The following is a 144,179-nucleotide window of genomic DNA, read 5'->3' on the forward strand; positions in this document are numbered from 1 at the left end:
TCTTCGTTTAGTTTTCTATGTACTTATCAGCAGTTCAACTTCAAACTGTCGTTCTTTAACTCTCCCCTCAAAATGTTTAGATTTTGCTATCAGTTCTATCCTCTTGAAGAAATCTCTTCCATAGCCTTCAGACCTTTGCCAGTTTAGATCTTTTCCAGTCCACCCTTCAGACCTGGTGGAGCACTGTCTCCTGGGAGGTCTCTTCCCTGTCTTCCTAGGGATTCTCTTCATCTTTTTCTTGGGGCCTGAATTCAAACTCTTCATCTTTCCTATTTTTGTTTTCTCCTTCTTGAAAAGAGTGTATGAGAGGTAGAATTTAGAGAGCTTGCAAGTGAAACTGCCTTTATTCTAACATTTAATCGACTGTTGGGAATTTTAAAAATCTAGACAAAAATAACTTCTTCAGAATTGTTTTCTTCCAATTTTATTGAGATGTAATTGACACACAGCACTGTATACGTTTAAGTTGTACAGCATAATGATTTGACTTACATACATCATGAAACGATTATCACAGTAAGTTTAGTGAAGATCCATCATCTCATATAGATACAACATTAAAGAAATAGAAAAAAACATTTTTCCTTGTGACGAGAACTCAGGATTTACGCTCTCAAAAACTTTTGGAGGGGCGGAGTCAAGATGGCGTACTAGGAGGACGCGGAATTCGCGTCTCCTCACAACTAGGGCACCTACCAGGCACCGGTGGGGGACCACGGACACCTAACGGGACGGGAGGAACCCCCAGTGACCGGGTAGGACGTGGGGCATGGGGGGAGTGAAGGGGGAGGAGAAGTGGAGGCGGGACGAGACTGGCGCCCCTGAGGGGCTGCTGGGGGAGGGGAAGGGATCCCACGCCCGAAGGGGGAAATTGGGGAACCACTGGGAGGGCAGAGGATCAAAAGGGAGCGTGGCCAGGTTTCCCCTGCCCACTTGGGCCCCCAGGAACCTGCTGAGATCCTGGGCCTGATCCTCTGCCCACTGAGGAGGTCCAGCCGCAAGGGTCCTGAGGGAGTGGGAGGGAGGGAAGGGGGAGCAAAAGTAAAGGCTGGACCTCCGGGACCTGCACCCCTGAGGGGTGGCTGGGGGAGGGGAGGAGTTCCTGTACCCAGCGGGACCCACCCACGGTTAGGGGTCCAGCGGTGACGGGGGAGACGGTGGGGGAGGGGCATGAAGGAACAGAAGGGAACGAAGCCAGTGCTTTCCCTGTCCACTTAGGCACCGGGAAGCCTGTTGGGCTCCCGGGCCTAATCCTCTGCCCTCGGAGCCTCCCTCTTCCTGCGCAGAGCCCAAGCCCCGCCCCTACACCCCACCCAGGGCCCCACCCCTACACCCCATCCAGGGCCCCACCTCTACACTTGGAGACGCCCTCTAACCAGCTGGGTCTAAACCCCACCCACACACCCTCACTCAGGGCCCTACGTCCTAACTCCGGAACCCCACAGTCCAGAGCCCCTCCTTTCCACGTGCTGCCTCCCCACTTCTGCGCAGGTCCTAAGCAGAGGCCCCACCCCACGCTTGAACGTCGTCGCCCCGTCCCACTCTCAAACATCACTCCCCACCCGCCTAGGTCCTGCCCCCCAAACCCCGCCCCTGCCTAAGTTCCAGCCCCATCTAAATTCCGACCCCGTAGCCAAGGCTTTTTTTTTTTTTTCCTCTTTTAGATTGGGATTCTGTTTTACCTTGTTGATTCATTGTTGTTGATACTTTTATATTTTTATTTTTCCTGATAAATCTTTTATTTTTCTAATTTTTAAAAATTTTATTTTTTTTATACAGCAGGTTATTAGTTATCCATTTTATGCATATTAGTGTATACATGTCAGTCCCAATCTCCCAATTCATCACAGCACCAGCACAGACCCCCCCGCCACATTCCCCCCCTTGGTGTCCATACATTTGTTCTCTACATCTGTCTCAATTTCTGCCCTGCAAACTGGTTCATCTGTACCATTTTCCTAGGTTCCACATATATGCGTTAATATATGATATTTGTTTTTCTGTTTCTGACTTACTTCACTCTGTATAACAGTCTCTAGGTCCATCCACGTCTCTACAAATGACCCAATTTCGTTCCTTTTTATGGCTGAGTAATATTCCATTGTATATATGTACCACATCTGCTTTATCCATTCATCTGTCGATGGGCATTTAGGTTGCTTCCATGACCTGACTATTGTAAATAGTGCTGCAGTGAACATTGAGGTGCATGTGTCTTTTTTTATTTTTTTATTTTATGGCTGTGTTGGGTCTTCGTTTCTATGTGAGGGCTTTCTCTAGTTGCGGCAAGTGAGGGCCACTCTTCATCATGGTGCGCGGGCCTCTCATTATCGTGACCTCTCTTGTTGCGGAGCACAGGCTCCAGATGTGCAGGCTCAGTAATTGTGGCTCAGGGGCCTAGTTGCTCTGCGGCATGTGGGATCTTCCCAGACCAGGGCTCGAACCCGTGTCCCCTGCACTGGCAGGCAGATTCTCAACCACTGCGCCACCAGGGAAGCCTGCATGTGTCTTTTTGAATTATGGTTTTCTCTGGGTAAATGCCCAGTAGTGGGATTGCTGGGTCATATGGTACTTCTATTTTTAGTTTTTTAAAGAACCTCCACACTGTTCTCCATAGTGGCTGTATCAATTTACATTCCTACCAACAGTGCAAGAGGGTTCCCTTTTCTCCACACCCTCTCCAGCAATTGTCATTTGTAGATTTTCTGATGATGCCCATTCTAACTGGTGTGAGGTGATACCTTATTGTAGTTTTGATTTTCATTTCTCTAATAATTGGTGATGTTGAGCAGCTTTTCATTTGCTTCTTGGCCATCTGTATGTCTTCTTTGAGAAACCTCTATTTAGGTCTTCTGCCCATTTATGGATTGCGCTGTTTGTTTTTTTAATATTGAGCTGCATGAGCTGTTTATATATTTTGGAGATTAATCCTTTGTCCGCTGATTAGTTTGCAAATATTTTCTCCCATTCTGAGGGTTATCTTTTCATCTTGTTTGTAGTTTCCTTTGCTGTGTAAAAGCTTTTAAGTTTCACTAGGTCCCATTTGTTTATTTTTGTTTTTATTTCCATTACTCTAGGAGGTGGATCAAAAAAGATCTTGCTGTGATTTATGTCAAAGAGTGTTCTTCCTATGCTTTCCTCTAAGAGTTTTATAGTGTACAGTCTCACATTTAGGTCTCTAATCCATTTTGAGTTTATTTTTGTGTATGGTGTTAGGAAGTGTTCTAATTTCATTCTTTTACATGTAGCTGTCCAGTTTTCCCAGCACCACTTATTGAATAGACTGTCTTTTCTCCATTGTATATCCTTGCCTCCTTTGTCATAGATTAGTTGACCATAGGTGTGTGGGTTTATCTCTGGGCTTTCTATCCTGTTCCATTGATCTATATTTCTGTTTTTGTGCCAGTACCATATTATCTTGATTACTGTAGCTCTGTAGTATAGTCTGAGGTCAGGGAGTCTGATTCCTCCAGCTTCATTTTTTTCCCTCAAGACTGCTTTGGCTATTCGGGGTCTTTTGTGTCTCCATACAAATTTTAAGATTTTTTTTGTTCTAGTTCTGTAAAAAATGCCATTGCATTGAATCTGTAGATTGCTTTGGGTAGTATAGTCATTTTCACAATATTGATTCTTCCAATCCAAGAACATGGCCACCATCACCCTGATACCAAAACCAGACAAAGATACTACAAAAAAAAGAAAACTACAGGTCAGTATTTCTGATGAACATAGATGCAAAAATCCTTAACAAAATACTAGCAAACAGAATCCAACAGCACATTTAAAGTATCATACACCATGATCAAGTGGGGTTTATCCCAGGAGTGCAACAATTCTTCAATATACACATATCAATCAATGTGATACACCATATTAAGAAAATGAAGGATAAAAACCATATGATAATCTCAATAGATGCAGAATAAGCTTTTGACAAAATTCAACATCCATTTATGATAAAAACTCTCCAGAAAGTGGGCATAGAGGGAACCTACCTCAACATAATAAAGGCCATATATGACAAACTCACAGCCAACATCGTTCTTAATGGTGAAAAACTGAAACCATTTCCTCTAAGATCAGGAACAAGACAAGGTTGTCCACTCTCACCACTATTATTCAACATAATTTTGGAAGTTTTAGCCACAGCAATCAGAGAAGAAAAAGAAATAAAAGTAATCCAAATCGGAAAAGAAGTAAAGCTGTCACTGTTTGCAGATGACATGATACTATATATAGAGAATCCTAAAGATGCTACCAGAAAACTACTAGAGCTAATCAATGAATTTGGTAGAGTAGCAGGATACAAAATTAATGCACAGAAATCTCTTGCATTCCTGTACACTAATGATGAAAAATCTGAAGGAGAAATTAAGGAACACTCCCATTTACCATTGCAACAAAAAGAAAAAAATACCTAGGAATAAACCTACCGAAGGAGACAAAAGACTTGTATGCAGAAAACTGTAAGACACTGATGAAATAAATTAAAGGTGATACAAACAGATGGAGAGATATACCATGTTCTTGGACTGGAAGAATCAACATTGTGAAAATGACTATACTACCCAAAGCAATCTACAGATTCAGTGCAATCCCTATCAAACTAGCAATGGCATTTTTCACAAAACTAGGACAAAATATTTCACAATTTGTATGGAAACACAGAAGACCCTGAATAGCCAAAGCTATCTTGAGAAAGAAAAATGGAGCTGGAGGAGTAAGGCTCCTTGACTTCAGACTATACTATGAAACTACAGTAATCAAGACAGTATGGTACTGGCACAAAAACAGAAATATAGATCAATTGAACAGGATAGAAGCCCAGGGATAAACCCACACACATATGGTCACCTTATCTTTGGTAAAGGAGGCAACAGTATATAATGGAGGAAATACTGCCTCTTCAATAATTGGTGCTGGGAAAACTATACAGCTACATGCAAAAGAATGATATTAGAACACTTCCTAACACCATACACAAAAATAAACTCAAAATGGATTAAAGACCTAAATGTAATGCCAGACACTATAAAACTCTTAGAGGAAAGCATAGGAAGAACACACTTTGACATAAATCACAGCAAGATCCTTTTTGACCCACCTCCTAGAGAAGTGGAAATAAAAACAAAAATAAACAAATGGGACCTAATGAAACTTAAAAGCTTTTGCACAGCAAAGGAAACCATAAACAAGACCAAAAGACAACCCTCAGAATGGGAGAAAATATTTGCTAAAGAAGCAACTGACAAAGGATTAATCTCCAAAATATACAAGCAGCTCATGCAGCTCTATATCAAAAAAACAAAGAACCCAATCCAAAAATGGGCAGAAGACCTAAATAGACATTTCTCCAAAGAAGATATACAGATTGCCAACAAAGACATGAAAAGATGCTCAACATCACTAATCATTAGAGAAATGCAAGTAAACCACAATAAGGTATCACCTCACACCAGTCAGAATAGCCATCATCAAAAAATCTACAAACAATAAATGCTGGAGAGGGTGTGGAGAAAAGGGAACCCTCTTGCACTGTTGGTGGGAATGTAAATTGATACAGCCACTATGGAGAACAGTATGAGGTTCCTTAAAAAACTAAAAATAGAACTACCAAATGACCCAGCAATCTCACTACTGGGCATATACCCTGAGGAAACCATAATTCAAAAAGAGTCATGTACCACAATGTTCACTGCAGCTCTATTTACAATAGCCAGGACATGGAAGCAACCTAAGTGTCCATCGACAGATGAATGGATAAAGAAGATGTGGCACATATATACAATGGAATATTACTCGCCATAAAAGGAAATGAAATTGAGTTATTTGTAGTGAGGTGGATGGACCTAGAGTCCGTCATACAGAGTGAAGTAACTTAGAAAGAGAAAAACAAATACCGTATGCTAACACATGTATATGGAATCTAAAAAAAAAAAAAAGGTTCTGATGAACCTAGGGGCAGGACAGGAATAAAGACACAGATGTAGAGAGTGGACTTGAGGATACAGGGAGGGGGAAGGGTAAGCTGGGACGAAGTGAGAGAGTGGCATGGACATATATACACTACCAAATGTAAAATAGATAGCTAGTGGGAAGCAGCTGCATGGCACAGGGAGATCAGCTCAGGGCTTTGTGACCACCTAGAAGGGTGGGAAGGGGAGGGTGGGCGGGAGACGCAAGAGGGAGGGGATATGGGGATATATGTATATGTATTGCTTATTCACTTTGTTATAAAGCAGAAACTAACACACCATTGTAAAGCAATTATACTCCAATAAAGATGTTAAAGGAAAAAAGAAAGAAAAGACTTTCGTATATCACATACAGCAGTATTAATTATGTTAGTCGTGTTGTACATCTTTAGTACTTCTTTATCTTATAATTGGAAGTTTGTACCTTAGGGGTTTTAGTTGTTGTTTGTTCTCTGAACTCCTAATTTACTTGCATTCTGGGTTTGTTTTTTTTTTGAGGTTGCAATATCCCTCTGATATCTGGAGGACATTAATAACTTGGTGGGGAGTTTTCTTCCTCTTGTATAGTCTCAGTTCTCTCCAAGTAGCTCTTTCATATTAAAGGCTCTCTTCAGATATTTTGTAATACTTGCTGTCTGCTTATACTTGACAGTGAGGACCAAATAGCTGATTTGAAGCTTTGTTCACATGAGTGGAGCTTATCAATTGTGAGCTTCATAGGAGGGCAGTCTGGCTAGGCTGTTTCCTTGGGTGACCCTGTTGTAAGTATCTTTCCTCTGGACTGGTTCATTTCCCCAGAGAATCCTCCCTGTCTGTGTTCTGGAAGGTGAGGAGGGGAAGATCCCTGAGGAGCTTTGGCACCAGTAATCTCACTGTCTCTCAGTCTTCCTGCTTGGTACCCCAGTCTAGGGACTCAGTGTTTTCCTAGAGAATAAATCCAGTCTTCTGCCAGGAAGGGGAAGAGCAGTTCAAAGACTGTTCAGGGTATGGTGGTGATCCTGCAGATGTACTTACTTTTTAAACTGCTTTCAACCAATTCTCCTTGTTTTAATGCCAATTCCCAGCCCCCTTGCCTTACCTCCACGGTTAAAATTTCCTGGTGCCACCAATTACTGAGACTTTGAAGGTGTAAATTGTGTTGGTTTTACATTTCCTCACTGCTGACTTCAAATTCAGCTTTCTTCAGTCTGCTCGATCAGTTAAAACTAATCTAATTGGTTTTCAGCTCTCAAAATTTTGTGGTTTTGTCCTCTCCCCTTCTCATCATCCTTACAGGTTTACGTTAAATACAATTGCTTCATTGTTGTTTTTTGGGTTTCCAGGAGTAAAATGAGATGCCTGTGTTCTCTCTCTCATTAACCCTCTACTCTGGCGCTGACTCCACCCCTCCACTGATGTCACTCGTACCAAGTTCACTAGTGACCTCCCCTTCTCAAATGCGTTGGGCTGTCTTTCACCCGTAACTTAGCCTCTCAGCAGCCTTAATCAAAACTGAATACTCTCTTACTTCCTGCACACGCAGACTGGAGTTAGCACGTGGCACGACCCCAGGATACCCAGAGACCTCAACAGCATGAACTGTGATGAACTTGGACCACTGCCACCCGGTTGGGAAGTCCAAAGTACAGTTTCTGGGAGAATATATTTTGTAGATCATGATAACCGAACAACTCAGTTTACAGACCCAAGGTTACACCACATCATGAACCACCACTGCCAACTAAAGGAGCCCAGCCAGCTGCTGCCACTGCCCAGTGAGGGCTCCGTGGAAGATGAGGAGCTTCCTGCCCAGAGAGATGAGAGAGATTTAGTCCAGAAACTGAAGGTCCTCAGACACGAACTTTCACTTCAGCAACCCCAAGCTGCTCATTGCCACATGGAGATATCCAGAGAGGAAATATTTGAGTATCACTTGCCATGTGCTGCAGGTTCTCTTCTCTCGGCTTCTGGGACACCACACCTGTTTGGTTTTCCTCCCACTCTCTGCTCTCCTCTTCTCAACTTTCTTCTCAAGTTCCTTCTCCTCTACCCATCCTCTGCAGAGTGGTTTCTTCAAGGTTTGATCCCAGGGCATCCTCTCTTCTCCCCCTCTACACTCAGGGAATCTCTCACTTTTGTTCTTGGCTCCGACACCCACCTTCCTTTGACTTCCCATCTTCTCTATCCAGTTGCCTATTTATCTCCCAAGCATGTTTAAGTTCAAAGGAGCCAAAACGGAACTCTTTCATTGGGAGATTTTTGATTACTGATTCAATCTATTTACTAGTAATCGGTCTATTCAGATTTTCTATTTCTTCCTGACTCAGTCTTGGTAGGTTGTATAGTTCTAAGAATTTTTCCAATTCTTCTAGGTCATCCAGTTTGTTGATATATAGTTATTCATACGATCCTTTGTTTTTCTGTGATGTCAGTTGTAATGTCTCCTTTTACGACGATAATTTTGTTGATTTGCAAGGCAGAATTCCTGATATTTTTCTCTATATTTATTCCTCATCAAGTCTTGTTACCAAGTTCAAGTTCATACTGCTCATTGTACGACAGGCCAATAAATCGAGAGATGAGCTGCTGGGGCAAGGAAGGGCGACTTTATTTGGAAAGCCAGCAGACCAAGAAGATGGTAGACTAATATCCCAGAGAACCATCTTCCCTGAGTTAGAATTCAGGCTTCTTTCACACTAAAAGGGGAGGGAGTAAAGTCCTGGTTCCAGCCAGACTCCGGAGGGGATGTATTAATTTCTTCCTTCATGCAGCCATTCTTGGTAGGACTGGCCAGAGTGTTTCCTGTTAGCTAAACAAAGGTATTTTAGCTTAATGCTCATTATCTGGGAGGCAGGGTTCCCAGAGATGGGCTATTAAGTATAATTTAAGTTCATAGGCAACATCCCTTTAGTGATTAACTTGTAATAGAATACAAAGTTTCTTTCCTGTTATAGTCTTCCACATCTACCCAAATATGCAAGCAGAAATCAAAGAGTCGTTCTTGTCCTCTTCCTTACCCCGACATCCAAAGCATCAGCCAGCTTTCTTGACTCTTCCTCTGTAATGTGTCTCAAACTGATCCATTTTCTCCATCCTCATTGCTACCACCTTAATCTATAAGCCACTATCATCTCTTGCCTTGACTCTTGCAAAAGTGTCCAAACTGGTCTCCCTACTTTTTCTCTTGGCTCTCTAAAATCTGTCCTCCACACAGGTGATCTTTTAAAAACCAAAGGTTATTCTCTCTTCTGATAAAAATACTTTGCATTGCTCTTAAAACAAAATCCAAACTTCTTACCATGGTTTACAGCAGACACCATGGTTTTTCTACTGGGCACCTGTTATTTCTTTGGGTGCGTCTACTTCTTCTGGGTACCAAGTCTCCTGCCAGGACATTGGAGCCCTAGAGGTGCCAAAGCACGTATCTCTCCTATTTTTGTGTACGTTTCATCTGGTTGGTTGAGTGCAAGGGAGGGAACTCTATGCCCTAACAGCAAACATCTTTTCAGTGAAACTATTGTCTAGTTTTGCTTACAGCCTCCTCCTTTCTATAGGATTTGGACACAAGTTCACAGAGGAGGGGAGTTTGGGAGACCAGGGGCATGAGGAGGGCAAGAGGTGACTCTTAATAACAGCGCTGGGAGGCACTAGGAACCATCCCTCTTTCTGGTAGCAAAGACCTTGCTCTTTGAGCCAGCTTGCTTTCCCCAAATCGTCCTCCCAAGAGGCTTCTCAGCCTCTCAAGCAAATAGAGCCACCCAAGCCTATGTCTAGATAGATTTAGATATACTTGAACCATTTAGCTTTACACTGTTCCCCACCACAATCACCCGCTTTTCAAAAATTCTGTAATCACTCCAGGCCCTGCCTTTTTCCCCTAAAATATCTGCATACATTCTCGAGGGACCAAAAGAAATACACTGTTCTTTCTGTATGGGGCTTATTAGTAAATGCACCTACAAAAATCCTGAAGTTCTGTTCTTATTTGAGATGCTTTGTTAAGAGTGAAAACACCTGCTTTCTGGCCTGTGTGATAGCAGCAATTCTCTGAGATTCATAAGTGAGTTGCTTGCTGGTAGCTGAGAACCTGAAATTCACATCAATTCATTCAGCCTTATGAAAGAATCTAGCAGGAGGTAAAATCAATAATGCAGATAATTCAAACATTCTACCAGCCCACACATAATTTTTTGCTAGCTCATTTCTCCCCAGCGCTGCCAGGATAACACGCTATGCAACATAGATAATAAACAAAATCAAATCCTCGCTCTCATATTTGTGGCTTGTTCCTGGATTTGGTCTCATGGTTGTTTATGAGGGAGTTCTAAACTGTGGAAGGAGTATTTTTCACCCTATTTCCAGTAACTGTTCTATTTTTATCAATCCTAGATAGGATTACTCACAGCATAGACACTGCTTGGAACTGGAAAATTTCTCCCACGGTCTTTATTAATCTTCATTTTTCTCCTGTGAACAGTAGGAGAACACACGTAGCTTTCCCGCAGTGGGGTTGCCTTTGGAGAAGAACTTGAAGGCTCTCCACCCCGGAGCCATGACATATGCAGCTACTTAGATGTTTGCAGGTCGCCAGCCCAGGGGAACAACTCTCAAGTGGGAGATCAGCATTGTGATCAATGAGTGCGTGGACTTTGGTCATAAAGACCTGGGTTTAACTCTTGGCTTTGGTGTTATGGTTGACATTGGATAAGTCACTTAGCCCCCCTAGGTCTCAGCGTTCTCATCATGACAATGGGGCTTCTAATGGCACCTACCTCTTAACGTTGCTGTGAAGAGTAAATGAGCTAATCCATGTTCAAAGTGCTTATTATACAGAGACTGGGACATATAAGTGCTCTGTAAATGTTGGCTATCATTAGTCACAGGAGCTGGGTGAAGGACTGCTGTTCCCCCGAGTATACCTGTTCCAGCCTGGAAGCCGTCCGTGTGCAGCCAAGGGCCCTCTGATCCCCCATCTATCAGAAAGGTGCTCTTGCGGGGATGGACACCATCCAGTAGGCCCGGTCAGTTTCCATGGTCACCTCTGGGTGCAAAAGGCAGCTGCCTCTGGGCAGAAACTTGTACCTGTCTATGAGCTCTCTGCCTCTCTGGCCAGAAGTGGAGACACCAAGAAAGGGAGAGGGGCCTCTGTACTTTCGGAGCCCCACTGGGGGTTAACTTAGCTTGTCCCCACTCTTTGTCTTGCTCTGAGGATGCCAGGGCTTTAAGGACACTGTGAGAGAGCAGGTCCAGGCAGCCCAGCAATGTCGAAAACTGGACAGAAAGAAGACCCGGCTGTCCCAGTCAGTCAAGGAACAACAGTGACAAGAATAAAACATTTTTAAGGATTAAAATCATAGCTGCCGTCTATTGAAGACTTGCTCTGTGTTAGGACTTGTGTTCAGAACTTTCCAAGCACCGTGCCCTCTTTCCAACAACACTGTGAGGCAGGCACCATGCTTATTTCCACGTCATAGATGAGACCAAGGCACAGAAACATGCTTGTGGTCTCACAGTAAGTGTCAGAGCCAGAATTTGAACACAGGTTTGTTTGAGGGGGGAAAATGCACAAAACATTCTAAATCCTTGGTTTACCTACCCCCCAACACAGGCAGAGTCGGGTGAACCTCCCTAATGGACAGTGCATCGGGAGCTTTATGCATCTGGACAAATTCCACCTTCAAAATGCCCCGTGGGCTCTCTCGGCTTCTTTTCATCAGCTCCTGAGCTGCCAGCTCTCTGCCGAGGCAGCGCTTTCACTGGATTATTACAAATGAAAGACCTGATTGTCTGTCCTGCTCTTTTTTTTCCTTCCCCTATTTATTATAATCAGGAAGTCATGTTTTTCATTTAGGATAAGGCAATTACTTTTCTGCTGACTGAAGACTAGCAGAAAGCAAACTGAGCCTCATTTCTACATTAATTTATGGGGAGAGGATTGAGAGATGGCCTGACTTCCCAGGGTCTCATGCCCTCTCTTCTAGATCTATTCCTTATCTGATGAAGGCATCAATCACAACAGCCAACACCGAAATGGCATTGACAGTGTAAATGACTGTGGTCCTTTTCCCCTCACCTGGGAAATGATGAATAAAAGTTGCCATCTGCTGCCCTGAGCTCTGCTGTGGTGTGATCTAACTTTATACTTAGGTCTAGTTAACGGTCTGCCTCGCCTGAAGGAGAAGTGTAATAAATATGAAAATCAATTTGTATTTTTTCACTTGCCTGGGACTCATTTTTATTTGCTCTGCCTGAAGAGGCAAGCAACTCTTTGCAAAGGGAAATGAATAAGACACACCACCTCTCTTTAGCGATCAGAAGTCCAGGTTAACTGTCATATGATTAAGCAAACAGCAAACAAAAATGGTCTGAAAGTGCTTTCTTTTCTTTCAGAGAAAGAATCTCAATTATCTAGCCTACTCTGTGCTACGTGAACATTTCTGAGAACCTTCAAGAGCCCCAAGAAACAAGTTGCCTCCATTTTCCAGGCCACGGTCAGAGGTGAGGAGAACATTCTGTTCCACATCTTGAACTTTGCCTTAGAAACGCAAGCCCCGTGCTCTGGGCTCCTGACATTGTAAACTAGCAACCTTTGTTCGAAAGCATCAGCCAAACTGTATTCCCTCTATTTCAGTTCTCTTTTCATCAGATTATCTGCCGAACCTTTCCTCATTCTAGGTGAAGAGGAAGTGCAGAGGACGATATTATTAATTCAGCCAGTACAATGTTAGAAGACATCGATAATGATGACTCTAAAGGTTCTTAAGAATATGTAATGTTATGTGGATATTTTATCAAGACCTCTGGGTTTTCAGAATTCTCTTTGGAATTAGTTCTGTGTGAATATGCCTTTCTGGATCTGTTCTCACCTCTAATTCAGTACCCCTCTTTTCCAACTATCACAATCTACAATTTGAAGTTGTTCTGACAATTAAAAAACTCACCCGTCCACCTCATCATCACCAGATTTTCCTCTCCAGGCCATTTCCAGTAGAATGTGGTTCATATTCCTTTGTGAGAGAACAAATTGGTTATTCCTTACATCTTACTAATGAGCAGTGCTACACAGAAAGGAAGCATAATGAAATCAGAAACTCGGAAATATCCGCAACTGCTTTGTCCCAGGTTTTTATTCGGGGTATGATAAAGTGCCACAGGACATTAATTCAGGCACTGAGATAGATTTTGAAGTTATTGAAAGAACTTGCTGAATTTCTTTAGAATTAACCCAAAGGAGCAGACCTCTCTTCTCATGAGAATTATTTGGTTTAAAGATTAGTGGAGGGAGAATTTACAGTGTTTCATTTCACATTTAAATTTCATTTCCTATATAAATGTTTTGTGGTACCATATTTAATTACTTTTTTTTCCAAAATTCCCTTTTTTCACATTTTCTAACCTCCTCAACCAAGTCAAAAACTCATTTCCCCTTTTGCCATTTTAATATTGATATTTCAGTTTCCCTTTCTTGTTTCCACCCTGGTTGTTATGTTTACCCTATCTATCTGCATCACCTGAAGTCCAGATGCATCGTACATTTCCCCCGGGGCATGTTGTCATTCTTCAAAGGCGAGAGATGCATGAATGGGCCCACATCAGATGGCACTTGCTGACTTTTTTTACCCAGATGCAGAGAATGGTATCAGATTTTGTCCTTTGGGGCGCTAACCTCAAGCTCTTCCTTTGCGACAAAATTACCATTTGTAGAATAATGAGGACCTGTCAGCTAGCCAAGACTGGGGACTGGGAGGGGAAGCTGCTTTAACATCCTCCAGAGGGAGGGTAGGGGCTACAGTTCTGGTTTGCTCCGCTGAATCTGGAGCAGTGGAGTCCTTGCTGAGGGTTGGCATTCAGGACTAAAGAGACTTACCTGAGGTCCGCCCCTGGAGGCCACAATTACTGCTGCTATTGTTCTTCCTTTGTATTACTTTTTTTCACTTGGAAAAATTGAAACTTATAAGGCAGTGAATCTGTCTTTACTCATTTTCAGATGACTGATCCTGATGGCAGGTTTGGGGTCCTGTGGAGCTTCTGTCCTGAACCCTGACGGCCTCACCGAAGGTCTCCTTTCCCTGGCTCACCATAGTTTGGGCAGAGCCAAGCCCAGTGCTCCAGTTTCCATAGAAATGAGTCAGGGGTGGTACCCACCACAAGGGGTGTTAAAGTCTCAGATACGTTATTTTGAGAATCCCATCACGTAATAAATACTACTCAGCAAGTTTTTTTTTTAAAGGTGTAAAAAAAAGGTGTTTTATTTTGTACTGTCTCCTCCTTAAAAAAAAAAAAAAAGCCTGTATGCCATACAATGTTTTTTGCCACATATTCAGGTATTTTTAAAATTTTAATATATTGACCATTATCTATCTGGCATATCATGGCTAATACTTATTTAAAAAAAACCTTTCTGTATCACCTGGCATTAGTGAGTATTTCATAAAAGTATGTAGTCCAATATTATTTGTTTGTTAATCCAATCTGAAAAGCCTTCTCTTTAAATGAAGGACTTAAATGCATTATTAATTATTATTATATATTTTTCCCATCTTCCTTCTATAATCAAAGTCTACATTTATATTTTTAATATTAGCTTGTATCCCTGTTTTATTTTTTTTTAACATTTTTATTGGAGTATAATTGCTTTACAATGGTATGTTAGTTTCTGCTTTATAACAAAGTGAATCAGTTATACATATACATATATCCCCATATCTCTTCCCTCTTGCGTCTCCCTCCCTCCCACCCTCCCTATCCCACCCCTCTAGGTGGTCACAAAGCACCGAGCTGATCTCCCTGTGCTATGTGACTGCTTCCCACTAGCTAGCTATTTTATATTTGGTAGTGTATATATATGTCCATATATATACTACCACTCTCTCACTTCGTCCCAGCTTACCCTTCTCCCTCCCCATGTCCTCAAGTCCATTCTCTAGTAGGTCTGCGTCTTTATTCCCATCTTGCCCCTAGGTTCTTCATGACAATTTTTTTTTTTTTTTTTTTTTAGATTCCATATACATGTGTTAGCATACGGTATTTGTTTTTCTCTTTCTGACTTAATTCACTCTGTATGACAGACTCTAGGTCCATCCACCTCACTACAAATAACTCAATTTCGTTTCTTTTTATGGCTGAGTAATATTCCATTGTATATATGTGCCACATCTTCTTTATCCATTCATCTGTCGATGGACACTTAGGTTGCTTCCAAGTCCTGGCTATTGTATATAGAGCTGCAATGAACATTGTGGTACATGACTCTTTTTGAAGTATGGTTTTCTCAGGGTATATGCCCAGTAGTGGGATTGCTGGGTCGTATGGTAGTTCTATTTTTAGTTTGTTAAGGAACCTCCATACTGTTCTCCATAGTGGCTGTATCAATTTACATTCCCACCAACAGTGCAAGAGGGTTCCCTTTTCTCCACACCCTCTCCAGCATTTATTGTTTGTAGATTTTTTGATGATCGCCATTCTGACTGGTGTGAGATGATATTGCATTCAGCAATAGTTTTGAAAGGCATAATCGACTTCATTGCTCTGGATGACTTTGGCTAAGGCTTTCCAAAGTTGCAACCATCCCCACTTTAAAATAATTCATTCTTTTGTTTGTTTTTCAACTTGATGGAAAAAGATGACTAATCCATGCCAGTCGAGTTCTAGATTCTGAACAGGTGGTTTAACATAATTTATTACACTTTACATATTATGTTTAATTTATTACACTTATTCTTAAAGTTTTGGGAGAAAATTCAATACCAGCTAGAGAGTCGTAATTAAAGGAGCACAGAGCCAAGCAGAGGCTCCAAGCCCCTACTGAAACTTCAGCTCTACCAGAGACAGCACCTTCTTCTGTGACTTTGGGTGATTCCACAAACCTCTCTGAGCTATGATTTCCTAGTTGGTAAAATCGAAGGACTGGATCAGCTGATCTCTAGGTTTTTCTGGGTTCAAAATTTCTCTGAATTTATGGCACTACATAATAGCCAGAAGAGATCCCATGAAAAAAATAGACTGTTGCTCTGTAATAATGATTTGGTAGGGATGGCGGTAAGAAATTTTGTTTTCAGGAAGGTTGGTAGTAGTAACATCATAAAGGGAAGGAAAAGGGAAGGAAGGAAAAGAAAAAAGGCTACCGTTTACCAAACTTTTGCTGTGTGCTAAGCAAATTCACAGGCATTATCTCACATGAAAACACATAATTTCAGAGATTTCCTCTGTAAGGGAGAGAGATGCCATTGTTTCTCCTTTCCCCCAAAGTGCAATGATAGCTAACATTGATGAGCGCTTTCTATGTGCCAGGCACTCTTCCAAGCCTTTACACCTGCTCGCACAATTCATTATCCCCATTTACAGATGAGAAAACTGAGGCATAGGTGATAGTAATGTGTCCAAGGCTATCCATTTGGTAAGTGGCAGCGTCAAGCTCCACACTCAGACAGTTGGGCTCTAGAATCTATATTCTTAACCCATCCCCATACTGCCTCTTGTCATTCATCCATTAAGCAAATATTTGATGAGCATTGACTACATGAAGGCATTGAATTAATCTTTCTTAAGGATTCCAAGCTAAATGAGACAACATCCTTGTCCTTGAGAAGCTTAAAATATACATGGTAGATGTTTAGAAATGTGTGTGCAATCAGTGACCACACTCAATCCGAGAACTTTACAACTATCTCCTGTTTTCTGGAAGTGTTTGCAACTCCATTCACATCAGTGGACAGTACCTGGCAAGAGGGAGCCCTGCTCCAGGCCCCTGTTCTAGAGGCCCTACTCTGGTTTTCTCTAGGGGCAAGGAATCCAGGGGCCATGGGCTGCATCCACCTGGAGTCTGGGCCCCAGCCCCTTCTAACCTCCCTTCTGGGTATCCGGGACCTTGCAGTTCCCTGCCCCAAAGGCCCTGACCCTACTTCCAGAGCCTGCATTGGAAGCAAGCCCCTGGAGGGCAGATTGCATCCCCCAGCCACAGACTCCTCAGCCAGAGGGGTGGCCAAAGGCAGCGATTTGTAGGAAGAGAGTGTAGATGGAACGTGGACTTGTGGGTTTACAGGGACATGTGTCCACAAGGACTCTTGCAGAGCAGGACTGACTTGGGGGCAGGGAGAGGAGTCACAGACTGGGTCGGCTTGGCCTGCTCTGCCATGTTCAGCGCAGAACTTCAAAGACTCCGAAAATTCTACTTTAGAACCTGGCCTTTCAGGTCGTTATGAAGATAACTTGTCAAGATAAGAGGATAGAATATATTTTCCCTAAGTGTGCTAACTTGGTTTATAAACCTTTAAAATGTCATATACGGTATGAGGGTTTCCATTTATACTCTTACCCAGGCCCCTTAGCCTGTCCACAGGTTTTGAATGGGCAGTTGTCTGATCTCAGCACTTTTTAGGGGTCCTTCTACGTGGGGTTTCAAAGTCCTGCTGCTGCTGTCTCTACCATCAACCCCCTCTTCTCCCAACTGGCTACCTAAGGGCCCTACAGTAGAAGCTTCTTGGCCGCCATGGGGCCTCACCTCATCCTCCTCCCCCATCAGCTCCCTCCCACACAGTGGGTTCCATATGCCACTGTTTCAGTCACTTCCTGGTCCCTCTGTCCTTGCACATTACCTCTTCCCAGGCTTGGCTGAACCCTCACTCATCTGGAACTTGCACCCAGGTAGCTGAACTCTGCTAAGGAATCTCCACAATCAGCAGCCTCAACTGGGCTGAGGACTGCCCCCCAAAACTTACAGCTCAGTCTTCCAGTCTCTGTAATAATGATGGAATCCTTCTCTATTTTTCTCAGTCTCTGAAATCCTCCTCCACCCCACTCTCAGTGGCTAACCTTGCTTCTTACTTCACAGAGAAGATAAACCCCAGCGCTTTTGAGAACCCTCAACATCCTAGTTCCAAATCTGAAATCCTCCCAGCCCTCCTCCTGCACTCCTGTTACAAAAGCGCAGATAGAGGTGCCCTCCTCCCACGGGGGCAATCCCATCGCACTTCTGTGGCTCTCCCCCTCCTACCCCCAGGTTTCAGTATCCTCACCTCCTCCTCTAGCCCTAAACACGCTCTAGTTTCTTCAATTAAAAAAAGAATTCTAATGTGGACTTTCCCTCCAGCTGCTACATTGCTGTCTCATCCCTTGCCTCTCCTTTACTCTTGAACCCACTTCAATTTGGCCTCCACTGCCAACATTCCACTGAACTCGATCTCCCTGATGTTAGATCCCACAGTCCGCTTCTCGGTCTCCGTGTGATGCAATCTGCCTTTTGTAGATGCACAGTCAGAACTCTCTCCTCTCTCAAGATCGCTGACGTGCCACTCTCCTCTACGATTTCCCCTCAATGGCCTTTGCTGGCTCTTTCCCTCCACTCACCCTCCAAATGTTGAACATCCTCCGTGCTCACTACCAGACTTCTCTTCCCATGCTACCTCCCTAGGATCTCACTGACTCCTATGGTCCCAGCCTGGACCTCTCTTCTGGACTCCAGCTTTGTATTCATCTAACTGCCAACTTGACATCTTCCTACACATGTCACCTGGGCAGCTCGAAGTCAACGAGATCACAATTTCACCGCACCTGCTCCCTGACTCTGATGACCCCCATTCCTACCTCTTTTCACACTCACCACTCCAGCTCAGCCTCCTCCCAGAGCCTCAGGAAGCTGCGTTAGCAGAGTACCTTTCTGAGGCGTTAATCCACATGGGCACTGAAACATTGCTGGAATCAATCAGAAACATGATGCCGGTTTACGCAGTTTTCCATTCCTGTCTCTGGTCACTGGCAAAATGTCAATTGGCCCTATTCCCAATTGGTACATATATTAGATACCTTATTTAGAATCTGAATATGTGACAAGAAAAAATGATTGTTATTTATGATTCTCCACTGCCTGGTAATGGAGGATCTTTCAAAGCTGAGTGTGGACAATATCTTCGTCCTTCAAGTCTTTGATACGCCTGAACAAAGTGTTAAGCTGTGGTTGAAATATCAAACGAGGAGTCAGATGCTGGGACAGAGGTAAGTTGCTTCTCATAAGAAAGGGAGCAAGACGGGGGACAGGAGAGATTGAGCTGCAAGGGGTTGGGGGCGGGAGGCAGGAGCTGGGGAGGTTGGACACTAGAAAACAAGAACAGGGAAGGCCAAGCTATTTGGGGAGAGAGACATTTCTTCAGGTATATTTCATATGCTGATGCCTCCTAAATTAATTTTCTAGCTGAGACCTCTCTCCTGAGTTCTAGACTTAGAGCCATGTGATAAGGAGAACTAGCACTTACAAAGCCACTTTTACTATATTCTGGCAACTAAGCTAAGTGCTTTACCTATGTGAACTCATGTCTCAGAGGCATTGCAAATGCAACCAAAACAGTATTCCTCATCTACCTGCCATTTCCAGACCTCTCCATGCAGATACAATACTAGTTTGCCTCTAGGATTCCTCTTCTCAGTAACCGGCAATCCTATCCACCCAACTCCTCGCATCCTCCCACATCATCATCTCTCTCTGAGAGCCTCCTAATGCTCTCCCAGGACCCAGTCTGGCCTCTCTGCCACCCATTCTCCACCTACCTCCAGAGTGACAGTTCACTAAAGCAGATCTGATGCTGGCAGTGCGTGGCTTCAAGCTTTCCAGTGTTTCCCATTGCTTTTAGGATGAAGTCTAAATCCCTTTCTATAGTCCTTTCCATGCCTGGGCTGGCCCAGACTACTCCTGCACCTCCTCTCATGCTCATCTCATTTCCTTTGCTCACAATGCTCTGGCAGCTGAAACAAGGTTGAGAAGACCTGCTGCGGTGTCTTAAAAGGAGAAGCAAAGCCTGCAGAGGAATGGCCAGCCTGGGCCCTGGGGTTTGGCAGGCTCTGGGCTCAGCGTGAGGAGGAGGAGCCCCTGATCTTGGCTCAGTGAGTCTTTGCTCACTTCTGCATTATGGATCCTGATTAGTACCTGCCGAAGGGACGTCTAACAGCTCTGTGCTAAACTAGATCTTCTTTAGCCCACATTACTCATTCCTACTATGTGCCAGGAATGCCCTGGACTTGGCCTACCTACTAGTTGCTACATACTGAGTGCTATAGACCATGTAACCTAGTCTACATTCTATCCATTATATAGGATATAATTAATACTATACCTATATTCTGTATACTTTATAAGATATAATAATAGTACACATTACAGTATATATACAATTGGTAATAAACAAAATGTATTAGATCTACTAGCAGTGTTTTGCCATAATAGGTATTTAGTAAATATATGTTGAATGAGGGAACATACCTCAACATAATAAAGGCCATATATGACAAACCTACAGCTAGTATCATACTCAGTGGTGAAAAGTTGAAAGTGTTTCCTTTAAGATCAGGAACAAGACAAGGATGCCCATTCTCACCACTTTTATTCAACACAGCAGTGGAAGTCCTAGCCACAGCAATCAGACAAGAAAAAGAAATAAAAGGAATCCAAATTGGAAGGAAGAAGTAAAATTGTCACTGTTTGCAGATGGTATGATAATATATATAGAAAATCCTAAAGACCCCACCAAAAAACTATTAGAACTAATAAATGAATTCAGTAAAGTTGCAGGATACAAAATTAATATACAGAAATCTGTTGTACTTCTACTCACTAAAAATGAACTTTCAGAAAGAGAAATTAGGAAAATAATCCCATTTACAATTGTATCAAAAAGAACAAAATACTTAGGAATGATTCTAATCAAAGAGGTAAAAGAGTTGGAAAACTAGACATTGATGAAAGAAATTGAAGATGACACAAATAAATGGAAAGATATACTGCACTCATGGTTTGGAAAAATTAATATTGTTAAAATGACCATACTCTGCAAGGCAATCTATAGATTCAATGCAATCCCTATCAAAATACCAATGGCATTTTTCACAGAGCTAGAACAAATAATTCTAAAATTTGTATGGAAACACAAAAGACCCCAATAGCCAAAACAATCTTGAGAAAGAACAAAGCTGGAAGTATCATGCTCCCTGATTTCAAACTATACTACAAAGCTACAGTAATCAAAACCATACGGTACTGACACAAAGCAGACTAGAGCCCAGAAATAAACCCATGCTTATATGGTCAATTAATCTATGACAAAGAAGCCAGGAACAGAAAATGGGGAAAAGACAGTTTCTTCAATGAACAGTGTTGGGAAATCTGGACAGCTGGATGCAAAAGAATGAAACTGGACTACTTTCTCAAACCATATACAAAAATAAACTCGAAATGAATTAAAGACTTAAATGTAAGACCTGAAACCATAAAACTCCTAGAAGAAAACATAGGCAGTATGCTCTTTGACATTGGTCTTAGCAATAGTTTTTTGGATCTGTCTCCTCAGCAAGGGAAAAAAAGCAAAAATAAACAAATGGGACTACATAAAATTAAAAAGCTTTTGCACAGCAAAGGAAACTACCAACAAAATAAAAAGGCAGCCTACTGAATAGGAGAAGATATTTGCAAACAATTCCAATATCCAAGATATGCAGAGAACTCATACAACTTAACATCAAAAATAATTTAAAAATTTTAAAATGGGCAGAGGATCTGAATAGACATTTTTCCAAAGAAGACAAACAGATGGCCAACAGGCATATGAAAAGATGCTCAACATCACTAATCATCAGGGAAATGCAAATCAAACCCACAATGATACCACCTCATATCTGCCAGAATAGCTATCATCAGAAAGACAACAAATAACAAGTGTTGGTGAGGATGTGGAGAAAAGGGAACCCTCAGGAACTGTTGGTGGGAATGTAAGTTGGTATAGCCACTATGGAAAACAGTATGGAGTTTCCTCAAAAAATTAAAAGTAGAACTACCATATGATCCAGCAATTTTACTTCTGGGTATTTACCAGAAGAAAACAAAACTACTCATTTGAAAAGATATATGCACCCCAGTGTTCATTGCAGCATTATTTACAATACCCAAGATATGGAAGCAACGTAAGTGTCCATCAACAGATAAATGGATAAGGAAGATGTGGTATATAGACAATGGAATATTACTCAGCCATTAAAAAAGAAATGAAACCTTGCCATTTGCAACAACGTGGATGGATCTAGAGAGTATTGTGGTAAATGAAATAAGTCAGACAGAGAAAGACAAATACTGTATGATATCACTTATATGTGGAATCTAAAAACCAAACCAAACAAACAAAACAAGCTGAAAACAGACTCATAGGTACAGAGAACAAAAGAATGGTTGCCAGAGGGGAGGAAGGTGGGAAGGTGGGTGAGATAGGTGAAGGGGATTGAGAGGTACAAACCTTCAGTTATATAATAAATAAGCCACGAGGATGTAATATACAGAATAAGGAATATGGTCAATAATATTGTAATAACTTTATGGGGACAGATGTTACTAGAATTATGGTGATCATTTCATAATGGATACTAATGTCAAATACTATGTAGTACACCTGAAACTAACACAGTATTGTACATCAAATATATTTCAATTAAAAGTGTATATATAATCTTGAATAAATGAAAACAATACTTACTCAGCACCATGACATTCTGACAGAGCCTGGTCATTGAGGATTTATTCTTTCAACCCTTCTTTCTTCGCTGTCTCTTTAAGGCAGTTTCCTTCTTTTACCACGTGTCCTGGCTCCTTTGGGACAGGCGAATTCTTTGGCTTACCCAAGTGTGAGCTCTAAGTGTGCTCACATGGAGCACGCAGAGCTGAGTGTGCACCTGGAATATCAAGGCCCTCAGTGGGTTTGGAGGGAAGCCAGCCACACCTCCCAGCCCCATCCAGAGAGAGTGTTCCGGCTGCCCGTCGATTCCTGATCCTCTTTTGCTTTCTTGAGAACAAAGTTCGAAGTCACAGAACTGGAAAGGGTGTTAGTGAAAGAGAGTCCAGCCCAACTCTCTCAGAAATTATAGGCCCTACTCCCTGCTCCTCAAACCAACTGGGACAGGCAGGGGGTCTGACTGCTCCTTAATTCTTAGTAGCAATAGTTCCTTCCCTGTTTCTGGGCTGTCACCAGCTCCACTGGTTTTGAACAAGTGGCCAGAAAGTTTGGGGTACCTTCCAAAGCCCCCAGGATGGATGAATGGAACGAAGGTGGAAGGAATAAAGGAAGGGAGGGAGGGAGGTTGGGAGAGACGGATAAATAAAGGGGTAACCCTAGCCGGCGAGGCTGAACCCCTCGCGGAATCCACCCACCCCCATCCCGCCCTCCTCCTATTCTCAGGCCGCCGCTCTTGCGTCCCACGTCCGGCTGGGGCGCACCGAGGGAGCATGCGGGGCAGCGTTTGACTCGGCACGGGGTTGGGGGTAGGGCAGCAAGGGCGAGGGGAGGTGGGGGAGGAGAGGTGGGGAAGGGGAGGGCCTTGGAGGAGGAGGAGAGGAGGGGCGCGCGGGGAGCGGGCGCGGCGGAGGGGGCGGCTGGCGCAGCGGGAGCTGGGCGCCTGGCTGCGGCGCGGGCGGGTCGAGGGACGCGATGCCGCCCCCGCCGCCGCCGCCTCCGCCTCCTCGCCGGGCCGGGCTGCGCCGCCGGGGCTGAGCCGCCGCTAGAACTGCGAACCGAGCGGCCGCTGGGCGCGCCAGCAGCGCGGGAGGATGGGCTGCGGCGGGAGCCGGGCGGATGCCATCGAGCCCCGCTACTACGAGAGCTGGACTCGCGAGACGGAGTCCACATGGCTCACCTACACCGACTCGGACGCGTCGCCCAGCAACGCCACCCCGGACAGCGGCCCCGAGGCGGGCGGCCTGCACGCAGGTGAGTGCGCCTGGCTCCCGCAGACCCCCAGCGCTGGGAGGCGGGGCACGGGAGGGGGACGCGGGAGGGACGGGGGGCGCCGGGGCAGCCCAGTCCCCCAGAGAATTCTGTGCGGAATGGTGTTGGTGGTGTTGGGGCCGGGGGAGGGGGGAGGCGGGAGACAGACAGACAGCACCTGCCTGCTGACAGACTGACCGACCCAGGCCCAGGGAGCAGGGCCAACCAGAGACCCCTACAAAAGGCTGAGCTAATCCCCTGGGCCTCGCGGAAACCCAGCACCTCTTGGCCTCCGCCCGTGCCTGCTCATTGGGCGGGGACGGGTGGGGTGGGAGGACAGCCCGCGCGGCTCGCACACCTATCCCGCCGCCCACCCAGGCTTCTCGCCCGCTTGGACTCGCCTCCGCTGGATTTCGGCCCGTTTCCTCCTCTGGCCGCCTAGGCACACAGCCGGGCCACTCCATCCACTGGCCGCCTGGCCCCTCTCGCCCTTGACTTATAGACTGGCCCAGATTACCTGGGTGGTTTCTTCCTCGTGGCTTCCCCCTTTTCTCCCGTGTCTCGGGTTTTGAAAACCAGAATCCTAGTTCAGGGCAAAATAAACAACGGCCGCGCCATCACTAGTTCTGCACTTCAGCTTACTTTTCAAGCAGTTGTTTCATAGCAAGGAATTCGTCTCTACCCTACGGTGCCTCGATGCTTCTTTATATGAGGCAGGGCATGAAAGTGGATTACGACTATAAATTAAATACTCTTACCATTCTGGCAGAAATATGATAGAAGGATATGCAAAGAACTTTCTGGACCAGTCGCAAATCAGATTTTTTTTTCTTTTAAAGCAGACAGTAATAATTGTAACGTAGAGATGAAAACAGACTGTTGCCACAGACTGACCTTTAATCATAAACTTGTTAGTGACGTTAAACGGAAAAAACCTCACTGCTTATTACATGGATGTTGTCAGAAGCCAGATCAATATTTGTATAAGAATGTTTTAACTATTTCCCTGTATGTTGCTGGCATTTTTGAATATTGAAATCTAAAATAGAAAATGAGGTTAATTTGAAGAATAGCATATATTATAAGGAGGAGGAGAGAAATGTCAACTACTCCTAACACATCAGTAGTCCTAAATTCCTGCCTCCTAAATAAGAGCTGTCACTTTAATCCTGAGACTCTGTCTCCATCTTTTAGGACCAAGCTGGGTCCTTTTTCATATGAACTTTGTGATTTTGTTTTTAAGCTGAGAACCGTCAGTGAAAATTGTGCAAGGCATAATACTTCATTTGTCTCTAATTTTTCTGACTCACAGTAGCAATCATAATGGTTATTTCGTATTGCTGATGCTTTCAGCGCGCTTTCAAATGGTGTTGGCTGAATTCAGTGTCAGAATGAGGATAAGGCATGAGCCTTCAAAATAGACCTGGTAAATGTTAGACGTAACAGCATTTTCTGAGGAGGTGTGGTACCTCTCAGGAGACACTCAAAAAGACCAGAGCTGCACTTCAAGGAAATAAGGTTAAAAATATCTAACGTGGAAAAGAACAAAGTACAGCTTCAGGGAATGGTTGCCTTGGTGACTGGAAGTATATGGTGTGTGTGTGTACATGTGTACGAGTGTGAGAGAGTTATTATGGGATGGCTAAATAGGTACATATTTATTTGTTTCCCATGCTTATTCATTTATTACTCTGCCATCCTGAGTCATGTCCCATCATGCATCGTGAGATTTGGTTCCCGCAACAGGTGGGGTCTGGGACAAGCATGCTCATTCGTGGTACCCTACCAAACATGGGACAGCCCTGCCAGGCAAGTGGTCCTGAAGACCTGAATCATTCACAGGAAGGGCTCGGCTCCAGTCTCAGAACAGCGCCTTGAAATTGGCAGGACACTTAGATGGGCAGGATCATTTCAATTCCCTAGAAATTTCCATCAGCCTCAGAGGAGAGGAACATTTCTGAAGATCAAGCTGGACTCAAGCTGTCCCTGGAAATCCACTGGCATTCCCTTTAGAGCCTTTAGAAAAATGCCTTCTTGATTCTTGTGGATTTTTCAGACTAGCAACTGGTCATCTTTGGTCAGAGTGGGTCGTTGGAGAAAGCTACAGCTCTCCTGGGTTTCAGCCACCCTTCGAGATTAGCCAGCATCCTTTATTCTTTTCTTCCCTCCTGCCGCCCCAGCCTCACCCACCTGCTGCCAGTACACCACCTGTGAATTCAGTTCCAGTCTCCTGGGGGGCACCCACTGGCCCGCAGTGACTGTGTGGTGATAAGAAGCCAGAATGCCACTTTTTCCTGTTTCCATCAACTCTTTTCTGATGGGGGGACAAGAGGGAAAGCTGGATTTAGGGTAATTCAGATTGTAAAATCATCACTAATAGCTTCATGACTAGGACTCTAGAGCTGGAGAGGTTCTCTGAAGGTCATCTGTTGAAGGCAGATGGGATTCAGTTAAGTTGCCCCAGTCTGCACTGCACAGCCTCCCAGTGCTTTCACAGTTCTTACCCCCTGCTCCCTCAGTCCTCAAGAGTCCTTTCTTTCTGGGCCCCTGGTCACTCTCCTTTAGCAGCAAATTGAAGCCACTTTTCTTCTGGCCATCCCAACCTCAGGAGCTCTGAGGGCAGGGAGTGGGCTAATGCGTCTTTATATCTTGTGCTTAGCCAGTTACACCGTGGAGCCCCCGGCTGGGATTTTCTTGAATGAGTAGCCCCCGGCTGGGATTTTCTTGAATGAGTAGGCTCTCCGTTTAAACCTGCCCTCCCGGTCAGCTCTTCCTAGATTCCCTCCCCCTTTGCTCTGCCTTGCATCCCTTGCTGCTGATGTTTTCCCACTTGAATGAGTTTAACCTAGATTCCTCCAAGTGTCTTTCTGAGCCCACAGCTTTTCTTTAACAAGTGCCCCCCAGCTTTACCCTACCCCCTTGAAACCCCTGGCCCAGCTCAAAGATGCCGTTTCTTCTGTAGCGCCACCACCCCTCAACCTCAACTCCACACCCATATCTACCAAAAAGCCCGATTTAAGCACATCTGCTTGTAAACCTCATGTCTATTTCTCTTAGTCCAGTCCAAATTGAGGTCACGTCACATGACGAGTGTTCAGTATTATTTGCTGAATGAATTCTGCATTTCACAGCAGGAAGGAGCCATGTTTTTCTGCCAGTTCCACAAAGGAGAGAGTTTCTTTCCTTCTTCTCCTTACTTACAGGATCCTTACACGATCCTGAGCCTTTGATCTCTGTGTTTGGGGATCACTTCCACGTGCCAGCAGAATTTGATTTTTAGATTTGGCTATTATGTAGGCTGGAATTAAGGACCTAACTGAAGCAGCAGTATCTGATATCCATTGCTTCTCTGTGTCATCGAAGCCTGTCTCTCTGTCACAGGAGGAAATTAAATTGGTCTGGTGTGATTTAGTTCTCATAAAATCAGTTTGCTGGATTGATTTTTACCTCTGTGGTCTGGTGGAGGTCTCCTGTGGAGAAAGGGGGTCTCTGAGGTTGCTCTGCCCCAGCCTAGCTCAGCCATTGCATACATGAATAACTTCCTAGCTTCACCTCAATTTAATCACGAGTCCCTTAAGTTACATCCGTAAAGATCTCCTTTTCTTTCTTTTTTTTTAAACCTAGTATAGGACATAGACTATTTTAGATAGTCTATAGATTTTTTTTTTTTTGGCTGCATTGGGTTGGGTCTTCGTTGATGCACGCGGGCTTTCTCTAGTTGGAAGCGGGGGCTACTCTTCGTTGTGGTGCATGGGCTTCTCCTTGCGTTGGCTTCTCTTGTTGTGGAGCACAGGCTCTAGGTGCGTGGGCTTCAGTAGTTGTGGCACGTGGGCTCATTAGTTGTGGCGCACGGGCTTAGTTGCTCCATGGCATGTGGGATCTTCCCGGACCAGGGATCAAACCTGTGTCCCCTGCATTGGCAGGTCCCTCCCCTTTTCTACTGTTAGTATTTTTCTAATGTCTCTAGAGAATAAAACATTTCAAATTTCTCTAAAATGCTTCTACTTTATAGTTTTAAATTGCTATAGTAAGTGCTTTAGTGAATGCAAGATGGAAGATTGCAGAATTAGACTCACAGCAAAATGATTTATCTAAATCAATTGAAATATGTCAGGTGAAATGAAGAGCACTTAATATTACCATTAGCTAACATTTATTGATATCTTACCAAGGGCCAGGCGCTGTACTTAGTAGCACTTTATGTAAATCATCTCGCTTAATCCTCACGAGGGGGGATGAGGTAGAACTATTGCTATCCTTCTTTTGCAAGTGAGGGAATGAGGCTTAGAGTGTGCAGTAACTTTTCCCGATCCAAGACTCGAATCCAGCTTTTTCTGAATCCAAAGCCCGCACTCCTAAATCCTGCCTTCCTGATGAATGGGGGGATCAACTATAGAATTCTTGATTTGACAGTGGATGGAACTCAAAGTCTAGTGTGATCTCTTGGTAGTCTAGTCTGGTCTCAGCACAGTTTTCTTCTGCAGCATCTCTGAGGAAGGGATATCTCTTCCCTAGGGAAGGAGGTCTCCCCATACCTTTGTCGAGCAGTTTCCCCTGCAAGAAACTCTTCCTGCTGCCTTGTAATTTCCACCTGGTCTTGCATAGATCGTTCCTTCAACATTTGAAGATTGCTGTTGTATTTTCTCTCACCGTTGGTCCTCCAGGCCAAACACATGCAATTCCTTCAGTCACTTCTCAGACTTCTGTGACACTGACCATATCCCTACAAATGCACTGTTTGGTTTGTCAAAGTCCCTCTTGATACAAGAGACCTATGGTTACCTCCAAGCTGCTGACGTCGGCTGAACAGCAGAAGGAAATATGAGGTCTGTTATGATGTGGACACTGACCCTTTCCCGATGCAGCTAAAACCAGGTTAGGATTTGTTTGTTTTCCTGATGTTGTTGTTGCCATGTTACCTTGATGACTCACATGAAGCTTGCAATTAGTTAAAACCCTTAGATCTTTCTTTCTAGTCACATTTAAGTTCTATGACATCAGTGACATTGTCTGGTTTTCACTCTACATACCCAGCACCTGGAACAGTGTCTAGAATATAGGTGACACTCAATAAATGTTTGTGGAATGAGTGAATTTTTTTCCCTAATGAATCCTACATTCGTACTATTGATTTCCATATCCCAAATTTGGGATTTTTATATTTCTTCTTGTTAAAACTAATCTTGTTGGTTTCAGTTTAATGTTTAAACTTACTGACCTTGACTCATTTTGATAGTGCCATGAAGACAATAGTCTAGGTCTTCGTTGCCCTATGTTGGACGTCTAAAGATAAAGGGCATTTATTTGCTCGTTTGTTTATTCAGTATATCTCTGGCACAAAGATGAGTGAGATATGTTCCTCGACCTGAAGAAGTTAATAGTATAGGGGACACAGGTGGACACACTTCAGGTCAGCATGGTGCACACTGGAACAGCATGAAGGAAGGGTGCTGGGGGAGTGCAGAGGACTGAGTAGTTCATTTTGCCTGGGGAGGGGCCAGTGTGTACAGACCCCTGCAGGAGGCTTCCCTGCAGAAGAAAGCAGGGCTGCTCCTGCAGACCTGCACAGCCGGTTACCCTGCTTCCCTCCCTGAGTGAGGGCACCTGTGCAGAAGCCACCAGGGGCTTCCTGGTGGATAAGCCTCCCCGCTTCCCCCAGCTCTCTCTGTATACCTGTTACCACTTGGTTATATTTTCAAACAATTTTTTAAAGTGAAGTATAGTTAATTTACAATGTTGTGTTAGTTTTAAGTGTACAGCAAAGTGATTTTATATATATATATATATTATATATAGTTTTTCAGATTCTTTTCCATTATAGGTTATGACAAGATATTCAAACAATTACTAAGGTCTGCCCCCATGGGAATGACTTGCTCTGATAGTTAGGTAAGGTGTCTTTCCACTGGCCATTGTAGTCCTGTGCCTAACGCTGGGCCTGGCTATAGTAGGACTTAAAGCGATCTCTCTTGAATGAATACATCTCCTAAAACTTCTCTGTGTCCATTTCGTTCTTCCTGCAGTGCCCAGAGATGATGTTTTCTTTCCTCAAAAGTTCCATCTGCTCGTCCTTTTCGGGTTCTTGTCTACCTGGTGGGTTGTATAGTAAGAAAACATCCTTACCTCTCTACGCCCCCTTTGCCAAACACAAGCCCCTTTGTTATAAGGGTGGTTTTGCAAAAATCACTTCAAGAAACAGGTGGCAGCAAACCCGGGCAGTTCATCAACATCTAGGAAGTCTCACCTCTCGTGGCCCCGGTCTCTTGAGCAGTCACCCGTCCTGCCCCAGGCTCTCCAGGTGCTTTGTCCAGCCCAGCGAGAGCAGCGGTCACACTGCACTGCCGGGCTTGTTCCCGTCTGTCTCGGGCTAGCCTGTGAGCTCTGCCAGGTTGCGGACTGCGTGATTGGCATTTGCGTGCCTGGCATCTACCACATGTGTGTTGAATGACTGTAAAAGTACCTAGGTGGATGAATGATCCAGCTAGGCAAGTGAGTTTTGTCTGTCTGTCTTGTACCCTCTTTCCTGAGTCCTATCTTAGATGATTTTGTCTTGGACATTAGTCCAGTGAACCATGTCTTCATTGGACGCTAGATAAAGCTATTCTGGCTCTGATCAGAAATGAATTTAAGGCTCCAGGCTTGGGCCCCAATGCGAGGAAGAGAGTCCCCTCTCAATCAGCAGGGAGTCTTTTCGTGCACTCAGCAATCCCCCAACGCCTGGAGGTCCTGCCTTCACCCTGGGAACTGTGCACCTGTGACCCTCAGCCCCTTCCCGCAGATAAGACCATTCTGTCCTTTAGAGAAGCTGGGAGTCTGAGCCTGTTGTTCCTTACCCATGGTGCCTGGGCTTTCATCCCAGGAGCCCTTCTGTGACAGGCCCATGGCCTCTAGCCCCTCTCAGAAGACTATTTGACCCTGCCAGGACTCCTGCAGAGGCTCTCTGGCAGGTCCCAATGCCACCTTTGCTTCCGTCTGTAGAGGAGACTGGGTGGGTGAACCCTGAGCCACATTGTGGTCCAGCCCCTTCCAGCCCAGCCACCAGCAGAGTTCACTTCCTCACGTGCTCCCCTCCCCCTCTGCCCCCCGCCCAACTGCCTCCTTCTCTCCAGAGATAAAGCTCTTTCAGAATGTTGCTGTGGGCTGAACTGTGTCCCACCAAGTGTATATGTCAAAGTCCTAACCTCCAGAATGTGACATTTTTTGGTTTTTGTTTTTATTTTATTTTTATTGAATTCGATTTATAATGTTGTATTAGTTTCTGGTATATAGCAAAGTGATTCAGTTATACATATATATGCATATTATTTTTCATATTCTTTTCCATTGTGGTTTATTACAAGATATTGAATATAGTTCCCTGTGCTATACAGTAGGACCTTGTTGTTTATTTTATATATAGTAGTTTGTATATAAATTTTGCTAATCTCAAACTCCTAATTTATCCTTCCCCCACCCTCTTTCCCCTTTGGTAACCATAAGTTTCTTTTCTACGTCTATGAGTCTGTTTCAGTTTTGTAAATAAGTTCATTTGTGTCACATTTTAGATTCCACATATAAGTGATATCATATGGTATTTGCCTTTCTCCTTCTGACTTACTTCACTTGGTATGATAATCTCTAGGTTCATCCATGTTGCTGCAAGTGGCATTATTTCATTCTTTTTTACAGCTGAGTAGTATTCCATTGTATATATGTGCCGCATCTTCTCTCTTTATTCATCTGTTGATGGACATTTAGGTTGTTTCCATGTCTTGGCTGTTGTAAACAGTGCTGCTATGAACATGGGGGTGCGTGTATCTTTTCAAATTAGAGTTTTCTCTGGATATATGCCTAGGAGTGGGATTGCTGGATCATATGGCAACTCTATTTTTAGTTTTTTAAGGAACCTCCATACTGTTCTCCATAGTGGCTGCACCAATTTACATTTACAGTGCATTTGTAGGAACAGTGCAAGAGGGTTCCCTGTTCTCCATAACCTCTCCAGTGTTTATTTGTAGACTTTTTAATGGTGGCCGTTCTGACTGGTGTGAGGTGGTACCTCACTGTGGTTTTGATTTGCATTTCTCTAATAATTAGCGATGATGAGCATCTTTTCACGTGCCTATTGGCCATCTGTATGTCTTCTTTGGAGAAATGTCTATTTAGGTCTTTTGCCCATTTTTTTTTATTGGGTTGTTTGCTTTTTTGTTATTGAGTTGTATAAGCTCTTTGTATATTTTGGAAATTATGCCCTTGTCAGTCTCATTGTTTGCAAATATTTTTTCCCAGCCCATAGGTTGTTTTTTCATTTTGTTTATGCAAAACCTTTCGTTTTATATAAGCAAAACCTTGTAAGTTTGATAAGGCCCATTTGTTTATTTTTGGTTTTATTTCTATTGCCTTGGGAGACTGACCTAAGAAAGCATTGGTACGATTTATGTCAGAGAACATTTTGCCTATGTTCTTTTCTAGAATGTGATGTTTTTTGGAGATAGGGTACTTACAGAGGTAATCAAGTTAAAATGAGGTCATTACAGTGGGCTCTAATCTAATGTGACTGGTGTCCATATGAAAAGGGAAATGTGAACACACAGACAGACAGACACTCAGGGAGAATGCCATGTGAAGATGAACGCAGAGATTGAACGGCCAAGGAAGGCCAAAGATGGCCAGCCAAGCAGCAGAAGCTACAGGAGAGGCATGAAACAGATTGTCCCTCACAACCCTCAGAAGGAACCAACCCCACCAGCACCTTGATCTCAGACTTTTAGCCTCCGGAACTGTGAGACGATACATTTCTGTTAAGCCAACTGGTTTGTGGTACTTTGTTACAGCGGCTACAGAAGACTAATAAACATGTATTTATGAGCACAGACACTGAACATTTGGAAATAATAAGAGAGAGGATTTCTGTGGTCACTATCTCACACTTCCTTCAGAGATTGGGTCTCTTTCCTTGTCATTTATATTCAAATAGCATTTATTGAGCATCTACTATAGGTGAGAATTTTTCTCTTGGGATGTTAGCTTACATAACTCTCTAAACTAACCTCAGAAATCATGGCTATCACCATCTACCAGATGAGGAAACGAGGTTCAGTGAGATTAAGAGATTGAGCGGTTTAAACACAACACTGTAAATCAACTACGATAAAATTTAAAAAATAACAATACTAACAATAAAAGAGATTGAGCGGGGTCACCCATCCAGGAAGTGGAAACACCCAGCTCAGAATCCAGTTCTCTAGTTTCTAAATGCAGGGCAGTGCTAACGACTAAGCACAAATTTAGGGCCCTCCTCCACCCCATCTGGTTTGGCTTTTTTGAAAATATGAGCCACTTGGAGTGGGAGCCTCCTGCCAGCGTTCTCAAGGATGAGGACAGGAGTCTTTGAAGAGACACGTGCAGCGCTGTGACACTAATGCCACCCCCTGCCTGTGCTGAGTGTCCCCAGGCAGGGCTGCCGGGGCTGCTCAGAAAATCACCTGCATCCCACTCACCTGATGGGCTCGTTAAAGATGGAATAGTCTTTGGGCAGAATAAGATTTTCTTCTGGTTTCAAATGAAATGGGTACTCCTCAAGAAAATCTAGAAAGTGCAGAGAAGCACACGGAAGGAAATAACGCCTCTGTAACATTTAGGTTTTGTCCTTAAGGTCCTGCATCTAGGTGTATATGGTGCACATCGTATCTTCTGTAGGGTTTATGTTTAAAGTTTGAGGGGGCATGGGGAAAAAAAATCCCTCAAATTGTTTGGAAGCTCAAAGGCCAAGAGAAAGAACTTTTTTGTTTCTCTTTGTGTTCAGGAAAATATTTAGAGGTGGCGGCAGCCAAGGTCTAGTTTGAATGGGGGAAGAGCAGGGGGCAAAGACCGTGGATCAGCGAAGGGATTTTTCTCCCTGTTTTCTTTCAGTGCTAAGCACACGCAGTTGAATTCAGGTAAGTTATATGCTAGGCTAATGCGTAGTGTGAGTCCATTGTGTGTAACCCCTCCACCGCCCCCTTTCACCTCCCTTCCATCCCCCACAATTGGCTCGGGCTGAGGATGCTGTTTAATATTCTGCCTAGCTGTTTGCTGGGGTTTAGAGTTGCTTTATGGATATAGAAACATGGGGTGTGTGTGTGTATGTGTACCAGCTCTCTGAGTCTCAAATGCCCATGAGGTCGTGCAGGTTGGCTGCCCAGCGTTGGGGTTGCTACAACCCCATACACTGCAGCTCTGGGTCTGTGTCAGGCGGGATAGACATGGAGTGTCTGTCTACATCTTGCCATGTGGCTTCTGTGTAATGAAACAAAGCCAGAAGCCTGAGTAGATGTTCCTTAATCTAGCTCTGTCTGCTTTACGGATAGTGCCAGTTTTTCCCAGATTCCGGGATTAGGTTGTCTATTAGTCCTTACTTTGGGTAATGTTGTGGGTCTTGGTCTTTTTCTGTCTTCATAGGCATTTTAATGGGCATTTGGGCAAGGCTGAGTCAGCGGCTCCTAGCTAGATACGCTTCAGCCTGGAAGTCCAACCCAGAGCCTCTAGACTGTTTCCTCCAAGCCACTGCACCCACAGCCGTCAGACAGCCACACCTGCGGGACCACTCAGCCAGATCTGATCTCTCTGTTTACCAGCTCCTTCTCATGTGACCATGTCCTAACTTTTCTCTTCATCATCATCATCATCATCATCATCATCTTCCTTGTTATTTGGCTTGGAGATAGTATAGTTCGGTGGTTAAGGAATTAGACTTTAGCAACAGACACTTACCAGCTGTGTGACCTTGAGCAAGTTTCTTAGCTTTTCTGGGTTTCAGTTTCCACATTATAAGATGGGAGTCACTGCAGAATTCATGTACTCACAAATATGAAGGGCATAGTGTTTCTTTCTTCTTTTTATACAAAAGGATTTATTAAAAAACCAGTAAGACCCTACTACATCATGACACTGTCACACTGGGCTTTTAACACAAGACTTGCTCTACAATACTAGGGAGTGCAGGGCATAAAACACAAATTGATTCTGAAGCATAGCAATTAAGAAATAAAGCAATGAAAGCAAATTTCTTTTAATGAGAACTCAGGATTAAACTCCAGAGGGACCCAACATCATACTTCCGTTTGGGGACTTGATACAAAAAATTTAGTTTGAATGGCTATCAGCAGGTGGCAGGGGCCACCTTTAAATGAATCTTCAATTTGGAAAATACTGCTTCACCACCTGTTGGGGATAAGTTGCAAATGGAACAATTTAGTATGGTTTGTAGCTATTTTGATGACCACTTCACCTGGATACTTTCCCATAACCACTGTGCTGGTCCCCACCTCTTGCACGAGCTCTTTCTGCAAATCTGCCTCTGGATCCCCACTGTTGCTGTTGCTGATGATGTTCCTTCGACATAGCTACTTTTATCTCACATTTACTAAGACCAACATTGTGGTATTTCTTTTCCATTATCTTCTTCACTGGTTCCTCTTCCTTGAAGGTAATAAAGCAGAATAAGGGCATAGTGTTTCAGTGCTGCCCATCCTGGCACCCAGGATCCCCTCGCCTCCTCAATCTCGCCCTGGACTCATCTCGCCAATCGCAAACCCGGGGTCACCCCTCCTCTGTTTCTGAGTTGCTTGGCATTGCTGTTGAAAGTCATGAGTGTTGCCGATTGCATCCAGTAGTGATTCATGCCTAGAAGCTCAGTGTCCTTACCAGTTCTCGGCAGTTCTGTTAGTTCCTTATTAATATGCTGTTTTAGTCCCCATGTAATACTCCCGATATTATTCTGTTCTTGCCCTCTGAATGCTAAAAAAGTGGAAGACTTTCTGTGAGTTCTCCTATCTTTTCCTCCAATCACCTATTGTCTATCCTTCTTGCCACCTCAGAGTTTTTAAACATCTTTAGCCATCCTCTCTCCTCAGATCTGCCTGTTTGGATTCTAGGTTGTTCCTTGTTTTAACAATAGATGAGGCCATCACAGGTGGTTCCATTTTTTTTCTGCACTTAACAAAAAGTCTGGAGATTGGTAGCCATGCTGCTCAGGGCCGCTATCAAGGACCTGGGCTCTTTGAGCTTATTGTTTTGCCATCCTTGTTGTGTGGATTTCATCCTCATAGTATTGCAAGTTGCTGTGGCATCTTATTTTAGATAGGAAGAAGGGGGAAAGGTAGAAAGAAGCATTCAACCTAAGTTTTTTTTTTTAATCTGTAAAACAATAGCTTTCCCAGAATCCAGTAAACATTGCTTGCATGTCACACTGGCCAGGACCGTGTTACATGGCTATCACAGGCTTCAAGAGCCTAGGAAATCAAGACTTTTAGCTGGGCTCATGACACCCTAAAAGTAATGGGTCCTTTTGCAAAGAAAAAACGGGGAGAACAGATATTGGGTAGGCTGCAGGCAGGTGCATGTACCTTTCATCCTAAGACTATGTCAGAGGAGAGAAAACTAGCAGGAGTCAGGGGAAAGGAGAAAAGGAAGTAGAGAGGGGAGGAGGGGTAGGTCTGCCAGAAACCAAAACAACATAATCACTAGTATTAAGATTTTGCTGTAATAATAATATATAATAATAATAATTGTGTGTTTTTAGCTTTCCCATGTGTCAAGTGAATTCATAAAGGTGAATATTTGCTGAAAAAGTTGCATGTGCCAATACTGAACTAATCTCAGAAGTACTGCAGCAATAGCCCAAACTGAAATCTTTTAAAATGGTCTTTTGACATCAGACTTTGTGCTGTGTACACGCGACGCACGGTGGACATTTCCTTGTTTTCTGCTTCATTTTCTTGCAAAGTTCATGTCAGCCGGAAACTGATGTGCCAGCTGATCCTCTGTGGTACCGATTTCCAATTAGTGGAAACATTTGTGCAGGTTCACTGTGCAGGGTCGCTCTGATGCCCGGTCTGGGGGCTTCTGCTGGAGAAGAGTTCACAGTATTTCCTGTGAAAGTTTAAAAAAAATCACCCTGCTATTGTCTCTAGGTCTGGTGGACTTTAGGGCACAGGGAAACCGAAAGGATTTGTAGAAAATAGCAGGGCTGTTTGGGAAACTGGTCGCCATAACAACAGGGCACAGCACAGCAGCAGTTACAAGGGAAGTGGCGATGGCCAGCGCCCTTCACAGGAGGGACGATTCAGGTTTAAACACCTCCATAAACAACAGCTGTGTTTGACAACGAGGCGTTCATAAATTATTACGTCTAAGAGTCACTTTTCAAGGACAGTCTTCATAGCAGCCAGGTTCAGATTTGCTTGCTGGGGAGATAAGTGATGTGTGTGCCAACACTAAGGAACATAGCCACTGCCTCGTGAGCATGGCTTCTGTTAACTGAGTGCCCAGCACGTGCCAGGACTTGCGTATTCAGTATCTAATTCTGTTACCCCCATTTTACAGATTGGGGGAAGTCAGGGAGGTGAGGTACCTTGCCCAAGGGCTGCAGATCAGGTTCTCTTGGGGAACCTAAAATAAAGCCTGCACCCCAAACCTGGGGCTTCAAATATGGTAGATGGGTGGGGCCGGAACTCCTGCATTTTTAACAGCTGCTTTAGGTCAACACTGAGAAGCATTCCCTCTGTCTGTGGTGGAGCCAAGATTCTGCCTTTCTAACAAGCTCTCAAGTGATGCTTGGACCTCTTGTAGAGAAGGGAGGTCCTAGATCAGAGCCTGGCAAACCTTTTCTGTAAAGGCCCAGATGGTAAATATTTCAGGCTATATGGGCCACTGACCTCTGTTGCAACTACTCAGCTTTGCTGTTTTTAGCACCAAAGCAGCCATAGGAAAAGATACATAAATGAGTGGCTGTTTGTTTTTTTGATATTGAGCTGCATGAGTTGCTTGTATGTTTTGGAGATTAATCCTTTGTCAGTTGCTTCATTTGCAAATATTTTCTCCCATTCTGAGGGTTGTCTTTTCGTCTTGTTTATGGTTTCCTTTGCTGTGCAAAAGCTTTTGAGTTTCATTAGGTCCTATTTGTTTATTTTTGTTTTTATTTCCATTTCTCTAAGAGGTGGGTCAAAAAGGATGTTGCTGTGATTTATGTCATAGAGTGTTCTGCCTGTGTTTTCCTCTAAGAGTTTGATGGTGTCTGGCCTTACATTTAGGTCTTTAATCCATTTTGAGTTTATTTTTGTGTATGGTGTAGGGAGTGTTCTAATTTCATTCTTTTACATGTACCTGTCCAGTTTTCCCAGCACCACTTATTGAAGAGGCTGTCTTTTCTCCACTGTATGTTCTTGCTTCCTTTATCAAAGATAAGGTGACCATATGTGCGTGGGTTTATCTCTCGGCTTTCTATACTGTTCCATTGATCTGTATTTCTGTTTTTGTGCCAGTACCATACTGTCTTGATTACTGTAGCTTTGTAGTATAGTCTGAAGTCAGGGAGCCTGATTCCTCCAGCTCCGTTTTTCTTTCTCAAGATTGCTTTGGCTATTTGGGGTCCTTTGTGTTTCCATACAAATTGTGAAATTTTTTGTTCTAGTTCTGTGAAAAATTCCATTGATAGTTTGATAGGGATTGCATTGAATCTGTAGATTGCTTTGGGTAGTAGAGTCATTTTCACAATGTTGATTCTTCCAATCCAAGAACATAGTATATCTCTCCATCTATTTGTATCATCTTTAATTTCTTTTATCAGTGTCTTATAATTTTCTGCATACAAGTCGTTTGTCTCCTTAGGTAGGTTTATTCCTAGATATTTTATTCTTTTAGTTGCAGTGGTAAATGGGAGTGTTTTCTTAATTTCACTTTCAGATTTTTCATCATTAGTGTATAGGAATGCAAGAGATTTCTGTGCATTAATTTTGTATCCTGCTACTTTACCAAATTCATTGATTAACTCTAGTAGTTTTCTGGTAGTATCTTTAGGATTCTCTAAATCCTATAGTATAGTATCATGTCATCTGCAAACAGTGACAGCTTTACTTCTTCTTTTCCAATTTGGATTCCTTTTATTTCTTTTTCTTCTCTGATTGCCGTGGCTAACACTTCCAAAACTATGTTGAATAATAGTGGTGAGAGTCGGCAACCTTGTCTTGTTCCTGGTCTTAGTGGAAATGGTTTCAGTTTTTCACCATTGAGGATGATGTTGGCTGTGGGTTTGTCATATATGGCCTTTATTATGTTGAGGAAAGTTCCCTCTATGCCTACTTTCTGGAGGGTTTTTATCATAAATAGGTGTTGGATTTTGTCGAAAGCTTTCTCCGCATCTATTGAGATGATCATATGGTTTTTCTCCTTCAATTTGTTAATATGGTGTATCACATTGATTGATTTGCATATATTGAAGAATCCTTGCATTCCTGGGATAAACCCCACTTGATCATAGTGTATGATCCTTTTAATGTGCTGTTGGATTCTGTTTGCTAGTATTTTGTTGAGGATTTTTGCATCTATGTTCATCAGTGATATTGGCCTGTAGTTTACTTTCTTTGTGACATCTTTGTCTGGTTTTGGTATCAGAGTGATGCTGGCCTTGTAGAATGAGTTTGGGAGTGTTCCTCCCTCTGCTATATTTTGGAAGAGTTTGAGAAGGCTAGGTGCTAGCTCTTTTCCACATGTTTCATAGAATTCGCCTGTGAAGCCATCTGGTCCTGGGCTTTTGTTTGTTGGAGGATTTTTAATCACAGTTTCAATTTCAGTGCTTGTGATTGGTCTGTTTATATTTTCTATTTCTTCCTGGTTCAGTCTTGGAAGGTTGTGCTTTTCTAAGAATTTGTCCATTTCTTCCAGGTTGCCCATTTTATTGGCATATAGTTGCTTGTAGTAATCCATCATGATTCTTTGTATTTCTGCAGTGTCAGTTGTTACTTCTCCGTTTTCATTTCTAATTCTGTTGGTTTGAGTCTTCTCCCTTTTTTTCTTGATGAGTCTGGCTAGTGGTTTATCAATTTTTTTACCTTCTCAAAGAACCAGCTTTTAGTTTTATTGATCTTTGCTATTGTTTTCTTCATTTCTTTTTCATTTATTTCTGATCTGATCTTTGTGATTTCTTTCCTTCTGCTAACTTTGGGTTTTTTTTTTTTTTTTCTTCTTCCTTCTCTAATTGCTTTAGGTGTAAAGTTAGGTTGTTTATTTGAGATGTTTCTTGAGGTAGGATTGTATTGCTATAAGCTTCCCTCTTAGAACTGCTTTTGCTGCGTCCCATAGGTTTTGGGCCGTTGTGTTTTCATTGTCATTTGTCTCTAGGTATATTTTGATTTCCTCTTTGATTTCTTCAGTGATCTCTTGGTTATTTAGTAGTGTATTGTTTAGCCACCATGTGTTTGTATTTTTTACAGATTTTTTCCTGTAATTGATATCTAGTCTCATAGTGTTGTGGTCAGAAAAAATACCTGATATGATTTCAGGTTTCTTAAATTTACCAGGGCTTGATTTGTGACCCAAGATATGATCTGTCCTGGAGAATGTTCCATGAGCACTTGAGAAGAAAGTGTATTTGTTGTGTTTGGATGGGATGTCCTGTAAGTATCAATTAGTCCATCTTGTTAATGTATCATTTAAAGCTTGTGTTTCCTTATTCATTTTCATTCTGGTTGATCTGTCCATTGGTGAAAGTGGGGTGTTAAAGTCCCCTACTATTATTGTGCTACTGTCGATTTCCCCTTTTATGGCTGTTAGCATTTGCCTTATGTATTGAGGTGCTCCTATGTTGGGTGCATAAATATTTACAAGTGTTATATCTTCTTCTTGGATTGATCCCTTGAACATTATGTAGTGTCCTTCTTTGTCTCTTGTAATAGTCTTTATTTTAAAGTCTATTTTGTCTGATATGAGTATTGCTACTCCAGCTTTCTTTTGATTTCCATTTGCATGGAATATCTTTTTCCATCCCCTCACTTTCAGTCTGTATGTGTCCCTAGGTCTGAAGTGGGTCTCTTGTAGACAGCATATATATGGGTCTTCTTTTTGTATCCATTCAGCCAGTCTATGTCTTTTGGTTGGAGCATTTAATACATTTACATTTAAGGTAATTATCTATATATATCTTCCTATTGCCATTTTCTTAATTGTTTTGGATTTGTTTTCGTAGGTCTTTTCCTTCTCTTGTGTTTCCTGCCTAGAGGAGTTCCTTTAGCATTTGTTGTAAAGCTGGTTTGGTGGTGCTGAATTCTCTTAACTTTTGCTTGTCTGTAAAGGTTTTAATTTCTCCATTGAATCTGAATGAGATCCTTGCTGGATAAAGTAATCTTCGTTGTAGATTCTTCCCTTTCATCACTTTAAATATGTCCCGCCACTCCCTTCTGGCTTGTAGAGTTTCTGCTGAAAGATCAGCTGTTAACCTTTTGGGGAGTCCCTTGTATGTTATTTGTTGCTTTTCCCTTGCTGCTTTTGATATTTTTTCTTTGTATTTAATTTTTGATAGTTTGATTAATATGTGTCTTGGCGTGTTTCTCCTTGGATTTATCCTGTATGGGACTCTCTGTGCTTCCTGGACTTGATTGACTATTTCCTTTCCCGTGTTAGGGAAGTTTTCAACTATAATCTCTTCAAATATTTTCTCAGACCCTTTCTTTTTCTCTTCTTCTTCTGGGACCCCTATAATTCGAATGTTGGTGTGTTTAATGTTGTCCCAGAGGTCTATGAGACTGTCCTCAGTTCTTTTCATTCTTTTTTCTTTATTCTGCTCTGCAGTAGTTATTTCCACTATTTTACCTTCCAGGTCACTTACCCATTCTTCTGCCTCAGTTATTCTGCTATTGATTCCTTCTAGAGAATTTTTAATTTCATTTATCGTGTTGTTCATCATTGTTTGTTTGCTGTTTAGTTCTTCTAGGTCCTTGTTAAACATTTCTTGTATTTTCTCCATTCTGTTTCCAAGATTTGGGATCATCTTTACTATTATTACTCTGAATTCTTTCAGGTGGACTGCTTATTTCCTCTTCAGTTGTTTGGTCTGGTGGGTTTTTACCTTGCTCCTTCATCTGCTGCATATCTCTCTGTCTTCCCATTTTTCTTAACTTACTGTGTTTGGGGTCTCCTTTTCACAGGCTGCAGGTTTGTAGTTCCCGTTGTTTTTGGTGTCTGCCCCCGGGGGGTGGCTTGTGTAGGCTTCCTGGTGGAGCGGACTGGTCCCTGTGTTGTGGTGGTTGGGGCTGGATCTTGTTTTTCTGGTGGGCAGGGCTGCGTCCGGTGGTGTGTTTTGGGGTGTCTGTGAACTTATTATGATTTTAGGCAGCTTCTCTGCTAACAGGTGGGGTTGTGTTCCTGTCTTGCTAGTTGTTTGGCATGGGGCATCCAGCACTGAAGCTTGCTGGCTGTTGGGTGAAGCTGGGTCTTAGCGTTGAGATGGAGATCTCTGGGAGAGCTCTCGCTGATTGATGTTGCGTGGGGCCGGGAGGTCTCTGGTGGTCCAGTGTCCTGAACTCAGCTCTCCCACCTCAGAGGCTCAGGCTTGACACCAACCAGAGCACCAAGACCCTGTCAGCCCCATGTCTCAGAAGAAAAGGGAGAAAAAAAGAAAAAATAAATTATAAAATAAAGTAATTAAAATAAAAAATTATTAAAATAAAAAATTTAAATGTAATAGAAAAAGAAAAACAGAAGAGAGCAACTAAACCAATAAACAAATCCACCAATGATAACAAGCGCTAAAAACTATACTAAGATAAACATAAAAATCAGAAACAAGTCAGTCGCAGACAGCAAACCCCAAGTCCACAGTTGCTTCCAAAGTCCACCGCCTCAATTTTGGGTTGATTCGTTGTCTATTCAGGTTTTCCACAGATGCAGGGTACCTCAAGTTGATTGTGGGCATTTAATCCGCTGCTCCTGATGCTGCACGGAGCGATTTCCCTTTCTCTTCTTTGTTCGCACAGCTCCTGGGGTTCAGCTTTGGTTTTGGCCCCACCTCTGGGTGTAGGTTGCCCTTAGGCTTCTGTTCTCGCCCAGACATGACAGGGTGAAAGCAGCGGCTGATTAGGGGGCTGTGGCTCATTTAGGCTGGGGGGAGGGAGGGGTACGGAATGCGGGGTCAGCCTGTGGCGGCAGAGGCCAGCGTGACGTTGCAACAGCCTGAGGGGTGCCGTGTGTTCTGTTGGGGAAGTTGTCCCTGGATCACGGGACCCTGGCAGTGGCGGGCTGCACAGGCTCCCAGGACGGGGGTGGGGGGGGCGGTGTGTGGATAAGTGACCTGTGCTCGCACACAGGATTCTTGGTGGCTGCAGCAGCAGTGTTAGCGTTTCATGCCTGTCTCTGGTGTCCGAGCTGATAGCCACGGCTCGCGCCCGTCTCTGGAGCTCATTTAGGCGGTGCTCTGCCTTCTGTGGGCAGACAGGGAAGGAATCCCCTCTCCTTGAACACCCCGAAGCAGTGGTCTCTTTCCTCTTCGGCAGCTCCAGACTTTTTCCTGGACTACCTCCCGGCTAGCCGTGGCACACTAGCCCCCTTCAGGCTATGTTCACACAGCCAACCCCACTCCTCTCCCTGGGATCTGACCTCCGAAACCTGAGCCTTAGCTCCCAGCCCCCACCCACCCCGGCAGGTGAGCAGACAAGCCTCTCAGGCTGGTGAGTGCTGGTCGGCAGCGATCCTCTGTGCGGGAACCTCTCCGCTTTGCCCTCTGCACCCCTGTTGCTGCGCTCTCCTCTGTAGCTCCAAAGCTTACCCCCTGCCCACCCCCCGTCTCTGCCAGTGAAGGGGCTTCCTAGTGTGTGGAAACTTTTCCTCCTTTACAGCTCCCTCCCAGAGGTGCAGGTCCCGTCCCTATTCTTTTGTCCTTCTTTTTTCTTTTTCTTTTGCCCTACCCAGGTACGTGGGGATTTTCTTGCCTTTTTGGAAGTCTGAGGTCTTCTGCCAGCGTTCAGTAGGTGTTCTGTAGGAGTTGTTCCACATGTAGATGTATTTTTGATGTATTTGTGGGGAGGAAGGTGATCTCCACATCTTACTCCTCTGCCATCTTGAAGGTCTCCCCTCTATTTGATGAGTTTTAATTCATTGCACTTATTATTATTTGTGTGTGCCTAAACTGTTCCATTTTTGACTCATGGAAGCCCCTTGGTTTGATTCCTTTTTACACAACTCCAGTAGTCTTTGATAGTCCTTGCTTTCTGGTATGATGTTTTTTCTAGACTTATGTTGTATTTTTCCTGTGCTAGACTTGGAATTAACCATTTCTCTAAGGAGTCCTGGTTCCTTTAATTGAAGTATGATATTTAGAGACTACAGCCTGGGCACCTGGGGTGCTCATTGCTATTGGGTTGGTTGTTGTTTATAGACCTTTTCAGAGGACAGAGCTAGGAGTTATTTTCTTTTTTAAAGAGATGATATATTTGTATTGATAGTATCAATTCAAAATTTTCAATTGTAGGGCTTTTCTTATTTTTTTTTATTTTTGTATTTGTTCTTTTTTTTAGGTGCTGAAAATCTTGGTTCCTAACAACATTAGAATTACTTATTTACTTTTTGTATATCTAATAATATGTTACTGAAAATATTTTTAGATTTTTATGGGGTTTTGTCCTTAGGGTGTAGCACAATAGAAATATACAGTCAGATTGCTATGTTTTACAGTAACTTGAAATAATTTCTTGCTGTATCGTTAAGCTATCAACTTGCCATAGAGGTAGGTTATTTGTTTTATCTTGTGGCCAAATTGTTGCTTTTTAAAATTTCAGTTTAATTTTGTTTTATATTTAGGTAAAAAATTTACATGGGTCCAATGACAAATGTACAAAACAAGCTACATTTAAGAAGTCTAACTTTTATTTCTGCCCCATCTACTCTGTTCCCTTTGTCCTCCTCTAGTTTTGGTTATCTTTTCATATATTTATACAATATATACATACATACATACACACACACACACACAACACACATACACATACATTCACATGCTGCCTTTTAAAGATAAAAGGTAGCATACTATACCCTCTGTTTTTTCTGTATGTTGGCCTTCTCACTTAGTATATTCCAGAGATCACTTTAGAGCAGTATATAGATAACTTTCTCATTTCTTTTCATAACTACATATGCTCAATTGTGTGGATATGTCATAGTTCATTGGGGTTGTTTCTAGACTTTTGTCCATGTGTTTTCTCACTTTTGCCAGTGTATCTTTAGGTAGATTCTTTTTTTTTTATAACTTTATTTATTTATTTATTTTTGCTGTGTTGGGTCTTCGTTTCTGTGCTAGGGCTTTCTCTAGTTGCGGCGAGCGGGGGCCACTCTTCATCGCGGTACGCGGGCCTCTCACTATCACAGCCTCTGTTGTTGTGGAGCACAGGCTCCAGACGCGCAGGCTCAGTAGTTGTGGCTCACGGGCCCCGTTGCTCCGCGGCATGTGGGATCTTCCTGGACCGGGGCATGAACCCATGTCCCCTGCATTGGCAGGCAGATTCCCAACCACTGTGCCACCAGGGAAGCCCTCTTTAGGTAGATTCTTAAAAGTGGGATGACTAGGCCAAAGGCTGAATGCAAGCAGGTACTGCCAAATTCCCCTCCACAGCACTTGTACTATGTTGCATTCCCATCAGCAGTGTCTGAGAGTGCCTGTTGTCCCATAGCCTTGCCAACGGAGTATATTGTCCAGTTTAGGGGGTTTTGTCACTTTAATGGGTAAGAAATTGTCACTTAGTTTTAATGTGCATCACTGTGAGTGAGGTCACTGTCTTTTCATATGATTATGGGCAAATTGCCTTTTTCCTAGGTGTATACAATCTGTTTACATCTCTAGGCCTGTTCTTTTGACCATATTCAGTAGTTGGGAATCTTCATCCTTTGAGGATGACTGAGATATTTTGAAGAGCAAAAAGCCCCTAAGTTATTTGGTGAATGAAATTGTTGGGTGTTTGCTCTCAGGTGGAGCAGCTGGGGCTGGCTGAGCATCTTTCCTTATGAGCACAGTCCCAGGGCTTCTCCATAAGGTCTTTCTGCATGAGCTAGTTTGGGCTTCCTCACAGCACAGTGCCCTCGGAGCAGTCAGACTGTTTACATAACTACTCCAAGCTCCAGCACGTATCCCAGCTAAAAAGGCAGAAGCTGTATTACCTCTCGTGACCTAGCCTTGGAAGTCACGCGGTGTCATTTCTCCTGCCTTCGATTGCTTACAAGTGAGTCACAAACCTGCCCAGATTCAAAGGGAGGGAATTAGACACCATCCCTTGATGAAAGAACAGCAGGGTTCTAGAAGAGCATGGCAGTTTTAAGAACTGTTAAGGGTGTGAGATTTTACCTGACAAGTTGGCCTATGACAGTGTCTTGGAAGCTGGTAAGACATGAGACTCCTGGGTCAGAAACAAAGGACTTGATCACTATGGCGCAGCAAGCCTCATGCGAGTTAGCATTTGCATCAGTTTCCTTTTTCCCCAAGTCTCACAGGGGTGACGCAGATGGGTCCAGATTCCTGCACACACGGTAGATTGCGTTACAGGAGATTTCTGTGCCTACGAATCCACTGAAGCTCTTCTCCCAAAGAGCGATATTGTAAATGCAGAGTCAGCGCTCATTGCCCTTGACCTCTCTGCAGCTTTCAGCACTGCGTTGATCTGGCTAATCTCCTCTGCCCACACCCTCCTCCCCACTTTGGAAATCAACCTTCTCCCTGAGTTTCCCGCCCCCGCCCCTGGTGAGTTTCCCTTCTACCTCTGATTACATCTTCTCTGCCTCATTCTCCCTTTTTGGCTCCTCTTTCCCGGTTTCCCCTCACCCCCCTCCCATGGGTACGTGGCTCTTCATGCCCTGTCCTGGCTCCCTTTCCTCATTCAGCATGCTCACTCCTGGGGAATCACCACATTTCCAACTGCTCGAAAGACATCTGGCTGCTGTCAACCAGGTGCCTCAAATTCAGTTTTCCCAAAACCAAATTCATCTCTTCTTCCACACACCTGCCCCTCCTACTGTGCATTCCCTCTCAGTTTACCACAGTCATCCTCTGATTGGGTGCAGGTCTGCAAAGTTATTTTTGTTTTACTCCCATCATTCTCTCTCTTTTTCCGCACATCTGATGGGGCACCAGATCCCACAGACTGTGTCTGAAATGTCTCTTGGAATGAGTAGTTGTCTTCAGGCCCCAGGACCAGTGCCCTAGCTCAGGGCCTCCTTAATGCTCACCTTTGAACAGCCTCCCATTGACTTTCCTGCATGTGGGGCGTCCTGATGGTGAGGCAGGCATCCCCCTCCTCTCTCGTTGCCCCATACTTGTCTCTCCCCAAACCACAGGCTCAGCTGAATTTTTTGGATTTCTCAGCCAGTGAACAACCTTCTTTTCTCCCTTCCTTCCTTCCTTTCCACGAATATTCTTCAGGACCCACTGAGGGCGGTAGGAGGCACTGTTTTAGATATTGTAGCAGAAAACGAGACAGACAAGGCTCTGCTCTTGGAGCTTACATTCAGGTTGGGTGTAATGGTGATGGGCAGAGAAGTAAATCACCAAAGTAATTTCAGATATTTGTAAGCACCATGAAAAAAACCAAGGTAATGAAATAGATGGAGCTTGGGATAGGGTGAGGGCTAACAGATTGTGTGGTCGGGGTAGGCCTCTTTGAGGAAGTGGTATGTGAGTTAAACTGTGAGTGTAAAGCAGGGCTGGCCTTGTGAACATTAGGGGCCAGCGTGCTCCTGGACAGCCACCAGCAAGTACAAAGGCCCTGAGGCTGGAATGAGCTTGATGTGATGGAGGCACAGAATGAGGCCACAGTGATTGGAGGGAACTGAGAGAGGGGGATAGTAGAAGAGGATATGTGTAGGGATGGAATATGTAGTAGCACCTTGTGGGTGATGGGCAGGAGTGTGGACTTCGTTCCCTGGGGCAGTGGGAAACAGAGCTGGGATTACCCCCATAGAGGCGCTGAGCCTCTTGTTTACTTCTGACCTTTCCTTTCTTCAGTCATTCCTCACACTCCTGCCAGGATCTTTCTGGAGCATGGATGTGATCCTGTCACTCAGACCCCCAAATGTTTCATGAGCCCTGTTTCCCACTGGACAAATGAAGAAAATTTTCAGCATGGCCTTCTAGGCCCTTGGCCCTCTGGCTTGAACCTTCTATCCCTACCAGCTCCACACTCTTGACCCTCACTGCTTCCTAAGCCTGCCCTTTCCTTTCTTCTTTATGTCTTTAGTCTTGCTTGCTCAGATGGAACATTTTACCTTCACATTTGCTCAGCGCACAAATCGAAGCCCAAAGCCACGCCCTCTGCAAAACCTCCTAACCGCCCTAGGTTCTCCCCAGGTAGAACCAATCTCTGTTTCCCTATTTCCCTATTTTTCTTCTAATCGTTATTTCCACTGCTCTCTGGTCAGCCTTGGGTGCATGTGCACAGGTCCGTCCTTCTGCAGGAATGAGGGCTTCCTGGGGGCAGAAATTTTGTCCTGCTCATTGTCTGGGAAATAGGAGCTCCATTAATGTTTTGTGAGATTGACAAGATAGGCAAACACCAGTGTGTTATTCTATCTTGCATTTGAAGAAGATGATGGGCTGTTGCTTGGCTGTAACGCAGTGGGGTTTTGGGCACGGCTCCACGGGCATTTAGCTGTGTGGTTGCACGGTCACATAACTGTGTGCTGCAGTGACTGCTTCGCTACATGACCACATAACTGCATGATCGCATGGCTGTGCAGTTGTTTAGCTGCATGAGTATATGGAAGCATAGCTATCCGGCCACAATTTGCACAGCTGCATGGCTGGCCAGCCACTTTACTATATGGCTGTGTGGCTGCATGGCCATGTGGTTCCATTGCTTTGACAGAAAAACTTCCCTTTGCTTTTCTATGAATTGCATCAAGATTTCTACCAACGTTCTGAGGTTGGTTGGGTTTTCCATAGGGAAGCTGTTGGCATTTGGGGTGGGGCTGCTGCATGTAGGCATAACCATTAAGCATCCCTTGACCCTGCCACCAAATTGCAGTATGGTTCTCATCATCAAGACAACCCAAAACGTCCCCGTTCCTTTCCATACTCCCCCTCTCCACACCTGTTAAGACTGCTAGATCATGAGGACAGGGGAGTAAGGTGAAGGAAAAGTTACAAAGAAATTGTACTCATCAGAAAAAGCTTAGAGCTGAAAGGGATCCACATAATCGTTAACAACAAGTCCTGAAGTCTTTATGAGATAATCAAGACCTGCGAGCTTAAGGGCCTTGCCTGAAGTCCCACAGCTTGTCAGCCACAGGACCCAAACTAGAAAACATTTTAAAAATCTGTGATCTGTAAAATAGGGATTTACTTTTTTTGTTTTGGCCGCGCTGTGCGGCTTGCGGAATCTTAGTTCCCCAACCAGGGATCGAACCCGGGCTCCCATCAGTGGAAGCACAGAGTCCTAACCACTGGTCTGCCAAGGAGGTCCCTACTTGTTTTTATATAACAAATACTTGTGTATTTTACTTACTTTGGGCCAGATACTGTTCTAACCACATAACAAAACTCACTGAATATTTGTAGCAACCCTATGAAGTCAGATTAAACCCACTTTGCAGATGAGGCCACACAGCACTTACTTTCTTTATGCCACTTTTAAAAAATAATACAACGCACCCCCAGAATGTCGTGGGGAGGATAGAATGGTGTGACATATGACGAAGACTCAGCTGTCAGTAGTGCTCAGTAAACGCTAGCCATCATTCATTATGGCTGTGACTTTGTCCCCCTGTGCTCCTCCCCATGTCCTTCCCTCCTCTAGGTTATACAGTTTCAACTTCAGAGGTCCTAGTTCTGTCGTCCGAGTAGGAACACCATTGTTTTTTCCCTGAAACGACACACACTGTGGGTACAGGACACAGGTATATCTTGGGAGAGGAGGTCATCTTTTCACAAGTTCCTTTAGGGACCCAGAATTTAAACTTCTGCCACTCCGTGTCATGCTTGGTTCTTAGAATCCACTTGCTTCTGTAATTACAGAAGCACTTGTTTCCACCAGTCTCTGCTCCTGAAACGCTCAGGGCTACCCTGTGGTTGTTTTTGTTCAGAGAGTGAGAGAACAAGAGGCGAAGAGAGGCAGATAAAAAAGGAGGTAGAAACTACATATTCATCACTAAAGAGAGAGCCCTGCTTTCCCAGACTGCTTTTTTCAGGCCTCAGGAATACTTTCTTGGTTGCCAGGGACCTCCTTGAATCAGGGCTTGAAATGAAGATGTTGTCGCAGGGGAGCACCTGAAGACAGATTCCATGTTTTGGAATATGGGCAGGACACTGGCAAGCGGGTTCTCCCATAGGCAGCAGGTTGGGGAGAGGGAGCTAGTGATTTATTGTTATCCAGAAAGATCCAATTTTATTTTTTAAATCTCCTGAGTGGTTTATTCAGATAAATATATTTGAATGTGTCTCTGGTTTGTTGAATTTGTTCAAACCCAATGAACACATTAACCATTAATGAGGTGCTTGGGCATCTTTGAAAGCCTGGTAATAATCCTCTTAAGAGAAAATCATATCTATTTAATCCCTTTCTCTGTGTGTAATGCTGAATACAGCATCTAAAGTGGATTTATACTCCACAATGCCCAAAGTGACTTCGCTTACTACAGTCACAGATACATTAGGATGCTTACATCCAAATGGACTCTGAAAATACATGTCCTACAGGTTAATTCGAATGGTTGGTTCATAAGACAAATCGAGAATCTAGTTCTGGATGAAATGTAATCCTTTTGCCTTTATGAATCACTTGACTCCACAATTATGCCTCAAATGATGTCATGAATATTTATTTATTTTGTTACCTAAGTTTTAATTTTCTTTGGTGCAGGTTTTGCTATTGGGATGATATAGAAATAGACATTACTGAAGGGCTTGAGACTAAGGCGGACCAAATATTGACATCCTCCTAGTCATCGAAGTGTCCCTACTTTTTACCTTAAAAAATGAATGAATTAATTTATTCAGCAGTTATCTAGGGAGCCCTGACGAAGTGCAAGACATGGTCCTGAGCACTCAGGATAGATCTATGAAGAGCCCTTGTGAAGTTTACAGTCAGAGCAACTCTGTCCAATAGAACTTCCTGTGATGATGGAAGGTTCTATGTCTGCATTGTCCGATACAGTAGCGACAGCTATGGGTCGTTTGGAATGGGGCTAGTGCAGCTGAATTTTTTATATTCTTTAATGTCAATTTAAATTTGCATAGCTCATTGTAGCTAGTGGCTGTTGTATTGGAAAACACAGGTAGAAGAAGAGGTAGATTAACTGATTCACACAGCTAATGAATTACAATCATTGTAAGTGCTACAGGAGAAGCCAGGTACTATGGGAAAATAAAACTCAGAAATGTAACCTAATCTAAGGGTTGGCTAAGACTCCTCTGAGATATCGATGTTTGTGTTAAAAACTGAAGAGTGCTTGGGATTCACCAGGTTTGGGTTGACATGGGAACATTTTTAGCGAAAGGAACAGCATGTGCAAAGGCCTGGGGCAGGCCTCCAGCCAGTGCAGTGCAGTTGGAGCATCTTGAGAGCAGTGAGTGAGAGGAGCAGGCAGGGCTGGATCACACAGAACCCTGTCTGCCGTAATAAGGATCTGAGATGTCACCCGAACAGCAGTGAGAAGCCTTGGAATTGTTATGACCAGGAGAGTAACTTGATCCAATTACATTTTAAAATTTTTAAAATATTTTTCAGTTGTCCATGCGCATACTTCAGAGTCAATCATTTCTGTAAGGCTTGTTATGAAAATCAACAGCCCCCTGTTAATACTTCCTAGTTTTTCAATTCCCAAGGGGACATTATTTTCACCTCTTTCAACTGATTCTCTTGGTATTTACTTGTCTCTAAATAATATGCAGATCTTGTCTTGATGTTTCAGTTTAAGGCCTGATCTATTAATTATCCACATAGAAGGTGAGGATTTCTCTCTTTCACCCCCACCTGCACCACTCCCAATATAGTTGTACGTAGTTTGGTTAGATCAGTGTTCATTGGTTCTCCTGGTACATTTTGTTAACACTGTTTACAGCTGAACCATGTAATATACTGTGATTACTTTTCCTTTCACACAATTTTTTTTTCGCTGCACTAAGAATTTTTTTTTTTTTTAATTTGAACTCATCACTAATTCACATTAAACTGTCCTCCGGTTGTGCAAATCTCCTTTCAACATGTTCAAGCACATTAGGAATTCTTTCAGTTTTTTTCTTTTTGAAGAAATTGCCCTTGGAGCTTTCTGACCTGCTGCAGTCCTGGGCTAGTTGCTCTCCAAGCAAGTGGCACAGCTCTTGGTTCAGAATCTGCCTTCACCATTAATCTGAGGATCCCCTTGGCCTCTCTTTTGTGTTGAATTTCTGGATCCTGTGTCTTCTTTCTTGGTTGTTTCCTTTATTTTGGCCCAAAACATCTTCAAGTACCTTCCTATGTGGGAGGTAACTTTTTTTTTAAATTAATTGATTTATTTTTATTGAAGTATAGTTGATTTACAGGGAGGTAATGTTTTTTGAGACCTTGCATTTCAAACATCTCTTTATGCCTTCTCTATTTAATTGATAGCTTGGCTGGATATAAAAGTCTAGGATGGAAATCACATTCCTTAGGTTCCGAAGTTGCTGTTGAGAAATCTGATGTCATTCCGATTTGTGATCATTCATATGAAATTTGGCGTCCTCCCCCATCCCTACCCTCCCCACCCTGTCCCCATCCCCCTGCATACTCTTTCCTCCCTCCTGCAAGACTTTTAAAAAAATCTGGAACCTAAGAGCTTTCAATTATGTAAACATTTTGTCAAGTTATTTTTTCTCGTAGAGTGGTCCTCTATTTTTCTTATCTTTTCTTTCCTAGTTTACATCTCTTTGGGGTTTTTCTGTTTTGTTTTATTTTTCCATTGGGTTTTTAAAATTTTTAATTTTTTATACAATTTTTAAAGGATATGGTCATTTACAGTCATTACAAAATATTGACTAAATTACCCACGTTGCACAACACATCCTTGCAGCCTATCTTACATCTAATAGTTTGTACCTCCCATTCCCCCAACCTGATATTCCACCCCCAGTGGTAACCACTAGTTTGTTCTCTATATATGTGAGTCTGTTTCTTTTTTGTTATATTTACTAGCTAGTTGTAATTTTTAGATTCCACATATAAGTGACATCATACAATATTTGTCTTTCTCTGTCTGACTTATTTCACTCAGCATGATGCCCTCCAAGTCTATTCCTGTTACTGCAAATGGCAAAATTTCATTCTTTTTTATGTCTGAGTAGCATTCCATTGTATATATATACCACAACTTCTTTATCCATTCATCTGTCGATGGACACTTAGGTTGCTTCCATGTCTTAGCTATTGTAAATAGTGCTGTTATGAACATTGGGGTGCATGTATCTTTTTGAATTAGTGTTTTTGTTTTTTTCAGATATATACCCAGGAGTGGAATTGCTGGGTCATATGGTAGTTCTATTTTTAGTTTTTTGAGAAACCTCCATACAGTTTTCCACAGTGGCTGCACCAATTGACATTCCCAACAACAGTGTACGGTGGTTTCCTTTTCCCCAGATCCTTGCCAACATTTGTCATTTGTGTTATTTTTGATGACAGACATTCTGACAGGTGTAGAAGAGATATCTCATTGTGGTTTTAATTTATATTTCCCTGATGATTAATGATGCTGAGAATCTTTTCATATGCCTGTTTGCCATCACATTTCCTCTTTGGAAGAATGTCCATTCAGGTCTTCTGCCCATTTTTAATCGGGTGTTTTTTATATTGAGCTGTATGAGCTGTTTGTATATTTTGGAAAGTAACCCCTCTCAGTCATATCATATGCAAAAATTTTCTCCCCTTTAGTAGGCTGTCTTTTCTTTTTGTCAGTGGTTTCCTTTGCTGTGCAAAAGCGTTTAAGTTTAATTAGGTCCCGTTTGTTTACTTTTGCTTTTATTTCCTTTACTTTAGGAGATGGACCCAAAAAAATATTGCTGCGATTTATGTCAAAGAGTGTTCTGCCTATGTTTTTCTCTAGGAGTTTAATAGTATCCGGTCTTACATTTAGGTCTTTAATCCATTTTGAGTCTATTTTGTTTATGGTGTTAGAGGACAAAAACAGACGCATAGATCAATGGAACAGGATAGGAAGCCCAGAAATAAACCCACACACTTATGGTCAATTAATTTACGACAAAGGAGGTAAGAATATACAATGGAGAAAAGACAGCCTCTTCAATAAGTGGTGCTGGGAAAACTGGACAGCTACATGTGAAAGAATGAAATTAGAAGGTTCTCTTTGGTTTTTTGCTCTACTTTTTGGGAGATTTCCTCAACATTATCCTCCTACTTTTCTGTGGAATTTTCATTTTTCCTACCTTATTTTTTATTTCTAAAACCTCTCGGTTTTCTGAATGTTCCTTTTTTGTAGCATCCATTCTCATTTTTTACATGCAGTAGGTTTTTGGTGATGATTTTAATTAGGTTGTTTCCTCTACAGTCTTCATTTCTTCCCGTTTATTTTTCCCTTGTTTGTTTTTCTGCCTGTTGTTCATTTGGAAGTTTTCAGCCCTTGACTGTTTGCTCATATATAAGGAGAGACCACTAAGATTTTGGAAGCTCCATGCACAAAGTTGGGGCTTGAAGTCTGTCCTTTTCACTGTGGAGTATCTGGCTGGGTCATTCCATTGAGGAACTCTTGATGTTTGTATTTTTAGGCCTTTTTGAAAGGAGGGGGTGATCAGATTCCACTGGGCAGATTCTTCCAATTTCCTGCATGGAGGGTATCTGCCTGTTTGAGTTGGGGAAGAAGTCTGGTGTCTCATGCTCCCTAGTTTCAGTTTAATAGCCCTGACCACCATTGTTCTAAGTGATCCTCAGTCCAGAAATTTTCACCAGAAAATAACACTACAACCTCCTTCAGGGTGGAGGAGGGTCGGTCATTCAGATCTACTATGTTGGGGAGAGAACCTGGGATTCTAACTGCTTCTTAACCTGATTTCCCACAAATTCCTTCTCTCCCACTTCCAAAAGTCTCCATTGTCTCTAATTTCTGTCTCTAATTAAAGGATATGAACCATGTTCATGCTTCTCAGCTTTCCCATCTTCTGCTTAGGATTCATCTTTCTTAGACGGCTAAGCCAGTAACCACATGCTCATCTCCTTTCCAGCTTCCAAAATTTTGTATTATGTTTTCTCTCCTCTTCTCTTTGTCCTTGTGGGTTTATTCCATTAAAAAAAATCCCTTACATTTGTTTTAGTGGGACTTGGGAGTAGAATAGAGCTAACTGCAACTGCAATTATAAAATTTTCCATTTAAAAATTGGAGTTCAATGAACCTGCTTAAAATAAAATAAAACCTTGGTTATAGTAGAGAAAAAGGATTTGATGGTTCTGGCGGTTTTGTATTGGATGAGGTAGTGGATAGAATTGTGTCTCCCAGAAGGATATGTTCAAGTCCTAACCGCTGCCCGCCCCCCTTCCCGCCCAGTGACCCTAACCTCTGAATTTGATCTTATGTGGTAATAGAGTCTTTGCAGGTGTAGTCAAGTTAAGATGATGTTATACTGGATTAAGGTAAACCCTAATCCAATGACTAATGTCTTTATAAGAAGGAAATTTGGACACAGACACAAAGAGGAGAACACCATGTGAAGACAGAGGCAGAGGTTGGAGTGATGCATTTACCAACCAAGGAACACCAAGAATTGCCAGCAGCCACCAGAAGCCAGGAGAAAGGCATAGGACAGGCTCTCTTTCTCGGCGCCTCCAGAAAGAACCAACTCTGCCAACATCTTCATTTCAGACTTCCAGCCTCCAGAACTGTGAGAAAATAAATTTCTGTTATTTTAAGCCACCCAGCTTGTGGTACTTTGTTAACGGCAGCCCCCAGAAACTAACACAGATGAATATTGTTATGTAACAGTGTTCTTAGAAATGAAATGTGCTTTGAGAAACGGAAGGTGATTTTCCCTGAAACAGGAATTTGTTCTCTACACCATTTGTTATCTGGAAGTTTCATTTAGTATATGTCTTAATTTTTCTTGAACACTATAAAATTGTCATTATGTAGCACCCCAGTTTGGGTTCTGCCTCAGCTTTGCTGCAGCTGCTTTATCTTGGAATTGTTACTCCAGGATTCTTTTAAGTGTGAACGACGAGGCTTTCCTTTAAATCCATTTTTGCTGTCCTTACTCTCTCTTTGGACTGCTCCTCTGCTTCTGTCCCTTTTCTAACCCCTGCCCCTGTCCTTGTCTCCTTCTGCATCTGCATGGGACAGCGTATAGTTCCAGTAGACTTTTCTAGACTGCCTTTAAAATAATTGTCTGGGGACTTCCCTGGTGGCGCAGTGGTTAGGAATCCGCCAACCAATGCAGGGGACACGGGTTTGAGCCCTGGTCCGGGAAGATCCCACATGCCATGGAGCAACCAAGCCCATGCACCACAACTACTGAGCCCACGTGCCACAACTACTGAAGCCCGCACGCCTAGAGCCCATGCTCCGCAACAAGAGAAGACACCGCAATGAGAAGCCCACGCACCACAACGAAGAGTGGCCCCCGCTCGCCGCAACTAGAGAAAGCCCGCACACAGCAACGAAGACCCAATGCAGACAAAAATAAATAAATAAATACATAAATTTATTTAAAAAGTAATTGTCTGATAGTGCTTTGGGGATTGATTGGCTTTTTTTTTTTTCCAGTGAAAAGAGTATTTGACTAATTAGCTTTTGGCAAATTGGTCTTTCAATGAGTTGCCTTTGGGTGAATTATTTTTTGACAAAATGATCCAGAGGCCAAACATCCTATCCAAGGAAGCATGTTTTGCTTTAAGAAGTCAGTAGAAGACTGTGAGAATTATGTAGCCTGCATTCTATTCTGGCTTGCTTCTTATTTGCTGAGACTAATTTGTAGACCTTCTAAGCACCAGTTTCCCTGTAAAAATGGGGAAAATAATGCCAACTCTTGATGGCCAAAAAGCATATGAAAAGATGCTCAACGTTACTAATTATTAGAGAAATGCAAATCAAAATTACCGATACAATGAGGTATCACCCCACACCGGTCAGAATGGCCATCATCAAAAAGTCTACAAACAATATATGCTGGAGAGGGTGTAGAGAAAAGGGAACCCTCCTACACTGTTGGTGGAAATGTAAATTGGTACAGCCACTATGGAGAACAGTCTGGAGGTTCCTTTAAAAACTAAAAATAGAGCTACCATATGATCCAGCAATTCCACTCCTGGGCATATACCTGGAGAAAACCATAATTCAAAGAGATACATGCACACCAGTGTTCATTGCAGCAATATTTACAATAGCCAGGACATGGAAGCAACCTAAATATCCATCAATAGATGAATGGATGAAGAAGATGTGGTGTATATATACAATGGAATACTACTCAGTCATAAAAAAGAATGAAATAATATCATTTGCAGCAACATGGATGGACCTAGAGATTATCATACTAAGTGAAGCAAATCAGACAGAGAAAGGCAAATATCATATGATACTACTTATATGTGGAATCTAAAAAAATGGTGCAAATGAACTTATTTACAAAACAGAAACAGACTCACAGACTTAGAAAACAAACTTATGGTTACCAAAGGGGAGAGGAGGGGGGGAAGGATAAATTAGGAGGTTGAAAAAAATAATGCCAGCTTCACAGGTGTAAAGATTAATTGACCCACGGATAACTTAAATTTAAAATTTGCTTAAGAATGTACACATTGAACTGGGAAAAGCCACTCCTAACAGCTCATAAACAGTCATAAAACAAAGAATAATTTACAAAGGGGAAACCCACAAATAAGAAAGCCTGAAGAATAGCTGAATAATTAGTAATTTTCTTAATAATTAATTAGTAATTATTATTAATTTGCATTCTGAATAATAGCATTAATTTAACAGGTAATTTTGTTTTGTAGAAACTGAATTGCAACTGTTAGTTTTAGTGGTAGAAATATAAGTTTATTTATTTTCTATTTCACTTTTGTCCACTTGATGCTTTTTTTTTTTTTAAGGAAATTTTATTTATTTATTTATTTATTTGGCTGCGTTGGGTCTTCGTTGCTGCACGTGGGCTTTCTCTAGTTGCGGCGAGTGGAGGCTACTCTTCATTGCGGTGTGCAGGCTTCTCATTGCAGTGGCTTCTCTTGTTGTGGAGCACGGGCTCTAGGCATGCAGGCTTCAGTAGTTGTGGCACACGGGCTCAGTAGTTGTGGCACACAGGCTCTAGAGCACAGGCTCAGTAGTTGTGGCGCACGGGCTTAGTTGCTCTGTGGCATGTGGGATCTTCCCAGACCAGGGCTCGAACCCATGTCCCCTGCACTGGCAGGCGGATTCTTAACCACTGCGCCACCAGGGAAGCCCCACTTGATGCTTTTGATTTTGGAACACAGTGGTGGACCATCATTTGCGTCATTGTCATTATCACTGTTATTTTTCATTTTAACAGTGATGCCAATTTTCACCATCCATTACACTTACTGCAGGTCGGTTCCTCTAAGGATGGGAACTGTACACCACATCTGCTTACAATGGGATACCATTGTTTCCAGCTCAGTGCCCTCTATTTCCTTGTGTTGGGTGATGACACAAGTCTCTTACCTTTTCTCTACTTAAATAACTCAGAAGTCTTTATCCATGAAGCCATTTCCCCTTCATAGTGCAGAGGTCCCGTTTATACACTCCTTTCTTCATACTTCAAGACTATTAAAGGAGTTGGTGCCAACACAGCCTTAAAAATAATGCAAACATGGGCATCAAATCATGGAATTCTAAGTTGAAGTCATCCGGATGATCACAAATACGCATATAATAATTTTTTTTTCACAATTATCATCCAAATGGAAGCACAAGAATATAACCTCAGTCCCCCCAGGAGTTTGCTGACCCCTGCGTCTTTAGGCACATTAACCCAGATGTAAGAAAGCATCCAGCATGTAGTAGTCACTTGGTGAAGGAAAGTTTTAATGATATTTATGCCAAAACCATCCACTAAGGCCAGAGATTTCCAACCTGTGTATTTAAAGTTAAATCAACTGGGTATCAATGATGCCATGTTTCAAAAAATTTAAAAAGGATCAGGGAAAACATTACTCAACTTAAACTTTAACAAAGTTGAATTTGAATCTAAGTAACGGGTAACAGTGGTGCCGGAAGTGTGTAACATGAAGTGCAGAATGCAAAACTAGTTATGGTCCTTGCCCCAGTCGTGCAATTTTCACAGGAGCCAGAAGGCCCTTGAGAAATTACTTTTCAAACCTATCACATAAAGAAGGAAGAGGCTACGGAAAGGAAACCGTTTTCACAATGAGCAAGAGTTATCCTAGCAGAGATACTCTGGGGCCCATGCCAGATACCTCAATCCATACTGGATCCCTGGGATCTGTGTGGACACCCCAGGGCCCATGCCAGATACCCCAGGGTCATGCTGTACACCCTGATCCACACCAGACACTCCGGGGTCATGCCAGATGCCCTGGATCCACACCAGATGTCCCTAGGATCTATGCTAGACATGCTGGGGCTCATGCTGGACACCTTGGGGCCAACACCAGACACCCTGATTCCATGCCAGATGTCCCCAGATACACACCAGATGCCTAGACGTTGCTTCCTCTCTGCTAGAAAATATACAAAACCATGTACATCCTCAAAAAGTCCTTATAAAAGTCACACCTTAAAAAAAATGGCCTTGCCCTGTAAGCAACCCTGAGAATGAAAATTATACAGTCAGGACACAGTACAGCTTTTGGAGGATTTGAACCCCAGAAGCTGATGGCTCATTAGATTCTGAAGAGGGACTAGATCCTGAAGCTACTCCTCAAGTCTCCTGCATCGAGATGGACTTCTTGCAGGAAAGGACAAATACACAAATTCCAACTTGGTTGTCAGGGAAACCCCTCTGGCATATCACCCCTCAAAAAAGTGCCAGCGTGTTCTGGAAATAAAGGAGAAAGTCATTTGTGTGTTTGATGAGAACAAACTGAAACAAGACCACAGCTTCTCATGTCAGGCAGAGCCAAGGGCCCAGCAGCAAAGCAAACTTTGGGCCAAGACCTGGGCAGGGCTTCCTCCGTGGTGCTCATGGCACCGCTGCTCCCCTTCCCAGACCTTGGGTGTCTGCTCTGGGGATATCAGCTAGCTGATTTTCTGGGCTCACCTTATGCAGTACAAAGATGTGGACGAGGGTCAGAGGAAACCCTAGACGAGTGTGTTTGGAAATATACGATGTACAAAGGATAATTCGTAGATATTTGGACCTGGAAGAGACCTGAGGATACAGGCACCCACTTCTTTAGATTCACTCTAGGAAGGCACCTGGGCTGTGCCCTTTGGTTGGATAAGCTTGGGAAATGCTCCACGCTGTGAACTCCTCTTAGAGTCACAATGTACATGAGCATATTAAGGGCTATGAGAAATCCTATAGTAAATAAACCTGTTTACCTGAATGGTGGCCCCAAAGCCAGGTCACCAGTCCTAATCCCCAGAACCTGTAAATATTACTTTATATGGGAAAAAAGTGAATATTGTCTCATATGACAAAAGATATGATTAAGTTAAGGATCTTGAGAGTAGTAGCTTATCCTGGATTATCAGGATGGGCTCTAAATGCAACAATGTGCAACCTTAGAAGAGAGAGGCAGAGGGAGTTTCAACACTATACCACACACAGAGAAAGAAGGCCACATGGAGACAGAGGCGGAGATTGGATGCAGCCACAAGCCAAGGAATACCAAGGAATGTCAGCAGCCACCAGAAACTAGATGAGGCAAGGAAGGCCAGAGAGAGGTGGCCCGCCCTGCTGACACCTTGAATTTGTACTTCTGGCCTCAGAACTGTGAGAGAATAAAGGTCTCTTGTTTTAGCCATCAAGGTTGTGGTACTTTATTACAGTAGCCACAGGAAACAAATACATCTTTGTTTAATGCAGAGTTGCCCAAACTTACCATAACAGAATACCCAGTTATCATTCTGGAAACTTAATGCTCCAAAGAATTCACTCTGGGAAACATCACTTGAGATGAATTCACGAATGACTGAATCATAGTGGTGTCACTGAGGAAATTTACAAGTCTGGGTCCATCCTGAGGTTACCGGAGTCCACAGACTGGCCACAACTGCAGGCCACGCCACATGCTTTTCTTTGGTCCCCCTATCAGAAAGGGCATCTTGTATTTCTTGCTGCCTCTTACCCATCTTATCTGTTTGTACTGTTTTACATCTGTGAGGTGTAACATTCAGATCCTTCTGACAGTTCTACCTATTACACAGGTCATAAATGCTCTCGCAGATGTGCCTGACATCTTTGCTTCATAAGTGTTCTTGCAGTCTCTCCCAAGGTAGTTTTGTAGGGGGAATCCTCTTTCTAAGGCTGGACTGCACAAAGAATGTCAGGATGCTGGGGAACGGAAACTAGACAGAGGGTTTCACGTGGTCTTTTATTCCCTGTTAAATTCAGTGCTCAGACTGTTCTTAGGTATCACCTGCATTGCTTTCAACTCTTTGCCTGGAGGTGACCACTTCAAAGGACTGTGTGGTCCCAAGCTCCAATATGGTGTTGCTTTCTCGGGATGGGGTTCTACACCCACAGTTGGCCTTTGGCAGAGGATTTCTGCATCACCTGCTCAGCAGCTTGTCCCTTTTAACACCATTTTATGGGATATGAGGGCAGAGGTTTTGATTACCTATTTAGCCTTTCCTCAACTCCATTCCAACCCCCATGGGTTAATGCCATTAGATCTCACCAAGGGCAGTGTCTCAGGGGAATCCTTAAGGGACAAGGCACTTTGTAAATAGATTAGAAAGTGTACCCTTAATGGGGGAGAAGCTATCAGAGTCTCTAAGCCAAGAATTTTAAAGGGGAGAGTCTTTTCTCAGGGCTAACATGGAAAACTATGGAAACAGGAATCAGTGATCTTTCACAATCCTTGCTTAGGAAAAAAATGGTCATAAGAAGAAAAAAATTGCTTGTTTGTTCTAGCACAGTTTTCACCATTCTTAGTACAAGGATTGTTTTATAATGTCAAAAATTTCAGTATTCAGTATAATGTCCAAAACTTTCAATATTCAATAATTGAGGCTTCCCTGGTGGCGCAGTGGTTGCAAGTCTGCCTGCCGATGCAGGGGACGCGGGTTCGAGCCCTGGTCCGGGAAGATCCCACATGCCGCGGAGCAACTAAGCCCGTGCGCCACAACTACTGAGCCTGAGCTCTAGAGCCCCTGAGCCACAACTAGTGAGCCTGCGTGCTACAACTACTGAAGCCCACACGCCTAGAGCCTGTGCTCCGCAACAAGAGAAGCCACCGCAATAAGAAGCCCGCGCTCCGCAATGAAGAGTAGCCCCTGCTCGCCACAGCCTGCGCGCAGCAACAAAGACCCAATGCGGCCAAAAATAATAAAAATAAATAAATAAAATAAATTAATTTTTTAAAAATTGAGAAAAATTGCCCCCCCAATTGACAAAAAGCTATTATGAATTCAGTAATGCTTTTAAATGAATTTCCTTTTCTGAGTTCACCTACATTTGGAAAACAGTAGTTAACATGTGAGACATAGCATTTTTTCAAGCTATAGGCAATGCTTAATATGTACTTGAATTTGCAGACTTTACCATAACCCACCTGGGCAGTGGTTCCCAAATATGGCATATGGACCAGTATCAGTCCTGACCAAGTTACCACTGGCTTGCAGCAAAACGAGAAACAGAGCCAGTTTAGTGAGATTTTCACAGTGTCACTGAAGTGTTAGCCCTACAAGGGTAGGGGCCATGTCTTCTTCATATGGTCACTGCTGTATCCTTAGCGCCTAGTACAGTGTCTGCCACATAGTAAATGTTCACTGTTTATTGAGCGAATGAAAAAATTAGTCAATTGAAAAGACAATTCTTTATTCTGATATTTCTTAGTGTGATGGTATATAGTAGTTTGATTTTTTCAAGCTTTATTTAGCAAAACAAAAAGTGCAAAACCCTGTTTTGTTTCCTGTATCAATTAGGCTTAGGTTTAATTGTGAAGAAGAAACCTGAAAAGTAGTGATTTAAAACAAGATGAGTGTTTATTTCCCTCCAGGGCCAGTATGGCAGCTCTTAAGTCCTCAGGAACCCAGGCTTCCTCTAGCTCACTGCTCTGCCATAAGCTTACTGCCCTGCCATGCTCAGGTGGCCTTTAAACTTACGGTCCAGGCATAACATTCACATTCCAGATATCAAGATAGGGGAAGAGAAAGGAGAAGGACCTGCCTCCTTCCTTTAAGGAAACTTCCTGGTAGTATCCTATATCACTTATATCTTATTGGCCAGAACTTAGTCACATGACCACATGTAGCTGCAAGGGAAGCTGGGAAAAGTCTTTTAGCTGAGTGGCAACATGCCAAGCTAAAAACCAAGATTCTGTTACTAAGGCAAAAGCAAAGGATTAACATTAGATGGCAGCTAGCAGTCTGGCCATGATTCCCCCAATTTTTTCAGATAATTTAAAAAATATGGGGACCACTGCTGAAGGAGGCTTCCCCACTTCCATCTCCATGCATGCAATTATACAGGACAGAGCCGGTCAGAATGTGGCAGACTGTTTTACCCTCTTCAGTTACTCATTTTTCTCATCGTGCAGCACACTGGAGATCTCATCCCTGTGACCCAGCATTGGGAACCTCTGCCCTCTGCTGTCTCAGCTCCAAAGAAGTTGAGATGGGAGGGGCTGGTGAGGATGGTTCAATCTCTGCTTATGATTGGTTTCCTTCCAGTCTTTTCCAACTGTGGGCTTTCAATTCCTAGGCTACCAATTGGCTGGGGTTTTATCTTGATTAAGTCATGATCCAGGAAGTTTTTCACTATGCCTCAGTGTAAATCAATATTTCAAAGGAAGAACTGTGGATCAAAAACTTTTGTTTTTTGAGGGTGGAGGCTCTGGGATCCTGTCCTCCCTTTCTACTGACTACTGTCCCTTTGCTAGACTTGAATGAGTTTGAGCTGATGAGTACTGGTTTCTTTTCCCCATGTGTTTCCAGTCTTGTGTGGGAAGAAAGTTTAGACAAAATATTCTTTTACTCATTTTACAAAGGTTTTCCTTTGGGTTTCTGTTGTTCAGATGGATAGTCCTCAAACTCTAGAAATAAGATGGTGGGGATATTTGGATCTCAGAATTTCAGTTTCTTTTGATAGCCACCTATGCCATGCAAAATTCCCCACCTCCTCAACAACCTGTGTTCCTCTGGAACCTGAGTTTCTGGTTTTTACTCTGCGTACAGCTGCCTAATATTCCCACAAGGTGAGTAGGGCAAAGGTGATACTTGGAGTCACGGAGTCCAGAGTTCTAATCCTGACTTTGTCTCTTACTAGATTAAGACTCTGGGAAAGTTACTTGAACTTTCTGAGCCCTGGTTTTCTTATCTGTTGTCCTGGGATAATAAGAGCACTTACCTAGTAGGGTAGTTGTGGGTATTAAATGAGAGAACATACCGTAACTAAAATTTATTGAGAATTTATTATGTGCCACACAATATTCCAAGTGCTTTGTATGTATTAACTTGTTGAATTCTCCATGAACTTTTTGAAATAGGAGCTATTATTGTTCCCATTTTTCAGAAGAAGAAACTGAAACACAGAGAAGAGAAGTAGCTTTCTTACGGTCATTCTGTGTTCCTGGCACATAGAGTGATGGTTTTCATTAGTATACTCAATGGTGGAGAAATTAGGAACCATCTGGTCTACCATTGTCTTCAGAGATCAGCCTGGAGCTGCTATTTAGTAGGGTAATTTTGTAATGGCAAAGGAATATGTCAAAGTGTATTTCTCAAAATGTTAAAACCTTAATTCTCATACAAATAGTGAGCAGGTGTCACTCTTTAACTTATTAATAAGGGTCACAGCAGGATGATAAAGCCAGGTCAAAAGAGAATATGCGGGTGTGGTTATTAAAAGGGCAACAGGAATCCTCGTGGTGATGAAACTGTTCTGTATCTTGACTGTGGTGATGGCTACATGAACCTACATATGTGTGAAACTGGATGGGACTAAATACAGATGCACAAATGAGTACAAGCACAGCTGGGGAAATCTGAGTAAGATGAATGGATTGTACCCATGTCAGCACCCTGGATGGGATCTTGTATATAGTTCTGTGTGAAACTGGTAAAGGACACACAGAGCTCTCTGCATTATTTCTTACAACTGTATGTGAATCTACACAAATAAAAAGTTTAATTTAAAAACAAAATATAGCTCAGAAAAACATATGAGACACTTTTTTTTTTTAATAGGCGGTGGAAAGAAGGAAGCTGAAATAAAGTTACTAAATTAAATATAAAACTCGTTATATCCTATGGGGCAAAAAAGAAAAAAAACCATAGTCTTTGGGGTTACCCTCTCTAGCAAGTGAAAAGAAACACATTATCAGTTCCCAGAATTATAAAATATTTGGGTCATGACCAAATGTGCGGACAAAGTTGCATACTCTAGAACAGGGTTTCTCAACCTCAACACTATTGACATTTTGGGCCTGGAAAATTCTTTGTTGTGGGAGGCTGTCTGGTGCATTGTAGGACGTTTAGCAGTATCCCTGACCTCTACCCACTAGATGCCAGTAGCTGCCCCCCAGTTGACAACCAAAACGTCTCCAGATGTCTTTAGCGGGTAACGTCATCCTGGTTAAGAACCACGGTATTAGACTCTCAGGGTCCATGGAGCCTGAAGACCTTTAGGTGAGCTTGTTAGGAAGTGTTCCTAGCATGACATTTATCGTCTCTTCCAGCTTTTGGGTAATTGTTCTTCACAAATAAAACTACCAATTACAGGGTCCCTGTGCTGGACAGAAGCACAATGAACTCTACCAAGAGTCACAGACTTTTAGCAGAACAGGCGCTTCAGACATTCCCTAGGTCTGGTCCAGCCTCCTCATTTTCCAGCTGTGAGTGGAGATGGCTTCTCTGAAGGCAGACAGCTAGTTCCTGGCGGAGTGCATTCAGTTAAGCTCTCTCTTGTTCCAAAATGGATTTGAGCCAGTCACTGTGGAGTCATTACAAATTTGTGAGCATCAGTTATGTGCTGATGTACTGGAAATGGTACTGAGGTGGATGGGGGTAGTCGAGGGTCATGGTGGCCTTAGGGTCTCAGGGCTTAGGGATGTGTAATGAGGACTAGAATTCCCAGTTCCTGATCAAGGAGGGGTGGCTGTACCCACTGCTGGAGCCCTGAGTTGTTGCTCCCGGCCAGAGGGAATGCGAGGTCCTGGGATTCCTGGCAGCTCAGGAGAGAGTGATAAGAGAGGGGGATGCAGAATTGGGGAGCTGTGAAGAACAAGGGAGAGAAAGGAGCAGATTTATAGCTAAGAGATAAGGGCAAAGGTAGGACAGAGCGGGCTAGTGGGAGGAACACAGTTCCAAGATGGACAACAGGAGACAGTGGAGCCCAAGGCAGAGGAAGCAACCACACAGCGTTCAGAACCCAGCAGTGCCAGAGGCTCATTGCTACTAGTCATCATCGGTCCTTAGGGAGCTGACTGCACGGGAACCTGAATCCGGGTCTTCCAGGCTGCCTGCACCAGGGCTCATGCGCTTGGCCACGGGGAAGATACGGCCTCTGGAACTGGGGTTTGAATGCTAACCTCCAAAAAATCTTGGCAGAATCCAGGGCTGGCTGGCACAGGGTCTGCTTCCAAGATATTTTAGATGCAGGGAGTCAACCTCACACACAGTAGCTGTTCAAGGAAGAGGCTTCCAACTTCAGCATCCTTCAAGATCTTCCGTCCTTCCTCGTGACTCACTACAGGGTCCAGAGAGAAGTAAACTAGAAAATAGGGACCAGTGGGAGAGCCGCCCTGCCCCAGGTGTCAGGAGGTCCCTGCAGTAGTAGGTGGACCATTTAGGCTTCAGTACAGCTGCCACAGAATCACTAGCAGTGGTCAGTACTTTTCCAGCACAGAGCTTGGGGTGAGTACTGCACCTACCCAGCCCCATCACCCCTGTTGCATACTGCCCCACTAACCTAGGTGTATAATTATTCAAATTGGTCCCAGGCATAGAAGTCATGGTTGTGTCTTTGGAATACCTAAGTTTGCAGAGCGCTGTTAGGTACTTACCGAATTCCCATGTGTGGTCCCTGAAAGCAGGAGGGGAAAACTTCCATGATGCCAGGTATATTAGTTTCCTGTTGCTGCTGTAACAGATGACCACAAATGTAGTGGCTTAACCAACACAATTTATTACCTTCCAGTCTGTAGGTTAGAAGCCTGAAGGGGTCTCACTGGGCTAAGGTGTCAGCAGGGCTGCTTTCCTTTCTGGATGCTCTAAGGGAGAATTCATTTCCTTGCTCTGTCTGGCTTCTAGAGGCTGCTCACACTTCTTCGTTTATGGCCTCTTCCTCCACAAAGCCAACGAGCGAAATTGCATCTCTCCATGCCTTCCTTTTGTAGCCATGTCACCCTTTGAGTCTTATTCTTCTGCCTCCCTTTTCTACTTTTAAGGACTCTTGTGATTACACTGGATAATCCAGGATAATCTATTTTAAAGTCAGCTTAAAATAGCAACCTTAATTGGAATTAGCAAACTTAATTACATCTGCAACCTTAATTCCCCTTTGCCATGTAACCTAATACAGTCACAGGTTCTGGAGATTAGGAGCAGACACTTGTGGTGTGTGTGGAGGGGCATTATTTCTGCCTGCCACACCATGTCCCCAGTCAGAGTTGTGCTCGAAACCTTGAGATCTGCCGTTCATTGAGTGTCTTTTGTGTGTCAGACAGTAAAGTAGGTGCTTTATAAATTATCTCATTTGATCTGTCAACATTCAAGCCCTAATTTACAAGTGAGAAAATGCTGGCTCACAGAGGTTTAGTCACACAGCTGGTGACTGTGGAATTCAGTCTGTATGTCCTCCAGTCTGTGCTGCCTTCTGCTACCCTTTGCTCCTCCCAAACAGGCCCAGAGACTTCAAAATGTAAATATATGTGGGGTTGATGGACAAAAACACAGTAAGAAGTCACCTCTGAACTTGAAGCCAAGGAGAATCAACTTAACGTAGATGAGAGGGGCAACCAGAAGCGGTGACTCATCCAAAGAGAATTGGTGACTATTCGACTGCAGACAACAGAAGGCCATCGGGGGGGCAGGCTCGGGAGACCTATCTGGACTAGAGCACAGAGGGCTGTCATTTACTTTGTTGATTTATAACTTGCCTGATGTAGGGCTACCTTTGGAGTCTGTTGAAAGCAGGATCTGTGTCATAGAATGTCTCAGTTTTTTATCCAGCCCTCTGTAAAGGGAGGGCACAAGTGTCATGACAGAGAGTAGAGCAATCTTCCTGTCCTGGGCTTCACCACTCCAAAGCCTGGCTGGAATAGCCTCAAAAGCTTCTCATTCTTTGTGCTCTGTTCTGTACTCACCAAGCAACTTTCTGCCTGATTTGGTCTTTTATAGCTAATTGGCTGTCCTGCAAAACCATGCCAGCCCTCAGCCAGGCCCTGATTACTGCAAGTCGACCATTTGACTCAATCTAGATTGGCCTCGTCTCTCATTCCTTTCATTGACCCTCCAAACCTTCACCGCCCTGCAGACCCCCATTCCCATCACTGGCCCCTTCCTCTCAGGGGAGCATTGCACCTCCTACTTCTGCTGAGAAATGGACCAATGAAATTCTTCAAACTTTCTTCTCCCAACTTTTCTGTTTTTTTCCCTCTGTTTTCAGCTTCTGGATCGTTGTTGGTTTTCTCCTTTCTGATGTTTTCCCCCATTCTAGTTTGGAATTTTCGCAGTCTCTTTCTATTCTCATGGTTATCCTAAAGTTGTAACATATACACTTAATTTATCAAAATCTGAAGTTTATAAATACCTTTCCTTGTTCCTGTGTGAGCTTAATTCCTTCCTATAAAAAAAAAAAAAAAAAGACACTGGTGCTTGAGAGTAACACGTGGGGCTCTGTCCCAGGCCTCAAGGTTAAGTGATGAAACTTGTAACCAAAGACACCTCAGTGAGTGATCTGGGGAGTTTGTAAACTGGAGTCTGTTGATATCGTGTATCTTTCCTCCCCCAAGCAGGGCCATTTGAGAAAGAAAGGATTCAGTCACCTGTCACCAGCTCTGATTTCTGCTAGTCCTTTCTCTTTGATACTAAGTGTGTTAGTTTTCTAGGGCTGCTGCAACAAAGTACCACAGATGGGATGGCTTAAAACAACAAGAATTGGGGCTTCCCTGGTGGCGCAGTGGTTGGGAATCCGCCTGCCAATGCAGGGGACACGGTTCGAGCCCTGGTCTGGGAGGATCCCACATGCCGCGGAGCGACTGGGCCCGTGAGCCACAATTGCTGAGCCTGCGCATCTGGAGCCTGTGCTCCGCAACGAGAGAGGCCGCGGCAGTGAGAGGCCTGCGCACCGCGATGAAGAGTGGCCCCCGCTTGCCGCAACTGGAGAAAGCCCTCGCACAGGAACGAAGACCCAACACAGCCAAAAAATAAACATAAATAAATAAATAAAAACAAGAAGTTATTCTCTCCCTATTCTGGGGGCTAGAAGTCCAAGATCATGGTGTCGGCAGGGTGGTTCCTTCTATGGGCTGTGAGGGAGAACCTGTTCCATGCCTCTCTTAGCTCCTGGTAGTTTGCTGGCAATCTTTAGGGTTCCTTGGCTTGTAGAAGCATCAACTTGACTTCTGCCTTTATATGGTTTCTCCCTATGTGTGTTTGTGTCCAAATTTCTCCTTTTTATAAGGACACCAGTTATCATGGATTAGGACAATTACCTCATCTTAACTAAGTTAACTAATTACATCTACAGCAACCTCCAAATAAGGTCACATTCCGAGGTCCTGGGGATTAGGACTTCAATATATGAATCTGGGCGGGGGGGGACACAATTCAACTCATTGTACTAATAGAGTAAGTATACTAATAAACATAATAAGTTTAACTATAATAAGTATACTAATCCTTTCTAATGCATTTGTGAAAAAATCCATATCTGAAGGGTACTTTTGAACATAAGGGTTTAACCTCCATGGTACTAATGAAGCATACTTTATTTTTTTCCAGCTTTATTGAGATATAAGTGACATATAGCATAAACTTGACATATAGCATGTAAGTTTAAGGTGTACAACATGATGATTTGATATATGTATATTGCAAAGTGATCACCACAATAAGGTAAGTTAACACATCCAACACCTCATATAGTTACCTTTTTTTTTGTGGTGAGAACGTTTATGGTCTGCTCTGTTAGCAACTCTCAAGTATATAATCCAGTATTGTTAACTATAGTCATTAGGATGTATCAATACATTAAATCCCCAGAACTTATTCATCTTATAACTGGAAGTTTGACCACATTCACTCCCCACGCCCACCCATGACAACCACCCATCTACTCTCTGTTTCTATGAGTTCAGTTTTTTCAGATTCCACATGTAAATGAGATCATACAGTATTGTCTTTCTCTGTCTGACTTATTTCCTTTAGCATAATGCCCTCAAGACTCATACATGTTGTCACAAATGGTAGGAATTTTTTCTTTTTATGGCTGAATAATATTCCATTATGTATGTATATGTACATACTATATTTTCTTTATCCATTCATCCACCAATGGACATTTAGGCTGTTTCCGCATCTTGGCTATTGTGAATAATGATTCAATGAACAGGGGGTGCAGATATCTCTTCAAGATAGTGATTTAATTTCCCTCAGATATACCCATAAGTGGAATTGTTAGATAATATGGTAGTTCTAGTTTTAATTTTTTTGAGGAACCTCCATACTGTTTTCCATAATGGCTGTACCAACTTACATTCCCACCAACAGTGCACATGTGTTCCCTTTTTCTACATCCTCGCCAACACTTATTTCTCTCATTTTCTTAAATAATGGCCATTCTAACAGGTGTGAGGTGATATTTCATTGTGGTTTTGATTTCCATTTCCCTGATAATTAGTGATGTTGAGCACCTTTTCATTTGTATATCTTCTTTGGCCATTTGTATATCTTCTTTGGAAAAATGTCTATTTAGATCTTTTGCCCATTTTCAAATTGGGTTGTTTTTTTTTTCTATTGAGTTATGTGAATTCCTTATATATTTTAGATATTAACCTCTTGTCAGATGCATGATTTGCAAATATTTTCTCTCATTCTGTAGGTTGCCTTTTCATTTTGCTCATGGTTTCCTTCACTGTGCAGAAGAATTTTAGCTTGATGTAGTCTCACTTCTTTATTTTTGCTTTTACTGCTTGTGCTTTTGCTGTCAAATGCAAAAAATCATCACTAAGACTCGTGTCAAGGAGCTTTCCTTCTGTATTTTCTTCTAGGAGTTTTACAATTTTAGGTCTTACACTGAAGGCTTTAATCCATTTCGAATTTTTGTGAGTGGTATAAGACAGGGGTCTAGTTTCATTCTTTTGCATGTGGATATCCAGTTTTCCCAACATCATTTACTTAAGAGACTATCTTGTCCCCTAATAAAGCATTATACTTTAGTTTATGCCAGGGCTTCTCGACCCAGCTGGCCTGCATTACTGCCTCATACGTGGTCTGGGAAAACAGAAACCAGTGTGCCTTTTTCCAAGAGCCAGGTGTGCATCCTTCCAGCGCTGGGACTCTGTTCTTGAAGGTCAGCTACGTTTCCATGGAACACATCTTACCTCCAAGGAATAGCTTGGTATTGCAGTTCCAAAGGTGCCATATGTGCTTACCTAGAGGTCTATTTTATTAGGTGCACCTGCCTTAAATTTGTGTTTGTTTGTTTCTCCTTCCCAAATACACCTGTGGGAAACAATGTATTTCTTAGAAACGGTTGAATGGTGGGGCATCTCAATCGCTGAATTTTGGGGGGCACTAGAACTGAAATGGAAACCCATCCCTCACCTCTGAAGGGAGGAGAGGAGATTGGAGCAGTTTACCGCTCCCTGCTTGCACTGTTCAGTTAGCTAGGAAACAGCTTTCTGTAGTTCTAAGAACTCTGCAGGTTGTGAGATGAGCTTAACAGCTTTTAAGAGGGGAAAACACTGAGAGGATAAAATATGGCATCAATTTAAAAATATACTCTAATATCAGAAACAAAAATGTGCTGTTTGGAATTCAAGATGAACACTATTTCCTTTTGGTTTTAATTGAAGTATAGTTGATGTACAATATTATATGTTCCAGGTATACAATATAGTGATTCACAATTTTTAAAGGTTATACTCCATTTATAGTTATTGTAAAATATTGGCTATATTCCCTGTATTGAACAATATGTCTTTGTAGCTTATTTTATACATAACAGTACCTCTTAATCCCCTATATTTATTACCTCTCCCCACTTCCTTCTCCCCACTGGTAGCCACTAGTTTGTTTTCTATATCTGTGAGTCTGTTTCTTTTTTGTTATATTTACTAGCTTGTTGTATTCTTTAGATTCCACATATAAGTGATATCATGTGGTATTTGTCTTTCTCTCTCTCATTTATTTCACTTAGCATGATGCCCTCCAAGTCCATTCATGTTGCTGCAAATGGCAAAATTTCATTCTTTTTTGTGGCTGAGTAGTATTGCATTGTATATATATACCACATCTTTATCCATTCATCTGTTGATGGACACTTAGGTTGCTTCCATATCTTGGCAATTGTAAATGCAGCTATGAACATTGGGGTGCATGTATCTTTTCGAATTAGTGTTTTTGTTTTTTTCAGATATATACCCAGGAGTGGAATTGCTGGGTCATATCGTAGTTCTATTTTTATTTTTAATTTTTTTTGGTGTTTTTAAAAAAATTTATTTATTTTATTTTTGGCTGCATTGGGTCTTTGTTGATGCACGTGGGCTTTTCTCTAGTTGCCGTGAGCGGGGGCTACTCTTTGTTGTGGTGCACGGGCTTCTCATTGCGGTGGCTTCTCTTGTTGAGGAGCACAGGCTGTAAGTGCGCGGGCTCGGTAGTTGTGACTCACGGGCCCAGTTGCTCCGCGGCATGTGGGATCTTCCCAGACCAGGGTTTGAACCCGTGTCCCCTGCATTGGCAGGTGGATTCTTAACCACTGCGCCACCAGGGATGCCCCATTTATTTATTTATTTATTTATTTTTAAAATTATTTATTTATTTATTTATTTATGTCTGTGTTGGGTCTTCGTTGCTGTGCGAGGGCTTTCTCTAGTTGCGGCGAGTGGGGGCCACTCTTCATCGCGGTGTGCAGGCCTCTCACTGTCGCGGCCTCTCTTGTTGTGGAGCACAGGCTCCAGACGCGCAGGCTCAGTAGTTGTGGCCCACGGGCCCAGTTGCTCCGCGGCATGTGGGATCCTCCCAGGCCAGGGCTCGAACCCATGTCCCCTGCATTGGCAGGCAGACTCCCAACCACTGCGCCACCAGGGAAGCCCTGCCCCATTTATTTTTAAATTTTTATTTATTTATTTTTTTAATTTAATTTCTGCTGTGTTGGGTCTTCGTTGCTGTGCGCCGGCTTTCTCTAGTTGTGGCGAGTGGGGGCTACTCTTCACTGCGGTGCGTGGGTTTCTCATTGCAGTGGCTTCTCTTGTTGTGGAGTATGGGCTCTAGGCTCATGGGCTTCGGTAGTTGTGGCATGCAGGCTCAGTAGTTGTGGCTCATTGGCTCTAGAGCGCAGGCTCAGTAGTTGTGGCGCACGGGCTTAGTTGCTCCATGGCATGTGGGATCTTCCCAGACCAGGGCTCGAACCCGTGTACCCTGCATTGGCCGGTGGATCCTTAACCACTGCACCACGAGGGAAGTCCTATTTTTAGTTTTTTGAGAAACCTCCATACTGTTTTCCACAGTGGCTACACCAATTTACATTCCCACCAGCAGTGTACGATGGTTTCCTTTTCTCCACCTCCTTGCCAACATTTGTTATTTGTGTTCTTTTTGGTGATAGCCATTCTGACAAGTGTGAAGTGATACCTCTTTGTGGTTTGGATTTGCATTTCCCTGTCTATTAGTGATGTTTACCATCTTTTCATATGCCTGTTGACCATCTGCATTTCCTCTTTGGAAAAATGTCTGTTCAGGTCTTCTGTCCATTTTTCAGTTGAGAATTTTGGTTTTTTGATGTTGAATTGTATAAGCTGTTTATATATTTTGGATATTAACCCCTTATGGGTCATATCATTTGCAAATATTTTCTCCCATTCAATAAGTTGTCTTTTCATTCTGTCGATGATTTCCTTTGCTTTGCAAAAGCTTTTAAGGTTAATTAGGTCCTATTTGTTTATTTTGCTTTTATTTCCTTTGCTTTAGGAGACAGATCCAGAAAAATATTGCTGTGATTTATGTCAGTGTTCTGCCTATGTTTTTCTCTAGGAGTTTTATGGTTTCTGGTCTTATATTTAGGTCTTTAATCCATTTTGAGACTGTTTTTGTATATGATGTTAGAGAATGTTCTATAATAATTTCATTCTTTTACATGTAGCTGTCCAGTTTCCCAGCACCACTTATTGAAGAGACTGTCTTTTCTCCATTGTATATTCTTGCCTCCTTTGTCAGAGATTAATTGACCATAAGTGTGTGGGTTTATTTCTGGGCTCTCTATCCTGTTCCACTGATCTGTGTGACTGTTTTTGTGCCAGTACCATACTTCTTAAAAAAATTTTTATTGAAGTATAGTTGATTTACAATGTTGTGTTAATTTCTGCTGTACAGCAAAGTGATTCAGTTTTATATATATATATATATATTCTTTTTCATAGTCTTTTCCATTATTTTTTGTCACAGGATATTGAATATAGTTCCCTGTGCTATACAGTAGGACCTTGTTGTTTATCTATCCTATACATATTAGTTTGCATCTATCTGCTAGTCCCAAACTCCCAGTCCTTCCCTTCCCCACCACCCCTCCCCCTTGGCAAGCACAAGTTTGTCCTCTATGTCTGTGAGTCTGTTTCTGTTTCATTGATATATTCATTTGTGTTGTATTTTAGATTCCACATATAGGTGATATCATATGGTATTTGCCTTTCTCTTTCTGACTTACTTCACTAAGTATGATAATCTCTATGTCCATCCATATTGCTGCAAATGGCATTATTTCATTTTTTATGGCTAATATTCCACTGTGTGTGTGTGTGTGTGTGTGTGTATATATATATATATTCCCCATCTTCTTCTCTTTTTTTTTTTGGCTGCACTATGCGGCTTGTGGGATCTTAGGTCCCTAACCAGGGATCGAACCCATGCCCCCTGCAGTGGAAGCGTGGAGCCCTAACCACTGGACCTCCTGGGGATTCCCATACTGCATCTTTTTTAACCATTCATCTGTCAGTGAACATTTAGGTTGTTTCCATGTCTTGGCTATTGTAAATAGTGCTGCTATGAACATAGGGGTGAATGTATCTTTTCGAATTATAGTTTTGGCTGGGTATATGCCCAGGACCAGGATTGCTGGATCATCTGGCAACTCTATTTTTAATTTTTTGAGGAACCTCCATACTGTTTTCCATAATAGATGCACCAATTTACATTCCCACCAAAGTGTAAGAGGTTCCCTTTTCTCCACACCCTCTCCAACATTTGTTATTTGTAGACTTTTTAATGATGGCCATTCTGACCCACGTGAGGTGGTACCTCCTTGTAGTTTTGATTCACATTTCTCTAATAATTAGCAATGATGAGCATCTTTTCATGTGCCAGTTGGCCATCTTTATGTCTTCTTTGGAGAAATGTCTATTTAGGTCTTCTTTTAACAATATTAATTCTTCTAATCCAAGAACATGGTATATCTTTCCATTTGTTTGTGTCATTTTCAATTTCTTTCATCATTGTCTTATAGTTTTTTGAGTACAGGTCTTTTACCTTCTTAGGTAGATTTATTTCTAGGTATTTTATTCTTTTTGATGTGATGGTGAATGGGATTGTTTCCTTAATTTCTCTTTCTGATAGTTCATTGTTAGTGTATAGAAAAGCAACAGATTTTTGTGTATTAATTTTGTATTCTGCAACTTTACTGAATTCATTGATGAGCTGTAGTAGTTTTCCAGGGGCTTTTTTAGGATTTTTCTATGCATAGTATCATATCAAGATGTACACTATCTTCTAAGTGCTGGTGCTAAGAGTATAGTGTAGAGCAAGTTAGACACAGTCCCTGTCCTCATGGGACGCATTCTCTAACACTGGAGACAAACAGTAGCCAAGTCATTAATGAAATAGTCACAAGTGTGTAAAGGGCTTTGAACTTGAAATACAAGGCACCATGGGAGTGGACACTTGTGGGAAGCTTGGGTTCACTACTTTGTCTCCTTCCCCACTTACTATGCCTGGAGAGTGGGGCCCACCCTCCATTTCCTTTTTATATGAGTCTTCTTTTCTTTCCTCTGCTTGTTGCCAGGGTCTTGCATTAGCACTCACTGTAGCCCACATGCCCACTTCTACACTTGCACATTATTTAAATGTTTGTTCAGTGGGCTTGAAGAATGAGATGTCAAGCCCCTTCAGGGCAGGGGCCAAGCCTCATTGGCCTGTGATTCCCCCACAGGGTCCATCAAGTAACAGCACCCAGTGATCACTATCCACTGAAGGAATGTCCAGGAGTCACCTCCTGCTTCCCTCTGGGGAAAGTCAGCTAGCATGTCGTAAGGCACCTGCTCTAGTGTCAGGCCTGCTCTAGCTGCTTTATGAGATGAGGAAACTGACACTTAGAGAAGTAACTTGCTCAAGATCATTTAACAAATAGGTGATGTTGAAGGGCTTGGACTCCACCTCTGTCTGACAGTAAAGCCAATTCTCATGACACTATAGCACCTCAGCATCAGACATAAGAGGCCAAGGAAAATGTGGTGAGTCAATGAATCTGGTTCCTTTTGAAAATTCCAAGGGGCCTTGCTTCTTGTCACCAAGCTCCACTTCCATTGCCCAGGGATTGTTTTCTGTCTCAATGCCTCCTCTTCACCCAAGCTAATCTTCCTGCTGCCCTGGAGACACTTGATTAAATTTGCCTAGGAAACACCTTCTTGCGTTCTCTGTCTGCCAGTGCACATACTGGAATGTCCACACCCCAGAAACAGAGTCTGGAGTTTATGCTCCTTTGGCTGTGGGTAAATTGACTTGTGACCGAGAGAATAGTAGTGGGTAATCTTGAGCCAAAACTATTTGGTATGGTTCAAAGTTATGGGATTTTCCAGGTTTAATCCAAAGATCCTCAGGTCTCACTGGCCTCTGGGTACAGAGGAGCTCACAGGAAAAACAAAGAGCATGTTTCACTGTTTCTCACCACTGCTTACTTGTGCTCTCGGTCCCCTAGCCCTTTGCAGTCTCCCAAAGTATTTCAGGGTGTCCCCAAGGTGGGACTGGCCAGCTGCTGTTCTGCTAGCCTGGGGTCCTGTTTTTGCTTTTTGGGTTTTTTTTTTTTTTACTTTCTGTTTTAGAAACTGCCCCCTCACTTGCTGTCCTCACTCCCCACACCCGTATCCCGGGCACTGGCGTATCTTCCAAGTACCTTTATTTTTGCAACTGGGCATCACCGCCACTTCCAGTGGGCACTGAAGTCTCCTCTTAGTTATGGCCACAACCACTAAGACTCTAAAGAAGAGGTTCTCAACTAGGCAGTTTTGCCCCCTAGGGGACATTTGGCAAGGTCTGGAGACATTTTGGGTTGTCACAACTCGGGGGCGGTGCTGTAGGCATCTAGTGGGTAGAGGCCAGGGTGCTGCCAAACCTCCGGCAATGCTCAGGACAGTCACCCCAGCAAAGAATTATCCATCCCCAAATGCCAATAGCGCTGAGGCTGAGAAACCCTGCTCTAGGCCCGGGATGTCCAGAATGAGCAGAGTTATATTATCAAGTAGGAAAGAAGACTTCTCTCCCATTTCTGTGTTATGCTGTAATCTTAGCGGGGTCCCCCAGTGGTGTTGTTTGTACCCTATGACTTAGATAAATTTTTGACAAGCAGCTTTCTGAATTTTTGCTTCCTTGGGTCAGGTTGTGGACAGAAGACAGATCTCAGGGCTAAAGGCTGATTCTCTTTAAAACTGCTCCTCCCCTCCGACCTTGAGGCTTGGCTCTTCTCCGTACTGGGTGAGGCCTGCCGGGCCTGGCTCCTCTTCCCTTAGGGTGAGTTATTTGGGGGAGGCTAATGCAAATATGCCGCTAGCTCCCACCAGTTGGTCCTGACGTGTCTGAACTCCAGTGCCGGTCCCAGCTTAAGCTCGAACTTGAGAGAATCTTTTGTGAGTTGATGTCCAGTCAACTCAGAACAGAACTTGGATGAGTGCTATTGAAGATCTACACTGTGAGTCAGTTAGGACTCTTTTGGTGGCAAGTAATAAACAAACAGATCAATATCCACCAAGATAAAACTCTAAGCAAAAAAGGGACGGTAATTGGCTCAGGTAACAGAAAGGCCAGGTGTAGGACTGCCTTGCGGTGAGACTGGGTTCAAGGCTTACATGATGTCAGGGACCCCATGTCTCCCTCTCCATCTCTCAAGCCCCTTATTCTGTGTGGGCTCCATTCTCAGAAAGGGCCTTCTCTCGCGCTGCCACAGCCCCACCTCAAAGCTCCCAGATTCAAGTCCAGTGGGAAAAAGAGCCTCTTCCATTAGCTCCTGCAGAGGTCCTGAGAGTTTCTGGCTTGGGTCATGTGATACCCCTGAGCCAATCCCATGGTCCCTGAGAATGCAGAGTGTTGATTGGCTTTGCCCTTGGTCACATGCTGCAACTCAGATGACCCAGTCAGAAGGTGGGAGGGTGAGGTTACTGGGAGAAAGATACTGTAGCCGTGAGGGACAAGCCGACTGCAGTGGTTTGGAATCTTAGGTTCTATCAATGGGGCTGTGGGATTACTACGGAGATCAGGGAGAGAATCTCTAATGAAGAATATATCATTTTAAAATGAGAAAGGATTGATAATTTTATGCTTAAGCAAACTGGACTGCACAGTGTGGGGAGCATGGGTTCTGGGAAGGTGCAGGGAGTTTAAAGGAACCTCTGATGGAAAGGAAGTATTGCCTGCATGTTCCTCCAGTTATACTCTTTATAGAGTCCCCGCATTTGACACACCCTCCCCTGCCTCAACCTTTCAATACATGAAATGTATAAACACTTTGTTTGATATTTGCTTGATAATATGCCACAGTGTATTCAACTGTGATGAACACTTATATTTTTCTATATCTTAATTTATTCATGCTTAAAAATTTTTTTTCTTAAAATTTCTTGTGAAATCTCACATCTTTATTTTATTAGGCAACTTTCTAAAGCAATGTTTCATTATTTTCTTTGAAAAGTCAAAATGTGGCAATTGGGGCTTCCCTGGTGGCGCAGTGGTTGGGAGTCCGCCTGCCAATGCAGGGGACACGGGTTCGAGCCCTGGTCTGGGAAGATCCCACATGCCGCGGAGCAGCTAAGCCCATGCGCCACAACTACTGAGCCTGTGTGCCACAACTACTGAGGCCCGTGCGCCTAGAGCCCGTGCTCTGCAGCAGGAGAGGCCACTGCAGTGAGAGGCCTGTGCACCGCAGCGGGGGGTGGCCCCTGCTCGCCGCAACTGGAGAGAGCCCATGCGCAGCAACGAAGACCCAATGCAGCCAATAATTAATTAATTAATTTTTTTTTTTTTTAAAAAGTGGCAATTGAAGTACTTTTAATTTCCATTAGATTTTAAACTGCATTTCTTCAACTTCATACCCAAGTGCTATTTTTAAGCATATCTTTTAAATAAAAGTCAATTTTAAAGAAAAAAATGCCTTTGTACCTGCCTCAGTATAGTAGGGAGGCTTAAAAGAAAGCAACTAGTCAGTACCTGACATGTAATAGGCTCTCTATAAATAGAAACTCCCTTCTGATTCTTTTTGGGACCATTAAAAATTCTGATGAAGGAAAAAAAATGGACTATATCCACTATAGTTTGTAGAGATGGTGATATTCATGTTTTCTAAGAGGTTATAAGACTTAAACCTATGTTATAGTTTCATTTTAAATAAAATATGTAATTTAATAATTAAAAATGAATTAGAGAACAAATTGTGTGCAAATTTGTTCCAAAATTATTGTTATATTTCCCATGTTTTACTTAAGAAAAACAGAGTGTTTTTTTCTTAAAATGAGAGCAAAAACTAAAATGCCAAAGCTCCCTTGAGATCTTTCTTCTTCTTAGGTTAGCAGAAGTAGCTGGGCCAAGTGACAGACTTTATTCCCTAGGGAATGAACATCGTAGCTAGGGAGAGAATACCTTGGCACTTGGAATAAACAAGGAATCATTTAGTGCTGAACTGGGGGCTGTTGATGACAGGTGTGGATGTTGTTGAGCAAGCACTGGTCCGTGTCGTCCCTCACCAGGTTGGAAAGGTGAAGGAGGGAAGGAGAGCCCTGCAGGGAAGAGGTCACCCTGAGCAGTGTTACCGAGGTGGGCGTGAGCTTGGCACTTCTGGGGAATATAAGGACGCCAGCCTGCCTGGAGGGTAAGGTGTGTAGTTAGAACCAAGCCGTGTAATGACAGTGAGCCCACACAATGGAGCTCTTTAGAGCAGGGCAGAGGTGTTTGGATCTGATGCAGTGCGGCAATATGGCATGAGGAGGAAAGCCAGGCTTTGGGAAGATTTGTCTTTCTGTCATGATATAGATGTTCTGGACAGTGGAGAGAGACTGGAATCAAGGAGGCCAGCTGTCAGCTCTTGCAGTAATTTAGAGGAGAGGTGAGCCGGACCTCTCCAATGGGAGCAAAAGGAGAGTCAAGAGCTATTTGGGAAGATGCATAAAAGAAAGAAATGACAAAGCTTAGTGTCAGACTTGATGATAGGGAAGAAGAAGAAGAGAAAGGAAATAACTCACAAGCTTTTAAGACCAGAGGCTAGAAATAGAAAATTCATGGCATAACTGACATACATGAGAGAGTCAGGAAGGGAACTGGATCGAAGGTAATATGGTAAGCTCACTTTGTATACGCTGAGTCTAACGTGACCTGAGGGACTTCCATGTAGAAAAGTTGGACTGCAGCTGGTTCTGCAGGACCGTGGGCATCTCCTCCTGAATCTCACCCTCTCGTTTCCCCGAACTATCTTTTGAATCCATCCCGTTCAACCCACTCCCCACCCCACTGTTTGAGTTGAAGTCCTCATCCCCTCCTGGCTCCAGAGAGTGTAATAGTCCTAACCAAGTTTCCTTCCTCCAGTCTCATCCTCTTTAATCCATCATCTTCCATGTCGTTGAACTTTTCCTCATATTTCCACTATGCCCATAATTTGGTTTCCCAAATTACTAATTCAGTATGGATCTAGGGATATTATAAAGTGTTGCAGTAGATTATGACTGGAACTCCTTTTGCTTATCTCTAAGAATAGCAAGTAAAGGATTTAGATTATTTTCTAATAATTTAGGAGTGTTGAACGTGGTTTCCTTCAGTCTGATGTCATTCTGAGACTGGAGCACAAGGATGACTTGATGTATAAGGACTGCAGTGATTTCTATATCTGACTCTCTCGCTCAATGTGAGTACCTGTTGGGTGAAGACTGTAACTGTGTCTCTGTGAGGCACCAGAGTCTGGTGAAGTGTCTGGCGTGTATTGGGTTCAGCAGGTACTGGTTGAGGTGAACAGATAGCGGCAGAGGGTTGGATATCAGATGTGAGTTAAACTGAAGTTTAACTCAGTTGAAGATGAAGTTGAAATTGAAGGTGAAGATGGATGTAGTCTCTGAGAGAGGAATATATTATCACAGAGCGGGGAAAAGATTTTTTTTGTTTTTTTCTCAAATTTGGAAAACGCTCTTTAATGGGGTTGATGCTTACGTTTCTGGGCTCCATGGAATCGGGCTCTATCTTTGCGTGTATCTCCAACTTCAGTGATTTGGGCTCCTGCTAACAACTGCATAATCAAACCAGATGTTACAATTGGGGAGATACCCAATTCCATTAAAGTTCCTCTGTTGGATGCAAGAATAACCCTCATCCAGTAGAAAGGATCTGCAGAATCTGATGACATGATTCCAAATAGTGGCATCTGACAACATAGTAAGAAGATGAAGAAGGTTATAGCAGTCCATAGTATCTTCTCTCTAAACTGGATTTTCCTTTCAGGTTTCTGAATTTCTGGTTAGACCTGCCCAGAAAGGTTTGATAACTTGTAAAAATTTGATGCCCGTGGCAGCGGCTAGATCGGCCCGCTGGGGCCCAGCGGCCTCAGCGCCGCCTTCGATCAGGTCCCATGGCTCGGGCCTTGGCGCCCTGCCACCCTGCACGGGCTCCACCCCGGAAAGGATTTTTTGAGTTTCCATCTTCTCAGTGAAGTATGAGCCACCATGTGCTGATTTTTTTGGACAGCAACAACAGAGCCAGGGGTCAGTAGTGGCCTGAGTATGCCAGTCCCAGGACTGCATCTGTCTAAGTCCCTGCCTGACCTTGGGCTCATGAAGTTTTCCCACAGGGCTACCTACCTTCTGGTATGTTCCTGAGGTCTGATCCAGATACTTTGGGAAGCTTGGAGAAAAATCAGTTTTGCTATTGTTTTACAATGAAGAAAATCCCTAGAAGGGATTTTGATTTTTCTCAGGCTTCACATCCCTTGGTTCTATTATACCAAACTCAGCAGAACCTGTTTCAAAATCGAATCCATGCATTTGGGATGGAATCAGGTCACACAAGCAGGTTACTGACTTTACAGGTAACGTGGGCCAAACACTTCCATTGGAAGAGCCACCTCCTTCTGTAAATATCAAGAATGGTAATATGATTTATAGCAAAGCCAACTGCACCTACTCCTGGAACCTTGCAGGAACTTGTTGAGGGTGGGAAGCTTGAACCTGACTTCAAAGAAGAAAAAATTAAGCTTAAACCTGCTTTTAAAACTATCCAGGGTAAGATCAGAGACAGGAACTGGGGATATAAGAGCCAATTAGTGCATTTTAGAAATACAAAATCAAAGCAGCCCCACTGGAGTTTTTATTTCTGCTTCTGATAGAAATCTCATGGTATCTGTCTTATGTGACTGCTGCAGAGGGATTTGAGATCTCACCAACTACTTACACATTCACAGTGAGCTGTAGAAAATGGCTTGTGAAGCTTAATCCTGTCCATTCTGGCTGTGTCCTTTTGAAATTGTTACTGAAAACCTTTTCATCTAGACTGTGGTTACAGTTGATTATCCTAATTAATTTACTATTGTTTTCCTTTTCTGCCCCTTTCTTTCTAAATATTCAATTGCACTTGTCAGGTGTGTATTTCTGCAAAAGGCATCTTTCTGAAGTGGCATAATTAACAGTCGCAGCCTTCTGAGAGTGGTTTCCAATTTGGTGACTCCAGCTGGGAAGATAATCACCTTAAAAATGCATTCAGAGGGCTAAGGGAGTCTCCAGAAGGGGGCAGAGCCCCAAAGGCAAGGCTCTCCGTGTTGGACTCCCTGCCTCCAGGCTCAAGCCCTTCCAGCGGATCCTCCACACTGTTCTCAGGCTGCCATTGCCCACAGGACAAACTCCTTGACAAGGTGCCTATGACCACCCGTGCTCTGGCCTCTGCCTCTCTTTGGCCTATTTTTGTACTTTGCCACCAACAATACCTCTTGGACATCTTTCTTGCCTGCATCCTGAACATCTCCACCAAAGGGCAAGGACTGAGTCTCTCCCTCCTTCACTGCTGGGTCCCAGCCCTAGAGCAGAGTCTGGCACGTCGGAAAAGTGCAGTAAATATTCATGAACCGCTGGTCCATGACCTGTTTTCTCTGGCTCTGTGCATTTCTCTTCAGCACAACAAAGGCCCATAGCTGGCCACGCACCAAATGATCTGTCCTTCTAAAGAAGGTGAGGCCCAGTGAGGGCTTGTGGATACTGTGTTTTATCTTTTATCCCTGTCACATGTGTCACATATCAGCCCTCTGATAACATATAGTAAAGAGACCTTAATGTACCAGCCAGCTCTGTAATCTGGGGCTCCTGCATTAGCTCAACCTTCTGACCTCTTGATGGGCTTCCTGGGGCCCTGTAGTCTCTGGGTCCTACACCCTTTAGGAGTTGCTGTGCCCTGACTGGATCTGGGACAAAGTTGTAGAATTGGCACAGTTGATCTTTGATAATACTCTCTTCTCTCCATCTCTTTTCTCCATTTTCTTTCACCCACCTAGTACCCCCGCATCCCTTTATTCTTAAGAAAAGATCTGATATCAGCTCTTGTTGTGCCTGGGGGTGGGAAGCTGAGAAATCAACCCTGATTGTGTGCCAGGCCCAGAGCCAGGCTCACCTACCCTTTTTCCCTTTGATCACCAGTCTTTGATGCAGATATCATAATTCTCATCCTTTACCCAAGGAAACTGAGGCTTAGTGATGCTAAGTAGTGGGGCAATGACACAGACAGAAGATGGGAACAAGATGTCTTTGGAGTCACACAGATCTGAGTATTGAGTCTTGGTTCCGCCATTGGCAGGCTGTTTGTCTTTGAGCAAGTTTCGTGGCTTCTCCGAGGCAGTGTCCTAGTCTGTAAAATGGAAATAGTTATAGCAGAGAGTTTGATACTTGGTAGGCCAAAAAAGGAAAAAAAGGTGAACGTTATTATTAAGTCACTTTGGAAAGGTCACACAGCTTGTAAGGGGCAGAGCTGGGATTTGAACCCAGGCCTGCCTGGCTCCTATGCTGCCCCACTGTAGCACGCGCGTCCTGGACGTACAGCCAGCCGGCCACCAGTGACGTTTGCTGAATGACTATGAACTTAAGTCATTCAGCTCACAGGCACTTAGGGCCCCAAGAAGTTCAGTCTCAAAATGGAGGCAGATTCAGAGATATGGAATGAAGGGGAAAAAAGCAATTCAAGTCCTGCTCTATCTTACAAGAAAAGTATCACAAAAGAAGGAGTTTTTTATTTTTTTCAGCTTTGCCGAGGTATAATTGACAAATAGCACTGTAAGATATTAAAAGTGTACAACATGACTTGATATATGAGTACATTGTGAAAGAATTTCCCCCCATCGAATTAATTAACACATACCCATCACTTAAGTTCTACTCTCAGCAAATTTCAATTATACAATATAGTATTATCACCCACAGTCACCATGTTATACATTAGATCCTCAGAGCTTATTCATCTTATAGCTGAAAGTTTGTACCCTTTTATCAACCTCTCCCTATTTCCCCCATCCTCAGCCCCTGGTAACCACTTTTCTACTCTCTATTTCCATGAGTTTAACTTTTTGTTGTTATTGTTAAGATTCCACATATAAGTGATACCATGCAGTATTTGTCTTTCTCTGTCTGGCTTATTTCACTAAGCAAAATGCCCTCCAGGTTCATCCATGTTGTCACAAATGGCAGGATTTTGGAAGGAGTTTACTTTTTATGCACAACCAAACCTCTTTGAAATCCTCTGACTCAGACATTTTTTAGAAACCAGGCAGTGGCTCCCTTCTCCCTAAATCTCTCTCCTTCCTCTTTCTGTCCCTGACATGGCTTTTCTGCTTCTTGCTCCTTCTCCGCCTAGACCCTAATAAGTAAATCAACTTAATGTCTTCTTGTTCTTTGATTTCCTTTCTACCCATTAATTACCTGGATTCTTCAACTCAGAAGCAAGCCATGAGGTCATTCTAGCATGCAAGAGTCCTCTCTGCTTTTAAAAGATTGGGAGAGGTGGAGAGAGGTGAATTTAAGTTACCATGCTCTCTCTCCTGGAACTAAAATTTAAACCTTAGCACTAATCATAGTATAAAAGATACTGTCCCCTGGGTAAGGAATTTCAAGCATCGGTGGAAAAGAGGGAGCACTTTGGAGGCTGGGGGATTCTTCTTCTTCGGTACAAAGCTGGCCCTGTAGACCTTCCTGCCTGGACTCAAAAGGCCCAGGGGTCAGGCCCTTGGCACCTTTCCCAGGCCCCACCATCAAAACTCCCCTTCCCAGCAGTGAGGCAGCCATCTGTAGAGAGGGGAAAGGAAAGGCCAGTGTGACTCACCTGTCGCCTGTACCGTCGCCAGCCCCCAGGCAGCATTGCCCAGTCTGCTCACCAGCCCTTCCTGTAGGTGGGTACAGGGTGACCTTACTGGGCTGAGGTTGTGGGAGAACTGCTTTTGCCAGAGGGCTGTGACATTCATGATAAGGGGAAGCCATGCCTCCTTCCTGCAGCACGAGCCCCCAAAGGGCAAATGGAATCTGGGGAGACCTACAGTACTGCCTTTGGGTTTGCACGCAGCCCCAAATCCTGGAAAGATGGCAGCCTTGGGAGCCCCTGGGAGTCACAGTAACCTGAAGAGGAGTGTGGGGTGAGTGGATGGCAGCATTTGACACGTCTCTCCTGGGGGCTGATTGTACTGTTTATGTGAGCTCTTTCCTCTACTCCCTGATACCTCCACAGTCATTGGAACTGCTGGCATGTTGCACGTTTGCACTTGCTTCCTTTGGAATTTCGGCTGTTCAGTACATCAAGGGAGAAAACACTGAACACACAGAGGTCTATATGGCAGCTTCTTCCTGAGTGATGATACCAGCTCTGGCAACCTGCTCAGTGGTTCGCCACTCTTCCAACAGACATTTCTCGAATGCCTAATACATGCCAGGCCTGGTCATGAACAAGATAGGCACGGTCCTTGGCTTCGTGGAGCAACCACACTAGTGGGGCAGGCAGGTCTGGAACAAAAAATTCCAACAGTGATGAATGCTTCAAAGACGTACAGGGTGCTTTGGGAGGGAAACAGGGAAACCCAAGTCAGTGTGAGGGAGGAGTCTGGGAAGGCCCCCCGAGGAAGTGACGCTCAGGTTGAGACGGAGAATCAGCCAGGCCGAGAGAAGAGCATTGTGAGTAGAAGGGAGAGCGTGTATAGGGGGTGAGGCATCTTTTGCATACAACAGGGCAGGAGCATAGCACACGTGAACCCGTGAAGCCCAAGGAGGCAGGAGAACTCACCAAGAGTCTTGTGGGCGTGTAGGGATTGGGGTCTTTCGCCTAAAGGCGGTGAGAAGTCAGTGGAGGGGTGGGCCGGGATTAGATTTGTGGTTCTAAAAGATTGTTCCGGCTGCCTGGTGAGGAGTGGATCCACAGGCCACCATCCCTTCTCCTCCTTGTTTGGCTGCTTCTCTCTGCCCTCTTGCTTGGATCACCAGATGCCTGCAACACCCTGGCTTTGTGAGCGTCCCTGGAATTATTTTCCATCCCCAAGAGAGTAGTCATGTTCCCACCTGGAATAGAGATTGTCCAAGGCCAACTGGCTGCATCCCTGAAACGGGAGGTGCTGAGTGTAGAAAATGAGTGTTAGGGAAGAGACGCTGAATTTTCCATGGGGGACCAGAGAGCTGTGCACCTGGCAGGAGGACAATATCAGGAGTCCAAATGGGTAGAAAATGCACAAAGGTGGTTTAATTAAATATACTCATCTCCTCGCTGTCTGTGCTTCAGTGTGACCTTGATTCTGCTGGCAAGTTAGTTGGATTCTGAAGTATTCCAAAGACCTGCTCCACCCTGGAGGAGTAAGACCTCTCTGAGCTGTGGATTATCTATAAAGCAACAAACAAACAGCCTTTCATTTATTTCGATGGCACCATATACCTCCTTGTTAGTGCCTAGCCCTGCAAAGGGAGAATATGATTCGTTGTAGATTTTTTTAAATGATGTGAGTAAACACAAATGCATGTGAAAGCAAAGGTTCTAGAGTCTGACTGACATTGGGTAGAAACCTGGTATTGACCTCAAGCAGGTTACTTAACCTGCTTGAACTTCAGTTTCCTCTTCTGGAAAAAAAAAGGAGGGGGGAGGTTCATAACACCTACTCTGAAGCTTGGTGTGATAGTGAAGTGGAGCTGGGAATCAAATTCCAGACCTATGCTCTTAGCTACCAGTTATTTCAGGAGTCTTTCCATCTTTATATCTTGAGCTCTGAGCATGGGGCTGGCACTTATTGGGAGCCCACAAATGTGAATTTTGTTTCATTTCTTCTATTACCCTTCATGCCAAAACCGCCCAGTCTTTCCTTTTAAACACTGCTCAAGAATCCTCTCTCCTGTGAGGACTAACCACATCTGAGCTCAGTCACATGAGTAATCCCCAGGTCCTTACCAACAACTATAATTTGCTCTATCCACATGTACTGTTAGGGTGCCTCAGTGAACTGTCTGACTGCCCCACAGAGAGTCAGACATCTCATCCCTTGATTTTATTTTATTTATTTATTTATTTAAATACATTTTTAAAAGTTATTTATTTGGTTGCGTCAGGTCTTAGTTGCGGCACGTGGGATCTTTGTTGCCGCGCGCCGGCTTTAGAGTGCGGGCTTAATTGCCCCGCAGCACGTGGGATCTTAGTTCCCCAACCAGGGATTGCACTTGCATCCCCTGCATTGGAAGGTGGATTCTTAACCACTGGACCACCAGGGAAGTCCCTCACCCCCTTGATTTTAAATTGGTTGAACTGCCTTTATAGAATAGGCTAATAGCGATGCAGTAATTCTTGTGTATCGTCCTTGTTCTTGGGCGTCGTTATATTTGATTACCATTTTTGATAGCATATTTGATGATTAAATGTAATCTAACAAGTAAAAATTAAATAGCCAAATATTCTGGGAGTTCCCTGGTGGCCTAGTGGTTAGGATTCGGTGCTTTCACTGCCGTGGCCCAGGTTCAGGCCCTGGTGGGGGAACTGAGATCCTGCAAGCCGAGCAGCACAGCCAATAAATAAACAAATAGCCAAATAGCCAAATATTCTGGGTGGGTCCAAAGCCATTACCAAGGAGAAAAGACAGAATATGACCTAGCTCTAGTTTTTTTAAAAATCATTTTTATTTCACGAGTAATATATTTAAAAAGTAGAACTGTAATAGATAAGTCCCCATAACCACCCTCTGATCTTGGTCTCCTGTCTTTTCCCTAGAGACAAACATTGTTATCAGTTTGTTGGGTGTATACACACCACACACACACATGCACATGCACACACACACACACACATACAGATAGATATATTTATACACATCTATATGTGTGTGTATCATTATGCAAAAAAATAACAATAATAACATAGTATGTAATATAGTGTTTTCTTTCCTATGCAAAAGCTGTCATTTGTACATATTTATCCTCTACTTGCTTTATTCCATTCATTATTATATACTGGACTTCTATCTACATAAATCTGTATACTTTTAAATTATTGTATACAATTCCACAGTATAGATAAAATGCAGTTAATTTAGTAATTATCCAACTGATAAATGGCTACGTTGATTCCATTTTTCACTGTTATGGGGGTGTAAAGAACATCCTTGACAGGCCTCTGGTAAGTGGTTTTCTACAGTAGATACTGACGACTGAAATTGCTGAGTCATGATGTGCACACATTTTACACTTGCGTAGATTCTACCAATTGTCCTCCAAAATATATAGTTCTGTTTGCCCTCCCACCAGTAATATATGAGAGAACTCATTCACCGACACCCTTTCAACATTTAATATTATCAGACTTCTTAACTTTTGCCACTCTGATGGGTAAGAAATGATACCTTGTTATTTAAAGTTTGCATGGCTCTGTTTTCCAGGAATTCTTAAATAAGCTGTTAAATTTCCAATTAGATTACAGAAGCAGGAAGGATCCAGGCAGGCAAGTCTTTTATATCCCCTAAGGACAGCCCAGTGCCGGTAGGCACAGGGGAGGCACTCAGAGATGCTAGAGGACTGATAGATTGCTTTGGATGATTTTACATGTTCAAGAATTAAAATTTCAATTCAATTGACCTAAATCTCCTAATTCTGATTGACCCAAATATACGTCTTACATCTAATAAGGCTTTATCACGAAATTTCTAATGTCCACCTAAGAGAACAATTTAGTACCAGCTACAGCTGGCCTGGAAAGAGCCTGCTGAAGAAGCTGGTTGTACTAAACTTAGAAAATGTCAAGGAGTTTAAAACAAAAAAACAGGAAGTCAGCTGCCACTTCCTTAAAGGGCTAACCACCCCAAAAGTGATTGAACCAAGGCAAAAAGAAAATTGCATTGGAAGACTTTTTCCCTGAGGACAAGTTTCACTGACTAAGCAAGAGTCTAGGGCAGGCCATGGAGACTCTCAAGGAGCCAGCCCCCTTTGGAGCAGTGTGAGGTGTAAGCCCCCCAGGTGTTTTTAAATCCCTGACTGATTAGATCTGCAGACTTTGTGGAAAGAAGCCAGGCCACAAGCAGGATGCCTGTCTGGACACATAAGGAAATGAGGTAAGAAAAAAAGATCAAAGTAAGCCTCCCCATTCAAGCTTACTTACCAAGAAATGGGATCACGAGGGGCAGGGCCGTGGCCAAGGACCGCCCCAGCCACTGGAGGAGCGTCCTTCTCCCACCCGACTCGTGGGACTTTCTTCTGAGGCATCGGTGCATCTCCCTGTAAGAAGGTGGGCTCCAGACTGGGCCACGTGGATGAGGAAGGCAGAGTCAGATACATGATGGATCTGATTATTGTCTTCTGAGTGTCCTCTGCCTTGCCTCGCCCTCCATCTCTCACAGAGAATTGTGTCAACACCAGTTCAAATTCTTGTCTTCCTTCTCCCATCAATGAGAATTCAGTCTTTCCCTCCATCCTCGGGATCCTCTCTGGTGTGGAACTCGGGGACTTAGAAGAGACCGGGAGAGGCAGGAGGAAAAGGCAGGTGGATGGGGGGAGGATTGAGCTGAGAGACTGTAGCCCTACTGAACTCTCAGTCGCAGGTATAAGCCCAGCACCCAGCATAGCGCCTGGCACATAGTAGGCACTGAATAAATATTTTTCAAATGTTGGGATAATTGAAAGACGGATGATAAAAGAATAAGTGATCTATGAAGAGGAAGAAGCAGATGAAGGAGGAATGAGCCTGAGTAGAAATGGTGTGATAGATAAGGGGGAAAATGGAACAGGCTTAGGGTATAATCTCATTTCTTAAAAACTATGTGTGTCAATGCAGTGAAAAATGTTTGAGGACATAGTAGGGAAAATGTCAACTAACAGCTATCACTGGTTGGTGGGATTATGAATAATTTTCATTTTCTTATATTTTTCTTACCAATATAGTCAAGTTTTCTACATGAAACATCTATTTCTTATATCAGCAAAATAGAAACATTATTTTATAAAAGGAAAAGCAAGGTGTTACAGGCTGAACTGTGTCCCCTCAAAATTGGGATATTGATGTAACAACCAGTACCCTCAGAATGTGATTAGATTTGGAGATAGACCCTTTAAAGAAGTAATTAAGGTAAAATTAGGTCATTTGGATGGGTCCTAATCCAGCATGACTGGTGTCCTTCTAAGAATAGGTGATTAGGATACAGATAGACAAAGGGATGACGCAGGGAGAAGACAGCCATCTACAAGCCGAGGAGAGAGATCTAAGAAGAAACCAGCCCTTAAAAAGGAACGAAATTGAGTTATTTGTAGTGAGGTGGATGCACCTAGTGTCTGTCATACAGAGTAAGTCAGAAAGAGAAAAACAAATACCATATGCTAACACATATATATGGAATCTGAAAAAAAAAAAAAAAAGGTTCTGAAGAACCTAGGGGCAGGACAGGATTAAAGACGCAGATGTAGAAAATGGACTTGAGGACGCGGGGAGGGGGAAGGGGAAGCTGGGATGAAGTGAGAGAGTGGCATGGACATATATACACTACCAAATGTAAAATAGATAGCTAGTGGGAAGCAGCCGCGTAGCACAGGGAGATCAGCTCCGTGCTTTGTGACCACCTAGAGGGGTGGGATAGGGAGGGTGGGAGGGAGACACAAGAGGGAGGAGATATGGGGATATATGTATATGTATAGCTGATTCACTTTGTTATAAAGCAGAAACTGACACAACATTGTGAAGCATACACTCCAATAAAGATGTTAAAAAAAAAAAAAAGAAGAAGAAACCAGCCTTGTTGACACCTTGATCTAGGACTTCTAGCCTCCAGAGCTGTGAGAAAATAAATTTCTGTTGTTTAAACCACCCAGCCTGTGGTACTTTGTTGTGAGCCCTAGCAAACTAATACACAAGGTAGACATTTTTAAAGTCTAAGATAATTATTCAATATACCTGTAACTTTTATAATATTGTACTTCAACTATACTTCAATTAAAAAAATATTTCTTCAATACAAACAAAAATAACCTGTAACCTTATAGCCACCAAAAAAAAAAAAAAAGAGAGAAGTATTCAAGGAAAGACAAAGAGGACAGGGAAGGACATCAGAGAAGTGTTTTGAGCAATTTGGGAGGAAGGCTTCAGAAAAGCCTAAGGTATTGTTATGGTCATAGCAGCATTGCCTACCTTAGAAACAATAAGATCTTTTTTTTTTTAACATCTTTATTGGAGTATAATTGCTTTACAATGGTGTGTTAGTTTCTGCTTTATAACACAGTGAAACAGCTATACATATACGGACCTAGAGTCTGTCATACAGAGTGAAGTAAGTCAGAAGAGAAAAGCAATAAGATCTTTGATGGGAGGGAGAACTGAGTTTTCATTACAGAGTCGAGACCGCACGGTAATTAACGCAGAGATATGGCCCGCACCCACCCTGGAGAATCTGCTCTGTAACGATCTCAGAGCAGGAGTGGAAGCCGCAAGGAAGGGAGGTGCCACTGAGGGGATCAAAGAGAGAGGGAAGGGTAAGACTGACAGGTTGTAAGGGCATCAGTAGGGAGAAGAAAAGTGAGGTTTTGAGTTTTCCTTTTGGGCTGCCTCCCAGTTCACTAGCTTGTTTGCTGTCTCCTGGGTGTCTCTTTGGGGAGAGAAGTCAGGCCTGATTTCACCAAGGACAGATGGGACTTTCCTTCCTTCTCGTGGTCCTTTCCGTTCCAGCTGTTGCTCTCAGCAGGCATCTTTCTTGCACGCTGCTGGGTACCACGGTGGCGGAGCCATTTCCACCACCAAGCCCCACGGCCAAGGGCAGATGTGACAGGCTGGTGATTCATCTCCAGTGCCCTCCCAGTCAGGACCCATGACCTTTGGGGACTGTGAGGCTAGTGCTGCAGGTGTCCATATAGACTTGAAATCCACTGGTCAATCCCTCTCCCTGACTATTGCTGTTCAAATCCAAATGTGCTTCATTCTCTCTAGACAGTATAACATTCCAAAATGTGTTGCTCACCATTTTTTAAATTACAGCTTCATTGAGCTATAATTCACATACCATACAATTGACCTATTTCAAGTGTACAATTAAACGGTTTTTTGTATAGTCTCAGAGCTCTGAAACCATCCCCACAATTTTAGCACATTTTTATCACCTTAAAAAGAAATCCTGTGTCTATTAACAGTCGTTCCTCATCCCCACCACCCAACCACCCCAGCTCCAGGCAACCACTAATATACATTTCTGTCTGTAGATTTGCCTCTTTCTGAACGTTTCATGTAAATGGAATCATACCATATGTGGCCTTCTGTAACTGGCTTCTTTCACTTAGCATAATGTTTTCAAGGTTTCCCAATGTTGCAGCATGTATCAATATTTCATTTTGTTTGCTGCCAAATAATAGTCTACTGTAGGTATATACCTATTTTATTTATCCATCCATCAATTGGTGGATATTTAGGGTATTTCAACTTTTTGGCTGTTATGAATAATGCTGCTATGAACATTCATGTGCACGTCTTTGTGTGGACGTAGGTTTTCATTTCTCTTGGGTATATACTTAGGAGTGGAATTTCTGGGTCGTATGGTATCTATGTCTAATCCTTGAAGGATCTGCCAGGCTGATTTCTAAAGTGGCTGCACCATTTTACATTCCCACCAGCAGTGTATGAGGGTTCCAAATCCTCCACGTCTTTGTGAACACTTATTATCTGTCTCTTTTGTAGCCATTCCAGTGGTTGTGAAGTGATATGTCATTGTGATTTTGATTTGTATCTTTGTGATAGCTAGTGCTGTTGAACATATTTTCATGTGCTTATTAACTATTTGCATATCTTTTTTGGAGAAATGTCTATTCACTTCCTTTGCCTATGTTTTAATTGGGTTATTTGTCTTTTTATTGTTGAGTTGTATGAGTTTTGGGGAGTAAGAATCCCTTACCAGATACATAATTTCAAAGATTGTTCTCCTGTTCTGTGAATTGTCGTCTCACTTTACTCATGGTGTCCTCTGAAGTACAAAAGTTTAAAATTTTGATGATCTGCAATTTATCTACTTTTTGTTCTTGTTGCTTATGCTTTTGGGGTCATTTTTAAGCAACCATTGCCTAATCCAAGGCCATGAAAATTTATGCCTATGTTTTCTTTTAAGTGTTTAATAGTTTAAGCAATTACATTTAGATCTTTGATCCACTTTGGGTTAACTTTTGTATATATTGCGAGGTGGGGTTCCAATTTCAATCTTTTGCGTGTAGATATTCAGTTATCCTACACACTGGAAAAAAACAGTTCTTTCCCCATTGAATTGCTTTGGCACCCTTGCCCAAAATCGATTGACAGTAAATGTAAGGGTTGCTCACCATTTTTAAGGATTTTCTTATACTAGCCATACAAAAAGTTTTGTATAAGCCTCTTACACATTGTATATGTTTAAAAATTACCCATCAGACTGAAGAAATGACAGACACCTTCCTGTTCTAGTTCATTTTGAAAAATGAGGAAACAGATTCTCAGTAAGTGGCTGGGTAGTTGCAGTTTATTTAATTTGTAACTCAGTTCACACAGAATTACCATCACCTATGTGTTCCGAGCCTGAGCCCAGATAGTGTTTGATGAGCCAGAATTTTATCTGATGTGACTTTAGGAGATTCTTCCCAAACAGACTGCTAATGACTGATACTTTGGATTTTGATCATTGAGGGAATGACCTGCAGGTGGTTTCAGTGACTTTGAAATCTGTGATCACCTTCACTGAGGGCTAAGGAGGAATTGCCCCTTGTCCTGCTCCCCACATGGCTTCTGGCTATCATCTTTTATCTTCTATGCTCTGCCCCTCTCCCAGCTCCATTTCCAAAATAGCAAGAAACCGGCAAGAAGTCCTTGGCTGCAATTTATCATCAAGCTTTGGACACAGCTGTTTCCCATCTTTTGGCAAAGTCAGTGATTTGGCTTGTCTTACGGGTGGAATGAACATTTTGTGAAGGGTGTCCAAAAAAGACATACCCTAGGGGCACACAAATGTCCCTCAATTTACTACCACTGTGGAAAGAAATAGAGATGGACATTTTTCAGGCAAACTTCAAAACCAGTAGGAGTGTTGATCTCTATGTCAGGAGCCTAAAAGTGAAGTCTTTAGAATTCCCTGCTTCAGAATCACTGGAGGTGAAGAAGGATGGAAAGAACTTCTTAAAATGCATGTTGTTCCTGGGCCCCTACTGAATCAGGAGTTCTGGGGATTAGATGTAAGGATCTGTATTTTAAAAGACACTTCAGGTGGCTCTCATGCACACTAAAATTTGAGAACTGCCTGCTTGGGAGTTTTTCCTCAAAGGAAATGTGAATACTTACTAAGACCACAAACTTCGGAAATATACGTAACCTGAGTTAAACTTCAGTTTTTCTCTCCTATAAAATAAGGGTCATTCCTCCACGCACTCGGCATGAGAGGGGTGGTGTGGAGTAGAGATGCAGATGGAGATCGGGGTCTAGTACAATGCAACTTTCACAACAATGTCCCCCCCAGTCTGGGGCACTTGGCACCCAGTAGGGTTGCCAGATAAAATTCAGGACACCCAATTAAACTTGAATTTCAGAAAAGCAACAACAATGTTTTAGTGTTAAGTGTGGCAGCAATGCTGAGGTGAGTTTCCAGGGTCCAGGGGTTGGTGGGACAAGCTCCATAGAAGGATTTGGGACATTGTTCCTTGATTGATAGCCTCTGTGTCTCAACCTCTAGCCCTTCCAGATGTTCTTTGAGCACCTCAGATCATTTAAATGAGCCACTTTTCTACTTTAATTCACCGGCGTCCATTTTTGTTGCTTGCAGCTATGCACTCTGACTGATACAGCATCTGTACCTCCCTACTCAGCAACTTACCATCTGTCCTCTCTTCCCACCACTCCTGTGAGCTCTCCTTGAAGTCCTCAGGAACCTCCTAATGACACAACCTCCCTGGATTTTCTTGGTTCTCTACCCTTTTCTGGTGGAGGAGTGTATAGAGGACACGGTGCACTGGTGGAAACCCTGCCGGGAGGGAGCTAGGAAAATAAAGACCTGACCTCAGAATGCTGCTGAAAAACCTCCACCTCAGTAGCTAGTGATGCCCATTGGCAAACCCAACTAGAAGCCAGTGGGCGAGGGAGCCTGTTAATATGGTGCTTTCAAGTCAGTGTTCTGGGACCTGGAGCAGGGTGAAGAGGAGGGGAGAGTGAGTGGGGAGGGCCAGACAGAACGTATCCAGCACGCAGGGTATATATGCTGTCTTAGGTTTGGTTCTCTAGAAGCAGAGCCCGACATGGGCGTTTTATGCAAGTGACTCCTGGAGATGCTCCTTGGAGGAGAACCGTGTGAGGGAGGGAACAAGGGAAGCAGGATGGGCCAGGGGCGGGAGCTGGGCAAAGATGCAGTTTCAGGATCAGTCTAGCCCCGGCCTGATCCCCTGAGTTACTCTGGAGAAAAGTTGCTTTGTAGAAGTTGTCCTGCTCAGGGGCAAGGGGGCTGGGCTGTCGTACACACACCTCTCCCCCACCTATCCCACCCACACACTTTTAGACACTTATCGGCCATGGGCTGTACCTGACATAATCAGCCAAGCCTCTGCCCATGAGGGGGCCTCCTTTGGCCAAGGACAAGCCTTAGGAGAAGAGGGCAGGCCTGAGCTATCAGCCACCAGCATCCACCACAGCTGGGGGATGCGTGCAGGGGTCGGGTAAGTGAACCTTGGCGGGGGCACCAATAGCATCTGTCAGAAGGACATCACCTCCTTGTTATCTCTGCATGATGAGGTAAAACTTATTTTTCCTTTGTGCGCTTTTATAGTTTATAGGTTTTCTAATATTGAGTTTATTATTTTGGGAACTAGAAAATACATGTCAAATTAAATCCATGCAGCCCACCCAGCTGAGCCTAGCCAACCTACAGAATCATGAGAGATAATAAACTGGTTGTTATTTAAAAAAAAAAAAAAATCCATGCAGCAAAACCACCTGATTTATTGCAGGCAGAAGTAACAGTAAATGACCCCATATTCCTGACCCCCTGCAGTGAACTCTTGACCACACTGAGCAGATGATCCTGCTCGCTGGCAGTGCCAGCCCCCAAGCCTGGCCCTGTCTCCCTGCTTATGGTCAGAGCTTTCCTGCTTGTGTATCAGCCTCAGTGGGCCAGTCTTTTAGCACTTCACAGGGCCTGATTGTGTGACTCATAAATCACGAATGTAACTAATATGGCTAATGGAGCGAGATGCCATGAGGAGACAAGGCAGCTGGTGTTGGACCATAAGTAATAATAAGTACAATGTATGTGCCAAACACGTTAGAACCTTAATATATATTGTCTTGTTTACACCTTACAACAGCCCATGAAGTAGGAATTGTTCTTCCCATTTAATCAATGAGGAAGTCCCCAGATTGGGGATTAAGAAACCAGAGTTCTTTATTTGCCAAGCAGAAATAGAGACACAGGCGTAGAGAACAAATATATGGATACCAAGGAGGGAAGGGAGGGTGGGATGAATTGGGAGATGGGGATTGACATATATACACTACTATGTATAAAATAGGTAACTAATGAGAACCTACTGTACAGCACAGGGAACTCTACTCAGTGCTCTGTGGTGACCTAAATGGGAAGGAAATCCAAAAAAGAGGGGATATATGTATACGTATAGCTGATTCACTTTGCTGTACAGCAGAAACTAACACAGCATTGTAAAACAACTATACTCCCGTAAAAATTAATATTAAAAAAAAAAGGAAACAGAGTTCTAACTTTTGTTCAGTTACCAATGAAAACTGAAAACCCTAGACCAAATGAGTGACTTTCCAGCGGTGTTTCTAGAAGCCCTGAGGCTCAGTAGAGATGCCCAGGGACTAACTGGGCTGCTTAGAGGGAAGGACTGCCTATTTGTACTTCAGCCACGGCAACTCTGCCTTGATCTCTTTTAAGTGTTGTCAGGACTGGCTTCATGGGTGTGCAACCAGTGCAGCCCCACAGGGCCTGCCGGGCTCAGAAGGGGCCTGTGCTTAGGATTTAATGCTCTGCAGTCGCCATCTTGAAATTCTTAATAATTTTGTCTTTGAATTTGTGTCTTGTATGTGAAATACTATGGAACAATGGCACGTGTGCCAGGGGCTTGGAGCTCTAAATCATGCCTGGTCCCACTTCCTGTTGCCTCTCTGCTTCCCTCGATGTGTTCTCCACTGTCTGCTCTTGGCCCCTGGCGCCCTCAGCCTCCCCTGCCTGCCTTGCCACCTTCCTCCTGGGTCAACAACTGGGTTACCTTGTGGGGGAAGGGAGCTGTGTTCCATGTCCTCTAACCCCCTTAGGGGCCTGACCATGGGCAAGGGGAGCACTGGGGTCAGGTTTGCATCTTGAAGTGTCTTAGGGTGGGACAGAGTGGGGGTCATCTGGACGCAAGCTGGAAGCACCGTGGTGCATTCAGTGGATGGCTCGGTAGGGCCTCTTACCTGCCCTCAACCCAGGTACCAAGTTATGACCCACAGAGAAAATGGTAACATCCATATGGCCCCTTGCGGTAAACAGTCAAGGCAGTACTGGCCAATGTTGAATCCCACTCAGCAGCCTCAAGGGCAGGAAGCACCCTACACTTAGGTAAGCAAGGTATCTGCTTTGGTCTTGTGCTTTAGAGACCCCCCCTTTCTGCCCACCGCCCCCAGGCTCCACCCTTCCATACAGAGCAAGTTATCCAGGGGCCAAGGGATCATACCTACCAAAGCCTCCATCCCTCCTTCAGGACCAGTTGCCTTTTTTCCCCCAGTCCATCACAGACAAATATGTGATCCTATGTGCGTGATTAATACACAGCTCACAGCACTTGTGACTCACCATGTGAGTTTGACAGCACTGGTACTGGTCTTATACCCTCTTCGATCAGACAAGTTCAATCTTGGGTGTTCCAGCAATGTTAGATTGCCATAGATATTTCCAAATGCTTGTGTTCAGTTTTTATACTTATCCCACAGCAGACCAGTAACAACAGTTTGCCTGGACCACAATGAGAAGCTCTATTTTATTTCTATTTATCTATCTATCTATCTATCTATCTATCTATCTATCTGTCTATCTATCTATCTATCTATCTATCTATCTATGCATGCCATGCTGCACGGCTTGCGGGGTCTTAGTTCCCAGAGCAGGGACTGAACCCAGGCCCACAGCAGTGAAAGCGCTGAGTCGTTACCACTGGACCACTAGGGAAGTCCCAAAGCTCTGTTTTAGACTCTTCTGTGGGTGCCAGGACCCTGGAATTACCAGCCCAAATCACACCAGACCTGCTTCCAGGGTCTTCATGGGCCTCTTCACCCGATTCATTCTCCGGGTTTGCACTCCCCTAGGCCAAGGGACAGCTGTTTGCAGGAGCAGTGGGGATGGAGATTGAGTATGTGTGCTGGGGTGTCTATACACATGCATTTGAGGCACTGTTGATACAGGATGGTGGGAGGATGGGAAGAGAAGGGGGGCAGGCTGCCAGCTGGTGGAGGAAGAGGGGCACAAAGATTTGGGGCGAGCCCAACTGAAGGAATCCATTTCTCTGCACATCTGGAACTTAATCACAGTGCATGCCAGTCAGGAAACTTTGGACCAGGCATCTTCTACTGTGACTTACAATGCTTTGAATTCTGATTTCTCTCCCATGGCCATGGTCGAGAGCCTGCACTTTGCAGAGCAGGTGGGTGACATGTGGACATGTGTGTCCTTTGGATCATTACCCCCTCCGCTGCGTTGGGACTGCAGCCTCATCAGTTCTGCTCCTCCCTCCCTTAGTATATCAGACGCACTGTGCCTGCCTCATGGCAAATAATTTCTCAACACTCTGGGAAAGGATTTTGTTTGTTTTCCTTAAGTTTGATTGAAAGCAAACCTAGGCTAACACCCCAAAAGTAAGATAGGCAAATGACTTGACAATTAAAAAACACATACATGCAATTAGCCAATAGGCACATAAATAGTATCTCTAGTAAATCAAGAAGTATAAACCAAAGCAATGAGATAATTTATTTTGCCTCTTAAGTTGGCAAAGATAAGAAGCAAGAAAATGTTCAGTGTTTGTGAGGGTTTGGGGAACATTGCCATTTCATATACTGTTAGCAGAAGGGCAATAGGGTGATTGGAGAAAGACTTATAGAGATAAATCTGGCAATGAATTGCAAAAGACTTTAAAATGTGTATATCTTTTGAAATCTTGAAGACATTGTTGCATAGTTTCCTTACATCTGTTAGTTGCTGATGAAAAGCCTGATGTCAATCTCATTCTTGATTTTTTTCCCTCTTCTGAAACTTTTCTTGTTATCAGTGACATTCTGAAATTTCACTAAGATCTGTCTGGGTTGTGTTTTTCTTTTTATTTGTCCTGGCAAGTGCTTGGTAGGCTATTTCATATATAATTTTTTAAATTTTATTGAAGTATAGTTGATTTACAATGTTGTGTTAATTTCTGCTGTACAGCAAAATGACTCAATTATACATATATATTCTTTTTCATATTCTTTTCCATTATGATTGATCACAGGATGTTGAGTATAGTTCCCTGTGCTATAGAGTAGGACCTTGTTGTTTATCCATTCTATATATACTAGTTTGCATCTGCTAATCCCAAACTCCCAATCCTTTCTTCCCCCACCTCTCCTCCCCCTTGGCAATCACACGACTGTTCTCTATGTCTGTGAGTCGGTTTCTGTTTCATAGATATGTTCATTTGTGGGGTATTTTAGATTCCACATATAAGTGATATCGTATGATATTTGTCTTTCTCTTTCTGACTTCACTAAGTATGATAATCTCTAGGTCCATCCATGTTGCCATTATTTCATTCTTTTTTATGGCTGAGTGACATCCCACTGTGTATATATATATGTCACATCTTCTTTATTCATCTGTCGATGGACATTTAGGTTGTTTCCATGTCTTGGCTATTATAAATAGTGCCGCTGTGAACATAAGAGTGCATGTATCTTTTTGAATTATAGTTTTGTCTGGGTATATGCCCAAGATTGGGATTGCTGGATCACATGGCAACTCTATTTTTAGTTTTTTGAGGAACCGCCATACTATTTTTCATAATGGCCTCACCAGTTTACATTCCCTTGGTAGGCTATTTCAATTTGGGCTTTCATGTCTTTCTTCAGTTCTGAGAAATACTTAGTATTATTTCTGTGAGTATTGCTTCTGCTCAGTTTTATTCTGCTCCTTCTTTCTGGAACTCCTCTTAGATTAAGGTTGTAATTTCTGGATTTCTATTCTGTGTTTCCTAATGTGTTTTTTTTTTTTTTTTTTTTTTTTTTTTTTATTTTTAAATTTATTTATTTATGGCTGTGTTGGGTCTTCATTTCTGTGCGAGGGCTTTCTCTAGTTGTGGCAAGTGGGGGCCACTCTTCATCGCGGTGCGCAGGCCTTTCACTGTCGTGGCCTCTCTTATTGCGGAGCACAGGCTCCAGATGCGCAGGCTCAGTAGTTGTGGCTCACGGGCCTAGTTGCTCCGCGGCATGTGGGATCTTCCCAGACCAGGGCTCAAACCCGTGTCTCCTGCATTAGCAGGCAGATTCTCAACCACTGCGCCACCAGGGAAGCCCCTAATGTGTTTTTCATACGTTCACTTACCCCTTCCAGGAGAATTCCTTGGCTTGCTCTTCCACTTCACCAAATTGCTCTTTAACTGTGTCTATCCTGCTATTCAGCTTCTCTATTGAGTTTTTAAAATTCATTTCAACAGTTAAAACTATTATTTCAGGGACTTCCCTGGTGGCGCAGTGGTTAAGAATCCGCCTGCCGATGCAGGGGACACGGGTTCGATCCCTGGTCCGGGAAGATCCCACATGCCACGGAGCAACTAAGCCCGTGCGCCACAACTACTGAGCCTGTGCTCTAGAGCCCGCGAGCCACAACTGCTGAAGCCTGCGCACCTAGAGCCTGTGTTCTGCAACAAGAGAAGCCACCGCAATGAGAAGCCCGTGCACCACAACAAAGAGTAGCCCCCGCTCCCCTCAACTAGAGAAAGCCCACGCACAGCAATGAAGACCCAACGCAGCCAAAAATAAATAAACAAATAAATTTTAAAAAAAACGAAATTATTATTCCAAATATTTCTAATTGAACCTTTTTGGTCACTCTTGTCCTCATATTATCTTCCCTTATTTTTCTGAGCAGATTAAATACACTTACTTAAAATTCTGTGTTACATCCTGTATTAATTCCATTTCCTTTGAGGTCTCCATTATAGAGTTTGTTGTCTCTCTTTTTTGGTGTTGACCTTCTCCAACTGTTTGTATATTCTTATTTTTGTACTAATTTCTGTCACTGAAATTTCCTGTTAGAACATCAGCTGCATCTATTTAAGAAGCCAGCTTGGAAGGCAAGGATGGAAACAACTATTGGCTTACTCTACTGGTACTGTTTTCAGAAAGCCAACCTTCTTGGCATGCCTTTTCTTTCTCTCAGGTGTCACTAGTCCCTGAGAGCACTGCCCTTCTCTCTGAGCCAAGGCCCTCTCTGTGCTGTTTCTACTCACTATACTTCTGACACCAAATGTGTGGGGTTTTTATCCCCCAAATCAACCAATTCTCCAACTCTCCAGACACCAACTTGGTGTCCTACTACTCAATTCAATTCTGACACTAACTACCTGGGGTTAGCACAGACCCACAGGTTAAGGGCCCAGTCCCCCAAGACTGCCTCTCCCCCACTTCAGACACCAGTTGCAAGTCCCAGGCTGCCACCTGGACTTCTGCCCAGCTGGCTATAAATCAGGGTTCTCATACCCCCTCCTCAGGTTCAGTAATATGCTAGAATGACTCACAGAACTCAGGAACACTTTACTTATGTATACCAGATTATTGTAAAAGATATTATAAATGATACAAATGAACAGCCAGATAAAGAGGTACGTAGAACTCCAAAAGAGTTCCAAGTGCAGGAGCTTCTGACAAGCTTCTGATGCTGTGGACTTGGCGTGTGCCACCCTCCCAGCACATATGTGCTTTCACCAACCTGGAAGCTCCCCCAGACGTTGTCACTTAGGGATTTTTATGGAGGTTTCATCATGAGGCATCATCAATTACTAACTCAGTCTCCAGCCCCTCTCCCCTCCCCAGAGGTTGGAAGGTGGGGCTGAAAGTTCCAAGCTCCTAATCAAGGTTAGGTCTTCCTGGCAACCAGCCCCCCTCTGAAGCTATCTAGGGGGCCACCAGGAGTTGCCTTGTTATAACAAATAGTGCCCTCTCTGTCCTATCACTCATGAAATTCCAAGGAATTTGGGAGCTCTGTGTCATGAAGTGCGAGCAAATACCAAATGTTGTAACAAAAGGTGCTGCTGTCATCCCTATTACTCAGGAAATGGCAAGAGATTTAGGAACTCTATGCCAGGAACTGGGGACAAAGACCAAATATATATTTCTTTTCATATCACAATGTCCTACCCTCACAGACTGCTCCGTCATTGCTGACTGGCCTCAGCTGGTGGAGGAGTAGAATGACTGACCTACCTGGCTGCCCTTGGCCTCCCTGCGGCCATGACAGAGCCTCTCCTGGCTTCTCGTCTCCCGCTTGGCACTTGCCCTCATGCTCCCTGGGCCGCCTTTTATCTTTTCAGTCAGATACTCATTATCCATGAATTTCTCTCTGTAGTCCTCCTCTTGCTTTTCTCTTTTTTTTTTGGCCATGCCACGTGGCTTGTGGGATCTCAGTTCCTTGACCAGACCAGGGGTTGAACCTGTGCCCTTGGCATTGTAAGTGCAGAGAGTTAACCACTGGACTGCCAGGGAATTCCCTCCTCTTGCTTTTCAATGAGGCTATATTTAAACTTCATTCTATCATTTCTTGGCATTTCATGGAAGGAACACATGCTCAGTCCAATACCTTGAGGTGGAATTATGTAAAAAACGAAATATAACCTTCAAACCAGTAACCCACTTCTAGGAATTTATCCTAAGGAAGTAATTAAGAGTAAAGCTTTAACCCCAAGGAGTTTCATCACAGTAACATTTGATATGAAAAAGTGAAAACAAATATCCAATTAGAGGGGTTTAGTTAAATGGTGACACATCCATACAATGACAGAGTAAGTATGTGAAAAATAATATGGCAGGATATTTAAGGGTATGCAAAAATATCATTGATGTATTATTAAACAAAAATTTCAGGTTACAAAATTATTTTACAGTCTCATTTTTGTAAAAAAAAAAAAATAACCACACATGTTCTTATAGAAAATGGTAGCTCTGCATGGTGGGATTTCTGCTTGACTTTTTTTTCTTCTTTTTGGCTGTCTTTTTCTTCCACACTCATGGAGATTGTTTTCAGTAACTGCTATGTGCAAGACTCTAGTCGCATCCTCTGCTTCCCTCCCCCAGGTGGGCTGGAAGATGGCGTGCCCTCCAACAGTGTGCCCCGATCGACAGCCCCAAGTGGAATATCCAACCCAGAGAAGAAGATGAGCTGTGGGACCCAGTGCCCAAATCCCCAGGGCCTCAGCTCAGGCCCCCTGACCCAGAAACAGAATGGCTTCCGGACCACAGAGGTAGGTCGCAGCCACAGAACAGACTTGGGACGGGAGGCAGGGGGAGAAGGTTGCTTCAGGGCAGAGCCAAGCTGAGACAGCACCCAGGGAAGGAGCGGTGACAGCGCACCTTGCCAAAGGAAATTCTCCACCCACCCGTGTGAAAATTGTTGCAAAGAAAATAGCAAGGCTCCACCCCCCACCCCCTGCCTTGAGGGTTGCTGTGTTTCGTTGAATCAGCGGAAATGGGTCCTTGATATTTGCGCTCTAAAGGAAGTGTGTGTTTGTTTAAATACAGCTTTGTTCAAGGACCTCCTTTGCTGTCGCAGCTCTCAGCATCTTGATAGTGAGGTCTGTACTGGCTACGGGAACTAGTCTCAGGCCAGGCAGTCGACCATCTTAGGGGCTGGCAGGGAAGAAGACCAGCGTGGTAGGAGACAAGCCTGGTGTTCTACCTCACCCCCTCCAACCAGGTGGGCAGTGGGAGGGTCTGCAAGGGGCGTTCTTGTTGCAGAATGTGGTGACAGCATCACCCCACACTGTTGCTGTAGGAGATGAGGGAGGGCTACGGAGTCCCTGGACCTAGCTGGCATTCTGTCTGATTCTTTCTTTTCTCTCAGAGCTGTTGTTGGGAAGTGTTCCTCCTGCTGCCCCTGACCACTCCTTAGCAGACCAGCGCAGCGGTCTGCCGTCTCCTCCTCTCCTCACTCCGTTCCTCCCTCTCGCTTCCTCATCTTCCCCATCCCCTCTAGTTCCCACCTTCAAAGTCCACTACTTACTCAATACTCCAAATCCATTTTTCCCCTCTCCCCTGTCAAAACGTACTGGTCCTGTCCCTCAGGCCAGCGCCATCTGTTTTCTGAGGATCCAACCGGGTTATCTAATGATGGAATTCTTGCCCACATCAGTGAGTTCCCTTTCCAAGCTTTGGTCAGAAAACCTGTTGCAAATTCAATTAACTAAGTAGCTTTGCAGGAATCACTCAGTCTCCCAGAGTCTCAGGTTCTTTATCCACACAGTGGAAATAGTACCAAGATGAGAGAACAGGTGGGCCTGTTCTTTGTGAACTGAGAGGTGCTGTGAGAAGGCAGTAAGGCACCCAGCACCACAGGCCAATTAAAGGAAACACTGATGGTGGCTCTTCAGACATGTAGAAGGTCATGGGTGGGGGGGTAGATCCGAGGGCAGCAGTGGCCTTCCTGGTGTCCTGTATTGCCTGCTTTGTCTGTGCATAAGCTGGCCTTCTAGAGGCCCAAGCATCATTGCCATCTCCCAAGGCAGTCTGTGCCCCACAGAACTATGCTCAGAAGCTTGGTCATTGCTCTAGGGCAGGCCCTGACTTTTGTACCCTAACCTCCTCCCCACACTGTGCCCTCACCTTTTGAGCCAAGATGTTCTATGAATGGGAGGAAGTGGCTTTGCCTGGCACGTGCTTGCTTTCCAACCTCACTTCCATCACTCTAAAGTTGTGTTCTGCAATTTACAAAGCGCTTTTAGGTCTACTGGCTCATTGAATCCTCCCAAGAGCATGTAAAGTAAGCATCATCCCATTTCAGAGACAAGGAAACTGAGATGCGCTTGATTGATGACATGAATAGGTCATATAAGTGCTAGAGATGGGTGTTGGTAACTTTAAATTGAAACAGGTGACTATTAGAAAAGTGGAGCATAGAGATCTTAAAGTACTTTTTTGTCAAAGAGTAATGTATTAGTCAGCTAATGCCACAATAATGCTGCATGACAAAGCAAATCAACATTCAGTGGCTTAAAACAACCATCTTTTTCTCCTCACAGTCAGCCACAATTTGAATGGCTAGGCCTGACTTCAGGTTCCAGGCTCCAGGTCTAGCTCAGTCTGTTCTGTGTATTTTATTCTGTGAATCAGGCTAAAAGAGCAGCAGCTCTCTGAGGTATATTACCATGGCTATGGCAGAAACCCAAGAGGGCAAACACATTTCATGTCTCTGCTCACACCATACCATCTAACCTCCTATTGGCCAAACCCAAAATCAGTAGGACAAGGAAGTGTACTCTGTCCCCGGTAGAGAGACAGGAAAGGATTAGGGGCAATAGTGCAATCTACCACATATAACATATATATAGAAAAATGTACAAGTCTGTCATACGTTCAATGAATTTTAATAAGGTGACGCACCCATGTAACCATCTTCCATATGGAGACACAGAACAGTATCACTACTCCAAAAATCCGCTGTGTGCCCCTCACCACGGTGACTGGGGTGTGCCAGTCACTATACACACCCCAACAATATAACCACTCTTCTGACATCTAGCATTATAGACCAGTTTTGTGTATTTTTGACTTTTATAGGTGGCATCATACAGTATTTGCTCTTTCGTGTCCGGCTTCTTTTGTTCAACATTATGCTAGTGAGAATCATCCATGTTGCTGTGAGTTGCAAAAATTTCCTCGTTTTCATTGCTATGTATATTTCATTAAATGAATATACCCCAAGTTAACCCTTCTACTTGAAGGACATTTGGGTTGTTTCCAGTTTGGGGCTATTGTGAACAATATAGCTGTTAACATTCTTGTACCCTTGGGTGGACATTCACTTCTCTGGGGTATATACCCAGGAGTAGAATTCCTGGCTCATAGGATGGGGATATATTTGACTTTAATAGATACTGACACAGTTTTCCAAAGTGGTTATACCACTTTACATGCTAACCGGCAGCAGATAAGTTCCAGTTATGGACCATAAGAATTTAAGGCCAGTAAGTCGTGCTTAGTCCTGTCTTTCTTAGGCCCGTGAGAGCAGCTTTCTAGGTGCCGCCTGGGGTGCTAAGCACTTCCTTGTATTATCTCACTTGATCCTCACAATGACTCTACAGTGTTGATATTGTTGTCTCCAGTTCACAGATAAGAATGGGGACTCAGGCGGCTCAGGAAAGCTCTCCCCACAGCACACACGTGTGCACTCTGGGAGCTTGTGTGGTAGTTAAAATGGGGCCGGGTGAAGCCAGCCCGCCCGGGGCTCCAGCCACAGTGAAAACTGTGTCTCGGGAGTGAGGACCACACACCTGACCAACACAGCACCAGGGGGCAGATGTCACACACTGATAAGCTGGCCACAAAACAAAATTGTGAAATTTTGTTTTCACGATTCAGTGAACGATGCTGTGATGTAAGTATTTCCAAAATAAGATCAGGGAGCAGATCGCTTCAGTTTTAAGCATTCAGACAATTGCTAAAATGCATCAGGGGGTCTTCCTGTCCTGAGACCTCACCAGCCACCAGGCATCCTGACTTCCTCAAAGGCAAAGGTTTCTACTTAAGGTGTCAGCTTACAAGACAAGTCAACCTCTGATTGAAGCTTCTGTCAGCAGAGCTATCTTGTACCAACACAGATCTCAGCTGCCTAGAATCTGCCTAAGGAAAATAATTTTCTTCCTATTCCGTCCAGGGCCTTTGACATACTGTCTCTTCCTAGGTTGTTTCATACTCCAGGCTAGAGCTTCCTGCGTTTTCTGTGTCTGGCTCAGGCAGTGTCTGGCTCACCTCTTCCGGTCTGCCTTTGCTCCCCCAAGATGAACTATTAGCACTTCACCGCATTCCCCTGGACATCATCGGGCCATCAGCTGATGGTTCTTGGGCACTTTTTTAAAAGCTTTCCTTCTCCAGAAGAACCCGTTCATAAAGCATGCATCCTCATGCACGTGTCTACACAGTGTTCCCGTTCAGATTTATAGACCAAGTTTGTCCAGTCCTCACTGGGCCTGGAAAGTTTCCTCATCAGGTCCTATAAGCACTCTTTGGATTCCTTCATCTGATGTTCGTCCACCGAGTGCCATCTAGGTGCCAGGCACTGTTCTGATGCCAAGGATCCAAGAGTGGAACAGGCACACATGCCCTTTGCTCTGAAGCAGTTGCCAATTTTCTTTCTTTTTTGATGTTCTAGAAAGGCACAGTTTAATAAAATAGAGTCCTTGGTCTCAAGGAGTTCACAGTCTAGTAGAAGAGACATAGCAGTGGATACACTATTATAACACAGTGTGGTAAGTGCTATTATACAGGGGGTCATGTGATGCTGAGGGAACCCCCAGGAGGGGCACCTCTTGTGTGCTCAGTACAGCGCCTGGCACTTAGCAGGGGAGCAACAAAAGTCTGTCAAGGGATTGAATGAATAAACCCAGCCTGGATGTCAGAGAAAGCTTTCTCGGGGAAGAGAAGCCACATCTGAGAGCAGGAGAAGGAAGGGGGGAGGGCTAGCCAGGTGAAAGTGGTGGACCAGGGTTGGGACGAAGGGGCACGTGATATAGCAGCAGCATGTGCCTTGAACTCTCCCAGGTTCTGGAACATGTGCCCAGCTCAGGATGTTGTGCATAGTAGGTGCTCAGTGAAACCACGGGGACCCTGTAGGGTCTTCTATTCAGGCCTCTGTTGTGCACCTTCAGGAAGCAGCTTCTACCACTCCCTTGCATTGTGTGCACGGGGCAGTCACAGCCTGCAACGCAGACGCTGCCTTTGGAGTTGAGCAATGTGGTGCTGCTTCCTCGGAATCCAGATGTCTCTGTCTGTTCTTTTTGATGCTGCCTGTCACCTGGTTCCACCGTGCTTAGTCTCCCTGCTTTCTGCAGTCTTCTCAGTACACACCCTTTGCTCCTGCAAAGACAGCAGCTGCCAATTTTAATGGCGCTGAGCCTGGGGAGGCAGATAATACAGAATAAATGAAGACAGATTTGAAATGGTGCTGCGAAGGAAAGCAAAGGCCCCTGGAAGGGGATAGCAACTACTCGATTTAACATAGATGTCGTCCACAGTTCAGGTCACTTTCCAAAGGGCCATGAGGGGCAGCTGACGTTGCTGAGGCCTGTGAGCCGCTGTGAGCAGCAGCGTTCGGAGCCCTTCTCCGCTCTGTCTCGCCAAACAAACCACATCTTCTTCTTTCAATTCCCTCTGGCCCCTGTCTCATGCCCAGTGTTAATAGGTGCTAACTGGCAGAAAGATTGTGGCACAAATGATGTCTCACAAATTGGAACTGTCTCAGTGGGGCGCTCTTTCTCTAGTAAACCTTGATTTGCTCCAGTCACTTGGGACCTTTCTGACTGTGCAGCATCTGATAAATCATCGACTGTCTCCTCCCCCCGCCTTCCCTGAGCTCAACAAACAACTCGAGGGGAAGCTCTGTAGCTGCTTGTTCTCTCCTGCTAATTAATTGCTCAGGAACTCTGGGCTGCCTCCAGACATTTACTCTCCAACGTGAATGTGCCGTTTCTTCAGGCTTAGGACTCTTGTTTTTCTACTCCAGAGGTATCGCCTCAAGTATTCAGCGAAGGTAGAAAAGTGGATGGTGGATGTAGCTCGGGGCAGACAAAGCTCTGAGTCTGTGGCTGGCCTCCCAGTGAGCCTTCACGTCTTCAGAAGTTGCATCGTTTTTAGTTGCTTTATTATTCTTGGCAAAGTGGCCGGACCTTGCCAAAGAAATGAGCTGATGCCTGGACTGCTTCTCAGCTAAGTAGCCTCGGCCTTCTGCGCTTCCTGCCCACCCCTCCCCCTCACCCCCTCCAGCGTCTGACTGTCAGCAAGGCTTGGTGCGGTCCAGGAAAGGTAGGTGAAGCCTCAGACGCGTGGATGTGACCAAAGAGGGAGGCCTAATCCAGAAAGGAGGATGGGACCAGCCCAGAATTTCTCCTGGATGGTGGTAATACGAGATCCGTGAGGAGAGTTTGGAAAGTAAATATGAGTTTCTCCTAGAGAAACAAAAACATGACATTAAAAGGAGAGCGAAAAAAAGAAACCATTGAGGACAACCAGAGAGGGAAACCTGTTAGAAGGACACTTTGATGTATATTCTAGTTTAAGCCTGGGAAAAGGAAGCAATGTAGCAGCATAGGGATGTGTGTGTGTGTGTGTGTGTGTGGTGATTTCCACAATGTATCTATATATCAGCTGTTACCTTATGTAGACGAAGAATTGCAAAACTCAGTATTCGTCTAAGGGTCTGCAGAAAAACCAATTCGATTAGAAGACTCTCAGGGCAGAGACCTCCTTCTTCTTTGTATTCTTCCCTTGCCCCCTGAGCCTGCTTCAGGGATATGCACCTACTATGTACTCACTGATTGTTGCTTGAATGAGGTCGGTCTAGGACTTCATTAAGATTAGAAAAATTGGGACTTCCCTGGTGGTCCAGTGGTTAAGAATCCACCTGCGGGTTCGATCCCTGGTCAGGGAACTAAGATCCCCCATGCGCCAGGGCAACTAAGTCCGCACGCCACAACTACTGAGCTCGCACCTCAACTAGAGTGCTTGAGTGCCACAAACTATTGAGCCCACGCACCCTGGAGCCCGGGCGCCACAACTAGAGAGAAGCCCGCGCACCGCAGCGAAGAGCCCATGTGTCACAGTGAAAGATCCTACAGGCCTCAACGAAGATTCCCGCGTGCCACAACTAGACTGGATGCAGCCAAAAAAAAAGATTAGAAGAATTTCCCATGGCTCCACTCCCCACTCACCCCCTTCCCCATCTTTAGTGATTGAAGACTGTTCTGTTGGAGCCCAACTGCTGCACAGGATTTGCTTGAGGTTTGGGGAGTTCTTGAGAGTTTTGCCTGAGGCATAGTCTGATCCCTGCCTCCGGAGGCTAGCATCCTGGCCCTTGGTGGAGTTGCTAAGATCAAATGTTTCCTGAATGACCTCTCGTTAATGCCAATGAAGCAGCAGCAAATAAATTCATGGAATTTGGGAACAGCTCCAAGTCTGTTATTGTGTGTCCCCTTTTAATGGGACTTGACTGAGAAGAAGAAAAATGTCTTGAGTTGCAGCTGACAAGGCTCAGGCTTTAATCTTTCAGGAAGGCAGAGAGGAAGGAACTAACATTGTCAGAGTGTCTGCTGTGAGCCAGACACGCTATGTGGATGGCCTCCTCTTTAACCCTCACAGCTCTGAGTGGTAAGTAGCATGAGTCCCCAGCTGGGAAAACAGGCTCGGGAAGGTTAAGTATTTGGCCAGCGTGGCAGAAGGAGTAGTGACTTGGCTGTGTTGGAGTTCAAACCCAGGTCTGTCTGCCTCTAAACCTCATGATCTTCCTTCTCATTTCCTGAAGCAAAACGGTGGAGAATTTAGTGTGAGCACTGGCAGTTGTGGGAGGCTGGGTGTCAGGCCCACAGCCCACGTCCAGCCTCCCACCATCTTTACTTCAACTCACCACCTCTGTTGACACTGGCCTCAAGCAAATTGCTTTAGCCTGAGTGACTTCAGTTGCCTCCTCGGGAAAAGTGAACACAGCTACATTCCTGGCCGTGTCTCGGGGATGGTGCAAGGAACAATCAATCACGAGCATGATTGAAATCCTAGGAAAGTTCTAGAATGTTTAGGCAGGGCAATGCAGACAGGTTCTGTTCCCCAGGATTTTTTTCTCTTTCTTTCTGAAGATGTATCTTCACACACATGTTCTTCATCAAATTATTTGTCAGAGGTCTATTATGCGATGAGCACCAAGTTAGATGCTGAGGACACTGTGGTGAACACAGCAGACTGGGTCCCTCCCTCCTTGAAGTTTTAATCTGATGAAGACGTAGAAATAAGCAAATAAACAAGCAAATAAATACATAATCCAAAGTCTGGTTAAAGGCCAAGAAGAAAGTACAGAATACCGGGAGAGAGAATAAGGCGGCCCCATACTGTGTCTGCTTAGAAAATCCCTGCAACGCTTCCTAGGAAATGACTGGCCGTGATTACCTCTGGGGAAAACACAGCATGGCCAGAGCATGGGAACAAGTGTTACTTCTCACTGTGCTTTTCTCTACTCTTTGAATTTCTTTTACCATAATTATGTATCATTTCTATAATTAAAAAATACTAGTTATGCAGAAAATTGGTGTCTGATAAATCATGAACTCGGTAAGCCTTTCTTCTTCATTGTCTACAAGGAACTGTGGAAAGGTTGGTGCAGCCCGTGTTAGGTATATTTGTGCAGTCAAATTAAAGCAGAGAACATCGTTCTTTCCATTTGGGAGAAAATGAGAAAAGGTGAGCTGACTTAGCTGCCCTCTTGGGTCCGGGCCTCCTTCCATGAGAATGAGCTGGGTCGCTGACTTCTAAACCCCAAGAGAAACACGTCCATCTGCCAGGAATTTATCACAGTCAATCTGGTTACCTTTGAGAAATGGCGGCCAATAAATGACTTTTAATTAAAGAGGCAGTATCAAGAGGACTAAAATCTATGATTCTAAACCTGCAGAAGTTAAAATGAGGCAAGGGAAGAATAGAAAAGCTGTAAAACCAGGTGAGAAACAAGAGTGTGGCCCATTAACAAAAATCAATGGTGATAAAACTCACAAAACAAGAATTTTAGAAGTGAAATTAGCAGACAGCTGCAAAAGGAAAAGGTACTAAATAGGCTTCTCTCAGCATTGAGTTGGGAAGTATAAGATTTTTTTTTAAGACAGTAATTGCAATAGGGACACATTTTCTTTTCCTGTCATTGAATAAACAGGGTTGGCTGCTAAATTAAAAGGTTTGGCTGGCTAAAAACCATATCAGAGGGGAAAATATCTATGTCATACAAAATGTCATAGTCCCAGAGGTACAAATGGTGTAATTGTTCCGTGCATCTATATAGCTCTTTTCTCAGAGGAGGGCAAAGCAACTTCTTTCTTGGAACTTCTAGAGAAACTATCTGGCATTGTGGTTCTCTTTCTCATTCATCTTTGTGCCTCTCATTTGGGCTTCACATCTGAGGTTTCCAAGTTGTGACTAGATTTCAGCAACTACCAACCTCCTAGATAATAGCGCTGCTATAAAAAGGGTGGGTGCCTCTCTGAGGTCTCGGACTCGGAAGTTTCTCTTTTATGAAACACCTTAAGTCAATGCATTGTTGTTCTGGTTGTTTAATTTGCCAAATTAAATGCAGTGTAATTATTTGAAAGTGGATTTGTTTATGGCTTGGAACCTTCTGTGCCCATCATTAGAATACAGAGCTCCAGTTTGTTCTTTATCCAAATGTGGATCTTGTAGAGTTATTATTATTATTGGTATTTAGAAGTAGTCCTAGCAATAGTCATGGTTTCAGTAGAACAAGAAAGGTTTTGATTTAAATTTGGTAAGTTTGACTGACATTATTTTGCGAATAGAATTAATGTCAAAAGCTATTATATAATTGGGGCAACTAACTGTCCTGGTTTGCAGGGGCCTGAGGCGGTTCCTGGAATGTGGGACTTTCTGTTTGAAAATGGGACAGCATTGGGCAAGCCAGGAGAAGTTGATCACCCTATTAGTGCTAAGTGACATGCTTAATTCTCTCCCCCGCAAAGACAAACAAACAAAAAAACCCACTAAGAAGTAGGCATTATCCCCGCTTTTGGATGAGGGAACTGAGATTCAGAGGTTAAAGCAGTGCCTCATGCAGCTAACTAATGGCAAAGCCTTGTGCCAAATCCAGGTCTGCCTGGCCCCGAAGCTTGTCCTCTGAACATCTCCATTGTCAGGCTTTTGCTACACAGATTTAAGAGATTGCCCCACTCTACTTGAGATGCAAACCATACATGTTCTGTGGCTGTTCTGGGAATGACTATTTTGTAGCCTTTGATTCTTAAACAGGCTGAAAAATTAAGAATCATCCAACTATTGAACGTTTGCTTGAATTTTTAAGCTTATGAAGACAGACTGAAACATAGAGCAGAGCACTTTCTGTGTAGAATCTTTAATAACTTTTTGTGAAATCTTGCCAATAACTCTAAAGAAAAGCAGTTATGCAGTTCAGAAAGTTTACATTTCCATTCTGGAAAGCTCTCTCACTGCCCACCGGTTTGAGGGGAATGCTGTCCTCAACTTGGCTCATTTCAAATAAGGCCTCTGTGTCTCTATTCCACGTCCCAGTCCTCGAAGCTTTTATGCATTAACACCCGAAATGGAAATCAGATGGAATTAGCCTCATAATTGCCACCGTTTTCTTTCGGAAACAAAATTGGTTGTGGGACTTTATGAGTTCTCTGCTTTTAGGGGAACATAAACCCATAAAAGTCACTGCTAGGCCCTAGTGCCAGTTCAGGCTTGGAGGAGCTGAGCGTTAATAAGTCCTTAGACAGCATTGACTTCTGATTGTTAAAGCAGGGCTGCATTAAGAAATGCATGGTGTTTATTCATTCATTCATCCATTTATTCAACCAAAGTTAAATAGAAGGCCTCGATTCACTTTGTTATAAAGCAGAAACTAGCACACCATTGTAAAGCAATTATACTCCAATAAAGATGTTAAAAAAAAAAAAAAGTAGCCAGAAAAGCAAGATCTTTTACCCTAAAAGAAACAATAATTAGAATGAGAGCTGAATTCTCACACGCAACTTTGGGAGCCAGTAGACAGTGAAAAGAGGTCTGCAAGATGGTAAAAAGAAGTAACCGTCAACTTAGAATTCTAGAATTCTATACCAGAAAAAATGTATTTCAATAAAGAAAGTAAAATGAAGACATTTTCAGACCAACAAAACCTGAGAGAGTATACTATCAGCACACACCTACTAAAGGAAATTTTAAACACTGTTCTTCAGGCAAAAAGAAAGTGATCCTAGATAGAACCTCAGAAATATAGCAAGGAATGAAGAACAAAAAAAAGCAGTAAATATATGGGTACTAAATAAACACTGGATAAAATAACAATTAAAAAAAAATGGAGGGCCTCTTAGGTCTCAGACTGTGCTAGGCACTGGGAACTTGAAGAGGAAAACAATGAAATCCTATCTCATGAAATCAATGGATAAGGCTAAAGTTGCATATAGTCAAAATGATCCTTAAACATCCCTCAAATTACCCATAGAGTATTATCTTAGGTCAGGGTCCCTGGAAGCAGAGCCTGAGATGAGGATTCTTGTACAAGTAAGTGAGTGAAAGCATAGTCTCAGGTGAAAGAAACCCTTAAGGTAGTGGGAAACAGGGTAGGGCAGAGGACCGAGTTCAGCAAATATGTGAGCTCAACTGAACAGCTGTAGTGTAGCCTCAGCCTGATCCCAAAGGGAACTCCAGAGCATGAATGGCATCATAGATTTATACCCCCTTGAGGCAAAAGGACCAGCTTTTATATTCCCAATAATCAGGCATTGGCTTTAGGCTGTCTCTAGAAATTAGGGTATAACCTCTTTGGTATTTCTGGATGAGGTGGCTCTGATCAGATGAGGGCAAGTCTCCAAAGAAGGGTGCAGCTCTGAGTGATTAGCAGCCAAAACTCAAAGCAGCTGAGGGATGGATGCACCAGCCAAGTAAACGGAATCTGAAAGGGGCATCACCAGCAGCTACTACACAGGATATATGTGCCTTGTTAGAAACCTGCATATCATTTGTTAATAAATACAATAGAGCAATTTATTTTTCCCCAGTGGTGTGATAGACCACCATTTCTTGGGATGCACTACAGATGAAGTATTGATACTTGGCTTATGTGCAGGGACCATGTTGTATGAAAAATCTGCATCTATCAACACTAGACTGACATCCAGAATGGGGAGATGCTCACGCCGTGGGAGATGCTCCCACAGATCTGAGACTGACTGTTTTCCGGGAAGCTGACTCTGAGGTGTCATTATATGAGATGTTCTTTGGGAAGTGCCCTGTCAACACTGCGGGAGGGAGGGCCGGAAGCAGGAGCGGGCAGAGGGAGAAGTGGAGCCACAGTGCAGGCCCGCCCACAGCCTCTGCTGACCCCACCCCATGGGAAGCTCTGAAGCTAAATGGCAGTTCAGAGCTGGCCTGCTTTGGGTCAAATGGCCAGGCGTTTATACCCCTGCATTGGGCCACCTAGGAAGGGAAGGCCCTGGGTGAGGGGTCTCTCTGCAGCTGAGGCCGCCCTGAAGGGACAGCTGGAGGCTATTTGCCTGCTGCACTCCCTGCAGCTGGGCAGAGGGCCTTCCTGGAGAGGGGTTGGGGGCACACATCTCTGTCCATCCCCGATGGAGACAACTCGTGAGGCCAGTTTCAGGCTCACTCCGAGCACGTGATCACTGAATGGAACGGGCACAGAATGACCCCCCGCTGGTCCAGCTGTCTTCCCTTGAGGGGGAATGGGAGGATTGTGCACGTATGCTTGAAGAACCTGCAATTTAGTCAATACTTTAGTATTTAATATAGATTCTGGACTTTCCTCACTTATCTTCACTTCTAAGTGGATAATCTACAGATTTAGAGAACAAACTAGCTGTTACCAGTGGGGAGAGGTAAGGAGGGAGGGGCAATATAAGGTTGGGGGAAAAAAGGGTTATTACAGGATTACATGAAATCATGTGTGTGAAACTTCTGAAAATTGTAAGGCACTATGGAATTTAAAGAATCTTTCATTCAATAAAAAAATTGAAAAAAAGAAATGGATAATATATCCTACTTTTTAATTATTATACTTACCAAGTCTTTTTTTCCCCTTATTTTTAGTTAATGACAGGCATTGTGCTAAGTACCTTACATTCATTACCTTAGGTAATCCTTATAATAACATTATGCATTAGGTACTATTATTATCCTCCAACTTACGGATGAGGAAACTCATCTAAGGGTTAGAGAGGTTAGAAAAAACTTGCCCACAGTGAAATTATATAGTCAGTGTCCAAACCAAAGTCTGTCTGACTCCAAAGCTCAAACCCTTAGCTGCTCTACCAAAGCCAGCTGTGAAACCTCTCACATTGCCCTTTTTTAAAAATAGATGTTTATTGGAGTATAATTGCTTCACAACACTGTGTTAGTTTCTGTTGCACAACAAAGCGAACCAGCCCTATGCATACACGTCCCCATATCCCCTCCCTCTTGAGCCTCCCTCCCATCCTCCCTCTCCCACCCCTCTAGGTCATCGCAAAGCACCGAGCTGATCTCCCTGTGCTATGCTGCTGCTTCCCACTAGCTAACTATTTTACATTTCATAGTGTATATATGTCGATGCTGCTCTCACTTTGCCCCAGCTTCACCTTCCCACCCCATGTCCTCAAGTCCATTTTCTATGTCTACCACTTTATTCCTGATAAAGAAGATGTGGCACATATATACAATGGAATATTACTCAGCCATAAAAAGAAACGAAATTGAGTTATTTGTAGTGAGGTGGATGAACCTAGAGTCTGTCATACAGAGTGAAGTACGTCAGAAAGAGAAAAATACCGTATGCTGACTCATATATCTGGAATCACATTGCCCTTTGATGGACCTTCACCAATTCACTCATCCATTCATTCAACGGTGCTTTACCGAGCATTTCTATGCCAAGCTCTGCACTAGGTTGGTATTAAAGATTCAACAGAGCAGCCTATGAAAAGGAGTATATTTGTATGTGTCCTTGTGGGTCGTTCTTCATGCATCTGTGTGTGTGTGTGTGTGTGTGTGTGTGTGTGTGTGTGTGTGTGTAACGACTTCAAGAGATTAATGCAAATGTCAGGACCTTTGGATATTTCCTAGTAACTCAATTCACCGTGTTTAAACTTTTTAACAGGCTAAAAGAGACGCTAAGCGGACGTCAGGAAAAGAAGTCACCATTAACGTCGCAGACAGCATCCGACAGGTGGACAGAAGTCGAAGAATCACAAAGAACTGCGTCAACTAGCAGAGTGTTCAACCAGTTGAAGGGCAGAGGGACTTCTTTGGTGCCCTTCACATCCTGGACCCCATCGCGGAACCTTGAAGACGTGGGTGGCCCTTGCTGTGTGGGAACGCTGCTGAGTGCCTTGGGAGACTGTCTTAGCCTGTTGGGACGTTCTCAGCCTCCTATTTATCACATAAATGTATTGGCAGAGTACTCCCATAGGGTAATAAACTGCAAATGTATGTTCAGTTTGCCCCTTGCAACTGCTGCAGTGTGGTCTGATGGAAAAGTGGCGAGCAAAAGCACGGGCCAGTTTAGGAAATGGAAAAGTAGAAGGGGTAGGTTCCTGGCTGAAAGACTCACAGTCGGTTCTGAGCTCTCCTGGCCATGGTCGTGCGCACTGTTTCAGGCAAGCTTATTCTATCATTCTTCCTTTTTGAAATACCACCATCTCACAGCTTACCGTGTTCACTTAAAAGTTGGCTTTCACCCAACTCTAAACCCACATGTATGAGGAATCAAGAAACAGGAAAACTGTTATTCTTGTTTCCTTAGCTCAGGATGAGACAGATTCAGATCCAATTTTACACAAACTAACCCCACCAACACCTATGGTGTATCCCAGGGAGGGCCTCTGCGATACAGTCACACCCATTTCTCTCTCATCTGCCTTCAGCATCCCCCCGGGCCAGGGTCCACGTCAGCTTCTGAACCATAATAGCACAGTAGTGGTCACTTCGGAGCCCTCAAGGCTCAGCAGACATTGCATTTTTCCAGCTTTCCACTTCCCTTTGCTTGTGTTCTTGTGTTTTTTCTCTCCAATAAGGCCATTTGCAGTTGTTAATCAAAGACCAGGCTCACAAGAGGGAGAAAATCTGGAACATGTTGGCTTCCCTTTGGCCTCTCTGCACAGCCCAAGACTGTGTCATTTGGTATCTGCAAAGGAATCGCTTTAAAAAGTCAGTACCTAGTTGGTGTGCGTTCACATGGACATTAGATCCACATGCACTGTGTTAGAAATCTGTAGCTGAGGCAGTAAAAAAAACAAAATCGGTAGGAATAAAATTTTCTAGCGCTTCTTTAAACATGTTAAGGTGGAAGTATTTTCCTCCGAAGTAATGTAGCATGATTTTTAAAGGACTGTTAACATGCCTGGAATTGGGAAAGGTAGGACTAAAGTTGTACCGAATGATACCAATAAACTCCATGTTTAGCAGAAATAGGTAGTCTGATGGTGTGTGTTTATCTATCATAGTCCGGAGAAGGTTAAAAATTCAGATACTTGGCCTCTTTACCTGCCACCTCTGTTATTCCTCAAACACAAGTGGGCAATGTCCATTCCTTCCTTCCTTCCTTCCTTCCTTCCTTCCTTCCTTCCTTCCTTCCATGGATTGTATATTTATTCAGTAAACATTAAATGCCAACCCTGTGTCAGGCACCGTGCAGATGCTGAGAGAATTGGAGTCTGGCCAGTCATGGTTGTATATCCTGAATTTGACAGTGAACTTAATAACTAGGGGCCTGGCTTAGACGCTGGGGTATAGTGTATGGTGTGAATTGTTCTGCAGTGTAATCTTAATTTTATAGCCAGGATAGGTTTCTGTCCTAAACTCCAGATCTGGGCATTCTCCTAACCACTGTCCAAGCCTTTACTATGCACAAAACTACACTTTCCCAAACCTTTGTCATTTTGTGATTCTTTGAGAAAGGGCTGTTAGGAAACTTCATGTTCCGAAACTTTTAAATATAATAATAAAGCAAAACCTGTGACTTCCATGACCCCTCTGGTATGATTCAGCAGGAGCCACCCACTGCCAGAGTTTGGCATTGATCCTGCAAGTTCAAGGGCTTGCTGTCCCAGGGCACGTGCACTGTGTTTTTGTGCAGAGTGTTTCTTCACCAGCTAAGCCAGTCACCAGCTAAGCCTTGTTCCTCTTTGCAACCTTGCTTTTGCATCACTTAACTGCGGCACTGTTGTTTGGAATTTATCAACTTGAGAGGGTGTCTCTGTCTTATATAGAAACAGTTTCTCACTTCTGGAGGAGAGGAGAATGAAGGGCATATATGATCTTCCCCTCTCCAGAACAATCTGGATTTCACCAAGACCAGAAGTTAAACCATGTTACTGGAAATTCATCTGGCAACTTTTTCATGTGTGTATGATACAGGAACTGATTCTTACCATCCTATTAGCATAACACTTTCTATTGCAAAGTTTGTGTCAGTAAAGTCATCAATTTCAAACACATGGACAGTTACAGAGAATCTTTGCTGGAACCTTAAATTTGTGTGTAGAGCTGGTTAGACTTTTTGTTTCTTTTAAACAAAGGGCTTTTACATTAAGTGATACCTGCGAATCCTCCAAAAAGCCTTGTGATATAGGTAAGGGGAACACAATTAGCCCCATTTACAGTTTAAAAAGTATTTATGGTCCACTCATCCAGTAAGTGGAGGAGCAGGGATTCAAGTGAGGGAAGTTTGCTGGCACATCCAGTGTTTTTTCTACTGTATAATATGAGGCCTTTCCCAGCAGGAAGGTCTAGCATGGCTGGGAGATTCATTTGGAGGGGAATTGCCACAGAGCTGAGATTAAGCTGGGCACAAATCTAAGAGGGTGACAGCAGTGACAAGAGAGGGCTGGTGAGCTCCTGGGGCATTTGGGTCTGGCCAGGCTCCCTTCTCCCTCCAGAGAGGGTGACCCTGACCTAGTGTGAGAGGCGTCTTTGGTGAAGGTCAGAAAGAGGAGAGATTTTAGGATTCAGAGGAGATTGAAATTGCCCCCCTCAGAAGAGCTGCTAAGACCTAAAGGAGATGGAAGCCAGGGCAGCCACTTCTGGCAACACCCGAGCGCTCTCTGGGTGCCCAGGTGAAGGGCTGTACCTCCTCATCCTTTCCCGGCTGTCACCCTCCCCCCCAGTGCTCCCACCCGACCCCCACCTCCCAGGCCACCTGAACACACTGCTGCTTCCATGCCCTGTCTAAGACCTGCTGTTTATGACCCTCACCACCCCTGCTCACTGGCTGCCACACATGCCACAGAAATGTATCCCATCCTTATTTGCTCCCCTAAGTAGGGTTCACAAAACTGTCAGCTCTGCTGATCCAGATGGCAGACGTGCTTTGTTTGGCTGTTATGGTGTTAAAGCTTGAGAATGTCACAGAAAAAGTCAGCTCTGGCAGAGACGCCTAGTTTAGAGCTCCAGTATCCATTCTCCTCTTCTTCCTTATCTGGGCACATGCCCCTTTAGAATAAAGATTATACTTTCTAGCTTCCTTTAAAGTCAATGAAATGAGTGAGGCTTGGAAGAATCCAGGAAGTCTCCTTATAAAAGAATGATCAGACCCTTTCTTCCCCTTTTTCCCTCCTGCTTCCTGGAATGAGGAGGTAATGGCTGGAGTCACAGCAGTCCCCAGGATCATGAGGTAATCTTGGGAATGGAAGACATGCCACGCTGAGCAACAAGTTAGAAGAAGCCCGGATCCCTGATTCCATTGAGTCTCCATGAGCCCAGGACCATACACCCCAGACCTCTTTTTGTGAGAGAGAAATATACTTCTACCTCATTTAAGCTGCTTTTTCAGGTCATTACTCACAGCCAAACCTAATTCTAATTAATATACAAACTTTATCTTCTTTTGAAAACTTGGAAGATCTTTCATCCTTGGGCCCTTGTTGTCACTCACATACTGTAAGCCGGAGCTGATAAGGTTGTGTTAGCTGAAGTTGGGGGTCTCCAGCTCGTGAGGGCCCCCACCACTCACTGTGGCCGACACACGGCAGCCTCCCCATTTGTTACCTGCTGGAGCCCTGAGACATTTGTGTTTGCAGCCCCTGCTCCAAACTGTGTTCCCAATATATTGTTTTCTTGTTCTTTTTAGGAGTCATCAAAATATAGAAGGTCCTTTTACCCCATTCCACATTCTGGAAAGTCAATCTCAGGAGGATTTTCTGTGTAGGCAAACTACAAACATGATTTAATGGTTAACATTCTATATTCACTTCCGCTTTCACTTACTCCATACGTATTTATCAAGAAGTTCAATGTGTCAGAAGGTGGGATATGGTGAGGAATAAAATAGACTTGTACCCTGCCCTCGTGGAGCTGGTGTTCTAGTGGAGAAAACAGACAATAACGACATAAAGAAAGAAATTATTACGATAATTTAAGGTGGTGATGAATGCTGAAAAAAAATGTTAACAGGAGAATGGATTGGAGGGAGGCAGGAATGGAAGCAGGGACCATTTAGGAGGCCACTGCAGCAACCCTGGGGAGAGATATAAGGAACAGAATAATGGTTGTAAAGATGGGTGGAAGTGGATGGATGCTGAGTACATTTTGGAAATAGAAACATTAAGATTTGCTCGTGGATCGGTTGTAGGAAAGGAAGAGAAGGGACAAACCAATGTGATTCCTAAGGTTTTTTTTTGATCAACAGGGTTCTTGGTAAGATAGTATAAGACGAAGTGAAAAAACTTGTTTGGGTTTTTTGACAGGGCAGGTGGCTCTCTCAGCTGGGCCATGTTTACCAGCCTCCCTTGCTGTGAGTTCCTAAACTACTTCAGCAATATTTAATTCTCCTTAAATTACTTCAAATTGTTCCTTAAAACCATCCCTGATGGAAGACCATAAAAGCCAGCATCAGAAGGGATGTATACTTAATTCTCTTGGGAATATGGAACAGTGAAACGACCCTGACATTATCAGACAATGGATCACCCAGATTGCAACCCAGCAGAGAGCTAAGTCTGGGCACGTATTGCCAGAGTGAGCGTTGCAGTTTTAATTTCTTAACTAGACCTTCTCCAGGTAGGACTTCATGTTAAAAGGAAAAGGGGTAAATAATATTGCCCTTTCTGATCCAAATAGCCGTTTTCATAACATCGCCGTGTGCCAGGGAGGTGGCTGAATTTGTTCGCTTTTTAAATTTTATTATCCAGAGAAAGTCTCCCTCTGTTCTAATAGATAAATCAACCATGGGATGGCCTCTGAAACAAGGGGCTGCAGCCAGACAGCCAGGAAAAGCAGAGAAGACAGGCTTCAGGTGCAGGAGACAAATCCTAACCTGGCATCTAACAGCTTTGTGCCCCGGGGCAAATGGTGGAGACTCTCAGGGGAAATAATAGCATCTTTCTGAGAGTGTGTTGTGAGAATTAAGTGAGATAACACATGTTATATGATATAACACAGATAACATACTGTGTGCCACGTAATAATAATCACGGCCCTGTGCCAGGTACAGTGCTTGGTGTGTCACACACACGATTTGTAATCAAGAAAGCTGTCCCACCACATGAGCCTTGTTAGCCCCCCTTTACAGATAAAAGGAATGGAGACTAGAAGGTCAAAGGCCACGCAGCTACTAAACGGCAGAGCTGGGATTTGAACCTATGTCTGCCTGTCTGGGAAAACGCCTGCTCTGGCCACTGCACCATGAGTAAGTACCTAGAATGTGTTAATCTTCTTCCCGTCATGATGGATGGCAAGTGACTTCACAGCCCTTTTTATAGCATCGGTGTCTCAGCACCTCCAAGTTGTCCGTGTTAATGCCAGGATCAATGACAGCACCCTGGATACAAATCTGTGAAATTTCATCTTTGTTTCTTTTAAGCTTTTTTCTTAACAGCAGCAAAGGCAGTAGCCATCTTTTGGTTGTGCCACAATATTAAAATTCCTCTGAAGGTAATACTAGTAAATTTGGGGGTCTTTCTAAAACGTATTGCAAACCTAAGTATTATAGATCTGTCATAGTAATCACTCCTTCCTGTTTGTTCTAGAATAGGAAGATGAAGGCCTGGGCTAGCTGGGTCCCCCAGGACCAGGTCTGCCCCAGGAGAAAGGGCAGCACTTTGTCTTATAGAAAGGGATGAAATGGAATAGAATTAGTTTCTAGTGGAAAAAAAAAAAATTTAGCAGGTGGAAAGAATTATGATTGCTTAGCACTGACGGTTTGCAATATGGCTGCACATTGGAATCACCTGGGAAGCTTTAAAGACTATTCAGGCCTGTTCCCTCCCCCAGAGATTCTGATTTAATTGGTCTAGGGTGCAACCTGTATATCAAGACGTTTCAAAACTCCCAAGACGGTTCTAACGCGCATTTAGGATTTAGAACAGTGCCTTAGCAGATCACAGACAGAATTAGTGTCTCCAAAACTCTTTGAGAAGGTCTTAAATCAGACTCCCTGGGTTTGGATCCTGGTTTCACCACTTACTAGGTTTATGACCTTGGGTAAGTCATTTACGCTCTTCATGTTCCTGTTTGCCTGTTTATAAAATGAAGCTAAGAGTATCTCATGGTGTTACTGACCAGGGTTCTTGGCCTCCTTAAACAATAGAAATTGATAAGAGACCAGACAAGAAATTCAGACAAGGCTTTACTGGGGCTCCTGCTTAAGCAGGGGGGAGCCAAAACAAGTAACAGGTTCCCCTGCTTCCTCCCTGAAGTGGGGGGGGGGGCGGTGAGCTGGTGCCTTAAATGGGGTGAGGATGGGGGCTGATTGGTTGGTCGGCGGGAGGGGCAGCTTAGGTGGTCTGCCCACCCCCTTGGCGGTGCTGTGTGCAGGGCGCATGCACAGTCCCCTGCTTTTGCTCCCAGCTCCTCAGAAGTGGCAGTCAAGTCTTTGGTCTTTTTGTATCTTGTTGTTCATAATTTGGCCTAACTGAGCCTGCACGCAGTTATTTTTACTCCCTTATAGTTTCTCTGTATTTTGTTGCTCCAGCAGACGTTTGTTCAGGTGCAAGCACTGCAGCAAATGGTCCCAGCCTGTCTCAATGATAGCAGGAGGATTTAGTAAGGATGTATTGATATATGTAAAGCTCTTAGCACAGTGCCCAGCATATGAGGATAAACACAAGGTTGTTTATTATTGTTGAACTGTTATCCAGCCCTGAAAATTCCAGGACATGGGCAAGGCCTGACATATAAAATTCAGCTCTTAAAGGTAAATGTACCAGAGAGCTGGCTCCTTACTTAAGTACTTTGTTTCTTCTCATGCACCACAAATGTACCTTTTTCCCAAGATAAGTACTTCTTATCCAATACAAAATGTACCTTGGGCATCATGAGATGAAGACAGCAACCATCTTCAAGAAATCTTCCTAAGGAGCCTGTGCTTTACTCTGGGCAGAAGAACTGACCCAGGATAATGCAGAGGAAGAAAGCTTGCTTAGTTAGTTTTGGGTTCTGGAAACTTTATGCTGTCCCTTTAAACTTGTCTGAGCTTTCATTGGTAAGTTCTCCGGAGGGTAGTCGTCCCCAGATTGGTAACCAGCAAGTGAGACATGATTTTAGATGTATAGGAGTCCCATGTGAGGAGTGGTACAGCCATGGATTTGGGGTTTCCACAGTTTTCCTTGGCACTAATAATGTCCAGCCGCTGGTATCAAATATGCGATGCTGTTCTCTAGGAAGACAGAATGCCCCATTCCAGCATACTGGACAAAGCTGGCAATACCCCTGCAGATCCTGTGCAGACCTGTTTGGTTCTGTCTGTTCTTAAGACATCCCAGCTTTCTCCCTGGCTGTCACAACCAGGAGAGATTCAACTAAATATGTATATTCAAATATATCACTTGAATGAGCACAGGAAATTGATCCTTTAAAAGAAAAGATCCTTCTAAAACAGCTCTGAGAACTCTAAAAGAAGAATAGGGACAGTTCACCTACTACTTCTTGAGCAAAATCAAGGCTAACTTTTTTTTTTTTTTAATTTTATTTTTTTATACAGCAAGTTATTAGTTATCGATTTTATACATATTAGTGTATATATGTCAGTCCCAATCCCCCAGTTCATCACACCACCACCACCACCACCACCCCTGCCGCTTTCCCCCTTTGGTGTCCATACGTTTGTTCTCTACATCTGTGTCTCTATTTCTGCCCTGCAAACCGGTTCATCTGTACCATTTTCCTAGATTCCACATATATTCGTTAATATACGATATTTGTTTTTCTCTTTCTGACTTACTTCACTCTGTATGACAGTCTCTAGGTCCATCCACGTCTCTACAAAGGACCCACTTTCGTTCCTTTTCATGGCTAATATTCCATTGTATATATGTACCAAATCTTTTTTATACATTTGTCTGTCAATGGGCATTTAGTTGCTTCCATGACCTGGCTATTGTAAATAGTGCTGCAATGAATATTGGGGTGTATGTGTCTTTTGGAATTATAGTTTTCTCTGGGTATATGCCCAGTAGTGGGATTGCTTGGTCATATGGTAATTCTATTTTTAGTTTTTTAAGGAACCTCCACACTGTTCTCCATAGTGGCTGTATCAATTTACGTTCCCACCAACAGTGCAAGAAGGGTCCGTTTTCTCCACACCCTCTCCAGCATTTATTGTTTGTAGATTTTCAGATGATGCCCATTCTAACCGGTGTGAGGTGATACCTTATTGCAGTTTTGATTTGCATTTCCCTAATAATTAGTGATGTTGAGCAGCTTTTTATGTGCCTCTTGGCCATCTGTGTGTCTTCTTTGGAGAAATGTCTATTTAGGTATTCAGCCCATTTTTGGATTGGGTTGTTTGTTTTTTTAATATTGAGCTACATGGGCTGTTTATATATTTTGGAGATTAATCCTTTGTCCGTTGATTCGTTTGCAAATATTTTCTCCCATTCTGAGGGTTGTCTTTTCGTCTTGTTTATGGTTTCCTTTGCTGTGCAAAAGATTTTAAGTTTCATTAGTTCCCATTTGTTTATTTTTGTTTTTATTTCCATTACTCTAGGAGGTGGGTCAAAAAAGATCTTGCTGTGGTTTATGTCAAAGAGTGTTCTTCCTATGTTTTCCTCGAAGAGTTTTATAGTGTCTGGCATTATATTTAGGTCTTTAATCCATTTTGAGTTTATTTTTGTGTATGGTGTTAGGGAGTGTTCTAATTTCATTCTTTTACATGTAGCTGTCCAGTTTTCCCAGCACCACTTATTGAAGAGACTGTCTTTTCTCCATTGTATATCCTTGCCTCCTTTGTCATAGATTAGTTGACCATACGTGAGTGGGTTTATTTCTCGGCTTTCTATCCTGTTCCATTGATCTATAATTCTGTTTTTGTGCCAGTAGTGTATTGTCTTGATTACTGTAGCTTTGTAGTATAGTCTGAAGTCATGGAGTCTGATTCCTACAGCTCCATTTTTTTCCCTCAAGATTGCTTTGGCTATTCTGGGTCTTTTGTGTCTCCATACAAATTTTAAGACCTTTTGTTCTAGTTCTGTAAAAAATGCCATTGGTAATTTGATAGGGATTGCACTGAATCTGTAGATTGCTTTGGGTAGTATACTCGTTTTCACAATATTGATTCTTCCAAACCAACAACATGGTATATCTCTCCATCTGTTTGTGTCAGCTGTGATTTCTTTCATCAGTGTCTTATAGTTGTCTGAATACAGGTCTTTTACCTCCTTAGGTCTGTTTATTCCTAGGTATTTTATTCTTTTTGTTCCAATGGTGAATGGGATTGTTTCCTTAATATCTCTTTCTGATCTTTCATTGTTAGTGTATAGGAATGCAAGAGATTTCTGTACATTAATTTTGTATCCTGCAACTTTACCAGATTCACTGCTTAGCTTTAGTAGTTTTCTGGTGGCATCTTTAGGATTCTCTATGTATAGTATCATGTCATCTGCAATCAGTGACAGTTTTACTTCTTCTTTTCCAATTTGTATTCCTTTTATTTCTTTTTCTTGTCTGATTGCTGGCTAGGACTTCCAAAACTATGTTGAATAATAGTGGCAAGAGTGGACATCCTTGTCTCATTGCTGATCTTAGAGGAAATGCTTTCAGTTTTTCACCATTGAGAATGATGTTTGCTGTGGGTTTGTTGTATATGGCCTGTATTATGTTGAGGTAGGTTCCCTCTATGCCCACTTTCTGGAGAATCTTTATCATAAATGGGTGTTGAATTTTGTCAAAAGCTTTTTCTGCATCTATTGAGATGATCATATGGTTTTTATTCTTCAGTTTGTTAATATGGTGTATCCCATTGATTGATTTACGTGTACTGAAGAATCCTTGCATCCCTGGGATAAATCCCACTTGATCATGGTGTATGATCCTTTTAATGTGTTGTTGGATTCTGTTTGCTAGTATTTTGTTGAGGATTTTTGCATCTATATTCATCAATGATATTGGTCTGTAATTTTCTTTTTTTGTAGTATCTTTGTCTGGTATCTTTGTCTGGCTTTGGTATCAGGGTGATGGTAGTCTCGTAGAATGTGTTTGGGAGTGTTCCTTCTTCTGCAGTTTTTTGGAAGAGTTTGAGAAGGATGGGTGTTAGCTCTTCTCTAAATGTTTGATAGAATTCACCTGTGAAGGCATCTGGTCCTGCACTTCTGTTTGTTGGAAGATTTTTAATCAGAGTTTCAATTTCATTACTTGTGATTGGTCTGTTCATGTTTTCTATTTCTTCCTGGTTCAGTCTTGGAAGGTTATACCTTTCTAAGAATTTTTCCATTTCTTCCAGGTTGTCCATTTTATTGGCATAGAATTGCTTGTAGTAGTCTCTTATGGTGCTTTGTATGTCTGCAGTGTCCATTGTAACTTCTCCTTTTTCATTTCTAATTTTATAGATTTGAGTCCTCTCCCTCTTTTTCTTGATGAGTCTGGTTAAAGGTTTATCAATTTTGTTTATCTTCTCAAAGAACCCGCTTTTAGTTTTATCGATTTTTTTTAAAAATAAATTTATTTATTTATTTATTTACTTTTAAATTTTTGGCTGCGTTGGGTCTTCGTTGCTGTGCACGGGTTTTCTCTAGCTGTGGTGAGCAGGGGCTACTCTTTGTTGTAGTGCGCAGGCTTCTCGTTGTGGTGGCTTCTCTTGTTGAGGAGCATGGGCTCTAAGTGCATGGGCTTCAGTAGTTGTGGCTCTTGGGCTCTAGAGTGCAGGCTCAGTAGTTTTGGCGCGTGGGCTTAGTTGCTCCGCGGCATGTGGGGTCTTCCCAGACCAGGGCTTGAACCTGTGTCCCCTGCATTGGCAGGCGGATTCTTAACCACTGTACCACCAGGGAAGTCCTGTCGATCTTTGCTATTATTTTCTTCGTTTCTTTTTCATTTATTTCTGCTCTGATCTTTATGATTTCTTTCCTTCTACTAACTTTGGGTTTTGTTTGTTCTTCTTTCTCTAGTTCCTTTAGGTGTAAGTTTAGATTGTTTATTTGAGATTTTTCTTGTTTCTTGAGGTAGGATTGTATTGCTATAAACTTCCCTCTGAGAACTGTTTTGCTGCATCCCATAGGTTTTGGATCATCGTGTTTTCATTGTCATTTGTCTCTAGGTATTTTTTGATTTCCTCTTTGACTTCTTCAGTGACCTCTTGGTTATTCAGTAACGTATGGTTTAGGCTCCATGTGTTTGTGTTTTTTAAGTTTTTTTCCCTGTAATTTATTTCTAATCTCATAACGCTGTGGTCAGAAAAGATGCTTGATATGATTTCAGTTTTCTTAAATTTACCGAGGATTGATTTGTGACCCAAGATGTGATCTATCCTGGAAAATGTTCTGTGTGCACTTGAGAAGAAAGTGTAATCTGCTGTTTTCGGATGGAATGTCCTATAAATATCAATTAAATCTATCTGGTATATAGTGTCATTTAAGCTTGTATTTCCTTATTAATTTCCTGTCTGGATAATCTGTCCATTGGTGTATGTGGGGAGTTAAAAGTCCCCCACTATTACTGTGTTACTGTCGATTTCCTCTTTTATACCTGTTAGCATTTGCCTTATGTATTGAGGTGCTCCTATGTTGCATGCGTATATATTTATAATTGTTATATCTTCTTCTTGGATTGATCCCTTGATCATTATGTAGTGTCCTTCCTTGTCTCTTGTAACATTCTTTATTTTAAAGTCTATTTTATCTGAAATGAGTATTGCTACTCCAGCTTTCTTTTGATTTCCATTTGCATGGAATATCTTTTTCCATCCCCTCACTTTCAGTCTATATGTGTCCCTAGGTCTGAAGTGGGTCTCTTGTAGACAACATATATATGGGTCTTGTTTTTGTATCCATTCAGCAAGCCTGTGTCTTTTGGTTGGAGTATTTAATCCATTAACATTTAAGGTGATTATTGATATGTATGTTCCTATTACCATTTTCTTAATTGTTTGGGGTTTGCTTTTGTAGGTCCTTTTCTTCTCTTGTGTTTCCCACTTAGAGAAGTTCCTTTAGCATTTGTTGTAGAGCTGGTTTGGTGATGCTGAATTCTCTTAGATTTTGCTTGTCTGTAAAGCTTTTGATTTCTCTGTCGAATCTGAATGAGATCCTTTCTGGGTTGAGTAATCTTGGTTGTAGGTTCTTCCCTTTCATCACTTTAAATATATCGTGCCACTCCCTTCTGGCTTGTAGAGTTTCTGCTGAGAAATCAGCTGTTAACCTTATGGGAGTTCCCTTGTATGTTATTTGTCATTTTTTCCTTGTTGCTTTTAATAATTTTTCTTTGTCTTTAATTCTTGTCAATTTGATTACTATGGGTCTCCGCATGTTTCTCCTTGGGTTTGTCCTGCCTGGGACTTTCTGCACTTCCTGGACTTGGGTGACTATTTCCTTTCCCATGTTAGGGAAGTTTTCGACTATAATCTCTTCACATATTTTCTCGGGTCCTTTCTCTCTCTCTTCTCCTTCTGGGACCCCTATAATGCAAATGTTGGTGTGTTTAATGTTGTCCCAGAGGTCTCTTAGGCTGTCCTCGTTTCTTTTCACTCTTTTTTCTTTATTCTGTTCTGCAGCAGTGAATTCCACCATTCTGTCTTCCAGGTCACTTGTCCGTTCTTCTACCTCAGTTATTCTGCTATTGATTCCTTCTAGTGTATTTTTCATTTCAGTTATTGTATTGTTCATCTCTGTTTGTTCTTTAATTTTTCTAGATGTTTGTTCTTTAATTCTTCTAGGTCTTTATTAAACATTTCTTGCATCTTCTCGATCTTTGCCTCCATTCTTTTTCCGAGGTCCTGGATCATCTTCACTCTCATTATTCTGAATTCTTTTTCTGGAAGGTTGCCTATCTCCACTTCATTTACTTGTTTTTCTGGGGTTTTATCTTGTTCCTTCACCTGGTACCTAGTCCTCTGCCTTTCATTTCGTCTCAAGGTTAAAACATGGGAATGCCTCTGGACAAAGCAGATAGAGTGGGTGAAACTCTGGTAACCCTACATTTACTATTGAAGCCTTGATCACATTTAACAGCCTCAGGTCAAGGGCCTGGGAGACAGACAGACCCAGGCTCAGATCCAGGCTGGGCTGCTTGTCAGTGTAAGCAGCACAGTGGGTAGCACAGCTCCTGGGACATGATTACAATATGGCGTTCCTTTAAAATGTATCCTAAATGGGGAGGTTTTCTCCTGCCACTTCCAGCAGTCCTAAGACTTTTCTGAGCACTCTTAGGTAAGAGAAAGCCCTGTAGTCACTGAAGATTATAAACTTGGTCTCAATTCAGAAATCAGAATGGTAAGTCCTACAAAGGTATCAACAAGTCAGTCTTCACTCAGAGATTTCTCCTCAACTTCCCCCTTGCTAGGGCCTGCAGGAAGTGGCCAACCTGCTGTAGGGGAGGGGTTCTCATCAGCTCACATCACTTCCCTGCTCACTGCCCTATTCCAGAATTTGCCAAATAATAAGGGGAAAGGAATCGAGAGTTCTTACTTCACAGTTAAAAGCTTGCTTTAGTTGTCAGGGTCTTCTGACACTGTAAATTCTTATTTGTTTCCTTATTGTTGTTTTTGCCTGAGCACTTTTCTGTCTCCTCATAAACTCCCTTGCTGGGCCTCTCTAACGGCCACTCCTGTGCTGGGGGCTGTGTGGCTGCCGTTCCCCACTCTGCCTCTGGTTCCAGGGGTCCACTCCAAAGACTCCCTCTGTTGCAGCCCATCACCCTCCCAAGCTGTCCTCTTGAGCAGGAGTCCAAAGGGTTCCAGCCCAGCTCTCGCTCCCCAGGCAGACTCTGTCCCAGTACAGGATGCGTGGTCAGAGTGGGCCTCTCTACCGAAGGAATGTTTGAGCTGATACCAGAGTGACAAGAGGGAGCCAGCTTCATGGAGATCAGGGCAAAGAGGAGTCCAGGCAAAGTCAAGGACAAGTGCAAAGGCTCTGAGTGTGGTTGAGGATTGGGAAAGGCCAGGGTGGCTGGAGCTGAGGGAGGGAGGTGAGACGGGACAGCAAGGCCGAGGCCGGGTTGGCAAAGCCTCATGGACTGTAGCAAGGAATTGGTGGGGGGGGAGTTATTTTTAAAAGGTCCCTCTGGTTACTGAATTGAGAAGTAGATGGATTTGGATACACTTTAGAGGTTAAGCCCCTAAAATTTCATTTTGGGCCTAGAATTGGGCCAGAGAACAAGTGAGGAAATCATAGATGATTCTTAGATTTTGGGTTAGAGCAATTGACTGGTTGATGGTATCATTTACTGAGAAAGAGAAGATAGAGGGAAGAACAGGTTTGGGAGAGAAATGAAGAGTTTGTTTGGGGACTGAAGTGTTCAATGCTTATTAGACATCGAGTAGATATTGTCAGAAAGGCAGATGGATGTTCAAGTCTGTGGCTTGGGGGTAGGAGAGCATGGTCAGGCCTGGAGATTCAAATTTTGGAGTAATTGGCTCCAACGTGTGGGGTTTTTTTTCACACCACCCAGCAATTCTCCCATGCCAGCTGGGTGTCCTACAATTCAACTCAATTCTGACACTATCTACTTGGAGATAGTGTCTTCACCACTTCAGAGGCCAACCAGAAGTCCAGGTTGTCACCTGTGCTTCTAACAGATCTGCTGTAGATCAGAGGTTCCCAACACCCCCTCCTTGGGTTCAATTAATTTGCTAGAACAGCTCACAGAACTCAGAGAAACATTTTACTTACTGGATTACTGGTTTATTATAAGAGGATATAATTCAGGAACAGCCAGATTGAAGAGATGCATAGGGCAAAGTAAGGGGAAAGGGCTTGGAGTTTCCACGCCCGCTCCAAGCTTGCTGCTCCCCCCAAATCTCCATGTGTTCACCTACCCAGAAGCTCTCCGAACCCCATCCTTTGGGTTTTTATGGAAGCTTCATCACACGGGCATGATTGATTAAAATCATTGGCCATTGGTGATTGAACTCAATCTCCAGCCCCTCTCCCTTCGCAGTAGATCTAGGGGTGAGACTGAAAGCCCCTCCCTCTAATCAGGTGGTTGGTTCCTCTGGCAACCAGCTCCCATCCTTAGGAGTGGTCCAAGTCATCTCATTATCATAAAAAAAGACAGCTTCATTGCTCTCAGCTATGATCAATGTCATCACCCTCTTCCTCCTCATCACCATACTAGCCTGAATTTCATTACCTATGACAATGTTTAGCCCCAAGTTAAGCTATTTTTGTAATACTTTTCTTTCTTTTCCCTCTAATTGCCAATGAATTTCTCCTAATATGTACTATATTTATCCCAATATTTCCCAAAATGGCTCAAAAAAGTGTTAATCAGTTCCCCATGACCATGAGACAATATTGGATTCACGGTAAATGCTCAACACGTATTCGTTAGTTAATATTTCAAAATGTTATCTCTATATACAGTTACTTTATTTTGTGACCCAAAAGTCAGGATTCATCATTATATCCATGGTCTGACAATGGGACAGAAAATTTAGAATTGAGATGTCCCCAAATCATCCTGACTACATTCTGTGCTATAGATATTTATTGGACTTGACCAAGCTTTGTCATCAAAATTGCTTCCTAATCAAATTCTGACCTAGGAGCCCCATAGCGTGCATCTATTTAAAGATGGATGGGTCTCCTCTCAAGGAGAGTCCTGGTAGGTTCCTTGTTTGTACAATAGGACGCCAGCTTTCCTCCTGCTTGTCTACTTCCTAGAGTACCTGCTCTCAGACAGCATCTCTACCTGCCAGTATTCCAGAGCCTTATAAGAAGAGACAGTGTCAGTCTGATCTTTTGCTTCTAATTAAGCCCCACTGAGAAAAGAGATGGTCCCTGGTCACTGGCTGAAGAATGTGCTCTTCAGTCTTCTCAGAACTCTAATTGCTAGAGTTGTATCACACTGAATCCAAAGCTATATATGAATGTTAATAACTGATGTTTATTAAGCACTAACTAGTGCCAGGCACTATGTAAGCACTCTATACTCATTATCTCACTTAATTCTCAAAATAATTCTTTGAGGGAGAGTCTCTTATTATTTCCCTATGGCTGACCCTGTGGAATGGCTACTCAAAAGTAATTTACATCCCTTTCCTCTTTCGTGACTGAAATGCTGGTTTGAGAATGAGGGTACAGCAGCCATTTTGCAACCATGAGGCAATAAGCATGAAGACAGAGGCCTTCATGCTAAGGATGTCAAAGCAGAAAGACAGAGTGAACCTGGAGCAAGACAACATTCATTAATAGCTTCATTGGTTCTTGGATGGACCAATCCTGGACTTTATATATCAGAAAAATAAATCTCCAGTAACTCTGACAGATTTTTTTGTTCCTGTAGGCAAACATATTTCTAATTAATGCACTTCATTTTATAAATGGGAAACTAAAACTCAGTGAGTTAGGGTAACTTTTTCAAAGTCATGCAACCAGTAGGTGTCAGAGACAGGATCTGTACCCAAATCTACCCAAAACCAATGCACATGCTCTTAATCACAAAAGCAGCTGCCCTACCCTCACATCATTGTATTTCTATCAGTTTACCATGGCTCATCCTTTCCAAACTATGTGTCACAGAACTTGGGGATTATTCTTAGGTGAATCTCAGAAGAAAAGCTTCCATGGTAAAATAAGAGCCACTGCACTGTGTAGTCCTTTTTTTTTTTTTTTTTGAGAACCACAATGCACATCTACACATCAAAGCTTGTGAGAAATCCTGCAACAAAGAAATCTGCTTGACTTTGATTAACTCAGTGGTTCCTAAACTTATTTGAGCGTGGAACACATTTTTTTTTTTAAGTTACACTCATACTAATATTCTCAGAACATTGTTCCCTAGAATATCAATTTTAGAGGTCATTCACAGAATTTTAACTGGTATTTCCTCAGCTTTGTTTTAAAGTAAAACAAAATGAGTCACAAACAATTTGCTACTTTGTGAATATTGTTGAGGATTTTGTCCACCATGCGACTTGGGGCCCCTTATAAAGTCCCAGAAGATAAATTTCTCAGGGCTTCCCTGGTGGCGCAGTGGTTAAGAATCCGCCTGCCAATGCAGGGGACATGGGTTGGGGCCCTGGTCTGGGAAGATCCCACATGCCGCGGAGCAAGTAAGCCCATGCGCCACAACTACTGAAGCCCGCATGCCACAACTACTGAAGCCTGAGTGCCTAGAGCCTGTGCTCCGCAACAAGAGAAGCCACGACAATGAGAAGCCCTCACGCTGCAATGAAGAGTAACCCCTGCTCGCCACAACTAGAGAAAGCCCGCACGCAGCAACGAAGACCCAGCGCAGTCAATAAATAAATAAATAAATAAAAAGATAAATTTCTCTGAGAATTTGGTTCCAGGACAAAATATGCACCTCCTGAGGAAGTTGTCTGCTTCCTTTTTTCTAATAATGAGAATTATGTGACTTACTGTGCCTTCTCTTTTGCTTTGACTTTCCGGAAGCTCAAAGACAAATGGGACAATTGCTGGCTCAGATTCCTGGGTTTTATATGTTTAAGTTTTCTTTGTTCTGATCTTGATTTTCCTTGGTCCTGATTCTGTATTTGAATTTTATTGGTAGTATTGTGTATGCTCTTGTGAGTGGTGTCGTATTCTTTGTGGAATGGGGTGGAGTATAAAATAATTAAACAAAAATCAAGACTGTCCTGAAAAAATGTCACACGGCCTCCTTGTCTACATGGTCGTGCTGCTGGTGCATGATCAAAGAATCAAGTTAATTCATGTAAATTGATACTGTAAAACTTGAAGTTAGGTCGTATAAATATCTAAAAAAGGAAGGGGAGTAGACCTTCAAAGGGGGAATATAATCTTGGAGATGAAACATAAATATCTTTACTTTTATTTTACTATGTTCTAATACAAACTGAATATTTATTGGAATTAATTCTATTTCTCTAGATTCCAGAGCTAAATCAACATCCATTCCATCAACTTAGGTAACCAAATTCATCACAACCTTGCAGAAAAATAAAATTAAGAATGATAGACATGCCCTGTCATACATACCTATTTCAGGAAACTGAATTTAGTTAACCATGGTTGAATAACCATTACTTCCTTAAGAAGGAATAGAATATTTGCTACATTCGTCAACACAGAGGAGCTGCAGTTATTCATGAGGTTGGTGATCTGTGCCACGAAGGGGCAAACTGACAAGCCCCAGAACAATAAGGAAATGTGAACTAAGGGCTCACTGTGAAATTCAGCAGGAGATACAGAGAAATATGATACAGATGTTGACTCCTCAGCTGTTAAGGGGAGAACTCTTAGGCTTGAGTAGCAGTGGCTGGGAGTGACAGGTCAGAATATGCCATCTGCAGCCACTGTTTTCAAACAAACTCCTGTAGAGCTGGACATTGTCAAATTTATTGAGAAAATTTTGGACCTCATCAAATTTATTGAAAATCTTTCATTTCTCTCTCTGGTTTCTCTTAGATCTGTAAAGCTCTAAATTACAGGCTTTAATCCGAGACATGGTGACAGTCTGGATAAATTTCATGTGTGAAGATAATAACATTTGTAAGTATTAACATTTGCTTCTTTCTCTCTACTCCTTCAGGCAGCAAGAAGACGTCCTCCTTATGGAAAGGGTTGTTACAATATAAATGCAAAGAAACAAAGGGAATCTGATTTTAGCTTTTAAGTTTCAATGTAGACCTTTGACATGAATGACAGAGAAAGTAGCTTGAGAGAAAAGGGTTTTCAAGAACAAAAGTCAAATCCCTTGTTAGAGTTAGTTAAGCTGCATGAAACAGAAAACAGAAAAACAAACAAACAAAAAAAACGGAAAAGGCGTAAATATAGTAAATATAGAAGTTTATTTCCTTCTTATGAAAGCAGTCTGGTAGTGTAAAGCTGGTATTGTCATCAGATCCTCAGACTTCCTCTATATTTCAGTTCCCTCCTAGTCCTTGTTCCTTGCAGTTGCAAGACTACCTCCTGGTACAAGATGGTTGCTAGAGCTCCGACCATTATATCCACATCTGAAGAAATAGGAACTAGGGAAAGGCAAAGCCCCTTCCCATTGAGTCAACTCACTTACATGGCCATTTTAGAAGTCCCACACAACACTTAGACTTACATTTCATTTGCCATAATTTAGTCACATGGCCATGCTTAGCTGCAAGGGAGCCTAGAAAATATAATCTTTTGTAGGGCACAAAACTGATCTAAATAAAATCAATATTGTGTTAGGGAAGTAGAAAGGGAGAATGAATATAATGTTGCAAATAGCAATCTCTGCCACATTCCTGAAGAACTCAAGGTGTAAAGTTGAAACCATAAATATAGAGAATAGGGTTATGCAAGAGCAAATTTTCTCACCCCAGATGAGATAAGCATCCTTTGGACTGTGTGATGAGGGGAAGAACAGCCGAGAGAGGCCCGCAGACCTGAAGATGCTTTGAGATTGAGATGAGAGGGATGCAGGGTGAACTTCCTGGACTAACCACCAGAGACCAGATGGAGAGCCCAGATGTCCTAGAAATTTCCTGCAGGGATGAGGTACATCTCTATAGATGCCGGCAGGGACAGATGCCCCCCCCTCCTTCAACACTGTGGCTCTGTGAATGCTCCCCGGAATTCAGACCTAATCCAGAGAATGGGGGGTGGTGGGGAAAACCATGAACTGACTGAAAAAAACCCACCTGCTTTGAATGAGAAAACTCTGATTTGACTAAGTTTTCTTCAGAATGGCGAGGATTACAGTCTGCCATCAGGCAGAATGGGGACCTGAGATGAAAATTAAGCTCAGTTATAGGAAAAGGAATGTATATAGCGGAGTGTATGACTTGAGAAAATTTATCTGCAACACACACGTTCTCAGTTTGTCAGATCTCACACTCAGAAGTCATTCAGCTCAGAATTTTGACACCTTCTTTCTTCAATTGTGTCTGAAAAGGAGTGACAAATGAGCGTTTTGCTGTTTCAACTGAAGTTATTTTGAGAGAGCAGAATTTCGCTGTCACGTTGCTTCAATAATATTGTGCCTCATATCTATGACTCACAAACACCCTCCCCATTCCCTGCCTACAAGCGGCTCCATAGATGGCCTAAGATGTAGTTCCCAAATCTGAGCTGCATCTGAGGTGACCAGTTTGTCCTGGCTTGCCCAGGGCTCTTCAAGTTTTAGCAATATGAGTCCTGTGTCCCAAGAATCCTTTCAGCAGTCCCAGGGAAACCAGGACAGTGGGTCACCCTTGCATCAGAATCACCTGGAGGACTTGTTAAGCAAGATTCTTGGGCTACCCCAGAGCTCCTAACTCAGTAGGAATGGGGGTGGAGGCCCAAGATTTTGCATTTGTGGCAAGCTCCCAGGGATCTGATGCTACAGGTCTGTGGACCATGTTGTACTACCTAAGAGATAGGTCAGTTTTTTCCCCAACGTCACCATAATAAAGCAATGATGTTGATCCATATATTTAATCAATGACAAATTCATGGGAAAAGCTTTGACCAAGAGCTTAACTTTTTCTCCTCTTCCTTTACAGCAATTCCCTGGCCAAGTCAGCTCTGAACTAGAGCTCATCCCTGGGGAGCTTAGCCTAGACCCTGCCCCTCCAGCCCTTCCAGAAGTTCTATAAGAACGTAATTTTTTGTAGTAAATCCCTTTCTGCTAAAACCAGTGAAAGAGTGTTCTGTTCTCTGTAACTAAATCCTGACTGATAAATCCCAGGACATTGGATCACAGGGCTTAAGAAATGGTAAAGGAAGGGGGAAAGGAGTTTGTGCACAACTCAGGGACCAGGAGAGAAAGAAAAGCAGAGATTTCCCATGGGTGCAAAGGCCTGTCTAGGCAAAGATGCCCTTGTACACCTCTGCCATTTACAAGCAAAACACTTATAAACTCAGCTATAGAAAACCATATCAATACGTTCCTGAACAATTACTGCAGTCAGCAGAGAAATGACGTCATCCTCCTCTCAGTCAGAACAATAAGCCTGGCTCTAACTCTGTATACAACAAAAGCAAAATCTGATTCTCTAACACATGGAAATAAACAGCCTTTAAACTCATGGTGATCTTTCTGTGGTCTAACTAGTCTCCCCCAGTACTATATCTCACCGTAAAAGATTACAGATTGAAACACTAGACACAGTAAAATCACCTGAGCCTTGCGAAGATTGCTAGAACCAGAGACCCAGGTCCTGCCGTACTAAGAGGTTTAAACACAATCTAGAAGGAGTCTGCAAATTCTCACATATCTTCAAAGAATTCAACTTCAAAACCATTCCTTTTGAACTTTTATTTAAGCCTTAAAAAATTAATTCACTATGTAAGGTAGAAAAGAGATGGCAGACATACTCTCAATTCTAAGGTCACTAATTTGCTAAATCAAGCATGGAGGGAGGAAAGTAAACCATGAAATCTCACTGTAGTCAGTCCTTGATTTTAACTCAGACACGCCCATTAAATTCTTTATATTGGATTATGCATGTGTAAGGAACCAGTGTTAGATATTAAAGTTAATATTTCTCCTGATGAAGCAGCACTTCTGCTAAGACTCAGCAAATTGGTCAGCACCCTGATAGCCCCATCCATCAGCGGTGGCATTGACACACTTGGGGAAGTACCACACTTTTTTTTTTCTTTTTATTATATTATTTATTTATCTATTTAAAAAATTTATTTTATTTTCCAGCTTTATTGAGATATAATTGACATATAACATTGTGTAAATTTAAGGTGTACAACAGTGATAATTTGATACACGTATATATATTGCAAAATGATTACCACAATAAGGTTAGTTAACACCTCCATCACTTCACATAATTACCATTTTGTGTGGGTGTGGTGAAAACATTTAAGATCTATCTATTCTCATAGCAACTTTTAAGTATATAATACAATATTGTCAACCATAGGCACCATGCTGTACATTAGATCCCGGAAGTACTGTACATTTCACTAGACTGATTCTCATGCCATTGTAGGCACCTTATATGGCCAGCTTTGACTCATTTAAAAAATTCTTTTCTGACTTGCAGAAAAAGTGCAATTGACCCTCTTTATGTGAACCTGATTGCTATTCTGTAAGGTCCCATTCTTAGGAGACCAAAGAATCAGCATCATCCTTTTTTACCCTCTCAAAATGTGACTTCTTATTTCAATGGAAACTTTTCACCCACAAGGCTGTATACAAGGTATAGAACAATCACATGTTGCAGTTGTTACATTTTTACTTCTGCTTTTCTCTCCTGCTGCACTTGCAATAAACTTCCCGTAATAAATTTATACATTCATTGGAAAGCACTTTATGTACAACAACTCGTCAAGTTATGGGGGAAGAGCAAAAGGGTGGCTGGATATGTAATGACTTGTTTCTACTCTTGCACATCTCTGATCCTTCCTCAACACAGCAGCAGGGGCTTTGCAAAATTTAAAACTGATCGTATCTCTCCCGCTTAAAATCTCTCAGTGGTTTCCCATTGCACTCAAAATAAAAACAAACTCCTTTCCATGGCCTATAATAGCAGACCTCCTGTCTACAGTTTTTTGTAAGTTCATAAATGTAAAACTCTTGGAACTGTGCTGGCACATAGCAAGCGCCCAGTAAATCTCAGCTATCCTTCCCTTCCCTCCTCACCCTCTTCTTCCTCACTCTTACACGACAAGACTTTCCTGCTTCTGTCCCTGGCCTCACTCTTCACTCTCAGCCATTTCTCCCTCCTTCATATGCTGCATCCACACTGCTCATCTTTCAGATACTTGAGCACGTCAAGCTTTTTCCCATTTCAGAACCTTCCCCCATACTGCTCCCTCCCTTCCAGGTGGTTCCTCCTAGTCTTTTAGGCTTCACTGGCTCCTCCTCAGAAAAGCTTCTTTGTCTGCTTGATCTCAGTTGGCCCCTGTGCTATTCTCCCAGGGCACCAGGTTCTTTTCTCTCAGCATCCTAATCACAATTTGTAATTGACACTTGTTTTACATCTTTAGTGTCTCTCTTTCCCATTAGCCTTTAAACTCTGTTGGGAAAGGGGACATCTGCTTTGTTCACCACTTATACTTAGCATATAATATCCAGGACATAGAGAAAACCCAATATTGAAGGAGAAAAAGAAAAATAATGTAAAACAACTTGAAATATTTATTAAACCTTTGCTACTTGGCTAGGCATTCTGCTGAACACTTGGCATGTGCTAGCTCATCTAATCTTTCGAATGTCCATGAGGTAGATAATTACCTCCATTTTACGTTTGCAGAAAGTGGGACTCAAAGAGTTTATAAAAGCCACATAAGGACTAAGTTTCCGAGTTAGGATTTGAAATGAGGTCTGTCTGGCTCCAAATTGCTTTGAGTAACAAGGCGGAGAGGGTGTGTAAGATTACACAACATGATAAACAGCTGGTTCTACCTCATTTATGGCACGTAAAGTCTTCCTGAGTGAGTGGTTTAGTTCTCCTGGAATTTGAAACACCAATGAGACAATTTTGCTGAACTGTGATGAGCTTTGCCTTGAGTATGTGCTTTATACTTAAATCAATAAATACTCAGCAATACTCCAGATCTTGGGTATGCACTATGTATTAATTGTGCGACTTCAAAGTACTGAACAGACAGTGCTCCCCTGAGGGCTGTGTTTTCTGTCAGGTGCCTTTAGGCTCTGGGCTTGTTATCGGTGTGAAAGGGAAAATGGTCCATTTCCAAAACAATCAGAGGCATCCTCTGCAAAACATGCTCACTGGGAAGAAAGCAACTGAGTATTAAAGGGACAAGGGAAAATAATGGGGGAAAATCTGTTGATTGCAAATCAGCAACTGTCAGTCTTAAAGTCAGTAACATCTTGTTATAGATTGAATGTTTGTATCAGCCCCAAATTCATATGTTGAAGCCCTAACCCCCAATGGGATGGTATTTAGAGATGTGGCCTTTGGGAAGTAAATAAGGTTAAATGAGTTCACGAGGGTGGGGCCTTCATGATGAGATTAGTGCCCTTGTAACTTATAAAAGGAAACCTGAGAGAGCTCCCTCTCCTTCTCCCTCTCCCTCTCCCTCTCCCTCTCCCTCTCCCTCTCCTTCTAAGCACATGCACTGAGAAAAGGCCATGTGAGCACACAGTGAGAAGGTGGCTGTCTGCAAGCCAGCTCTAACAAGAAACCGAATCAGCCAGCACTTTGATATTGGACTTCCCAGCCTCCAGACTGTGAGATATGAACTTTTGTTGTTTAAGCCACCTAGTCTATGGTATTTAGTTATGGCAGCGTGAGCTAATACACATCTTAAGTTATAAGAGTGATTACCCACAGGCTAAAGGCTCTTTGGCTCCTGTTTTATTTCCTATTTTTTCCCAAATAGTGGCATATCCTTAAATATTGAGTTTTAACCTTTCTAAGTATTTCCTTGAAATTTTCTAAGTGAAGCTAATGTTAATTGCAATTCATGCATCACTGGATTTGTGACATATTAAGCCTGAGCTAATCAAGCTGGGAAGGCCAGCAATGGGGCCCAGGAGGAGGCATGAGGAATGGGAAAGAAGGAGAGGAAGAGAACTACTGTCTCTTCACCCACAAAGTAACATTTGTTTGGTCCACATCATATGGTTGTTGCAAGAATCAGAGGATCTACATTTCAGCAAGTGCTTTGTATTCACAGTACACCATATAAATGAAAGGAATCATTACTGTTTAATAAGCCAGGGAAACAGTTCACTAAATTATTAGTGGTCTGAGTTACTGTTCAGTTCTCATGTATAGGATCATGCCTAAATGTTCCAAAGAAAATTATGATCTTTGAAAGATTGGTGTGTATTATAAATATAAACTAATAATACAGTCATTAACTGGCATAAATTATCCTGCTACTGTGACTTAATGACATGTCAACAAAAATCTAAAGTACATAATAAAATTTTCTCAATACGTTGACATAATTTGAGACAGAATTGAGACAAGGATATAAAAGCACTTTGTTAACTGGAAAATGCCAAACAGGTGCTAATTATTATTATCAGTTGAACTAAAGTTTTTTTATCTTCCTTTTTTTTTTAAGTTCATGTTGAAATATATCAACCAATTTCCAATTCAGTCCCATGACAGTATTTATTGGTGCCATCTGCTGGAAGTTCCTGAAAAATTGATGAGGTTAAGATGAACCAAATGATAAACAGCACAGTACACAGCATTTTAAGTACATGCGTTCCTCACATATTAAAATTCATGTAGGTAAAATTCCTGGCATGCATTTCTTGTATTAAAATTTGCTATGCAAAACATTTTGATGTTGAATAGATGAATATATTTCATAAATTGTAACGTTCAGTCATTGCTTCATTCATTCATTCAACCATTATTTTGAACTCTGGCTGTCTACCAGGCCTTGTGATGAAAACTAGGGATGCAGGGAGGTGTAAGTAACTGTCTCTGCTCACAAGGGGTCAGGTCCTCCATTTAGTGGGGGTATGACAGATCCACAGGCAACTAAATGTAATGCATTGGGCTAAGCAAAGACTCCATGGGGGGAACTGGGGAGGGAACCTCTCCAATACAGGAGGCGATGGTCTTTTTCACAAAATATGGAAATCCACTATCTTTGCACAGGTGGAGGAGAGAAGAAAGAATTATAGAAGAAAAATCAAACTTGAGAAAGTGAAGCCATCAGACAAGCAGAGGTAGGAATAAAAAAAACCAAGCTTCCTCCAATTCTGTGAAACATCACAGGTGTCAAGTGGTCTCCATGAACTTGAGTTCTATTTAAATTCATCTAGCCTTTTGTCTATTAAATGCACCATGGATTTCAGTATAGAGTGTATATATTCTGAAGACATATATTTATCATAAAACCCCAGCATAATTTGCCCTGCAATGAATTCAGACAAAGCACAACTCTATGAGCTTTCATTCTCCTCAGAAAGCCCATGCCAATCAGTTCATTAATCCCACAATAATGCAACCCTGCATTTTAAGTGACTGAAATTTTTGGACCCCACTTACGGAACTCTAGGAGGATTTACAGGTATGGATAATAAAAGTTGTCTTTAGACCAGTGGTAATCAACTTCAGTGTGTAGCAAAATCACCTGGAGGGCTTCTGAAAACACAGATCTGCTGGGCTCCACACTCAGAACATCTCATTCAGGAGGTCCTGAGTGGATCTGATAATTTGAGTTTCTAAGAAGGTACTGGTCATTCTGACCAGTACACAGTAGTACCTCATTGTAGTTCTGATTTGCATTTCTCTAATAACTGAGGCTTACTATTGTTGCCAGAACTACAGACACATCACTGAGGCCCAGTGCTGCCACAGCTGCCACCCACTGCAGCAGCAGCTGTGGGCCACTAAAACTGCCTAATGGCACTGGAGTTTGTAGCCATTCTCCCCTTCTCCCACCTCCCATCAGTGTCTTCCATTGGCACTGGGAGTTTATTGAAAGGAAATGTAGTTTTCAGGATCTAGAACTCAGCACTGTCCAGTAGAACTTTCTGCAGTGATGGAAATGTTCTATCATCTTTGCTGTCTGATACAATATCCACTAGCCACTTGGGGACTATTGAGTGCTTGAAATGTGGCTGCTATGACTGAGGAACTGAATTTTAAATTGTGTTTAATTTTAAATTAATATAACTTGAAGAATCACATGTGGCTAGTGGTTTCTGTATTGGACAGTGCAGATTTAGCATCCTGCAATGCAGAGCAGAT

General features: G+C 43.1%; 1 protein-coding gene and 1 long non-coding RNA gene across 7 annotated transcripts; one reads left to right on the forward strand and one right to left on the reverse strand.

The window, feature by feature from the left end:
- Positions 1-3,572: 3,572 nt before the first annotated feature.
- Positions 3,573-22,559, reverse strand: LOC309647248. Its single transcript, XR_014255890.1, has 3 exons — positions 22,460-22,559; positions 12,896-12,961; positions 3,573-3,686 (listed from the first exon to the last, which is right to left on the reverse strand). It is a non-coding gene; the product is annotated as an uncharacterized lncRNA (long non-coding RNA).
- Positions 22,560-23,302: 743 nt separating this feature from the next.
- Positions 23,303-118,642, forward strand: BAALC (BAALC binder of MAP3K1 and KLF4). Of its 6 annotated transcripts, none has more exons than XM_082434351.1 (4): positions 23,303-23,686; positions 55,077-55,289; positions 103,766-103,932; positions 117,333-118,642. In XM_082434351.1, exons 1-4 carry the CDS (start codon positions 23,527-23,529, stop codon positions 117,441-117,443), a joined length of 651 nt encoding a protein of 216 aa, XP_082290477.1. In that variant the 5' UTR covers positions 23,303-23,526; the 3' UTR covers positions 117,444-118,642. The 6 variants fall into 6 exon arrangements, with proteins under 6 accessions (XP_082290477.1, XP_082290478.1, XP_082290482.1 ...); XM_082434352.1 differs by having other exon boundaries at positions 55,080-55,289; XM_082434353.1 differs by lacking the exon at positions 23,303-23,686 and adding an exon at positions 42,838-43,115.
- Positions 118,643-144,179: the final 25,537 nt, after the last annotated feature.

This window comes from Balaenoptera physalus, assembly GCF_965194825.1.
Source record: "Balaenoptera physalus genome assembly, chromosome: 17".
Classification (NCBI taxonomy): domain Eukaryota; kingdom Metazoa; phylum Chordata; class Mammalia; order Artiodactyla; family Balaenopteridae; genus Balaenoptera; species Balaenoptera physalus.

Excerpts from the sequence above, each read along its gene's own strand:
- BAALC (XM_082434351.1), top strand. The coding sequence starts at position 23,527 with ATGGGCTGCGGCGGGAGCCGGGCGGATGCCATCGAGCCCCGCTACTAC. Across the intron at positions 23,687-55,076 it reads GGCGGGCGGCCTGCACGCAG|AAGGAAATTTGGACACAGAC; the intron begins GTGAGTGCGCCT and ends TGTCTTTATAAG. Across the intron at positions 55,290-103,765 it reads GACTTCCAGCCTCCAGAACT|GTGGGCTGGAAGATGGCGTG; the intron begins GTGAGAAAATAA and ends TCCCTCCCCCAG.